This window comes from Heloderma suspectum, chromosome 14 (genome assembly GCF_057233095.1).
Source record: "Heloderma suspectum isolate Gila_16-S chromosome 14, 16-S_ref, whole genome shotgun sequence".
NCBI classification, from domain to species: domain Eukaryota; kingdom Metazoa; phylum Chordata; class Lepidosauria; order Squamata; family Helodermatidae; genus Heloderma; species Heloderma suspectum.
The window spans coordinates 2,100,147-2,222,042 of record NC_139471.1 but is presented as its reverse complement, the minus strand read 5'-3'; the positions used below and the strand labels follow the sequence as shown (position 1 = coordinate 2,222,042).

At 49.1% G+C, this 121,896-nt stretch overlaps 4 protein-coding genes, 2 long non-coding RNA genes, 2 other non-coding genes and 1 pseudogene across 17 annotated transcripts; 3 read left to right on the top strand and 6 right to left on the bottom strand.

Moving 5' to 3' along the window:
- The first annotated feature begins 517 nt into the window (after positions 1-517).
- Positions 518-26,736, top strand: DIPK1B (divergent protein kinase domain 1B). Its single transcript, XM_084820786.1, has 5 exons — positions 518-802; positions 11,974-12,108; positions 18,447-18,554; positions 23,847-24,023; positions 25,477-26,736. Exons 1-5 carry the CDS (start codon positions 740-742, stop codon positions 26,287-26,289), a joined length of 1,296 nt encoding a protein of 431 aa, XP_084676912.1. The 5' UTR covers positions 518-739; the 3' UTR covers positions 26,290-26,736.
- A 5,056-nt stretch (positions 26,737-31,792) lies between these two features.
- Positions 31,793-39,372, bottom strand: LOC146335518 (uncharacterized). Of its 2 annotated transcripts, none has more exons than XR_014785862.1 (5): positions 39,346-39,372; positions 36,837-36,908; positions 35,398-35,498; positions 33,182-33,278; positions 31,793-32,156 (listed from the first exon to the last, which is right to left on the bottom strand). It is a non-coding gene; the product is annotated as an uncharacterized LOC146335518 (long non-coding RNA). The 2 variants fall into 2 exon arrangements; XR_014785863.1 differs by having other exon boundaries at positions 39,324-39,369.
- On the bottom strand, positions 32,287-32,417 carry LOC146335521 (small nucleolar RNA SNORA17). The gene has a single exon (XR_014785987.1). It is a non-coding gene; the product is annotated as a small nucleolar RNA SNORA17 (small nucleolar RNA).
- On the bottom strand, positions 34,271-34,413 carry LOC146335520 (small nucleolar RNA SNORA17; annotated as a pseudogene).
- Positions 36,678-36,812, bottom strand: LOC146335519 (small nucleolar RNA SNORA17). The gene has a single exon (XR_014785985.1). It is a non-coding gene; the product is annotated as a small nucleolar RNA SNORA17 (small nucleolar RNA).
- Positions 39,373-39,943: 571 nt separating the features above from the next.
- LOC146335517 (uncharacterized) lies at positions 39,944-44,486 on the top strand. The gene is made up of 3 exons (XR_014785933.1): positions 39,944-40,112; positions 42,025-42,064; positions 42,925-44,486. It is a non-coding gene; the product is annotated as an uncharacterized LOC146335517 (long non-coding RNA).
- On the bottom strand, positions 40,252-47,573 carry MRPS2 (mitochondrial ribosomal protein S2). Its single transcript, XM_084821218.1, has 4 exons — positions 47,478-47,573; positions 46,420-46,524; positions 45,093-45,222; positions 40,252-43,454 (listed from the first exon to the last, which is right to left on the bottom strand). The coding sequence occupies exons 1-4, from the start codon at positions 47,503-47,505 to the stop codon at positions 42,911-42,913; spliced, it is 807 nt and encodes a 268-aa protein (XP_084677344.1). The 5' UTR covers positions 47,506-47,573; the 3' UTR covers positions 40,252-42,910.
- PIERCE1 (piercer of microtubule wall 1) lies at positions 45,946-50,490 on the top strand. 3 transcript variants are annotated; one of them, XM_084821221.1, is made up of 3 exons: positions 45,946-46,586; positions 48,348-48,426; positions 49,969-50,490. In XM_084821221.1, the coding sequence occupies exons 2-3, from the start codon at positions 48,349-48,351 to the stop codon at positions 50,155-50,157; spliced, it is 267 nt and encodes an 88-aa protein (XP_084677347.1). In that variant the 5' UTR covers positions 45,946-46,586; position 48,348; the 3' UTR covers positions 50,158-50,490. The 3 variants fall into 3 exon arrangements, with proteins under 3 accessions (XP_084677347.1, XP_084677346.1, XP_084677345.1); XM_084821220.1 differs by lacking the exon at positions 45,946-46,586 and adding an exon at positions 47,660-48,187; XM_084821219.1 differs by lacking the exon at positions 45,946-46,586 and having other exon boundaries at positions 47,660-48,426.
- Positions 50,491-52,271: 1,781 nt separating this feature from the next.
- On the bottom strand, positions 52,272-63,756 carry PPP1R26 (protein phosphatase 1 regulatory subunit 26). Of its 7 annotated transcripts, none has more exons than XM_084821356.1 (4): positions 63,553-63,729; positions 57,187-60,933; positions 54,008-54,070; positions 52,272-53,543 (listed from the first exon to the last, which is right to left on the bottom strand). In XM_084821356.1, the coding sequence occupies exons 2-4, from the start codon at positions 60,870-60,872 to the stop codon at positions 53,483-53,485; spliced, it is 3,810 nt and encodes a 1,269-aa protein (XP_084677482.1). In that variant the 5' UTR covers positions 60,873-60,933; positions 63,553-63,729; the 3' UTR covers positions 52,272-53,482. The 7 variants fall into 7 exon arrangements, 6 of the variants coding, with proteins under 6 accessions (XP_084677482.1, XP_084677484.1, XP_084677486.1 ...); XM_084821361.1 differs by having other exon boundaries at positions 52,274-53,543; positions 58,035-60,933; positions 63,553-63,682; XM_084821358.1 differs by lacking the exon at positions 54,008-54,070 and having other exon boundaries at positions 63,553-63,756.
- Between the last annotated feature and the right edge of the window lie 58,140 nt (positions 63,757-121,896).

The following is a 121,896-nucleotide window of genomic DNA, read 5'->3' as shown; positions in this document are numbered from 1 at the left end:
CGCGCTGGTGCACAAGCCGACCCTCTTTGCGCATCACTCGCCTCTCTCTGGGCGGCCCTGGGGGACCCCCTGGCCGGGGGCGGGCGCTTGGCCTCGGCTCCAGGGCCCGACCCTCGCGACGCTACTCTGGCCAGGCGCGCTCGGGGAGGCAGGAGGAGGCAGCGCAAGCGGGCGACCCAATTGCGGGGGGGCTTGGGGGATCCCCGCCCCCCGGGTCTCTCTCTCTCTCTCTCTCTCTCTCTCTCTCTCCCATCGGCGGGCAGAAAGCGGGCTGGCGGACGTCCCCTTTAAGGTGGCCGCGGCGAGCGCAGGAAAGCTGCCGCAGCAGCGGCGCCGCGCCATCCGCGCTGCATCCAGCCCCGGGGGAGGCGGGGCGGCCGGGGCGGCGGGACCCCGGTGCAGCAGCAGCAGCAGCAGCAGCAGCGCGCGGGGGGGCCGGGGAGGGCCCCCGCCAGCCTGGGCCCGCGGCGCCGCCCCCGCCCCCGCCCGAGCGCAGCGCCGCCGCCTCCCCCAGCCGCGGCGGACGGGCGCGCTGAGCAGCTGCCGCCCCCAGTCCTCCAGCCGGGGGCAGGAGGAGGGGGCGTGGAACAAAAGCCCCCCGGGCTCTCGGTCTCTCCCTCTCCAGGCGAGGAAGCGGATCCCCCCTGGAGCCGCCACCATCTTCATCCAGCATCCTCTCCCCGCTCCCGGGGGTTGCTGCGCTGGTGCTGGTGGGGGCGCGGGGGGAGCCAGGCCCAGCATGAGGAGGCTGAGGAGGCTCGTGCAGCTGGTGGTCTTTTGCCCCCTTTCCAAGGGCCTCCAGGTAAAGGGGGGGGAGCGGGAAAGGGAGGAGGAGGAGGAGGGCGGAAAAGCATCCCTGGAAAGGGCTCTGCGGGGTGCCCAAGCTGAAAGCCAGGCGCTCCCCTGGGCCGGGCTGCAAGTATGCGTGTGGGGGGTGGGTTGGGGGAGAGAGAGAATGAATGGGCAAAGGAATCGGGCCAGGGGTAGAGAAGGAATTTTCTGTCCGTCTTTCTGGAAACAGGACACTGGGCTCAGTGGCTCTTGCTTTCTGCTTGCTTCGGCAGAGAGGTTCCACGGGCCTCATCCCGGCCAAGGGGGTTACAGAAAGCTTGTGGCTGGTGCTGTGTGTGTGTGTGTGTGTGTGTGTGTGTGAATGGACAATGCTTAGTTCTCTCTCTGCTTTTCAGTGGGTTGCTTTGAGAACCGGGTCAGTTTCAAAATCATGTGTGCTTGTGCTATCATGGGAGAAAGGGCAGAGAAATGGCCCAGGGCAGGGAAGAGATTTTCTATCCATCTTGCTGGAAACAGGACACTGGGCTCAATGGATCTTGCTTTTGTTTGCTTTGGCAGGGAGGTTCCCAGGGCCTCATCCCAGCCAGAGGGTTCACAGAAAGGATAGGCTGGTACACGTGTGGCAATGGAGAAACGTGTCAGTTTCCCGCGGTATGCCGTGGAATCTCCCTGCTTTTCAACTGGTTCATTTGAGAACTGGGTCAATTTCAAAGTCAGCCCTTTTTGGTTTCCCCAAGACAAGTACTGTTACGCACCAAGATGTGTGTGTGTATATTTGTGCAATAACGAGAGAATGGGCAAAGAAATGAGGCCCAGGGTAGAGAAGGAATTTTCTGTCTGTCTTGCTGGAAACAGGATACTGGGATAAATGGATCTTTCTGTTTGCTTCGGTGGCGAGATTCCCAGGGCTTCATCCCAGCCAAAGGTTCACAGAAAGGTTGCGGTTGGTGTTCTGTGTGTGTGGAAATGGACAAGCCGGTCAGTTTCACACAATATGCTTAGTGCTCTCTCTCCTTTTCAATGGGTTGATTTGAGAATCAAGTCAATTTCAAAGGCAGCCCTTTGGGGTTTCCCCGAGACCTTTCTTGCTATGCACTGAGGTGTATGCGTGTGATATCAAGAAAGGGGAAAGAGAAGGAATTTTCTATCCATCTTGCTCGAAGCAGGATACTAGGCTAAATTGATCTTTCTTTCTGTGTCTTTATTGCTGCCACAAGTGAGATTTAGGATCTGCTTTAAAAAAAAGTGTCTGTCAGCAGCAAAAGTGTGTAATATTCCAGGGAAGGCCTGGCAATTTTCAGTGAATCCCAGAAAAGTGTTACGAATGTGCAGAAACACAAGAGAGGTACACCAGATGAATACTGACCATCAAAGGGAGGAAATAATATCTGGTGGTTTGGAGGCATTGGGGGGGGGGGAATCATCTGGGATTGTTGGCACTCACTTGTGAATTTCAACACATCAGCCTATTTTGGATATTCAGTGTTGCCAATGGCTAGCAAGGGCACCTCAGGAATTTGTGCAGTGCCCGCTGCAAAGTTGGCAATGAAACCTGTTTTGAAATTGCAAGGAGCTCTCTTGAACGTGGCCATTACCTGGCACATTTAGATGGGAGAAGGCCCAGCATCCATTTCAATACACGTAACATTCTTCCACATAAAAACAACAACAGAGTCTCGTTGCACCGTAAAGATGAACCAATTTTTCCAGGCATTAGCTTTGCTGGACTGTAGCCCAAGTCACCGGATGTATGGGGTGTTATGGAGAGTTTCAGGGTTATATATACTATATATTGCAGGGTGTGTGAGAGAGAAGAATAGCAAACACTGACCTACCATATGTACTGTATATAAACCTGAAACTCTCCATCAAACTCCATGCATCTGATGAAATGGGCTATATAGCCCACAACAGCATATGCCAGAATAACATTTTTGGTCTTTAAGGCACTATAAGACTCTTTGTTGCTTTTGATGCAAGACTCCTTGTTGATTTTGTGGTTGGACTGTTTTTGGCACAAGACTCTTTGTAGTGTTTGGTGTTGGACTACAACTCCCAGTACCCCCATGCTGGCAGGGATACTGGGATGTATAGTCCAACATCTCCGGAGGGCACCAGAAGGCTGCAACAGATTTAACACAGCTACCCTCTGGAAAATTATTCTGAGTAACCAGGCAGCTGCACAGGTGTTTGGGGGCAGTTACATTCTAGGGTTCTTTGAGCAGAAGGGGGAGATCTTTTCAAAACTTGAAGGCTGGCGAGGTGGTAATCCTGCGCACGCTTACTGAGAAGTAAGTTCCGCTGAATACTTCTGAATAAACAAGCACAGTAGCATTGAACTGCACTTGTGGTGGTGGGTGTTTTTTGCAACCTGATTCATACAGTCAGAGCAGCTTCCATTCTCCTTTCTTCCCCCTCTTCCCTTCTCCCGCCTGCACTGGGCCCTGAACGGAGATATTGAGGGCTGTCAATCTATTAAAGGATTTTTTTTAGATGATGAGTCAGTTACAAGGCAGATCAGTCAGGTTGAAATACATGTGCTTATTGCAAAAACCTCAGTAATGCATGCCACGGAGCTGCAAGATCATGTGCAATTTTAGAGAAGAGGTGCTTGGCAGGGCTGTTTTTAAGGCTTTCCTTCCCATTTCCTATTAGCAAAGCTATAAAATACGGCCACCCAAGCTTGCTACGCCAAAGACCAGAAAATGTACCCTTAATGCTTGACTAAAGCTTTCCTCCGTTGATCTAGGACAGCCATTGGCTATGCTGGCTGGGACTTGTATTCCAACCCATCCAGCTGGGAATTATGAGAGTTGCCGTCCAACCCATCTGGGGGGCACCAGGGTGGGGAAGGCTGATCTAGTCATAAGTGCTGTTTGCTCGCCACCTCTTCACTTTTGCAAGGTGTCTGGAGGACGCTGGCGTTTTCTTTGTTGCTGGATTGCAGCCACGAATTTCTGGTGAATCCGTTTTTGTTCTAAGTGTTTTCAATGTCGTATTCTTGTTCTAGAATTGTGTTTATTCTGCCTTGTCCTTATTGCAAACTGTCCTGCACCAGGCCAAAAGGCAAACGGTGCGTTTAGTAAGTGAGCAACAGAATGGTTGCAGTCCTAGGGAGACGCAGTCTGTTACTTTGGATGGAACTAATTTTACTATTGGTATTTTGGGCAATGTTGCTTTTGTTTGAAGGCTGTCAGAATGTGTGTGGAATAAGTGACACAAATTTCTATCCAGTAAGGGCCCAATATGAGTATTACATAACCCTACATTCCAAGTATAGTCTGCATGCAGGATGGCTGAATCTCCCTTAGGAGATAAAAAAGGCAGCGGTTCTATCAGTCCATACAGAACTAGAGTGAGAGAAAAGGTCCAAACTCACACGAACAAGCCACTGGAGTACAGTAACCCATCTAGGAATAGGATTATTACTTTTTACAGGGGTGGCGGGTATTTTTCCTTAAAGGGGTTACAACAGGGGTGTGAAAATCCACCTGCCAGAGGCAGTCCAGACATTACAGCAAGGCTGATTCCTTTCTAATCCTTTCCTAAATGTTTTACTGGTGATCCAGTGCTTAACATCCAGAATCGGAGTGACTGGGCACCAAATGTGTCTGGAAACATCATCTCTTGGTCTCCAAAAACTTTGCCTCTATTTCCTGCTGTGCACAGGACTCTCTGTAGTGGCTTAGTGGTGAAAAATCCTCTGCATGTGCTCAGGGGCACTCTTTGCATTGGAAGCAGATTGGAAGCACAAACAGAGCCCTGCAGACTTCTCACAACCTCCCCCTGCCCTGCCCCTTTCTGCCTTTTGTGGTGTTTGTCAAGTGTCTTGAGCACCCTTTGAGGCTCGCTGAGGGGACCAGCTCTCCTCTTGAAGAGTTCCTGCAAGGCAGAATTATCCACACATAATCCAGACTAAATGGGAAGGTTTTTAATATGCAAAAGCCCCCTCCCCACTGCCCCTGAGTTGGAAAGAGTATTGATAAAATACCAGGACTCTTTTAAATGAACGAATGAAGAAGAGAAGAGCCCTGCTGGATCAGACCCAGGGTCCATTTCGTCCAGCATTCTGTTCACACAGTGGCCGACCAGCTGCCAACAGGAAACCCACAAGCAGGATAGGAGTGCCACAGCACCCTCCCACCCATGTTCCTCAGCAACTGGTTTACACAGGCACACTGCCCCCGATACTAGTCCCATAGAGCATAGAGCCATCAGGACTAGTACCCCTTGAGAGCCCTCTCTTCCATGTTTGTCTAATGCCCTTTTAAAGCCATCCAAGTTGGTGGCCATCGCTACATCTTCTGGTAGTGAATTCCATAGCATAAGTATGCACTGTGTGAAGAAGTCCATCCTTTTGTCTGTCCTGAATCTCCCACCGATCGGCTTCATGGGACAACCCCTTGGGGTTCTAGTATTATGGGAGAGGGAGCAAAATCCCTCCCTCTCCCTGTTCTCCGCACCACACGTAATTTGGTGCCCCTCCAGCATGTCCCCCCCTCACTCACCTTTCTTCTAAGCAAAAGAGTCCCAAGCATTGCCACCCTTCCTCATAGGGGAGTTGCTCCAGCCCCTTGATCATTTTAGCTGCCCTTTTTGCTGATGGATGCTGGTGCAAGGAAAGTGGAAGCATTTCAGGCACTGTTTGCTTCCCCAACCGATGCTCTTCCTCTGCATGCTCTGAGACAGGAGGGAGCAAAAATCAGCAGCTGGAGAGATTTGGTTGGATCCCCGTTGCATAATCAAACCCACCCAGCCCTCTCCTGGAGAATGGAACGCAGAGACTGGATCGCTCGCGGGTGTCATTGCCTGGTCCTCCAAAGCACCTGCCAGTCAGCTCCTTGGCATCCTCCTCGGTGCCCTTTCACAAAACTCTTTCAGCAAAGCTGTCTCCCTGTTAGCTCCTTGCGCTTGTCATTCTCACGTTAGTGGAACGAACTGTCAGAGAGGCAAACATGCCTGACTAGGGAGAGAGAAAGGAGCAGAGGCTGCTACTGGGTTGGCAATCCTCTTTTGACACATGGGAGTTAAAATGGATACCTGGCACCAATGCACAAGTGTGGCCGCTGGAGAGGTCTCCTGTTCCTCCGCCATTTGTAGCTGGGCTTGCAGTAGAACCATTAGGACTGGATCTTGGGGTGACATCCAGCCCCCCCCAGGGAAACCCCAAATGACTGGCAGGGGCATGCTGAGATCCATTGGGAAGGACAGCCGTTGCCAGAATTTCCTTCCCTTGTAATCTTTAAAAGCATTTTCTCGACAGGGCAGTGTGGCAGCAGGCCAGGTGTACATGGCTCCAGATGCTTATTTTTTGAAATTATTTTGACTTTTAAAACACATTCTCTCTTACTGAAACAAAACGGGACGTTTTCCCAACTAAAATGAGTTGAGCATCAAAGCAGCGAAGCAAACGTCCGTTTCATTCCTGCGGTTGTGACAGTGCTGAGATTTCAGTGAGTTTAAAATGCAAAACTTTATATGCTCAGAGTCTTTTTAAAGAAATTATTAAACAGGGTTGGCAACTTTTTTTTTTTTTTTTCAATATTGTGGGTCGCCCCCCCCCCCCAATGTATCAGGAATGTAGTCTGTAAAGCATGGAATGGAAGTTGGGGGCGGGAAAACGTTAGCTGTGAAGAAAATGAAGAAAAATGTTAACTGTGCGCTTCATAACTGAAGTAATACACATCGTCGTCTAAATGGAGGCGTGGGTGGGGGGTCTAAGTCCATTAAATCCAGGGTCTGAAATTATCTAGCTGCACTGCTGTGGGCTTGCCAGAGGGCAGAGTGTGACCTGGATGGATGGGTCACCTTGGCCTCAAAGATAATTTTTGGGCTGTGGATAGATTCTATTTTCAGTGGCACAGCCAGGTGATTTTAGACTCTGGACTTCATGGACTCATGGGCCACTCCTCTAGATGGCCGTGTGTATCTTTTCAGTTGTGAAACACACAACTCACATTTCTCTCCTCTTTCCACGCCTGCTGCCACCATTCAGTATTTTACAACTGTGTCTACATTCCTGGTAGCTTGGAATGATCGCCAGCCCTGATGAAAGACAGACTCGGAGCACTACACTTTAAATGCACTCAAATTGTTGCAATATCATGAATACAGGAACAAAATGGAGTGGGTGCCCATATGACCTTCTGCTCTATGGGAGGTTGTTTTGGGACCCACTGGGAGGTGGTGGCCTGGACTTTCACCCCAAGTTCCAACCCTGGCTGCACCATGATCTGTTTTCAGAGCTCAGCTCTCTCTATGTGGAGCTACAGTTCTTGAAAACAAAGTCTTTGTCTTCCCTGGGGGGGTTGCCACTGGGGGAGTCTGGTTGGCTGGCTGCGATGTTGCCCCTGCGTCCTCCACCAATGCACCTTGCCTGGAACACCAGCTTTGTTGACCTTTGTTGTTGTTTATTCGTTCAGTCGCTTCTGACTCTTCGTGACTCCATGGACCAGCCCACGCCAGAGCTTCCTGTCGGCCGTCGCCACCCCCAGCTCCCCCAAGGTCGAGTCCGTCACCTCCAGAATATCATCCATCCATCTTGCCCTTGGTCAGCCCCTCTTCGTTTGGCCTTCCACTTTCTCTAGCATCAGCATCTTCCCCAGGGTGTCCTGTCTTCTCATTATGTGGCCAAAGTACTTCAGTTCTGCCTTTAATATCATTCCCTCGAGTGCGCAGTCTGGCTTGATTTCCTGGAGTATGGACTGGTTTGATCTTCTTGCAGTCCAAGGCACTCTCAGAATTTTCCTCCAGCACCACAGTTCAACAGCATCTATCTTCCTTCGCTCAGCCTTCCTTATGGTCCAGCTCTCGCAGCCATAGGTTACTACGGGGAACACCATTGCTTTAACTATGCGGACCTTTGTTGTCAGTGTGATGTTTCTGCTCTTCACTATTTTATCAAGATTTGTCATTGCTGTCCTCCCAAGAAGTAAACGTCTTCTGATTTCCTGGCTGCAGTCAGCGTCTGCAGTAATCTTTGCGCCTAGAAAGACAAAGTCTGTCACTGCCTCCACGCTTTCTCCCTCTATTTGCTAGATATCAATCAAGCTGGTTGCCATAATCTTGTTTTTTTTGAGGTTTAACTGCAACCCAGCTTTTGCACTTTCTTCTTTCACCTTCGTCATGAGATTCCTCAGCTCCTCCTCGCTTTCAGCCATCGAAGTGGTATCATCTGCATATCGGAGATCGTTAATGTTTCTTCCAGCGATTTTAACTCCAGCCTTGGCTTCATCAAGCCCAGCACGTCGCATGATGTGTTCTGCATACAGGTTGAATAGCTAGGGTGAGAGTATACAACCCTGCCGTACTCCTTTCCCAATCTTAAACCAGTCCGTTGATCCGTGGTCTGTTCTTACCGTTGCTACTTGGTCATTATACAGATTCCTCAGGAGGCAGACAAGATGACTTGGTATCCCCATCCCACCCAGAACTTGCCACAATTTGTTATGATCCACACAGTCAAAGGCTTTAGAATAGTCAATAAAACAGAAATAGATGTTTTTCTGAAACTCCCTGGCTTTCTCCATTATCCAGCGGATATTGGCAATTTGGTCTCTAGTTCCTCTGCCTTTTCTAAACCCAGCTTGTACATCTGGCAATTCTCGTTCCATGAATTGCTGGAGTCTACCTTGCAAGATCTTGAGCATTACCTTCCTGGCATGTGAAATAAGTGCCACGCTTCGACAGTTTGAACATTCTTTGGTGCTTCCCTTTTTTGGTATGGGGATATAGGTTGATTTTTTCCAATCTGTTGGCCATTCTTGTGTTTTCCAAATTTGCTGGCATATGGCATGCATCACCTTGACAGCATCATCTTGCAAGATTTTAAACAGTTCAGCTGGGATACCGTCATCTCCTGCTGCCTTGTTATTAGCAATGCTTCTTAAGGCCCATTCAACCACACTCTTCAGGATGTCTGGCTCTAGCTCACTGACCACACCGTCAAATCTATCCCTGATATTATTATCCTTCCTATACAGATCTTCCGTATATTCTTGCCACCTTTTCTTGATCTCTTCTGCTTCTGCTAGGTCCTTGCCATCTTTGTTTTTGATCATACCCATTTTTGCCTGGAATTTACCCCCGATGTTTCTAATTTTCTGGAAGAGGTCTCTTGTCCTTCCTATTCTATTATCTTCTTCCGTTTCCGTGCATTGCTTGTTTAAAAATAATTCCTTATCTCTTCTGGCTAACCTCTGGAATTTTGCATTTAATTGGGCATATCTCCCCCTATCACTGTTGCCTTTTGCTTTCCTTCTTTCTTGGGCTGCTTCCAGTGTCTCAGCAGACAGCCATCTTGCCTTCTTGGTTTTCTTTTTCTTTGGGACGTTTTTTGTTGCCGCCTCCTGAACAATGTCACGAACTTCTGTCCATAGTTCTTCCGGGACCCTATCTACTCAATCTAGTCCCTTAAATCTATTCTTCACCTCCACTGCATATTCATGAGGAATATTAGTGAGCTCATATCTAACTGATCTGTGGTTCTTCCCTATTCTCTTTAGTCTGATTCTAAATTGTGCAATAAGAAGTTCATGATCTGAACTACAATCAGCTCCAGGTCTTGTTTTTACTGACTGCATAGATGTCCGCCACCTTTGGCTACAAAGGATGTAGTCAATCTGATTTCAGTGTCGACCGTCTGGTGAAGTCCATGTATAAAGTTGTCTCTTAGGTTGTTGGAAGAGAGTGTTTGTTATGCACAGTGAGTTGTCTTGGCAAAATTCTATCAGCCTATGTCCTGCTTCATTTTGTTCTCCCAGACCATGCTTGCCTGTAATTCCAGGTGTCGTTTGACTACCCACCTTAGCATTCCAGTCTCCTATAATGAAAATAACATCTTTTTTTGGCATACTATCCAGTAGGTGCTGCAGATCCTCATAGAACTGATCTACTTCTGCTTTTTCAGCATCTCTGGTTGGGGCGTATATTTGGATCACTGTGATGTTAAATGGCTTACCCTGAATTCAAATTGAGATAATTCTGTCATTTTTTGGATTGTATCCAAGCACTGCTTTAGCCACTTTATTATTAATTATGAAGGCTACTCCATTTCTTCTGTGGTCCTCTTGTCCACAGTAGTAGATCTGGTGGTCATTTGATGTGAAATGACCCATTCCAGTCCATTTTAGTTCACTGACACCCAAAATGTCTATATTTAATCTTGTTGTTGTTCAGTCGTTCAGTCGTGTCCGACTCTTCGTGACCCCATGGACCATAGCACGCCAGGCCCTCCTGTCCTGCGCTCTCTCCCGGAGCGTGCTCAAGTTCATATTCATTGCATCCGTGATGCTATCTAGCCATCTCATCCTCTGCTGTCCCCTTGACATCTCCCCAATAACCACATCCAATTTGCCCTAGCTCATAGATCTTACATTCCAGGTTCCTATGGTGTGTTGATCTTTAGAACATCAGATTCGTCGTTCACCACCAGCACCGTCAGCTGCTAGCCGTCCTTTCGGCTTTGAGCTAGCTGCGTCATCACATCTGGGCTAGTTGAACTTATCCTCTGCTCCTCCCCAGTAGCATTTTGACCATCTTCTGACCTGGGAGTCCCATCTTCCAATGGTATACCGACATATCTCTGGTTGTACTGATCCATTCAGTTTTCATGGCAAGAATACTGGGGTGGGTTGACCTTAACCCTTGTTGACCTTAACAGCCGGGAAAATGATTTTCCTGACTTCCCTTAAAACACTTGCTCTTTGTGCTCGATGCAGCTTTAAATTAATTTATGCATGTGCAAATCTGAAAAAAAAAAAGAACAAGAGCATAACATGCAGCAACGCCCAGTAATCTCTCTCTCTGTGTGTGTGTGTGTGTGTGTGTGTGTGTGTTAAGGTTATGTCCCAGAGAAGATGCCAAGAGACATGACCGTTCTTATGTCCTCAAAGCCTTAATCCAGCCTACCTCAATGTCATGTCCTCCAGATGTGTTGGACTACAACTCCCAGAATGCTGGACTCCTTCAGGGAGTTAACATAAGAAGAGCCGTGCTGGATCAGAGCCAGGGTCCATGTAGGCCAGCATTCTGTTCCCCCAGTGGCCAACCAGCTGCCCACAGGAAACCCACAAGCAGGACACGAGTGCAACAGCACCCTCCCGCCCATGTTCCCCAGCGACTGGTGTTCATAGGCACACTGCCTCTGATCCTGGAGGTAGCATAGAGCCATCAGGACTAGTAGCCATTCATAGCCATCTCCTCCAGGAATTTGTCTAACCCCCTTGTAAAGCCATCCAAATTGGTGGCCATCACTACGTCTTGTGGAAGTGAATTCCATAGATTAACGATATGCTGTGTGAAGACATATGGAGTTCATTCCATCATTCTAGGGCTATGGGCACAGAGGCCTATACTGAAGGCACATGATGCAAAGCCCTGGGATGTCCTTTGCTCCTCCACTTGAGCTAACACTTCTTGGTAGTCCTGTGTCTTCTTGACTGGAAACACATCTTGGCAAGGTGTCCAGGGCCGTTCTGGCTGGTCTTGTCTAACAGTTGTCAACGGACAGATGCATTGAGATCCATCCTCCATGATCATGCCAGGGCTCAGAACATCTTTCTCCGCTTCCGGCCAAAATCAGAAGTGCACAAATTGTTCCCACTGTGTGGAGAGTTGTCTCCCATGGCAGGATTTGGAGAGGGCTGCAATCTTTAGTCAACTATTATTATGATTTTATGTTTTATTAAATTGATATCCCACCTTTCCATTTAACAAATGGTGTGCATGGCGGCCCAAAACACCAAAAAAACAAGTTCAAATATGAAATGATAATCAAAACATAAAAGCCCTTCGGTTAAAAACACATCAGTAATAATAATAATAATCTGAACAGCACATGCCTGTTAAAACAGAGGTGTTGAACGTCTCTCAGCCCAAGGGCCAAATTCCATTTTGGAGAAGCTCTCGGGGGCCACGTTCCAGTGGTGGGCGGGGCTGAAGGCAAAGGGGGCGGGGCCGAAATACCAGCATATTTTAGTCTAGCACTCTTACTGCCAGTAACAGCCTTAGGCAAGGCATTTCAACTGTTTAGAGGAGGGAGCCGGGAAAACTGCACATAAGCCGGGAAACCGCCAATTGGTTATTTGTGGTTATTCACAGCTGTGTAGGTGTGCAGTGAAAAACAAGCTTAAAAAAAGGCAGGGTATACAAACAAACATTTTCTTTACTTCATCCCCCCAGAGCCGCCTTCCTGGTATCAAGGTGAAATATCTCTTCTTTGCCTGGCTTGGCATTTTTGTGGGCAGCTGGATGGTGTACATCCATTACTCTTCCTACTCAGAACTCTGCCGGGGACACGTCTGCCAAATGATCATAGTGAGTGTTTCTCTTCCAAAACTCGCAAATGTTTCTGGTGAATCCGAAAAAGGGATCAAAGCGTGGCGTGGACTCTCTGTGTGCAAGGATCTGTGAGAGAGATGCTTTGTCGAGAGAAACGAGAGTGTGGGAATCTAGAAATAAGCCAGTGTGCGCGCGCATAGGTATGAGTGTGGACGTCTGTGCTGCATGGGTGATCCTTGAAGTGGGAACTAGGACAGCAGTGTTTGTCTTTGAATTGGCTGCTGTGAGCAATGAATTGCTTATGAACGGGGAGTGGGCCGTAGCTCAGTGGCAGAGCCTCTGCTTTGCAAGCAGGAGGTCCCAGGTTCGATCCCTGGCAGCATCTCCAGGTAGGGCTAGGAAAGAATCCTGCCTGAAGCCCTGGAGAGCCATGGCTGCCAGTCAATGTTAAGAATACTGGGCTAGATGGACCAAGGGTCTTACATCACATAAGGCAGCTTCCTATGTTCTCATTTAAATCATCTCTTTTTTCAGAACCTTGAGGACTAGAATCTTGCTTTATTTTTAGGGGAAGGGCCACAGCTCAGTGGTAGAGCTCCTGCTTTGCATGCTGAAGGTCCCAGGTGTGATCCCCAGCGGCATCTCCACATTGGGCTGGGAAAGAATCCTGCCTGAAACCCTGGAGAGCGGTTGCTGCCAGTCAGCATCAGCAATACTGGGCTAGATGGACCAAGGGTCTTACATCACATAAGGCAGCTTTCTATGTTCCTAACATCACAAAATTTGAATTGCTATTTGGGTACGTAATTCCACAAGCTGGGAGACATTACAGCACAAGCTTTAGAAATGAGGAGTGGGCTTCAGGTTCAGCCCACCCGGGGGAAGCAAAGGTGGCACGAGCTCGCTGCATCTCTCGGACGAAAGGTGGGGGATTAGATCGGCGCCCTCTCCTCCAAGCGCTGCATGATGCGGGATGAGTCCTGGCAGCCCCTGGTGTCAACAAGGCGCCTGCCACACGTGTTGCACCAGCTGTTTCTCAGAATCGCTTTTCCGGGTCGCTTCCCTTTTGTGGACTCTCCCTATGTTGCTCTTGGGGCTGGTTTCGGGGTGTGTGTGTGTGTGTGTGTGTGTGTGTGTAAGAGACCAGTCACTCCAGGTTAGGGGTCTAGAGCAGCATCTCCTGCATGGGAATGTTCCCAGCCATTGGTCTGCGGCGGGGGTGCATGGGAGCCTCCTGCCAACACATCCCTGCATGGTGTGGTTTGGACAGCGGTGCCCCACGTGGGTGTCAGGGCTGGCCAGGGTGGTGACTGATCCCCCTTCCCCCAATGGGGTCTCGAGGGGGTGTTCACACGGCGCTGCCGTATTCCAGGTTAGACCCTTGGTCCATATAGCTCAGAACTGTCTACACCAGGAGTACAGAACTAGCTTAAGGTGGGAGGCCAAACTGCCTCCCCCCCAGGTCCTCCGGGGGCCAGATGACGTACAGAGGTGTTGAGCATCTCTCAGCCCAGGGGCCAGATTGCATTTCAGAGGAGCTCTTGGGGGCCGCAGTCCAGCAGCGGGCAGGGCGAAGGCAAAAGCAGTGGAGCCAAAATAGTGCCGTATTTGTTTAGCTCAGCACTCTTCCTCCCCGTCGCTTAGCCTTGGGAGAGGCATTTCGGCCTTACAGAATGGGGGGGAACGGTCACAAAAGCCAGGAAAATACCAAACAATCAGTGGTCGAGGGGCGGAATGGGGGGGCTGGGGAAGGGTGTGTGGCCACCTGGGGACCCTGGGGGGGTCGGATTGGAATACCAGGAGGGTCAGATTTGGCCCCCCAGCCTAAGGTTCTGCACCCCTGATACAGCGTAATACCTTACCAGGCCAAGTCAAAGATCACCCCAAAAGGTGCAGTCTTTCAAGATCTCCAAGGCTCTTCATCAGGAAGGATGTTACCAAAAGCCAGTTGACAGGGGAGGGGGTCGGAAGGTGGGGGGAAGGCAGACTTGTTGTAGTAGTCAGGATGTCTGCATAGGTAACGTCTTATGATACAAACACAGGAAGCTGCCTTATCCAGAGTCCATCCAGCCCACTATTGTTGACGTTGACTGGCAGCAATGGCTCTCCAGGCGTTTTTCCAGCCTCACCTGGAGATGTGGCCGGGGATCGAACCTGGGACCTTCTGCATGCAAAGCGGGGGCTCTGCTGCTCTGCTGCTGAGCTACATATAGCCATTCTGCCTAAAAACAAAGTAGGCTTCTAGTCCTCATGGCTCTGATTAAGGGGCTGCTTTAAAGTAGATCATGGGAAGCTGCCTGAGACTGAGTCAGGCCCTTGCTCCATCGAGCCCAGCATTGTCAACACTGACTGGCAGCAGTGGCTCTTTAGGGTTTCAGGCAAGGGTTTTTCCAGCCCTACCTGGAGATGCCGGCGATCGAACCTGGGACCTTCTGCCTGCAAAGCAGGTGTCCCACCACTGAGCCATGGCTCCTCCCTGCTATGGATGAGGAGAGTTTGCAGACCTTCGAATTGGGATCTGCCGGGGGGTATGATGGTTTCAGACCTCCATGCCCCTAGCACCCCTGGGAAGAGGAAAGTAACAATCGCTGATCCTCTGTTTGTGAAAACATAAAATCCAGCTGTTAATTCCTAACTGTCTCCATCCGGGGCAGACCAAACAGGTTCTTTGGCTGGTGGAAAAACGAAGTAGAGATCAACTTGGCAGTCTTTATGTTAACAAAGCTAGAGATAAATTTAGAATCTGTGCTAGGCTAAAAAAAAAAAAAGGTGGAGGATCAGTAGAAGCCAAATTGGGTAGTTTTACCTAGCAATTGGAGGGGGTGAACCCTCAAAGAATCAAGTCCCAGCTTCATGTGGTGTAAAATCCTCTTCCTCCAGTGTAGGTTCTTTGCAGCACAGGGGCTGGATTTCCTCAGTGTGTCGAATCTGACTAACTTGGGTGCGCCCCATCCGCAGGCAGGCAGGCAGGCAGACGCGATCCCAGAAAACGGCGTGGAGCTCGCAGTGCCTGGGCAGAAACCCCTGGAAGCCTTTGGCAGCCAGATGGCCCCAGGTTGCCATCAGGAACTTACCCTGAGTGGGGCCTCTAATGAAATGCTCCCTGGGCTCTGATTTCACGGTTGTTCACGGAGGCATGCTCCCAAGCACGTCTGGTTGGCACGGGAAGGAGGAGCAACCTTTTTGCAGCAACGTGAACGCCTGCCAATATTGGGAGATGCAAGCCAGAGGTTTTTCCTCTCCTACCGTGAAAACTCCATCTCCTAACCTTTGCACCTGGTTCAGGAGGGAGGGGAAAGCCAAGGGAACCGGGACTGGAAGGTTTGCGTAATAAAAAAGGCCGATAGAAAGGAAAACAGTAAAACTATAGGTTGCACCATCAACATTCCCTCTGACTGAACGCTCATGGCCCTGCGCTTCTAAAAAAAACAATACCCCTCCAAAAAACACGGGGACTCCAGCGTATAGCAATAAAACGCTCCGGTTTGGGGCTGACAGCTGGTCCCGAGCCTGTGTTCTCCACCTCTGTAGGAACAAAGGGAGCTGCCTTATGTGCAGTCAGGCCATTTGTCTGTCTAGCACAGTCTTGTCTCCTAGAGATACCGAACCCTCGACTTGCTGCCTGAACCAGCCCGCTGGGTTCTCCAGTCTGGCCTGCGGGGCCTCGGGCTTCTCTGGGCGCCTTTTTTACACCAGGGACTGTCAGGACTCATCCGGCATCACGCAGAGCTGGAGAGGCATCTCATCCATCCCGCACCTTGGCCGGATAGGGCCTTCCTTTCCCCAGGGCAGAGGGATGCAGCCATTCTAATGCAAAGGATGACACACAGCCTGAAGCCATGCAGCTTTACTCAGAATAAAAAGCCCAATGTTTACTCATCCGGGGGGGGGGGGAGCAATCTGGCCCACTCGCCCAAATATACTTCTGCTATCTGACTGGCAGGGACTTCCCTTGGTTTCAGCCAGAGATGGTCTTTCCCCTGGCTTGCTGCTCCCTTTTATCTGGAGACCTGTGGCTGGCCGCACGTGGCCCTTTTCTCGTAACAACAGTGGTCTTGAGCCTGTTGCGGCCTGCCCTCCCTGCCTCCTGTCCATCCCCAAGACAGCAGCAGGCGCTGGGTCTTCCCTGGTCAGCGCTGCAGTTTATCCCCCGCTCTCCTTGGCTCCATCGCGTCCGTTCCCAGTGCTCCCTTGGCGCTGCGGAGGCGCGCCGTTTGGCCTCTGTTTACACTGCCCCCTCTTCAGCGCTCCAGCGCCTGCCTTGTTTTGACACGTTAATCGGTTCTCGTTTGCAAGAAAGGCACCGCACCGCTGATTCATCCCTGCTTCCTGGTGAGACCTCTGATGAGTGAAGCCCTGGCTGCGATGTTGCTGGAAGGCGCTGCAGCAGGGAAGGAGAGAGGCTTGTCCTCGGAAGAGACTTCCCTGCTGCGCGGAGTGGGTTGCTGAAATGCCAGCATGGCGTGCCAGCGGCGTAAAAGGTCTCCCACAGCATCCCAGACTTCACCCCCCCTTTAAGCTCCCACGCATCTAGCAAGCCTCGTTAAGTTTATCCTGTCATATAGACACTGGGGGCGGGAGATACACAATCCAGACCCCAGACCCCAAACGGTTCCCCAACCCTGACCGAGGGAGTCCCTCGTTGTAGTCTCCAAACAGACACAAACTTACTAGGTAGCCTTTGGCAAGCCCGCCTCTCCCCACTTTAATCTCCCCAACTGCAAAATGAGGATCATCACATTAGGGTCGACTACTGAGATACCTGAAGTGCTCTCAGCACCTAGGCATAAATGCTATGGATTATTTGTGTTTACTCCCACCCACCCGGTGGTATCACTGCTCCTGATTTGCCACAATGCTGTAGGAAACTTTGCCGTATGTCCCATTTTACAGATGGGGTTGTAGGCTGAAACAGAGTGACTTAGCAAGGCCACATGAGAAGTCTCCAGGTTTAAGTCAAAAGAATATCAGAAGAGCCCTGCTGGATCTGACCCAGGGTCCATCTAGTCCAGCATTCTGTTCACACAGTGGCCAACCAGCTGTCAACCGGGAACCCACAAGCAGAGCATGAGCGCAACAGCAATTAAACTTACAAAAAAAAATCCTTTTCCATTAGTTTGTGGCAGGGTGCAAATTAATTGCGGAATTTATTTTATCTGGGATGATTTGCCTGCTGTAAAATATAGATAAATCCTAGTAATTATTTCTAAATTTGCATATATAAATTACCACATGCAGATTTTATACAGATCTGTGTCCTAGGGGGTCTGGGGCCTGAATCTTTTCAGTGTCTAGCAGCATCACTGAGGGTGTGCAGTTTTTCTCTCGTTTTAATTCCTTGACTCACCCTGTGCTAAGGAAGGCATTTACAGAATTAGGGTTACAGACCATGCCCTCTTTGTATCTGGAGGAGAGCTCATGCAAATGTTCCCACATTTCAATGTCTTTGTGTATGTGGGACCCCACACATTCCCCTGTGAATTGTACATCAGTCCCAGGGAAGTTTTCTTGCAGCTTTCTCAGGAGGGATGTATGATAGCACGTTTGGCCAAGCAAATATGAAAACCACTTGTAGCCACAGATCTTTATGTAACCAATCAAGTTGCTTTATTTGGCGTGGTCGCTAAAAACATTAGAGCACAGATCCTAAAAACTATGGCTGTAAGTTGTATACGTGATGCATTGATCTGACTGGCGTAGTCAATCTTTGGTGTGTGTGACTGTCTTCTCCGGAAAAATGGTAAGAACCTACGGTTATATGCAAAATGGACAGAGACGGGTGCCTGCGGTGGAAAATCCAAATGGGCCCTCAAGTAGTAAACTAGTAGCAGCTGTACATTAAATAACTGACAATGTCCTGCCTTTTAATTGTTCTTATGCTTCTTTTACATCAGGGGTGTCGAGCCTCTTTCAGTCCGAGGGATGAATTAAATCTGGGAGCTCTGGGGGCCGTATTCCTGGAGTGGGCAGCGCCAAAGGGGGCAGAGCCCAAAATACAACAAGGACCAGCATAGTTTAGCTTGAAGTTCTTACTGCCATTCGCCAAGCCTTTGGAGAGGCATCTCAGCTGTTCAGAAGCTGCACGAAACCCGGGAAACCACCTAATGATTGGTGGTTGATGGAAAGGCAGTGGGGCCAGGGGAAGGGGGTGTGGGCTTCTGCAGACCCCCAGAGTGCTGGATTGGGACCCCAGAGCCTAAGGTTCCCCACCCGCTTTATATGTTGGAAGCTTCCTTGAGAGGGTTTGACCTGGAAAGGCGGCCTTGGAATATGCAAATTAAATAAATCGGCCAAGAAGAGACATTGATCCCAAAGAGGGCACTTGGTCATTGTTACTAATTTGTTTTCTCTCTCTCTCTCCCCATCCCTCCCAGTGCGACCAATATAATAAAGGAATAATTTCCGGGTCAACGTGTAAAGACCTTTGCGAGGAGCACACGCTGGAGTTCCAGCAGTGCCTGTCGTCTTCTCCCACCCAGCAGGTAGGTGGATCGGGAAGCTCCGGGCACCGAGGCTGGCAATCCTGTCCCCCAGTTCATTGGACTGGCGTGGAGGCGATGGCGTTCTGGCACAGAAGGGAAAAGCTGCCTGGGCTGAGGTCAGATCTCATGGCTAGGGAGTGGTATCGCTCGGTAATTGTAGACCCTGGATTTCATGGTCTTACGAAGGCGCCCATTAGACGGCCCAGTGTATTACTTCAGTTGTGAAGCACAAAACTTGCCTTTGTCTTCTCCCCCACCACCACACCTGCACCACCATTCCATGCTTTACAACTGCTTCTACACTCCTGATATGTTAGAGCAAAAACAAACAAACCATCCAATGGCTCTTTGCCTATCCAGATGATTTTTTTTTTAAACAAACGTACAGTTTCACATTTTAAACTCACTTCAATCACAGTACCGCCATGACTGCAAGAATAAAATGCTTCTGCTGCCCTGACGCTAGACGTATTTACTCAGGAATAAAGGAAAAATACTCAAATGAGAATCTGAACCAGGTCCGCGTGCCTGGCCCGCTGCTCGCCTCCTGGCTATAGCATGTTTTTAAAAGCAACAAGAAAGGTTGCTGCATGAGAGCATCAGCCGTGGGAGCCTCATCACCTGCCACTCCCTGGGTGGTTATTTGGGGCCCTCTAAGCTGTGGGTCCCTGGATTTCAGCCCGGAGGTCCTAGCCTTGGTACAGCATGGGACCAGGGCCAGTATGAAGTGGGCAAGGGCTGTAGGAGGAGGCAAAAGACCAGGCTGCTGAACAGGTGTCATAGAATCATAGAATCATAGAATCATAGAATAGTAGGGTTGGAAGGGGCCTACAAGGCCATCGAGTCCAACCCCCTGCTCAATGCAGGAATCCAAGTCAGAGCATCCCTGACAAATGGCTGTCCAGCCTCGTCTTAAAGGCCTCCAGTGTGGGAGAGCCCACCACCTCCCCAGGTAATTGGTTCCATTGCCGTATTGCTCTGACACTCAGGAAGTTTTTCCTGATGTTCAGCCGGAATCTGGCTTCCTGTAACTTGAGCCCATTATTCCGTGTCCTGCACTCTGGGATGATCAAGAAGAGATCCTGGCCTTCTTCTCTGTGACAACCTTTCAAGTACTTGAAGAGTGCTATCATATCTCCCCTCAGTCTTCTCTTCTCAAGGCTAAACATGCCCAGTTCTTTCAGTCTCTCTTCATAGGGCTTTGTTTCCAGTCCCCTGATCATCTTTGTTGCCCTCCTTTGAACCCTCTCCAGCTTGTCTGCATCCTTCTTAAAGTGTGGTGCCCAGAACTGGACACAGTACTCCAGATGAGGCCTAACCAGTGCTGAGTAGAGGGGAACTAGTACTTCCCGGGATTTGGAAGCGATGCTTCTATTAATGCAGCCCAAAAGAGCATTTGCCTTTTTTGCAGCCACATCACATTGTTGGCTCATATTCAGCTTGTGATCGACGACAATTCCAAGATCCTTCTCGCTCGTAGTGTGGTTGAGCCACGTATCCCCCATCTTGTAACTGTGCATTTGGTTTCTTTTTCCTAGGTGCAGAACTTGGCATTTGTCCCTGTTAAATGCCATTCTGTTGTTTTCTGCCCAGCGCTCCAGTCTATCCAGATCACTTTGAATTTTGTTTCTGTCTTCCAAAGTATTAGCTATCCCTCCCAATTTTGTGTCATCTGCAAATTTGATCAGCATTCCCTGCACCTCCTCCTCCAAGTCATTAATAAAAATGTTGAAGAGCACTGGGCCCAGGACTGAGCCCTGCGGTACCCCACTCGTTACCTCTCCCCAGCTTGAGAAGGTCCCATTGAGAAGCACTCTTTGAGTCCGATTCTGTAGCCAACTGTGGATCCACCGGATCGTTGTTTCATCTAGCCCACTTCGAGCTAGTTTGCTCATCAGGATATCATGGGGCACTTTGTCGAAAGCTTTGCTGAAGTCGAGGTATATGATGTCTACAGCATTCCCACGGTCTACAAGGGAGGTGACTTGATCAAAAAATGAGATCAGATTTGTCTGGCAGGACTTGTTTTTGACAAATCCATGTTGGCTTCGAGTAATCACGGCATTGTTGTCAAGGTGCTTCCAGATGGATTGCTTTATGATCTGCTCCAGAATTTTCCCAGGGATGGATGTCAGACTGACTGGTCTGTAGTTCCCAGGTTCCTCCTTTTTACCCTTTTTGAAGATAGGGACCACGTTAGCCCTCCTCCAGTCATCTGGCACTTCCCCGGTCCTCCATGATTTCTCAAAGAGAATAGACAGCGGTTCTGAGAGTTCTTCTGCCAGTTCCTTTATTACACTAGGATGCAGTTCATCTGGCCCTGGAGATTTGAACTCATTCAAAGTAATGAGGTGTTCCTTGACCATATGCCTGTTGATCTCAAGCTGCAATCCTGCCCCTTCAGCCTGTACTTCGCCTTTGCCAGGGGGGTCATAGACCCTCTTTTGGGAGAAGACTGAGCCAAAGTAGGAATTGAGCACCTCTGCCTTTTCTTTGTCATCTGTTATCATTTTGCCATCCTTATTTAATAGCTGAACAACCATTTCTTTCCTCTGCCTTTTACTATGCACGTAGCTGAAGAAAGCCTTTTTGTTGTTTTTAGCATCCCTCGCTAACCTCACCTCGTTCTCCGCTTTAGCCTTCCTGACGCCATCCCTGCAATTCTGTGCTACCTGCCTGTACTCTTCCTTTGTTACTTGGCCTTCTTTCCACTTCCTATATGTGTCCTGTTTTGTTTTCAGGTCATCCCTAAGCTTTTTGTGAAGCCACATTGGCTTCTTCTGTTGTCTTCCACCTTTTCTTCTTGTTGGAATTGTTTGTGATTGTGCCTTGAGAATTTCCTTTTTTAAAAGTTCCCACCCATCTTGGACTCCTTTTCTCGCTAGCATTGTTTGCCATGGGACCTTACTGATCATTGTTCTGAGTTTATTAAAATCAGCTTTCCTAAAATCCAGGGTACGCGTTTGAGTACACTCGGCTTTTGCTTCCCTTAGAACCAAGAACTCAAGTACAACATGGTCGCTTTCCCCCAGAGTTCCTGTAACTGCTACTTTATCCACTAAGTCATCTCTGTTGGTTAGGATCAAGTCAAGGATAGCCGATCCTCTAGTTCCTTCCTCTACTTTCTGTAGGAGGAAGTTATCCGCCACACAAGTCAGGAATTTCCTGGAGGGGCCATGTTTTGCAGAATTTGTCTCCCAACAAATATCGGGGAAATTGAAGTCCCCCATTACTACTACATCATGCTTCCTTAAAACATTGGCTATTTGCTTTTCAAAAGTTTCATCCTTGGCTTCTCCTTGATTGGGTGGCCGGTAGTAGACTCCGACCACCAGGTTCCTTTTATTCTTTGCTCCATTTATTTCAACCCAGATGCTCTCGATGGGGCTACCAAGCTCCTCCTCCTGTATTTCTGTGCAGAGATATGTATTTTTCACATACAGTGCAACCCCGCCTCCCTTTCTGTTCCTCCTGTTCTTTTTGAACAAGTTATATCCTTCAACTGCTGTATTCCAGTCATGAGAGTCATCCCACCAAGTCTCAGTTATACCTATCAAGTCATAATTTCCCTCCTGTATTAAGAGTTCAAGTTCGTTCTGTTTGTTTCCCATACTCTGGGCATTAGTATATAGACATCGAAGACCATGTGCTTCATAGTCTGGCTTTCTTCCTACCTGTGTCTGAAGACTATTATTGGGCGCTATCAGCGCCGTTCTCTCCATTGCAGTGCATGCGCCTACGTCCATTGTTACCCCCAACATTACATCTCCCTTCCCCGTAGGATTCAGTTTAAAGCCCTCCTGATGAAGTTCTTCATGCTGTGGCCAAACACATTCTTCCCAGCCTTTGTGAGGTGCAACCCATCCCTAGCCAACAGCCCATCTTCCAGGAAGTATAGCCCGTGGTCCCAGAATCCAAATCTCTCTCGTCGGCACCACCTTCGTAGCCAGTCATTCACCCGGAGTATTTTTCGTTCCCTTTCTATCCCTCTTCTAACTACTGGAAGGATGGATGAGAAAACTATCTGGGCCCCAAAGTTCTTGAGTTTCCTTCCCAAAGCTTCAAAGTCTGACGTGATCTCTTCGTAGCTCCGCTTGGCGGTATCATTTGTTCCCACATGGATGAGAAGAAAGGGATACCTGTCAGTGGGCTTTATGAGTGCAGGCAACCTTTCAGTCACGTCTCTAATCTGTCCTCCCGGGAGACAACATACCTGGTGAGTCCACGGGTCTTTGCGACATACTTGGGTCTCGATCCCACGCAGCAAGGAGTCTCCCACTACTACCACTCTTCTCTTCTTCTTCTTGTAGGCCTGGGTTTCATCGCCTCTGTTTGACTGACCTTTAGCCTCTTGCTCACTCTCATGCAGGTTCCCCTGTGATTCTTCCTCTGCAGGCTGTCCTCCAGTCTCATCTGCAAGTACCTGGAATCGGTTCCACAGCTCCACCGCTTCCACTGGTGCAGAGTGGCGTCTAGTTCTTCTTCTCCTAACTGTCACCGTTTTCCAAGGAGTATCCTCTACTCCATTTTTCTTCTCCTCAGCATTTCCCACTTCTGCCTCATCTTGCTGTTGCTCTTCAAGCTTCTGGTCTGCCCTTTGCTGCTGTAGTTCCCCCATTCTGTCCAAGAACTCTTCGTGTTCTCTTATTCCCCGGAGGGTTGACAGTCGCCGCTCCAGTCCACTTACTTTTTCCTCCAGCAGCGTGATCAACTTGCACTTGTTGCAGGTGTCGGCCATGTTGTTCTCAGGCAAGAAAACAAACATGGCACACACCTTGCAGGTCACCACCACTGGAGAGTCTTGTCCTTCCATAGCCCCGTTTCCCTTTTTGTGTCTAGCTTTGTGATTGTTCTAGACTAGCCTGTGCCTGCTCCTCTACTCAGTAGAGGTTAAAAGCAGAGTCCCACCGGTGTGGAAGTGTGTGTTACAAGACAAATAAATGAAAAAAATTTAGTAAAAAAAATAAAAAAAATGTTAGGGGCCTCCCCCTTGACCTCCCCTGCTGAACTCCCCTGGCCAACTCCTGTTTGCTCCCTCTGTTCACTTACTCTGTTCGCTCGCTCTCTGGGAGCTTGCCTGCTTCTGTAGTCCCTGGACCAGCTGGAGCAGCTTGCTCTGCTCTGCTCTGCTCAGCTGGGAGGCGGGAAACAGACTGAAGGTGTCCAGGTGGGAAGGCGACCCCCGTTCACAATTTCAGCTAAGCAGCCTAATCTTTGGCTGCTGATGTCAAGTTAGCTGATAGGCTTGTGCTCCGTGGCTCTACCCGGTGACATTCCTGTCACTTCCTGCAGGTATACAGTGGACTCTGGAAGGAGAAGGAGGTGATCATCAAATGTGGCATCACAGAGGCCTTGAAGGCGGATGGCAACCCAGACTCGGCGCCCCGGAGAGATGTGGTCCTCTTCAACAAGCCCACAAGAGGGACATCGATGGATGAATTTAGAGAGATGCTCTTGAATTTCTTAAAAGTCAGTGTACTTGTGACGGTGCTGGCAAAGCAGAGATGTGTGAGACCGCCACTCCCATCGCTCCCAGGCAGCATGGCCATGATGGGAGTTATGGTCCAACACATCCAGAGGGCATCAGGTGGGGGAAGGCAGTAAAGTTACATCGACCTGCAGCATAAATGTGGGGCCCTTGCTTTGGTGCAAGAGGCGGGGTAGGTGACTTACACCCTGCCTGAGTGTGCATGTCTCGTTGTGTAGCTCAGCGGGAGCCCCTGGCAGAAGGTCCCAGGTTCAATCCCTGGCAGCACCTCCCAGTAGGGGAGGGAAAACTCCTGCCTGGAACCCTGCAGAGCCATTGCCGCCAGTCAGTGCTGACAATATGGGGCTAGATGGACCAAGGATCTAACTCAGTAGGAGACGGCTTCCAGTGTTCCAAGCACCAAATGGTTGTTTCCAGCCAACGCTGGATGTAGGTTGTGATTTTCCATGTTCGTGGCTCCCACCACATCTGCGCTTTAAGTGGGGCGTCAGGGTCAGAGCCATGAGTGGTTGGTTCAGCTGGCCAGTTCACCCTGCCCACAGAGCCCACTAACTTCTGAAGTGCTGACCTGTTCAGAAGGCAAATGCAGAAGCTGGCACGGGGCTGGAGAGTCAGAAACACCAGCATCATCGAGAACTCTTGACTCATCCCTGAATGAGCATTTCCTTCTGTTGGAGTTTGTTTTTTGGCTTCAAGAAATAGGAACTATGAAAAACCAAAGAGATTCTGCTAGGCTGTGCGGCTGAAATGTCTTAAGAGGACATGGCCAGATCACAAACAGTGGCTCTCAGGATAACCCAGGGATACTGGAAGCTGCCTTATACTGAGCCAGACCGTCAGTCCATCTAGCCCGGTATTGTTGATACTGACTGGTAGCTGCTCTCTCTCCAGGGTTTCAGGCAGGGTTTTTAGCCCAACCTGGACGTGCTGGCAAGGATCGAACCTGGGACTTCCTGCATGCAAAGTGGGGGCTCTATCTCTGAGCTATTGCCCCTCACTTCCAGCTTCAATTTCTCAGTATGACCAATTCCGAAAGCCACGTTACTGTGATACCAAATCCATCAAGTACAGTGATTTTCAAAGTCTGAAAGAGTTTTTTAATAGCGTCTTTGTGTCTTTCTTTGCTTTACCCAGGCTGGAAAGCAAATTATTTGTGTGACGCTTTTATGCCACCTTTCCAAAGCCAGGTACCTGATGGCTTACAGTAATGAGAATTGATATAAACTCAAACTAAGAGCAAAACAGAACTAAAAAGCAACATCCAAACTCCTTGCAGTGTGGGAGCAGTTAAAAGAATATACTACTAAGATGGTAACCCCCCCCCCCCAAAACAAAACCCAACAACCTTGAATTCAGCTTGGAATCTTGTTTCTAGAGATGGGGGGACCTGATGCAATATGTGAGTGTGTGTGTGTGTGTGTGCTTGCTTTGCAGTCTAATCTGGGTGAACAGACCTCCCTCACCAACTTAGTGAACAGAATCATCACAATGGCTGATGTCAGCGGGGACGGGAAGTTATCTCTAGCGGAGGCAAAATCCGTCTGGGCCCTCCTTCAGCTGAATGACTTTCTGCTGACCCTGTCTTTGCACGAGAAGGAGCACACCGCCAGACTTTTGGGCCACTGTGGGGACTTGTACATCACTGAGAAGATCCGCCACACTTCCCTCTATACCGTGGAAGTCCCGCGGTTCCTGCAGCCCCTGTTGCCTTCTGCTGTCCACAGGGTTATCCACCAGTGGTTCTCTCCGGCCTGGCCACACCGTGCCAAGATTGCCATTGGCCTCTTGGAGTTTGTGGAGGAGATTTTCCACGGCCCCTACGGAAACTTCTACATCTGCGAGACAGGCTTCAAGAACATGGGCTACAACAACGGATATGACTTCAAGATGGTGGACCTCCAGAAGGTGGCCACAGAGATGGCCATCCGACGATTCCTCAAGGGACGCCACTGTGAGCAGAATGTGGACTGCACCTTTGGGAAGGACTGCATGGCCCTGTGCGACAAGCTGATGAAGCAGTGCAAGAGCGACGTGGTCCAGCCCAACTTGGCAAAGGTGTGTGGGCTGTTGCAGGAGTACCTGCTCCATGGGGCGCCCCCCGATTTGAAAGACGAGCTGCAAAAGCAGCTGAAAACTTGCACCACGCTCAGCGGCTTGGCGAGCCAGATGGAAGTCCATCACTCGCTCGTGCTCAGCAGCCTCAAGACTCTGCTATGGAAGAAAATTTCAGATACCAAATATTCATAGACGTACTACCAGGGGGTGAGGAGGGCTGGGCTATCCAAGGACAACAAAGAGAGCCCCCTCTCGCTTGGTAGCTCCCGGTTGACAAAACTGCCAGTATTGCGCATTAGGCCCATGAAGGAATCATAGGCTAGGAAGGGGGCCCAGAGAGCACACCCCAACAAATGTCTGCAGGCGGAAGAGAATCCAGCTCCAGGGGTGGGGGGAGGACCAGCGAGCAGGCGAGGGGTCTCCCTCCACGCTTCGAATGGATGGGTGTCGGTGCAGCAGCCAAGGTCCAGCTGGAACAGCTGCTGCTTGTCTCGAGCAAACACCGTCCCATGTAAATAAACAGCGCTTCTCTCTTTGGTCCTCCCACTTCCGTTACTCGTCGCTTTTAAAGCTTCATTGCAGCTCTGCGGCATCCACTTCGCAGCAGTTCCGAAACAATGGAAGTCTTCTAGTTTTCCCATAACCGTTTCTGTTTTCGTTTTTCTCTGTCGAATGCAGCTTGCAGCACTGACGCCAGGGTTCTGGGGGCCCTCGGGCAAGACAGCCCCAGTGGGCCTCCCGCAGGGGATCCGTCTTCTCGCCACCACGGTCACCAGCTGCTCTTGCTCCTCAGTCTTTCTCATCGTTGCTCCCACTTGCTCGCCAGGCAGAGAGTTGGTGAGCCAGGAGCCTACTCTCCCCCCCCCCCCGCCTGGACCAGAGAGGCAGGTGAACAATGGCGAGGAGGAGCACGTCCGGGGCACCCTTGCCAGTGGGCCCAGTCGGGTGTGGCCCTCAGGAGGCGCTCAATCGTGCCTACCTTTGATGCCAGCCCAGGCACCTTGGCTCACGTGTGCTAGCCCTGGATGAGGCATCCTCTTCAGCTGAACAACCACGGCACTCGATGCTGTTCTCCCAGGGGGCCACATGCCAAAGGTGGGTGGGGCGATCAAAGACGAAGTGGCCACACTCTCTCTCATACACATTCCTACGTGCATCACACCGTTTCACTTCCATACTTGTATTCATGCACTTCAGGGGTACAGAACCCTTTTCGGTGGGGTGCTAGATTACCCTACACAGGGGCCTCTGTGGGCAGGGTGCCACAATCCAGCCCTCTGGGGTTCCCCGCACTAGGCCCCCTTCCCCACAATAGGCCCCCTTCCCCACAATAGTTTGGTGGTTTTCCAGCTTTTGCACAGCTTTCCCCCCATTCTAAAAGACCGAAATGCCTCTTAAGATCGAATTACTGGCACTCAAGAGCTTTAAGCTAAAACAGGCTGGTATTTTCAATTTTTGGCCCAGACCCTTTTGCCTCCCCCCCCCCACTGGAATGTGGCTCCCGAGAGCTTCTCCAAAAGGGGGGAGCTTCTCCCTCGGGCTGAGAGATCTCCCCCCCTTTATAGAGTAAGAAAGATTTCTGGTGGAACAACAGGGCAAAGCTATCCTCTTCCAAACCCCATGGCCGACCTGAAACTGGCAGATTCCAGATTGGTAGCACTTATGCATAACAACTGTCACCCATTGCAAACATTTAATGAAATGTAGCAGGGACCAAGAGGGTGGTGGGAGGAATAAACTGTAAAGTAATGTAACATTTCCTGAGGTCCCAAGGAGGGACGACTTTCCTGGCTTGTGTGTGTTCTATTTCTCCCATGTTTATTTATAGAGAAGGCATTTTAATTCTCTGGAACAGAGGGGGTCATGGTCTGTCAACCACCAGATGGTTAATGGCTGTAGCAAAGGATTATCCTTCAAGGTTGAACAGCCTTTTAAGTGTAAAAGGGAGTACATGGGAACAAAAAGGAACATTGAAAGTCTGCAAACAGCTTAGAAAGACTTCTAAGGAATCATGCTGGAAAAGTGAATAGATCTGAAACAGCAGCTTGCGTGTCTCATTCCCAAACGCAGTTCAGGTTTGCGAGAAGCCGAAACCTTCGTTTTGGCAAGGATGGTTGTGCCTGAATATGCCCACCCACCAAAGCAAATCCTTTGGTCTTTTGGCGGTTACATTCTGGGAGCAGTGGAGCAAATCTTTTGCACTAGGAACAGAGAAGCTGCAGGGGACAGACAACCTTCACTGGGGCTGTGTGGAATAAGGCATAAACTATACATGGGGGCTGCAACCCAGACCCATATAAACCAGACCCTGGACCCAATGTTTGGAGCAGGGGTGCAGAACCTCACATCCGAGGGCCAAATCTGACTCTTTGAGAGACCCCCCCCCCCCATGGCTGCTCACCCTTTCCCCTAAGGGGGGTTTCCTGGATTTCACACTATTTTTTTCCCCATTCCAAAAGGACATACCTCTCCTAAGGCTGTTTCTGGCAGAAAGGGCTGTAAGCTAAAATACGCAGGTATTTTGGTCCTGCCCACCACTGGAATGTGGCCCCTGAGAGCTTCTCTGAAATTGAATTCAGCCCTCCAACTAAAAGGGAAGCCTAGTTTAGAGCAAGGGGTGGGGGGAGAATAAACTTAAGCAGCCTTCTGCAACCTGGTGCTCTCCGATGTGCATCCCACAAGGTGGAGGCTCAGGGCTTCCCAAGATTCGAACCAGGTCTTCCGATCTTTCTTCTGTAGGCCACAGGGACCTTTTGACCAGGACACAGAGACCATCCCAAAGTGCCCTTTTCGCACCCTTCACTATCGCAGCCAACGGCCCTTGCTTATTCTGAAATGCGTCAGCCTACCCAAGTCCCGCCACATCTGAAATATAGGCATTTTTGCTGCGGCAAGAGCTTTTGTGAGCAGAGGAGTAGGTCTCCCTATCTCCCAAAGCATCCTTTCCCAGGGCTCCTACAGGAACATGACACAGTAAAACCTACAATCCCATCCAACCAATTTTAACGTGTGCCACATAAACAGGAAGCCCCAGTGCTCTTGCACCTTGGGACAGCGGCGATGTGTCACCCTGCAAGAGAAATCAAACAGGGATGGTGTCAGAAGAGATGGGAGTCCATCGGCATGATGAGGAAGTCTTGCTCAGGTCCCTATTCCAACGAAACAGGAACTGCACGATTTCATGGCACAGACAGGATTCGTCCCAGGAGCAGGGAATTGGGTCAGGCCTTGCCCAAGCCTGAGCTGCACTTCTCTGGCCCAGGGGTGTTGCACCACAGATGGATCCATTCCCTTTCCCACCACTGTTCGGTGGCACCCCAGGCTTGCAGCTTCCCCCCATTCTGAAAGGCTAAAATGCTTTGTTACTAGAAGAGCTTTAAGCTCAAATGTCCTCACATACCAATGTTGCCTTTGCCCCCACACACCACTGGAACACAGCCCCCAAGAGTTAATCTGAAATGGAATTCAGCCCTTGAGCTGAAAGAGATTCTGCACCCCTGCTTTAAGCTAAAATATGCGGGTCATTTTGGGATTCTGGCCTCGCTCACCACTGGAACGCAGCCTGAGAGCTTCCCCAAAATGGAACAGGGCTGGAACAGGTTCTGCACACCTGCTCCAGTCCTTGCCTCCTGCTGACACGCCCCCTTCTGCAAGCCCCACCTTTACTTCCCCACGCAATTGCGCTGCTAGAATAAGAACCCCCAAACATTCAATACTCAATCTGCTCCACCAGCAGAAAAGTATTTGCCAGATGTAGAGTTAGGGAATTTTTGACAAAGGATGCTTGGGAGTTATGATGCTGAACCCTTGGCAGGGATCCCCAGCAGAGGGAGAGATGTGGAGACTGACAGCCACTTGAAGATTCACTTCTGCTGCACCTCTTGGCCTTACTTATTGTATTTAAGGTATTTTTTATCCTGCCCCTCAGCCAAAAAGGCTCCCAGAGCAGCCTACCTAAAATGAGATGGTCCCTGCCTGCAGTCATACAATCTGAAAAGACACACCAGGGGAAAGAAGCGGGGAGGGGAGAGTGGAAAAGTCAGGGCAGCTTTTTAGCAGGGCTGGTGGAACAACTCCACTCCCCCCCCCCCCCAATCTTCCAGATAGGTTGTGCCTTCAACTGCAAACAATCTCAGGTGCCAAAGGATGAAGGGAGTGCATTGTGGATTTCCCCAGAGGGAACAATGTAAGGCAGAAATAAAATAACTGCATTCACTGGGGGGATTTGCCATCGTTTTTAAGGTGGGGCTGGTGGCAACTCAAGGTTACATTCCCAGCTTAAAAAATAACGAAAGCACTCAAGGAGATTGGATGCAGCCTCCTCCTCCATTTGCCAAGGTTTTTATGGGCTATGCTTTTAAGGTTTAAAAATGGCTTGATCTCCCCTTGGGCTTATGCAGATGCAACTGTGGTTTTCTGGGGCTGCAGAACAAGTGTTTGGTGGTGAACCCTTGAAAAAGCCACACTGCTGTCACTTGGAAGGAGTGTGGCCCACCCTGCCCCCAAACCCACCCCAAAGGTGTTCATCCACAGCATCACAAAGACCCTTCAAATGCTTCAGAGGCAGCTCTTTCCCCACCTGCACTACAAAAATGTGCAACAGCCACGGTCTACACGCAAGCCCTGCATAAGAGCCTTTTATTTTTATTTCTCCGTTTACTTAAAAAAAACCTTTTAAGACCACCTGTCAACATACCCAGGCAGTTTACAATACTACAATTACAATGCAAATATAACTTAGGCCAAAATAATTTACTATACACTAAAATCAGTGGCCATGATAATATAAAAAATATTAACTAAGGCAGACCCATCAACCAGTGCCAAGGTGATTTTAAAAGTCTTCAACATGTGCCTGAAGTGGAAGTTGCTGCATGTTTTACTCCTGAGTGAATAGTGGGGGAAAACTACAAAATTAACTTTTATTGCCTACACCACAGAGAATGTGGTGTAGCAGCTTCTGCTAACCCTAAAGAAGCACCATTTAGTTGTAAAAGAAAAGGATATTTCGAAATTTTTTTTTTAAAAAAGCATCTAGAACCATATACATGTCCTCCCAGCAGTGTGGTGTAATGGTTAGTGTTGGATTAGGGAGACCTAGGTTCTAGTCCCCACTCAGCCATGAAGCTCACTGGGTGACTTTGGGCCAGACTTTCAGCCTAACCCACCTCACAGGGCTGTTGTGAAGATGAAAGGAGGAAGAGGCCCCTTGCAAGGTGGGAAAAGATGGGATATAAATGTAAGAAACACTTACACTGATCCTTTTCTATGGCGCTCCACTGAAACCCAAGTGGCTTTTGGGATTATTCTGGCTCAGACCCCTTTCTTGGGCAGGGGGCCCAGGCCATGGTTTCCCAAGGACCAGGCCATGGGACTTGGGAGTTTGATATGGCTTTCAATCCCTACTCCTCCCTCTGCACACCTTTTCCCTTGTGTGCTGCATCTTTTTAGACTGTGTGCTTGGGGGCAGGAACCATCTTATGTTTCTGGCTGCTAGCCACTCTGGAGCCTTTTTTGGGGACTGAGCAGCATAAAAATACTTAACAAGATTCAGGTTAAGTAGAGACATACACAGGCTGCCGTAGGTGCTTCCCTCTGTGCCTCTGTGAGCAGAAGCAGACTTGGTGTGCTCATCATGGAACCCCCAAGTGTGCTTGGAGCATTTCCCTTTGCAAAACAGAACACTCGTACAGCCTTTGAGCGGACTGTTGATTTTTATTTAGGCAGAATACATCAAGCTGTAGGTATAAGGTGTGTGTGTGTGTGTGTCACACTCTCTCACACACAGAATGGGAGTTGTGAGAGCCTGTGCAAATTATACCGCCGCCACAGGCTACAGGAAACTTGAGTTGATCAACTGTTTGAAAAGTGTCCTGTTGGAAAGATGAACCTGTGTGGGGAGGCAGTGCGGTGTGATGGTTGGTGCTGGACTGGGGAGGCTGGGGTTCTAGCCCCACTCAGCCATGAAGCTCGCTGGGTGACTTTGGGCCAGTCACTGACTCTTAGCCTCAGGGTAGTTGTGAGGATCCCACAGAGAGGAGGAGGACCATGTAAGCTGCCTTGGGAAGAAGAAAAAAGGTGGGAAATAAATGTAATAATAAAAACAAATGCATAAAGTAACTTTGCCAGAAGGCCTAAGGGGCAGGGGAGAGATGGTGTCCTTTCCTCTCTGTTCCCAAGCAGACACCTCCTGTCCAGCTGCTATCATCTTTCACCCCAGTTCTTCAAGGATGAAGATTCTTAGGCAGCCTGATTCCTGTCTGCCTCCTTCTGGCATAAAAACAACACCGCAGTCGTATTTACGTCTCTACGGGGGCAGGTTACTAGCAGGCAGGTCTCTGTAGCTAGTAACTCAGGGCTACCCAAAAAACACACCACGTGACTCCACAACTCGCCCCACTATTCTTCCTCCTCAGTCCTCACAAGGGTGGGAAGTCGCAGACATTGTTTAAAGCAGGGGCACTGAGCCCATTTTAGCCTTGGAGGCCAAACTCAATTTCAGAGATGCCCTGAGGCTCAACACCCCTGGTTGACAGTCAAGTGCCTTCCTTAGGAGACACAATTCTGAAGACGGCTTCACACAGACAGAGTCCAGGCTTCCTGGAATATATTCTGCCCTCGCAGGACATATGAAGAACAGGGTTATTTCGCTCAAGTCTGCTCACTGGGTATTCCATTGTCAATATCTTGAGACTGGCTTTCCAAAAGAAAACTGCTCAAAGGTGGTTCACAAGGCGTTAACATGAGCCACATTTCTGAGCGTTGTGTATCTCTGCAATAAGAGAATGTGAGTGCGTGTCTTGAGGAAACGCATGGACAATCAATGCAGAACAGAGTGGCATGGAGAGGGAATAAGGTTCAGCCACTGAAATGTTGGGAGGAAAACTCGAGTCTTTGGAAAACTGACGTTGCAGGAGGGTCTTCTCTCAAGCAGAGAGCTAGTAGAACTTTCCTCAACCTGGTGCACTCTAAGGTGTTGGACGACACACATCGGAAGGGCACCAGGTCGTGGAAGGCTGAACGAGCATTTCATCTTCCAACTGCAAACTCTGTAAAGCTCTCATAGCTTCAATGCTCAACGCACCATGTTTGGAGAACTGGATCAGATGCTTCCGGAGACTCTTCTCACCTTCAACAGGTCACATTAAAACGATCTGCTCAAGGAACCTAGTGGCAGGCTCCTGTGAAGAAAAACACAGAACGTTAACAAAAGCAGGCTTTAAACACTCTTCAAAGATTCTAAAATTGTATTTCAAAATGTGAAAACCAGGATGGGTTCACACTGCATTTACCACCAAACTCAGTCCTCTTTCCCCTCTAAACAACCCCACTGCAGTTAATTCAAATGCAAGTAAACCAACCCAACCATTTCTGCTTCAGCTCCTAATAATGTAGGGCAGCCTTCCTCAATCTGGTTGTCCTCCAGATGCGTTGGACTAAAACTCCCAGCTGAGCTGGGGGGATGCTGGGAGTTGTGGACCAACACATCTGGAGAAGGCCGGTTGGGGAAGGCCAATATATAAAGTTGCAATGCTTTACTATTTGGGGAGGATGCCGTTTGAACGATTTTAATGCTGTGGCTGAAAGGAAACTAGATCATTGTTCTTTTAAAGCTTCTCTTTAGTTGCCTTCTTTCTTCTCAGAAAGCTCTGAGCTTTCTGAAGATAGGAGACTAACACATTACTGAGCTCCGTGTTTTCTGATCATCAGAACATCTGGGTAAAATACTGCCAGGCCCAATACTCGCTAAAATGCTATTTATAAGCACCTGGTTTGCTTTCTCCCAAGCAACCCAGAACTTCCCAAGTAAAACCTGGGGACCTGTGATAAGACAGCTGCCCTGCTGGGACCCCAGAAGGAAAGGGAAAAAACACTCCAGCCCCATCCATCAGCCACAGGATCAACCATTAAACAGGGACACCAGCAAGAGAAGATCAGCCTGGCCCAAAGTACGTTTAAAGGCCCGCTTAGAGCTCGCCACCTTGTTCTGGCCTTGAAAGGGTAATCTCCCTTTTCCCTCCAGGGCACCATTTAAGTTTGTATGCCCGAAGGCAGAGCTTCTCTCTCTAATTGATGTGAGCTGCTTCAGGAGACAAGAACTGTCTGTTTACAGCATGTTTACCCTGCTTTTCAAACAAGCAATCGATGGTTTGGAGAGAAGACAACTTGCTGTTTTGTCAGGCAGTTATTAACCATTCTAAGTGCCCACGGTTTTGCTTTTCAGAGCACTGAGCGTAGACATAGCCCATTCCGCTCCGCCACCTAATGACAGAAGCACAGCACAGCAGCTGGGCTTGCAACACTTCTAGGGGCATGGGATGGAAACATTGGCATCGCCCTCCCTCGACCGCTCCGCCACAAGGAAACCCACAGTGGCCCATGCAGATGCACTGGAATGAATCGATTCATGCACTTAATTAACTGACCCTCCCTGAAGTTCCTAACCATTATAGTTTCAGGGACCGGTTTGGAAAGGGAGAGGCCAGAGGAACTGCAACAAGCCCTCAGTCACGACAGTTATCTGCCTCTCGTTAGCCAAGAAGCTTGCCACCAGGCAAGGATACAAGCGAGAGGTTCAAGCCCACCTTCTAAGGGCCAGCGCAGTTCTCTCCAGATCGGAGTAGAAGCAATCCATGCTTCCACTGTGACGCTTCCACCTCTTTCAGCCTGAGGGTTGCGTTGCATTTCAGAGAAGTTCTCAGGGGCTGCATTCCAGTGGTGGGCAAGGGACCAGGGCCAAAATACCAGTATATCTTAGCTAAAAGCTTTTCCTGCCAGTAACTAAGTCTTACAAAAGGCATTTCAACCTTTTAGAATGGGGGGAAAACTGCACCAAAGTTGGGAAACCTCCAAGTGATCAGAAGGTCATCTAGGGAAACCCAGAGGGCCAAATTGGGCCCCCAAGCAGACTGGATTTGGCCCCCAGGGCCTGAGTTCTATGCCCCTGATGTAGGGGGGATGTGCTGGATTTAGACCAGGAAAATTGAGGTTTGCCTCCCTGGCCACCCACAAAGCTCAGTAGATAATCTTGGAAAAGCTACTGGTCTCTCCACCGTGTCTACCTCACAGGGTTGTCAGGAGGACAACACGGGGTTATGCTGCACTCCTTGGAGAAAGGACGAGGTGCAGATATGACAGAAAGACAGTATTTTAAATAAATGAATGTGCAAACATGCACAGGCAGGCCTCCGATTAGGGGGGTGTTTATTAAGTACAGCCTCAGGCTGACCAAAAGGGAACGCTGCCCAGCCATTCCAGGCCAACCCCACAGAGAGACAGGGCTGCTGTCTTTTTACTCACCTTCTGTCCACCGGCAGTTGTGACTAACACCGCGCTCCTTTGGGCTTTCCTACATGGCTCCAGGAGCTACATGCTTGCTACCGGGGTGGGGCAGCATATTTCTGCAAAACAAAGATAAGATTGGTATTTATGACTCAAAAGGGCCGTCAGAATACATTCCCGCTCTATAGACCAGGGGTGCTGAGCCTCTTTCAGCATGAGGGTCGAAATCCATGCTCTTGGGGCTGTGTTCGAGGGGTGGGTGGAGCCAAAGGCAAAAGGGGGTGGGGACAGAGCACCCCAGATACCAGCCTATCTTAGCTTACAGCTCTTCCTGCCAGCAACTAAGCCTTAGGAGAGGCATTTCAACCTTGCAGGGGAGGGGGGAGACTGCACAAAAGCCAGGAAACCACCAAATAATAAATAGGCTGTCAGAATTGCTGTGAAATACAAATTTGCATCCAGCACCCAAAAGCAATTATCTCTGGCCCGTTGTGGATTATGATCAAGGTGCAAAAGGCTTCCTGACTGCTTCACTCACAGACATTTTAAACCACTCAGATATACTGCCCTTTTCATGTTACTTCTCTTCAGGTTTTTCTTTGCAATGCCCTTGGCGTGTTCCCTGTAGCTGCAAAACCCTTTCCTGCTAGCCCAAGCCAAATTTATTTCAGAGAGGGACCATCCGCAAAAGCATTGCTATGTCCAGTAAAATGGCCTCTAAGCTTCCAGATCACTGCCTAAGGAACAGAATCCTCCATCCCCCCAAACAAAAAGAGAACACAGAAGACAACAGTCCCTGAGAAACTAAATAAGAAGGTCTCCAATTCAAAGTAAGTCCCACTGACCTCATGCAAAACCTTGAACCCGTCTCAGTAGACGCTGGGGCTCAAGGCTTTGCCTAGCAAATCTTGGTGATTTTCCTAAATGCAAGCTGTATGTGCTGCCATTTTAAATCTCCTCTTGAGACCTTTCCCAGGTAGATGAGAGGGGGAAGCTGAGCCATTCCACCAGCCCTGCTGAAATACTTTTATTCCCTCCCCCTTCCCTCCCCATCCCTTTTTCATTGTGTGTCATGTCTTTTCATATTGCAAGCCTTGCAGGCAGGGGACATCTTGTTTTACCAATTGCATGTAAGCCACTCATAAATAAAGAAAAATAGCAATGGATTCACCTCCCTAGGGAGGTTCTCTTGCTCGAGTTTGAAAACCCCAGACAGACCAGCAGACCATTTACAAGAACTTTTAATGCTGCACTGAATCTCCAACGATTTAAGAAGGGCAGAAGGATAAAGATGCCCACCTGTCAGACTACAAATCATTCTGAGTGCTCACGGGTATGGAGCACAGAGCGTAGACATAGCCCGTTCCTCTCTGCCACCTAATGACACAAACATGGCATGTGGCAGCCATGCTTGCAACGCCTGTAGGGGCAGGGAACTCTCCGGAGGTCACACTCACCGCAGCTCTAGGGCGAAGCCTCCAGCGCCAGGAACATCGAGACGTGTAATGGTTGCCCATTCTGGAACAGGACTGAGCAGGGAGAAAACAGTTTAATCAGGCTCAAAAACAGTCACTCACCTAATTGCGTGTGGTGTTGTGGTTAGTGTTGGTCTGGGACATGCGAGACCTGGGTTCTACTCCCCCACTCAGCCATGAAGCTCACTGGGTGACTTTGGGCCAGCCTCTCAAAGCCTCACCTACCTCACAGGGTTGTTGTGAGGATAAAACTGGAGAAGGATCGTGTACGCTGCCTTGGGCTCCTTGCAAGAGCAAAAAAGGCAGGATATAAATGTAATAATAAAAGTAATAAATTGCTTATGGCAAGTATATAAGAAGACCTGTGCTGGATCAGACCAAGGGCCCATCTAGTCCACCATTCTGTTCACACAGCGGCCAACCAGATGCCCAAATGGGAAACTCAACAGCACCCTCCCACCCATGTTCCCCAGAAACTGGTATACATAAGAATACTGCCTCTGTAGCCAATGATAACCTTCTCCTCCATAAATGTGTCTAATTCATGGAGTAAGTATAGCCCCAAATGGCTGGGCAGGAAGTCTTCATTTAAAATATATATATACACACACACACACGTTTAACTTTTAGGGCATAAACGACTACCATCAGTCTGTATGAGTGGGTGAGCTAAGAAAATGTTTGTGGATTTATTCAAGAGGTCAATATGTGACTGGCTGAGCTTGAAGTTGATTCTGGGCAGCCCAGGTAAAGTCTCCTCATAGGAGAAAAATGCCTGCCCCTGATTTTTTGGAGGAAAAAAGAGGTTTTCCCCAAATCCTCCTGTCTTCACATCTCTACATGCATGCATCGTGCAATATTTATTTTGTTCTGCCCATCTTTCTGCTTTGCTCCCTTCCCCAGAAGGCTGCAGGGCCAGCCAGATAAGGATGGGGCACGACCCACTTGGAGGATGGAGAGGGGACCGGTTAGTGCAAAGAAGTGCCCCATCCTTTCCATGCAAGCCAGCATGTTCCTAAACGCCCACCAAATTCTTTCCCACATACATGCATTTTCTTTCTTTGCAGGAAGTGACCCCACAGACCTATTTTAAGATGATCAGAACAAGTTTAAAGTACAAAATAAGTACGAAGAATCTTCCTAGGGTAAAATGATGATGCACACCCATATGCTCTAGGCACGCGCAAAGGAACTCTCCCCAAACCCAAATAACCAGAATTGCCTATGTGGCCCCTGCCTGCCTCCACTGTCACCCCCCGCCCCTTTCCTCTCATCTGCCCTTCTGTCTTAATTTCAGATTGGAAACTCCTTGGGGCACAGACCTGTCCTCCCATGCTCTGTAAAGACAGCCAGCGTGGTGTAGTGGTTAGAGTGCTGGACTGGGAGTTGGAAGACCCACATTCTAGTCCCCACTTGGACATGAAGCTCACTGGGTGACTTTGGCCCAGCCACTGACTCTCCACCTATCCTACCTCACAGGGCTGCTGTGGGGTTAAAACGGGGAGGACAGCCACACATTGTAAGCCGCCTCTGGCTCCTTGCAGGAGGGAATAAACATAATACATAAATAATAATAAAATAAAACCCCAGGTACAACTGGCAATATAAAAATAAGTGGCAACAGAACAGCCTTTGGACTGCAACTCCCAGCATGCCTGACCATTTGGTCATGCTGGATGGGGCTGATGGAAGTTAAGAGTCCAACACTCCAAGTCATATTGAAATTAAAAATACGAACGTTATTTGCAAAAACAACACCCATGTTAAGGCAAATGATACTGGGCTGGATTCGGCCCCAACCATATTAAAGAGGAGACCAAACCTCCCCAACCTGGTCCGCCCTGGGTACGTTGGCCTACAACCCCCATCACCCACAGCCAGCGGGCTGACGCAGACCTGCAAGAATCAAGCCAAAACCATCCAGCCCCACTGACTCCAGCGGGCCTACTCTAAGTAGGGCTAAGTCCAGATCTGCCCCCTCAACATGTGTGACAACAGGGATACTGATATTGTGGATCAACAACGAACCGTGAATAGCTAGCTAGCTATACTGGACAATTAATACCCAATAATCATCAATATTTAATTAATGAGTACTTAATAAGGAAGCAATAACCGATGACTAGACTGCTAATAAATTAATAAAGAATTAATGAGGAATCAAAACGGAAGAATGGTAATTAGCTAGCGACAGCGGAGGACAGGAAGGCCTGGCGTGCTACGGTCCGTGGGGTCACGACGAGTCGGGCACGACTGATCAACAACAAAGCAACATTAAATAATCAGTAACAAATAATCATTCGCGTCGAATTAATGAGCAATTAATAAGGAACTAAAGAGGAGTCGATAATGAAAAATTCACTAATTGATAATGAATAATTGCTGAAGAATAAATGAAGAATTGATGACGAATAATTAATAAGGAATTAATGAAGCGTATTGTTAAAGATTAAGGTGGTGGCTAAATACCGCCCAACAGAGGACATCTTACCGCCGCCGCGCCGAGCACCAAATGGCCGAGCTCACCGCCGCCTCCGCTTTATATAGGTGTGGGCGGAGCGGCAAGAGAGCGCACGCGCAAACAGGCGCGCAGGGCACGCCCCCGCTTCCGCCGGGGAAACGTCCTTTCCCCTCTTAGAGCTCGGGAACCACAGAGAAAAGAAAGAGGGAGGGGGAGAAATGGAAGAGAGGCATTTCCTTGTGTATGTGGGCGGTTTCCGAGTTCACATGTGACAGAGAAGTCACTTGTGGACGTTTTCCCCTGGCGCCCTCCAGATGTGTTGGACTGCAGGTCCCATCATCCCCAGCCAGCATGGGCTCACTCTCTAGGAGCAGAGGTGGGCAACGTGCGGGTCTGCAGGTGCTTTGGCCCACAGCTCCCATGATTCCTCCCCATGGGCTATGCTGGCTGAGAATGATGGGAGTTGTAGTCAACCCTTCCGGAGGGGCCCCGGTTGGGAAAAGCTGATAACGATGGAAGTGGGAGCTGCCCACATGAAAAGCCAGTGAAGAAACTGAACATTTAAGGTTCCAGTCTTACATCTACTTATTGTTATGTGTATAAAAAACAACCAGGAAGTTAGCCGTGCTGGTCTATTTATGGGAAGGGCCGTCGCTCAGAAGTAGAGCCCCTGGCAGCCTCTAGGCCATGAGGACTAGCATCTTACTTCGTTTTTAGGCGGAATGGCTACAGTTCAGTGCTGGAGCCCCTGCTTTGCATGCAGAAGGGCCCGGTTCGATCCCTGACAGCATCTCCAGGTAGGGCTGGGAAAGAATCCTGCCTGAAATCCTGGCGAGCCACGGCTGCCAGTCAGCGTCGACAATACCGGGCTAGATGGACCCATGGTCTGACTCGGCCTAAGGCAGCTTTCTACGTTCCTATGAGAAAAATGATACCTGAAATCCACAATTAGGCAATACCTTTTTGAGGACCAAAACGCCACAAAAACGTGCAAGCTTTTGTGTTCTGCGGAGCTCTTCATCAGTCCTCTGCTCTTTTGTACCGTGTAGCCTGATGAAGCGTTCTGCTCAGCAGGCCTCAACTGCTTGCACGGTTTTTGTGGGATTTTGGTTGGTCCTGGTAAAGGTATCGCTCAGCTGCGGAGTTTGGATTTGTTGTATTGTTTATCACTGGTTTTGTCGCACTTCTAAAAATCATACATGTTGGCCTGAGCGCTTCCGCTACAGGGCACCTCGAACCTGAGTCACTACTCCGAGCTTCGCCAGGGTGGGCTCCAGGAGGCCCGGCGAGGATTGCGCCCATGCCCCCTTAGGCTGCGCGGGACCCTTTCAGCTGCGTGCCCCGCCGCCTCCCCCGCCCATAGCCGCGTCGGGGGACGCGAGCCGGCCCCTTCGGCGTTCCCAGCCCGCGGCTCTCCGCAGGGGCAGCCGCCTTGCGGCGCGAGTCCGCGCGACGGGCTGCAGCTGAACGGGGGGCGGCTCCTCCATCCGTCCTGCTTGACGGCGCAGAGCCCCCGCGCCCCGCGCGGGCTCCAGCGGGGGCGCCTGGAGTGACGCTGCCGGCGTTCGTTTGGGGTAGACCAGGCCTCCGAAGGAAAGAGGCCTGCTTGCTGGGGAGGGAAAGCGCTCCAGAACCGAAACGACGCCAGCAATGTTTATTTAGGCCCTATGACACTGCCCAGTGCCGCCTGATCAGGAGAGGGAAAGAGCTGCTGCAGCACTTGCGGGGGAGCCCTGGAGGTACTCGGACTTGGGTGTCTAACAGGTGGCTGTCCTATCCTCCAAGAGCGGGTCCTTCCTTTCAGGCATCAGGTCTACCGGCATCCATACTGGGAATTCCTGCAGCAGACCCGGGAAGTCCTGCTCTGAGGCAATGCCAAAAGACCCTTTGCTGGGCGGAGTATTCCCCACTCGGAGATGCTGGGGATTTTCCCCAGGGGCTTCTGCATGCAGAGATGACAGCCCCTTTTATTCCGAATAATGGCAGAGGCAGCTTTTTTTCCTCACCATGGCAGGACAGCTTATCCAGCGTGGCTTGTGATCAAAATACAACCATACGCCGCGTTTGAAACCAAGACAAATGTCAGTAAAAATAAAAAACCCATGCCTTCTCAGTGATTGAAAAGCCACCCCAGGAAAGTTTCTTTGAAGGGTGGAACATAAATCACTACAGGCACAATCTCCTATGCAAGTTTAGACAGAAAAAAGTCCTACAACTCCCAGCATTCCTCAGCTGGCATGCACAGGATTACACCTTCAGAGACACGTCTCTGCCCGGAGGAGCGAACAATCTAAGTTTCTCTCTCTCTCTAAACATGCATAGGATTGCACCCTAAGATCACCAATTTAAGAAATACATGCCTGTGTATTATACCAATTGCTTTTTATTGTTCATTTAGGAAGCAAAAACCATGCAATGTCATTTTTCCAAAGCTTGAGGAAGGGAAACCAACTCCAACATTTCTTTGATCAAGAATTTACAGAAGCAAAGCCATTTGGCATAATAACCCCTTTGCCCCTCTCTACTTCTCTTTCCGTACTTTGGGTGGTTCTAGTCCAGCCGTGCCCTCCAGGTGTATTGGATTACAACTCCCAGAACCGCCAGCTGGCCATGGGAGTTGTAGTCCACCACATTGGGAAGGCACCAGCATTGGGCGAGGCTGCTCTAGACAACGCATTCCCATAATTAACTTTTTAAATGTTTGTGCAGCTTCTCACCAACGAGAAGAGGATGCATCAGGAATAGACAGGTAGGTGTTTGTTTTCACTCATTTACTCACCTTCCAGGAGGTTTAGGCTACAACTCTAACAATCCCTGACCACCGGCCAATGCTGCCTGGGGCTGATGGGAGTTGTAGTCCAGAAGGTTGCTTATCCCTAAATTAAATGATCAACAAATGTGTCGACGCCAGAAGCGCAAAATGGGTGTTGCTGTCGTAAGGACAACAGAAACCTCTTGCACCCCAGGCTGGGGTCTGATTTGTGGGCAGTAAGCCTGACACGATTTTCAGGGACTAGCTTTCTCGTGTTAAATCCAAGGGCTCTGGTAGGAACTTAAATGGTTTGGGGCCCCATCTTTCCATTGCTATGAATGAAAGGGCTTTTTCTAAGCTCAACTGCCATGCAGGGGTGGGGGGTGTTGTAGCATGTGAGGAGGGGGGTTAACCTTCCCTCCCCAGCTGCATTTCACCTCGAATATTGCCCCCCTGCATGGCAATTAAGCTGAGAAAAGTTGCACCTTCCACTAGTGCACAAATGGACACTTAGGGGTCTGGGGAATAGATTCGGGGCCAGTTTCCCATGGGCCCAGACCTTGTAATGCCCCTGGTTAAATCACCATCTTTTCAGATCTAGCAGAATCAAGGGGGCAAAATTTTCATGGAATATACCAGTCCTTGCCTGGTGCCCTCCAAAGGACATGGCTGGCTGGGAGTACGCTGGAAGTTGTAGTCCAACCTCTCTGGAGGGTTTGGGGAAGGACACGCACTCGCTGGCAAATTTGGCTCTCATGACGTTAAATGCCTAGAGAGGCTGACAGGAGTTGGCGGTGCGAGCTCTTGAGTTTTTGAGGGGGAGAGGATTTTCACAAAGGTCCTTTAACTGCTTGCAGGTGTGCTGTGCTGCCCATATAACACCTCCATCTGCCTCCTCTTGTCTTTGGCTCGCAAGATGGTCATCTTGAAGAGCTTGAGGTAGAGCTCAACAGCCGAGGGGCTGTCGTCGTTCCCCGGGACCGGGTAGCTGATGAGAGACGGGTTGCAGTTGGTGTCCACCACGCCCACGGTGGGGATGTTCATCTTGGCTGCGTCCCGGACGGCCACGTGAGATTCAAAGACGTTGTTGAGGGTGTGGATGAAGAGGACAAGGTCTGGCAGCCGGACTCCCGCCCCGTACTGGATGACGGCATTGGTGAACAAGCCCCCCTGCCAGTAGCGGGTGTGGGCGTACTCCCCGCACTCCTTGGCGGCCGTCTCCACCTGATGGGAAAACTGGCGGTGGCGGCTGACGAAGAGGATGACCCCCTTGCGGTAGGCGACGTGAGCGGTGAAGTTGAGTGCCGCCTGGAGGTGGGGCATGGTCTGTTCGAGGTCGATGATGTCTTGGTCGAGGCGGCAGCCAAAGATGTATGGCTCCATGAACCTGCAGAGACACAAAAGTCAGTTTCTCTCCCTTTCTCCCTCTCCCGCTCACGACGTCTCCTTCTCCCTGGTCTCCTCCCATATTTATTTATTTAACAATATTTATATACTGCTTCATATCTAGAACAGATTTCAGAGTGGTGAACACAAAAAAATAAAACAGTAAAAGAATAAAAAGATTAAACCACCACCTTAAAATTATACTTGTTTAGAAAACACAATGCCAATAGAAACCATGGCTGGTCAATTAAGGAATGCCTCCTGGAAGAGTGCTGTTTTCAGGAGGCAGCAGGAACAACGCAATGTGGGTGCTTGCCTGCCCTCCAGGGGCAGGGAGTTCCAAAGAGGGGGGCCACCATGCTGAAGGCTCTTCTGGTGGACTCCAATCGGGCCATAGGTCCACGTGGAGTCCCCAGGAGCGAGCCCTCCAATGACCTCAGTGACCAGCCAGGTTGGTAAGGCAGAATGCAGTCTCTCAGGTATCCATATGAACTTGCCCATAGTTTTACAGCCTTCTTCGGATGCCCTTCTGCATGTCCCACCACCAAGAGAGGTTAAGTTGGTGGGAATATGGGGTAGGGCCTTCTCTCTGGTGGCACCCTGCCAGTGGAACTCTCTCCCAATGGAAGTTTGGCTGGGCCCTTCTCTGTTCCATTCTAGGCAGGGCATTAAACCATTTTTTGTTCCATATGGCTTTTTAGTGTTTTAAATATATTCGCTCCACCTATAATGCATCCCAATGTGGGGCCCATATAAATTTTGTTCTCCTTTACATGTGTTGGCCTAGTATCCCATCTTGCATTTTATATTCTTTTTACTCTTGTATTTCTGTTTACCATTTTTACTGTATTTTATCTTATTACTTTTACTGTATTCCATTTTAGCTTATTGTCGTATTTGTAGTTTATTCTATCTTAAATATATCAAATTGTGATGGCTTATCGCTTTTAGCAATAAAGATTATTCATTATTAGCTCCACACTCTGCTTTTACGATTCTCTCCTGCTCTTATTTCTATCGCTGGCGATGTGTTGTTTTCAGATTGTGTTTGCAACGTTTTCAGATTGTGTTTTAAGTTGTAACTGTAAGTTGCTTTAGGGGCCCTATTTGGGCTGAAAGGCAACTTTTCCCGGTGTCACTAGCTAGGGTTGGAAAAGAGCTGATTGAAATCCCGGAGCAGGGGTATTGAACCCCGAGGGCTGAATTGAGTTGTGGAGAAGCTCTCGGGGGCTGCAGTTCAGTGGGGTTGGCGGGGCCAAAGACAAAGGGGGTAAGCTACTAAAAATGCCAGCATATTTCATCTTAAAGCTCTTACCGCTGTAACTAAGCCTTTGGAGAGGCATCTCAGCCTTTTAGAATGGGGAAAACCCTGTACAAAAGCCAGGAAACCACAAAATGATCGGTGGTTGGGGGAAGGAGGGTAGTGTTATCTGGTGAACCCCAGAGGGCTGGATCAGGACCCCAGGCGGGCCGGATTTGGCCCACGTGCCTGAGGTTCGATACCCCTTGTCTTGGAGAGTCAATGCCAGTCAGTGCAACAGTGACAATATCGAACCAGATGGACCAGTACTGACTCGCTATACGGGAGTTTCTGACGTCCCACTAAAAGAAATCTCGGAAATCCTGCAGAATAACTGACCTGTGACGGCAGCCCTTCTTGTGCCCCAGGTGGACTCGGGCATCAAAGAGGTCCCGTAGGGAGAAGAGTTCTTGCACGTTGAAGAAATCTGCATGTTTCAGGGGCTCTCCCAGCAGCCTCCCGTTAACGCCTGGAAGAGGAAAGCAGGCAAATTGGTTCAAACCCAGTGATTAACTGAAAACTGCCAAGGTGCAGCGGAAACCCTCAAGAATTTGCACCCAAATCTTGACTTGGCCCAGCATTTTAGCCGCCGTGTCTGCAGACACTTCTCCCCAAAGATTTGTTCTCTTTAGGAGTCCCCATTTAAGTCCCCACTGATCAATTTCTACAGAACAGATCATCCAAATCACATTAACAGCACAACACTATACCTGTCTACTCAGATGTAACTCCTACTGAGTTCAATAGGACTTACTTCCAGGTAAGTGGACATAGGATTGTTTTTACTTTGTTACTATTGTGTTTTTAATTGTGTTTGAACACATTTTTAAATTACTGTTTTAATCAAGTTTTATTTATGATTGTAAGCTGCCTTGGGTGCCATAGGCAGCGTACAAATCAAATATATAAACAAACAAACAAATAAATGCTCAGACAGAAAGAAGTCCCACCAATCCCAGCATGCTGGGATTGGTGGGACTTTTTTCTGTCTAAACAGGCATAGGATTGCACCCTAAGCATGCGTCCCCAAATACTTGTCAAATACTCAACAAACACAGAGTACTTTTAAAAGCTTTGTTTACTAAATACAAGTAAAATAAACACACTAAATTAGGTCACTCTCTGGACCAAACTGATTTGTGGGACTTTTTTCTGTCTAAAACTGGATAGGATTGCGCTGTGTGCACTTTAATTTCCCCCTAAATACTCGTCAAATACCCAAATACTCATCAAATACTTGTCGTGTATTAGGGACAAAAAAGTAACATGGGGGATTTTTTAAAACTTTGTTTACTAAATGCAAGTAAAATAAACATGCTGAATGAGATCACTCTCTGGAGTATCAGAATATTTTTGGATGCAAACTGAACATTTTTCCTTTTCTCCCCCGGATGAAAATGATCCCATGCAAACTAGCAATTTAATTCCCCCCAAGAAAATGCACATCACTAACAGATCCTCTTTCTGCTAGGGCTAACAAGAGATTTGGGTTGGACTGCAACTCTTAGCATTCCCAGCCAGCATTGCCAGGCATGAGGAATCATGGGAGTTGTAGGCCAAAACATCTGGAGAGCGAGTCCCACTCCAGATAAAGCTCAGGAATCCCAACGCCAGCACTCGGTCAGTGCCAGGTCCCCCACGCCGGGCCCGCCTTGGCAATGCTCACCATCAGAGACTTCCTGGGGCCTTGGGTCTGGAAGAGTTCCATACAGTCGCAGAAGGCTGGAAGACGGTCTCGCCGCAGTCCCGATGGTGCGGAGCCTGACTGTGGCTGCTCCAGGAAGACAGCGCGGAAGGGAAGGAGGAGAGTGGAAAACGCAGAAGCTTTCATGGGTCGGGTGGTTTTAAAAAAGCCTCAAGCATCATTTTTTGGGGAAAGGCACCATATCGGCCATTGGGCTGTCTCGAAACGTGATAAAGAAAATACCAGTGAGAAAGCCACGGGGAGCCAGCGTGGTGCAATGGTTAGAGGGCTGGCCTGGGGTTCAAATTCCCACTTAGCTCACTGGGTGACCTTGGGCTGTCAGCTGACTCCCGGCCTAACTGGGGGGGGGGGGTCGCGTAAGCTGCGCTGGGCTCCTTGCAAGAGGAATAAAGGCGGGATACAAACGCAGTAAAGCGAACGGAAAGGCGGCTCTGCCGGCTGGTCGCCTCCCGGCGCGTCCGAGAGATGAGAAGCGCGGCCGCCAAGGCGGGGGCCGGCGCCGTTCTCAGGGGCTCCGCTTGAATCCCGGGGGAGCTGCCGGCGGCCAAGCAGAGCCCGCTCCCCATTTCAGATCCCCGCTATCCATTGCGCGCGCGGAAAATGCGACGTGCTCAGAGATGCTTTCCGCTATCAGGGTCGCCTGCCGCCACGCGGATGCTTTGGCCTACAGCCCGGCACGTCCGGCCACCGGTCGCTCCGGCTGGAGGCCGCGGGGAGCTGCCGCCCGACACATCTGCGGGGGGGGGGCGGTAGGCGGCCGGATTACAGGGCGGGCAACCTGGGGCAGCCCAGCAGCGCGTCGCTCGGGCGCAGGCGGCGTTCTGGGGGCCCCAGACGGCCCGACACAGGCTCGGGGGCGGGGGGAGACGGGCAGCCCCTCGGCGCGGCCCTCCCCAGCCTCCGGCCGGGGCGCCCCTTGGAGAGGCGGGCGCGCGGCGCGGGGCGCCTTTCCCCGTGCAGCGCGCCGCCTTCCTCCACGCGCGGGCGCGCCCGGAGCCGCCTCGCCCCTCGCCCCTCACCTGCCCGCAGGAGCCCGGGCGCCGCCATGGTGGCCGGTCCGGGCGGCGGGACGCGAGGCAGCGCGGCCGGCGGAGGCCTTCCGCCCGGGCAGCGCCGCCTGCCGGCGCCGGGCCGCCGCGCCGCCCCAGGGCCGCCCGCCCCTTAGCAACGCGCCTTTGTTGCCGCGCTCCCGCCTGCCGGCGCTCGTCGCTGGGCTCGGCCCGCAGATGTCGCAGGGGGCGCCTCGCCCGGAGGCGGCCGCCCCTCGCCAGGCCGGCGCGCAGGGGGCCGGCGAGTGCTGCCGCGTCGGCGCCACGCTGCCCGCCCGGTTCCAGCACCCGGGGGGGTTCCGGGGCTACGGGTGAGGACGCGGCGCTCCGGGCCTCCGCCGCGCGGGCTCGGCCGACCGGCTGGGCGCGCGCGCGCTCCGCTGCCGGGGGCCGCCGGCCGAGCCGGTTGGCGAGGGGCTGCGTGCTGCCTCGTCGCGCTCCGGGTCGGCGGGCGAGAGGGGGGAAGTTGCGCTCGCCCGAGGGCGCCCGCCGCCGGGCCGCGCGCACCCCGAGGGCGGGCTGCGCGTCTGCGCCGCCCGGTAGCCGAGCAGCGTCCATGCGTGGATCGGGGGCCGACTGGCTGCGCGGCTGTCCCGCCCAGCAGCCAGCGCGCTCTCAACTTACTCAGCACACGAAAACGTGCGGTTGAGAACAGCAAGCAACAGAAGGGTGTGCGACGTGTGCGTGAGCGTGCGAGAGGGAGTGGAGTGGAGTGCCCTTAGCCCAGGCCTGTTTGGCTCCGAGGGTTTGGTTCTGACAAATGGAGCGGGAGGAATGTGGGAGGGTAGGGTCCTACACTCAAGGAGACCTGCTTAACAGAGCTTTAATTCTGTCCCGCAGAATGAAAGAGCGCAATCCCTTGTTCAGGACAACCAACATGGACTATGGCGGGAAGCCACCGACAGTCCACGAAATGCCGGTAACTCGTGAGATTGGGGCTTTGTTAGGGTTCGTTTACTCATCGAGAGTTGCTCAGTAAAGCCCCTGAATTGACCCAGATGTAACCCTGGTTTGACATGAAGCCAGAGTTCCCCGTTTTGGATGTAACGGGGAATTCTAGTTTAATGCATGCCATGACCTTTGCAACGAAGCCGGTGTGCGCCAAGGGAGAGGAGAGGTAAGAGAGCAGCGCCTGGCTCTGATTCTTGTTCCCGGGGTTTATGGGCCATGGTGTAGGAAGCATCAAGGGCTGATCTGAACCCAGGGCTTCTGCCTGTGCATGGCTTTGCCAAGTGACAACGCAGCCCGGCAGCCTAGTTGTGCACTGAGCGGGCACCTTAGAATGTGCCGCAGAATCCTTTGCAAGGTCTAGGATGTTCTGGGGCAAGATTCTTGGAGGTGAAAGACATTAGCAGACTATCATGCTATATTATAAACAAAAAGGGATGTCCCCGTCCCCCCAAACTAGCAAGAGAAAGAGAAGGGGAGAAAGGGTGGGCAAATGCATTTAAGACTGCATTTTTTCATTGTAATTTATTTTAAATGATTTTTAGGCTGCTGTTAGGGGTGGAACCCTGCATTTAAAGAGTGGTGAGGTTAATCATAGATCATTCTGGGGTGGATTTGGGGGAGATTTATGGGTGTCGGGGTTGATTGGACAGCCCTGGAAATGGTCCCCCCCCCAATACACATGCACACAACTTTGGAAAGATTTATCATGTTGATAGGATGTTTGGATAGTATTTGAAGTAGGACAGGAGCACAACTGGGGGGTAGAGCCCCTGCTTTGCATGCAGAGGGGCGTCTGTTTTTTTTTTGCGCATGCACCGAGCGCAATCTCCCCTCCTGCTTTTGAGCTTTCCGTAGCATTGTCACAACCTGTCCTGCTTGCTATTCATGGCTGTGTATTGTTTGAATGGACCTTTGTTCTGGTCCAGCAGGCCTTGTCTTACGTTCTTATGCCTTTTCCAAGAGTTGGTATCTATGTTGGTGCTGCACTGAGCAAGCCTGAGCAGACCTAAGAGACACAAGGGATTGGATTCAAGATGTGGCTTCCACAAGAGGAAAGGCTCCGCTCACAGGTCTCTCCAGCCAATTTGGAGGGTCCCACCTCCTTGCCACACCACAGCAGATCCCATTCAGCAGGGGCCCTGACTCTTGGTACAGCATTTTCAAGGGGCTGCTGTGGGAAGGAGGGGTCTTCCATCTGGAACCAACCCATTGTCTTTATACTTGGATGAAGGCCCCATATTCGTGCACATATATGAGAATTCTTTCATGTTGTGTAGCAATGCTGAGCCAGACAGAGCCTTAATATTTCTATCAATCCAGGGGCTTTCAGACTGCTTCTGGGACTGATGTGCACGACCCTGACCTCTTGCGTGCATGAACAGTGCTCTCCGAGAGCCTATTCAGTCTGACGCGGCTCACTAAGTGAGGTCCCAGCCTTAGGTTGTGAAGTTCTTGGGTCAGAGCCAGATGGCTAACACCAGTCCTCTGATGTTTTCTTTTTAAAAAATAGACCTGCTACCACACCAGCCCGCACGCCTTCTCGGATAACCTCGTAAAGTTTGGCATGTACAGGAACAACGGGATCAACACCTCCCTGGAGAAAAGTGATGTGACCGGCCCCGACAACTTTATCACTTGCTTTGATACCTACAACTTTCACCCCAGTTACAGGACTGGTGGCCCGTCCTTTTGCGAGTAGCATGACCCTGCAAGGTAGCCTCCTGCCTGCTGAGCGTTCTATTGTCCTGGTTCCCAAGTCACAACACCAAGAAATGATTCCCCCCAATCCCCCACTCCCAAAGACTTTGTAGCACTCACCACTTTTAAGGGCCTTGTGGCTGCAATGGACACACCTTAGCGCTCTTACAGACTTCCACAAGGTCGCTCGAGAGTAAGTGGCTTGTGGACGGCACGGTGGGCAAACAGCTGTACTTGCAGCAAATAGAGTTATTGTATTTGACAAGGGGTACCTTGTAACAATAGCATTACTATTAACAATAGCATTAATAGCATTAAAATGTTGAGAATGGGCTGGAGTGTGTGCGTGGTTTAGCTTTGCGCTTTGGGGGAGCACAGCTCAGCAGCGACGCACATACACTATATGCAGAACACAGGCGTTGCTATGCATGTAAAAGATTGGGGACCCTATCTTCCCATCGCATCTAAACATAATTGCCATGCAGAGGTGGGGGGGCAACAATGCATAGGGAAGGGAGGATAACCTTTCTCTCCTCAATGGTGACCCCTTCCGCCTGGAAATCCCCCTCTGAATGGCTTCTAAGCTTAGGAAAATCCTCCACTGGAATCAGTGGACTCCCCCCCACACTTAATTGCCTTGCAGGGGCCAGGTGGGGGTATTGCAGTATGTGTGTGGGGGGGTTCAACCCTTCTCTCCCCAGCTGCAATCCTCCTTAAAAATTGCTCCCTTGCATGGCAATTAAGCTGAGAAAAAAACCCCTTTCCATTGGCTCTTAGGGCTCTGGGGGAATGAATCCAGGCTGTGGGAAAAGTACCCGCAACACCTCTGATGCAGAAGGTCTCAGGTTCCATCCCTGGCAGCATCTCCAGGTAGGGCTAGGAAAGAATCCTGCCTGAAGCCCTGGCCAACTGTTGCTGCCAGTCAGTGTCGACAATACTGGGCTAGATGGACCACGGTTCTGACTCAGTAGAAAGCGACTTCCTAGGTTCTATTAGCATCCCCAGTGACAGGTACCATGACAGCTGCAGGAACGTGCCAAGGCGCCCACAAAGCTCTCTGCTCTGTTCTTCCATGGTTTGCCCACATCCTCCTTTTTTAGGTTTTTGGCAGAGGAGACCTGAGCTTCTGCACTCCCGTCTGGAGTCCTCCTGTGGAATCCCACAGCAGGAGTGGGAAGGTGGTGGAGGTCATGACCAAGGAGAGGTCTCATCCCTCCCTGCATAGGGTGATGGGGGTGGGGGTGATTTTCAGGGTGAATAAACTGATCCTGGGTTTAGTGTAGGGCTTTCAGGGTTTTGCTGTCTCGAGACAATGCCTGACCAGAGCCACAAACTACTTGACAAAAGGAAAGAGCGACTGCTGATACAATGTGAGGGGGTTTCTTCTTGGTGTTGCCTCACCTGCTTGTCTGCTGAAAAACCCTTATAGCAACTTTCCCTAACATTGCGCTCTCCAGATGTGTTGGGCTGCAACACACATCTGGAGGGCACTAGGTTGTGGGGGGATCCCTTACAAATTTATTTGGCATGCCAGGAGATCGTTCCTGCTGTGAAAAAGGGAGTGGTGCTCCATCCCCGCTTGACTACACTGCTAATCCTGGTAGCTCACGCTTCCAGGATCGACACTGGATCCTGTGAAATGCTCCTACAAATGCTCAGCCTTTTCACCAACCGGTGCCCTCTCCCGCTTGCTGCTATGAGCGCCATTAAATGCCCTTTTGGATACTGGAAAACCAACCAAACAGGAGCCTCTCCCTCTCCATCCCAGGTAAATGTTCCACACTCAAAAGATTAATCTTCCGTCCCTGGCCAATCCAAAGTCTGTCGACTTGTGTCAAGCCTGCAAATGGGGCACATGTACTTATTTTCTTATTTTGCATGGGCTTTTCTGGAGTACCTTTTCACAATTCTGGTTTTGCCAGTCAAAAAGGAGGAACAAGGAGTTCTGCCCAGCACTGATCCCCACTTCCCCAGAAAACCTATTCCGTCACCCCCATGCAAAATTCCACAGGCACGCTGGGCCTAACAGAGTTCTGGATTGTGCTGTACAGCCAATTACTATTCCTTGAAAAAACAAACAATGCAACTTTCACAGAAATGCAAGCAGATCCCAAAGAAGAGTCTATAGTTTTTATTACAACAGCAACTGCTGTGCCCAGTAACAATCAGAACTTTGTTTTATGTACAAGACCAACACTGGAATCTCATAAGAGCAACCTCTTTCTGCCTGGAAAGATCCATAATGAGAGACCTTGCTACTGGGTGTGGAAAAAGAGTTAATCTGTGGCTATGATGCTGCTAGTTCTTATGTACTGGGTCTTCAAAGTATTTTTATTCTAAGACAAACATTGAACATAAATACATTTAACACAATTTTCTCAAGGAACACTCACGTGAAAAAGAACACACCCAGTGCAGAGATTTTGTAGGTCCCCAAGTAAATAAAATCTTGGCAGCGGCTTCTCTTTGGCAAGAGACACTCCTCCAGCAAGTTTATGTAGCTTATTCACTTCTGTGATCTGTGGTCCATCCTCTTTGCTTTCTCCAAAGCACTGGAAAAGCAGAGTAGGATGGGTTGGGATTCTTGCTAGAACTGGATCTGTTGTGTGTAATAAACTGGAGCTTTTCTTGCTAGCAATTTCCACCATCCAGGGGACCTGACAGCTGCTCGACCTTGCTGTGTGCTGGCTGGCATGAAGGAAGAGCACTACTGACATTGCAGCATCCTCACACAACAATGCCATTAAAGCAACCAGGGGTTGCACTTATTCCAGAATCCTTGGGTGGAATCAGTCTAGAACAGGTGGGCAACTTGAGGCCCTCTGGATTTCTGGCCTAAAACTCCCATCACCCTTAGTCCAGCACAGCCAATGGTGAGAGATGATGGGAGTAGTAGGCCAAAACATCTGGAGGGCCGAGTTGCTCACCCCTGGTGCCAAATACATGGTTTCAGAATGTAAACATTAAATGTGGTTTTATTCGTGTTTACAAAACCAAGAATAATGAGAATATAGAACATGTTAAAGCAAACAAATAGAATCTGAATCTTAACAAAATCAGGAATGAACCATCTGTATAACCAAACAGGGTGCCTAGCAGAACCATCCATACATTCAAATCTTTGGGAAGATCCTTCATGAGGCTCTAAGAACATTCACATGGGATTTACTGACTGGTTTGCCAGGTGATTTTCTCCAATGCAGGACTACCTGGTTGAATCATGTACATAGGGGTAGAATTTGACCCTGTATCACATAACTTCTGAGGCCACAGACAATTGGAACAGCCATCTCTTGGTTTTTTCCACAATTGCTTTTCTTCTAGGGCTACAGGATACATAGTCTTCCAGGACTACATACATGCCACGGGATCAATTTCTTTTTCTTCCTGGGAGGGAAAAAAATTAGAACAAATGAACAGCACTGTTCATGTCCCACTCAGTGTGTGTTCATCTCTTGAGTTACTCTGCTTTGCTCTTTCAGTCTTGCCTGGCTGTTCCATCCATGCACCTGGGAGAGCCAACTCTGACCTGCTTGTGTGTGTGGGGGACGCTGGGAGTTGTCGTCCAACACATCTGGAGGGCACCAGGCTGGGGAAGATCTATGCAGATCTTCCAAGTTGGCATAGGCTGGGGGCTGTCTTTGAGTGAATGGTCCCTGAATGTTTGAAAGTGGCTTCCAAACGGGTGCTTGCGGCTCCTGGGAGCCCTTGATGAATTAAGTCCTCACAGTACCCCAGCATGCTCCAGCACACAGCCTGGGAATTACTGTTGGGGATGCTCTGAAGACTCTTGAATGTACAAATTCCACGAGACAAAGAGCTCTCAGCCGAACATACTCAGCAGAACATACTTTCCTGGCTGTAGGTTTTGCCCTCCTGGAATTTCAACCAGCTTCAGGCTTCTTGCCGAGCACCTGTGAAAAGGATAAGCAGCAAAACTGACTCACTTGATGGAAGGGAATTCAACTCTTTTGCCAGGGCTGTGGCACCCATAGCAACCTGTGCTTGGTGGCTTACATGTCACTGTGCTTAAGGGTCACTGTGGACCCAGAGGGATCTGTGCCAGTGTCTGTTTTCCGTATGAGTAGGTGCAAATTTAGAAATAATTACTATAAATAGAAATGTAAGACATCTCACCATAGTGGAGAAACCGACTAGGTGACCTGTGTGCCTGCTCAGTCTGCCAACCAGGTGCTAACTTGATGGGCAACTTCAGGGCCCCCGTTGGCTCCCCCTTCTTAATTACTTATCATTCTTTATCTGGCTGGGGAATCTGGCAGGACTTTTTTCTGTCTAAACATGCATAGGATTGTGCTTTTAGCGACCCATTTGCTTCATTAGCAGTGGTGTTTCTTTGTCATCGCTTTCTTGAGATCACTTTTCCTCCTTTGTTTTTGGTCCAGAAGGCATCTCACTGCAGCCCTATGCCCCCAAACAGGGGTGTCCGACAAGTAGTACTCTTGTGAAAACAGTGGATATTTGGCCTCAGGGAACCCACTTTTGTTACAAGGTTTTTGTTCCTTTGGCGTCCTGTTGACAGACACCTTAAAGCAGATTTCTGTTTTCTATTACTGTGTCTATGTTGTGATACGTCCCTTTGATCAAGCGTCTTAAGACACAGGACAGAGTAGCTTTGGAAATGGCCTGAGCAGGACAGAGGTGGTTGTGAACCCAGGTCTAAAATGTAGGAGACACAACTTAAAACCAGTTTTGGTTTCACGGTTCATAATCTGAACACAGTTTATTAAATCTTATAAATGTATGAATGTACATCAGTTCTTATATACAAAACAAACGCTTCTTAATTTAAAAAGTGCTTCTTCAACCAGATAGCATTGAAATCACAAGCTACAAATTACTGCAATTCAACAGAAAAATGAATGGATACACAGGATCCGAGGCACACCAACCTCCCCACGAGGGCACCGCACACTCCTCTGAATGTTCAGGTTAATTTAATGAAAGAATTTAAAGAGGAGGAATGTTCAGCAGAGAAAGGACAGACTGAACAGGACATTCACAAGATTTGAATCCTATAAAAGCAGCATTTAAAAATAAAATGCCACTTGAAAAATACCAGGTTGCATTCCAATTGTGAACTAAGGCCTCTTTCTGATTGCACACTTCCTTCTAGTGAAACAACAGGAAAATAACATCACACTGACCTGGTTCACACGTAACACTAACCCATGGTTTATTTAACTTATGGGTTGCATTCTGGGTTGTTGTGATGTGCAAACCCAGCTGTGATAACAAACCATGGTTTGTTAACCATGAACAACCCAGAAAGAGAAGCCATGGTTTGCTGTTGGACTGTGAACTCTGGGTTGTTTAAATCATGGGTTTATATGTGTGAACTCAGAATCGTGGGTTGTTCTGCCAAGTGACAGAGGCGGCACACGACAGTGATAAAAAAACCACAGCCCGCTCTATATGCCAGTATGACAGCACCGCAAGGGCATTTGGGATACAGGAAGGGAGTGGGTGAAGGAGTGGGGAAACAAACAACCCAGGGATCGAGAAAACAAACCACAGTTTGTTTGATCATCTGCCAAGCAAACCCTGGGTAGGGCATCAAACCAGGGGTTAAATAAACCATAGGTTAGTGTTATGCGCGAACCAGGTCAGCATGGAAACAGATGCATGTCCAACACTTTCCATGATATCAAGTCACGCTTCTAAGAACAAGGGTACAAATGGGATATGGGCCCCACACTCAGTTCATCCTTCTCCTCACTTTGCACTGCTTATTAAATATCCCAGTTGTTTTGAACTGGAAGGAACTTCCAGAAGCACCTAGTTTTCAAATAGTAAATGTAAGAAGCAACTGAGTTACAGTAACTCATCCTGATCCGGCAAATCCTTCCGAATGGAAAAGCTTTGGTGCATGAATGCTCCCCTGCCCCCCACCCCAGCTTGTAAGGCCCATTCATCTTCATGGGGGCAGGAGCTCCATGGCCACAATTCTTCTATGTGTGCACTAAAATAACTGGGGGAGCCCATGAGTGCAAGAGAGAGTGTGCACAGCTCTTTGGACTGAGGCAAGTGAGAGGAGCAGACCTGGCCATCCCAGAAATAAATGGTAAACAAGGACGATAAAGGAGAATGTCCTATATTCGCTTCATTGTTGTATCAAAAAATGTGCTTCTGTAAATTGACCCATTTCACTCAATTGCACCTGTTTTACAAGTCTTTCTTCATAAATGTTACAAATCATTTACAAGCACAAGAGGCTATGCTGTTAATGGCCCATTTCGCATGTCAAAACCCACTTAAAAAAATTTTTTTTTTTAATTGTGCATTGCTTTGAATGAGGCAGCAGCTAAACAAGCCAGGGATGCTCTGTCCTGGGATTGTTTAGTTTCACGTCTAAACGCTGGCATGTCTTTCCCCGCAAAAGCCAGAGAAAATGGGGCCAATGTGTCTTCTGCCTGGGTGCATCCTAGATTAAATCATAAAAGACCACACTTACATTAATCATCTATTACAATAAACATGATTAACTACAGTTCTCTGTAGTTAGACATGCTCTATAAATCATTATAAAAAGATTTCCCTAAGCACCTTTAAAATAATTTTTAAAATCCTTACCAAGAGAAAAAAAAAACAATAATCCAAGTACATGTAATTGGAGACGCTTCTTCACATGAGTGTTTGCATCAGTATTTTCCACATTTCCCTTTTAGTTTCAGGTGCACTGGAGACATAGACAGTGCGGTCTGCTTTATAAGCATTACTTTTTCCTGACACAGAGATGAACCTCCATGTCAGAAAAAGCATTTACGTTGATAAGCACAAGTTTTCCACCATGGGTGACTGGATCTGGAGTAGCTGAGCAGATAAAGCTGCCCTATCCATATACAAAGGACAAGATGAGGGGGGGGGGGGAATCACACGCCCATTTTCATATGAATTCTTACTTCTTCCAACATGGAGATTAATCACAATCTCAGAAAATTAACCTATGATGCAGCTTTTTTGGAGTTATTTTTAAAAATGAGAACGCTGTTAAAATGTAGAAAGTACTTACAAACTGGAGGCTCTGCTTTTCACCAGACAATGCGTATACCCTACTACAGGTACATCTGTAAATTCGGCAGAACCCCCCTCTAAAACCTTTGGGGACGGTTCCTCAGTTATCATATATTGGCCGATCAAGGATTTCTCTTTCAGCGGTGAATCACAAGTGCTGCTGGGGACTTCACTGCTGTTGTGCTCTTGGACTCTCCCTTCCTCTTCTCTAACAGGGATCTCAACATGCAACAGTCCTGTGCGAGCTTTGATCCCTTCAATATCATCTACTTTGTGCTCCTGCAAATGAAGACCTGGGCTCGGATCCACACAGTAGCAAGGCTCCTGGTCTCCCAAAGGTTTAATTTGGGCTAGATTTATCCCTTCATTAGGTGAAGTGGCAACCTGTGTTTCCCCATTCTTTTCTTGTATGCAGGGATGCCACCCTTCTGTAGTGTACCTTGAAGATAAATCTGCCTTTCTTAGTCCTGTCTCACTCCTGGAACCTAGGATCCCTTTCTGCACAGACCCTTCACACCTCTCACCAAGGATATTTGCTGCAGAGTCACCTCCCTGACTTTTGAATAAGGAAAACTCTATGCTCTGTCTTTTCCCCAAAAGCACTGATCTCTTTTTATTTGGAGCACTTTTGAGACTCGCTATCAGCTTGCTGGAAATTTTGAATTCATAGGCGCTCTTCCTTTTGAAAGGAGACATAGGCTTAAAATAATTTTGCAATTTACGGCTCTCTCCCTTGTCCTTCCCAGATGGAAGGCTTCTCTGATCACAGATCACCTTTCTTTCTAGTGCAGTCCTCTTTACAGATAAACCTGCACCCTTAATACCTCGGTTTGCCCGTGGCCTCACCGTAGCTCGGCTGCGCATATCTTCTGCGTACGCTAATGTTTGCTCACCATTACGGGAAGCATTTCCTACAGTCTCTCCTTCAGCTCTCAGAGAGCTTCTCAACTTAACAATTGGTGGAATTGCCTCCTTCGCTTTTGTACTCGGTTTCAGTAAGACGTTGCCCCCACCCTGGAACAGCTGGCACTTTGCTTTACATAGAGCAGTTTGGGGTTTATCAACTTGCAGCGTCTTAACAGTTTCGTCGGTCCCAGGTAGCACCATGGTACTGGTGGAGTCTTTGGCCTTTTCTGCCAAAAATCTCCGGATTTCTTGTTCGATGCTGTCGTCGCTATCAATGGAGCTGCTATCATCAGTCAAGGATGTGGCAGTCCAAAGACACTGATTGTTTTTTGCTGCCTCATGGATTTCTGGCCCAGAAGTTGGGTTAGTCTGGCATTCCTTTTTAAATTCAAATGCGAACTGTATGGTCTTTGCACCTTTTGGTTTCCCCCGGACAATGGTTTGAGGCCCTTTCTTTGTATCCTCCTCCTCCTCAACATCTCTTCTGGAACTCAGAAGGCAACTTTTTAGCAAGGTGGGAGTTTTGGATTTGCACTCTCTTTCTTCGGTCTCAAAAATGTGCATTTCGGTGTTGCCAAAACTAACTTTTCTCTTGCATGGAATTCTTTGGTCTTTGGATTTTCTCTTTAGCTTCCGTTTGGATCGTAAGAGGTCTTTGATAGCTGTATCCAGATCTTCATCGCTATCTAAGGAGCTACTCTTGTCACCAGCTCCATATTTCTGTTGACCTCGGCTTGTATTTTTTACAAGTTTTCCAGAACCAAAAAGCCCCTGCGACAAAGGGTTTGTGAAATCTACAAAACTGGCAGTGGTTAGAGTGTCTTGCTGGCACGTAGCTGTTCCTCCAGCTTCACCATTTTTCAGTCTGTTTACACCATCCTCCTCTAGTGATGCAGAGATTGTTGAATCATTAATATCCACACAACTATAGCCCATCTCTGACAGTATCACTTGCGTGTTCTGGCTCGGTCTGGATGTTTTACTTTCCCCCTTAAGTTTCCTTCTGCGATTCAGTGACATCTTTAATGGCTTGCGGAATGCAAGCTTGTGGTTTCTGGTTGGCTCATCAGGCTGCCCAGAGGAAGAAGGAATCTGGACAGAGCGTGAAGCCTCTTTGGGTTTTGTTATCAAGCGTTCTGTCTGTGCTTTCACAGCCAAATAAGCTCGTATCTCTTGTTCAATGCTGTCATCGCTGTCTACAGCATTGCTGTCACTCTCATTTTGGAAAGGAGGCACATTCTGGGAGCAGAAGAAAGGGTTCGTCACATATGTTCTGTTGTCGCTTCCTGTAGGGAGAGGTAGGATAGTCTTGGAGATGTCCAGAATGGCTTCTGCACACATCAGCTCAGCAGCCGTGTCTGCTCGGCAAGAGGCCTGGAATGTGACTGCACACTTGGCAAAACTGTTTTCTGGAGGGGCACAACTTCTGCTTTTCTCCAGGTTGCGACAAATGCCACCAATCCTATTTAATTCTGCTGGCTTCGAGCTGATGTGTTTCCTCTTGCTGCTCAGAGCTTTCCTTGGGATTTCTGGCAAGGCACTTTTCATTGAATGGATTGTCAGGCCTGCGGACATGTCTCCGGCCCTAAACTCTTCCTTTGGAAAAGGAAGACCGTCTGTTTTGCAGTCTGCCGCTTTTCGGATTTTCTCTAGTTGGTAAAGCTGAATAGCTTCTTCGATGCCATCATCACTACTTGAATCAGATACGTCTATGCTTTCAAGTCCTTGCTCTCCTTTGCCCTTCCAAAGCTTTTGACTTTTCTCACCTCCTTTGCTTTGTTCTAGTGTACAGGGATGACCAGCCAAAGGTGTTTTAAAGTGAGCTTGGCCTGTTGCTTTGAAGTCCGCAAGCTCTTCATTGGCTTTTGCTTGCAAACATTTAGGAGTGTTGGTGTCTTGTAGTTCAGGATGCCGCCTCAAGAACAGTGCCTTGCCCCCTCGCTTTAAAGAACTCTGGCATGCTTTGCTAGTTCCATCTTTCCGACTCCTGATCACCAACTTCTCTTGGGTGTCTTTCTGTCCAAGTCGCCTATTCCTTCCAGTTACGTTCTTCTTCCTTGCTTGCTGTTTCTTCTCATTTATGAATTGTTCTATCTCCGCTTTTATGCTCTGTTCAAAAGAGTCATCGCTGCTCACACTGCAAGGGGAGGAAGCCCATCGGACAGCATCCTCTCCTAAGTAATCAGGAGCAAGGTGCTGCTGTACCACACCTGCCTTAATGTTTTCAGGAAACAGATGACAAGCTGCGTTGTGTGAAGGATGCTCCTGACGGACCTGCCTGTCTCCATCCAAACCATGCAACCTCTTCGTGTGGCTTGGTAATGGCTGAATGCTTTGGCCTTTGTTTTTCAGGTATTCCTGAATGGCTTCCTCTATGTCTCTGTCGACAGAATCATCACTGTCAGAATTCAACAAGAGGGGCCCAAATTCTGAGCTCTCCTCCACTTCCATGCCATCCGAGTCAGCAGGGCAGTTGTGTTGAGTGCATTTAATGTGTTCTTGCAATATCCTGCTGCTGCCCCTAAGTTTGTGGCCTCTGCCCTTTGCTCCCTTCTGCTTTTTCTGCATAATGCAGCCATATTCACTGCAGCTGCCCAAGGATGCCTCTTCGCTTTGCAGATTGTTTATGATCATCTGGACTTTGGCGCTCACAGTTGTTCTGGCAATGTCATCTTCAGATTCTGAGAAGCAGACAGGGTATCTACAGCTCCTTGATGGGGCAAAAGGCTCCCATTTTCTCTGAAGGGCCACCAAAGGAGGAGAGTTCATAAGAAACATCCTAGCAGGTAATGAGGCGGCCTGCTGATGGGCTGATTTTCAGGTGAATTGTTCTTCCATCCTAACAGAAAAAGAAAAAAACCCATCATATAATGCACCTATAACATCAGAATTATGGAGAAGGACCACAAGGAAATGCACTCAAGGTTTCCCCATCAAACCTTAGGGTTAATCCTAACCTTAACCCATCAGATCCTACATGTGATGTGTATTATCTTAACACCCTTTAACTAGTAACTAACACTGACAATCATTATAGTTGCAACCTCACCTGATAGATCAGCAAAATTCTAATTGTCATGAACAACTTTCCACCAGCTCACCCAGTTGTAGAAAGACAACCAATCAAAGGGGAGGAAACACTGTGGCTTCATGGTAGAGCCCTTGCTTTGTATGCAGAAGGTCCCAGGTTTGATCCCCAGGTATTTCCAGGTAGGGTCAGAAAAACATCTGCCTAAAACCCTGGAGAGCCACTGCCAATCAATGTTGACAATACTGGGCTAGCTGGATCAAAGGTCTGACCCTGTATGAGGCAGATTCCTATGTAACCCTGGATTTAATCCTAAGTGGCACCCAGTGTCTGGTGCAAGACATGTTACTGAGCCAATTGGAAACAAGGATCATGGTGCCGTCGGATTCACTGTGTATTTAAGTGGATCACTGTAAGGACGTCCAACACAGTCAGGGAACTGGGTGAAAGGTTACCGCGTGTGTGGCTTTTTTGCAAAGAAAAAAGTAACGGGGGAAATTATAAAGATGTATACATTTATGCATGGTGTGGAGAAAGTGGATAGGGAGACATTTTTCTCTCTCATAATAATAGAACCCAAAGCATAGTAAAACTGTGGAATTCACTTCAATAACAGGCAGTGATGGCCACCAATTTGGATGGCTTTAAAAGGGGACTGGACAAGTTCATGGAGGAGAAGGCTATCAATGGCTACTAGTCCTGATGGCTATATATCGGAGTATCAGAGGCAGTATGCCTCTGTATACCAGTTCCTGGGAAACACGAGTGGAAGGGTGCTATAGTGCTACTTGTGGGTTTCCCACAGGCATCTGGTTGGCCACTGTGTGAACAGAATGCTGGACTAGATGGACCTTGGTCTAATCCAGCATGGATCATCTTATGTTCTTAATTAATACACCTGGGAGAGCTTCCACCACAGGACAGCATATACCTTCAGTGAGTTCCTGTCACAAACTCTTTGCTCCTCTCTGCCCAAGACTGAAAATAATCCTAACGGATGATTTAAAAAACCCATTATGATTGCAATTCTATACCCACTTCCCTGGGAATAAGCGCCACTGAACTCAATGGAGCTTACTTCTGAGTAGATACATACAAGATTGCACTGTAAATGGACCCAAGTCTGACATTAAAAAATGGCAACCTTTAGAACTCAGACAACATTTCAGTCTCCAAGGGCACTCTTAAGGCATATCCCCACAGGAACCTACAAAAGAAGCCTCCAGTGTAAAACGGCTGGACTACACTTTTTTTTATTTTTTTTTTTACATTTGGACCCAGTTGGGTTTCTTTTCCACTGCAGAAGTTAAAATTAGTATAGCCACAGCTACAAACGCTTGTGGCACCTTAAAGACTAACACTTTTATTATGGCATAAGCTTTCTCGCATTACAGTTCACATCATCGCACACACCTGTAGTCACTCCACGTGTCTGACGATTATAGTCCACAGAAGCTTATGCCATAATAAATTTGTTAGGGTGGTTGGATCCAGATTTACGCTAGACTGACTGCGCTGGCAGAAGTGGACTTCCCCACCCCCTCCTTCCCAGAGCAGCCCCTCCAGACCCCAGAAAATGCTACACGGAGACTCAGGAGACCTTGCTGAATGGGGTGGGCTGTCGTGCGGGGGGAGGGGCGATCCCCCCAAAACAGGTGGAGGGTCCTTCCACGAGCCTCTCGAGGAATGCAGATCCTGGATCCAACCCTTTTAAGCTGCCACAAGACTCTTTGGATTGTAGTCCGTGAAAGTTTCTGCCAGAACAAGGGTGCAATCCCATGCATGTTTAGACAGGAAAAAAAACCCTATAACTCCCAGGATTCTGGCTGGGGAATGCTGGGAGCTGTAGGACTTTTATCCGCCTAAACATGCGTAGGATTGCGCCCTAAATGTGCCAAGTCTTCAAGGTGCTACAAGACTCTCGTTGGCTTTGCTGCCACAGGCTAAGCCAAGGGGGGTCCCTCTGGAAATCCTAAAAATAAGCCAATGAACACATTCACGCCTGCAGCACAGACCCCATCCCAAGCATGCCTGGAGCCTCCCTTGGGGCTGTGTCTCACCCAGCTGGCATCCTCCACCCAGCCCCCTGCCCGGCCTTCTGACCCCTGGGGCCTTGACCCTCCCAAGCCTAGATCTCGCAGCTGCTCCCGCCAGGGCCTCCTAACGCCCCGTCCCCACCCTGCTCCGGGCAAGTACCCCCACCCGCCACACCCGGGCAGCTGCCCCTCCCCGCCCCCCTCGCCTGCCCCCGCAGCACCCCCCCGCTCCTCCGCCCCCGCCGCAATCCGTTTCGGCCCGGTAGGCCGCGCCGCCTCGGCCCGCGCGCCGCTCCCAGGCCCCGTTGCCAGGGCAACGGGCCGGGCCTACCCCGCCGCCGGCTGCCCGGAGGCGCCGCGCTCGCGTCGGCCCGCGCCCGGCCCCGCCCCTCACCTGGCCGGCGTGGCCCAGCCGGCAGGAGCCCCGCGGCCAGCCGGGGACGGAGGGAGGCGCGGGCGCCGGGTGGCTGCGTCGCCCGCCGCCGGGCCCAGAGCGCGCGCGAGGGACATGCGCCGCCCGCGGGGAGGGCTCCGGGCCGGGGGCGGGACCGGGCGGCCATCGGCTCGGCCTGCCGGCCCAAGCCGGCCGGGCGGGTCCGCCCACCCGCGCCCGGCGGCGGCCGAGGGGACCGAAGGGAGCCGCCTTTGGACCCCGCAGCCCGGGACGACGGGAGGCGGCCCCGGAGCCTGGCTGGGGGAGGCAAGGGGGCGCAGCCACCGCGGGGGAAACTGAGTCAGGGGCCGAGGGAAGGGGGGGCGAGCAGAGCCGAGCAGGGGGGGCTCGGAAGCCCCTTTCCTCCCCCCTTCGCCCGCCCGCAGCCCTTAAGGCTCCCCCTCCCCCCTCTCCCTGTCTTTCTTTCCCCTGCCTCAGGTGCCTTCCTAGGGCCTGTTCGCTCCTACAGCCCCTTTTCTTCCTTCCCGGTTTCTGCTCTTTTCTTTCTTTCCTGCCAGCTCCCTCTCCCGCTGTCTGCCTCTGTTTTTCCGTTCCTTCGTTCCTAAACTTTCTTTCCATTCTTTCTTTTCTCTCTCCTCTAACTTTCCTTCCCCCTGACTCAGTTTCCCCCGAAGTGCCTGCTGTTCCCTTCCTCTTTCTCTCTCTGTGGCTCAGTTTCCCGCAAAGTGACTTTGCATTCCTACATTTCCTTTCCTTCGTTTTCCTTTCTCTTCCCCTGTTTTCCTTTCCTGCCTTGGTCTTTGTCCTTTCCTGATCTGTTTTTCTTTGTCTCTGTCTCAGTTTCCCTCGAAGTGTCTGCTCTTCCCTTCCTTCCCTTTCTTCCTAAATGTTTCTATGTCTGCCTCAGTTTCCCTCGAAGTGCCCGTTCTTTCTTTCTTTCTTTCTTTCTTTCCTTCCTTCCTCCCCCCGTCCCTCTGCCTCCGCAGCCCTTGTAGTGCCCGCTCTTCCTTTCCCTTCCATTCCTACATTTCCCTTCCTGCATTCTTAAATGTCTTCCTTTCCTTCATTCTCCCTTTTCTTCTCCTGCTTCCTTTTCCTACCTTGTTCTCCTTCTTTCCCTCTGACTCGCTTGCTCTTATTTTCTTTCCAACTTCCTTTTCTTCTCCCTTTCCCTCAAGATCAGCCCTCCCCAAACTGGTGCCCTCCAGATGTTTTGGACTTCAACTCCTAGCAGACCCTGCCAGCAGAGCCAATGGTCAGGAATGCTGGGAGTTGTAGTCCAACCGCCAAGAGAGCTTTGACTTTTGGGCAGGATAGAAATGTAATAAATGAAAGGAAAGGAAACATCTGGAGAGTACCAACTTGGGGAAGTCTGCCTCAAAAGTATTCTGACTGGGTCATGTTGGGAGTTGTAGGACTTTTTTTTTTGTCTAAACATGCTGGTGCTAAACGTGCATCATTGCACCCTAAAGGAGCTAGGTCAAATGTGTTGAAGCTGCCTGGATTGATTTAGGACAGGGGTGGGCAACTTAAGGCTCTCCAGATGTTTTGCCCTACAACTCCTATCAGCCCTAGCCAGCATAGGCAATCATGGGAATTGTAGGCCAAAACATCTGGAGGGCCACAAGTTGCCCACTGCTAGGAAAAGCATGGCCAAAGATTAGAGGAACCTCTAGCAAAATTTATCTGGGAAACTTCCCACATCTATTTTATGACTCTTTTGTTTTGATTCTATTTTAGGATTATATGAGCATTTTTGGTGTCTTGTTTTGTACAGTGCCCTGATACCTTTGGATGAAAGATGGTTTAAAAATCTTGTAATAATAATACTAATCCTACAACTAAAAATATAACTTTAGGTACCAATATGATAGATAAAACCAGCATGTTAGAAATATGCTTTGGAAAGAAAGAAAAGGCATTTCAGCTTTTCAGAATGAGACATTCTCTCTAAGGTGCCAAATCCCACATTTGCTTGGTGATGCTGTGGGCCTGAGGAATGCCTACAGAGCTGCTTATATGATAGTCGCGTGGATGTTCATCAGTCACACCCTTTGAGCAAAGATGCTGAATTGTTCATATAAACATAATTTTATTTCCATAATTCCAGCCCATCTCCATGGTGGATAAAGCCAACTCATAATAATAAACGTCCTTGTTAAAATGACCAGAATCAAGGCAAAACGTGGTTTCCAAATCAGTCACTTCCACCAAATCCACCCCAGTTTTGACTAGAGCCAGTGGAATTTCACATCATATTTTTGGCTCCTGGATTAGCTGTGATTCGGCTACTGGAAACAGCTCTTTTGCTGGGAGCCTAAGGGATTCTCACACACCACTGGCTCCTTTGAGGTGGAGAAAGAGTAGGAGAGGAAATAGGCAATTTTTGCCGGGGCTCGCTCTCTTGATACGAGGGGACCTGTTGCTCAGAATCCAATTATTTTTGTCATTTTGCCCCTTGTATAAAACACCCATTGGTTCCATTGTGCTTTACAAAGCCTCGTGCTTCATTCTGTCCACTGGAAGGCAGAACATGTCAAGAGCGATGGGAACCAAGCGTTTCTTCTTAGTGAGATGCAATTATGTGCCCTGAAATTCAGTTCTGAATATAGGCTTGTAATAGGGACGTTATACAGCTCTGGTTGGGTGGAGCTGAGCAGACTGTAGCAGAACCCCCTCCCCCAAAATCAAACAAACAAACTGCAATGAATGTCAACCTAATCTGGTCAAGCTTTTGGCAACCATCTCTCTGGTTGGCTGGGAAATCATATATAACAATGTCTTGTCCTGGATGAGATTACCAGGTAGCAGTATAGAGACTGCATCTGTATTTTATAAAGTCAGTATGGTGTAGTATAGGAGTGGGGAACCTCAGATGGGGGCCAAATATGGCCCTTGGGGGCCACTCCTCTTCCCCTGGCTCTACCCCCTTTCTCCAGACCACCGATAGTTTGGTGGTTTCCTAGCGTTTGTGCCATTTCCCCCACATTCTAAAAGGTTGATATGCCCCTCCTAAGGCTTAGTTCTTGCCAGGAAGAGCTTTAAGCTACAATATGCTGGTATTTTTTTTGTATGTTTGGCCCTGCCCACCACTAGACGGCAGCCCCCAAGGACTCTGAAATTGAATTTGGCCCTCCTGCTGAAAGAGTGTAGTGCAAGGCTTGGCAGAAGGTAGATCAGGATCTCCTGGTAAATCTCTAATGGTGGATTCTTCTTCTTCTTCTTCTTCTGGGTTTTATGGTGAAGCAAGGCCCCCCAAAGTCCTAATTTTGCCACCTACTGATGACTAAAAGGAATAACCTTACATCAGAAAAGGCCAACCAAATTGCAAGCTTGAAAAAAATGCCAAATGGCAGATAAAACTAGAGGCCATAAGGCACAAAAGTTGGATTCCTATGCATGTTTAGACAGAAAAAAGTCCTACAACTCCCAGCATGGCCCAGCCAGCCTTTTTTTAGGCATGCTGGGAGTTGTAGGCCTTTTTTTTTTTAATGTCTAAACATGTGTAGTGTTGGGTCCTAGATGGTTTGCAGTCAGTCAGGAAGGGTTTCTCACTCCTAATGGTTTAACAATAGCAATAAGAGAAGGCTGCAGTACTGTGTACACGTCACTAGTCTGATCCATGGCCAAGTTTTACACGTCTGAGCCGCATCGTTCCCAGGCAGTAAAATGGGACCCAATGACAAACAAAAACCTTCCACAGCTGCACTTTGTGCTAATTTGAGCCTCATCCAAGCAAGGGAAGATCAGCCTGGCTCAAAGTGCATTTAAATGCACACTTATCGCTCACCATCTTGTTGTGGCCTTGCAAAACTGGTTCCTTTTCCCTCCACTCCCTTTGCATCTCTTGACATATTACTTTCTAAGCCTGATTGCAGAGCCTCTCTGTCTCTCATTATGCGAGCCGCTTTGAGAGACAATAATTGTCTGAAAGGCAGGATAAAAATGTAGCAAATAAAGAAAGGCTTCTCTCCCAGCTTCTGTCTTCCTCAATTGTAAACTGAGTCTTAGTTGTGTTTGGGTCTTGGTGCAGCTCGGCCGGGCAGTTTTAGAGCTGTGTGTACTAGAAAACAAAGTTGATCTGCCAAGCTTGACGTTAGCCACAGATTCTTGATCTTTAGAGGATGGGATTCCCATCCCCACTAAGTGGCTGAAGCTCTGAGGGTGACCTTCGACCAGTCACTATCTCTCAGCCTAACCTACCTTATAGGGTTGTTGTGAGGATAAACTGAGATAGCCCTGTGTATGCTACCTTTAGCTCCTACCCAGGCAGCTTCCTCAGTTTCATTTGGGCTTGTTGTACATGACAAATTTCTGGTGGAGCGTGTCCAACGGGTTCGTACAACTGAAAAGGGACACGGATGAGTATTACGCATCCGGCCTGATCCCTGCCACCAAGGGAGACCTGCACGTGTAAGTATGTTTTCACACAAGGATTACCTTGCCAGAAAATGAGCCCCTTACATTGCAGCGCTGTGGCTTTTCCGTAAAATCTTGTATTGGAGGAAAGTTCCGGAATGTTTTCCCTATCCTATGCAAATTAGGCTTATTTGCATAGGCTCGTTTGCAGTGGAAAATTTTCAGTTTGCATCTGAAAATGTTCGGATGCTATAAAGAGTGATCTAATTTAGCATGTTATTTTACTTGTGTTTAGTAAACAACAAAGTACCATATATATATATGTATGTATGCACGTATGTCCGTCCTAATACACCACACATATTTGACCTGAAAATATTGGAAGGGGGAAAAATTAAAGCACATGGAGGGAACAAGCCTATGGCCACTAGACACTGTCAAGAGGGCCATAGGATTTTTCAGTTTCTGGGAACCGAGGTCAGAGCTTGGTTCCCAGAGACCACGCTCCCCTCCCCCCTCCCCCCTCCCTCATAGCCAGCGCAATTCTTTCCAGGTGGGCTACTTCTCCGCGTTCAGTAATGGAGTGCAGAGAGGGCAAAAGGGGGGTGATCTCAAGGGCGGGAGGGGAGGGGAGGGGAGAGGAGACCATGGAAGCTGCGTTATGAGGCTCCCTATGTGCTGCACAGCCTCCCCTGCCCCGCTCTGCAGTCCCCAGCTAGATGCGCAAAATCGTGTGTCTAGCCCAAAATGCAGGGTGGCCGGAGCACAGAGGAGAGGATCCCTTCCGTGCTCCGGCTGCCCTGCATTGGATAGGTGTCACCCTCTGAGTTTGGAGGCTGACGTCTGTCTCCACAGGATTGCGTCCTTAATGTGGTTTAAATTTTGTATTGTGTAGAAATGTTTATTAGAATACTTGTCAAAATTTAAAGGTAATAGCATGTATTTCTCTTACATTGTTTAAATTTAAGGGGGAAAACAAAGCTACTGAAAAATGCTGACACACTAATTTTAGCAACCCAAAGAAATGTGCATGATATGCTGTGAACCACTCCTCTATTTCCGTAGAGTTCAGCTCTCTTCCACTGAGCTTTTTGGGGCACCTTCAGTGTCACTGTCACTACCTATTAGTTCCATTTCACTCTGACTGAGACATACATGCAGCACAGTGACATAAACATATTCTCTCACCTACTTGCTAGGGATAATCACCTGAAAACCGTTAATTACAACGTTGAAACGGCCACGCTTGCTTGATACTGTATTTGCAGTTGGCATGCATTCATTCATTGTCACTAATGAACCTATGAAATGGGAAGTTTTCAGTGGGAAAGTAAAGTGCTGGAAAGCATTTTACAGGGATATTTCTGCCCTGCTTCACTTATCTGGATATGAATGAATGTAGTGAATCCTATCTAGATGCAAATCATCCAGTGTGGCAAATGTTTCCTGTCTGCACCACAGTGCAAGTGATGGGCAGGGTCACATCACCCTGTTTCTCTGCCAATGCAAAGGGGAATGCGTCTCTGCACCGTCCGTCGCAGGCGGCTCGTGACACAAAAGTCTCCATTTCTAATGCCCCCCCGCCACATCTGCGTTATAAAAAGAAATACTGTAACATCAAACAACAAAAATGCAAAAATAAAATAACGTTCTGTTGGTGCGAAGCGTGCAATGTAAAAAGGAAAGTTCCTTAATGTAGTCTTGTAACTAGAGATGGGAAAAGCCCTCCAAGGCTCTCCTTGGACTGGCCTGGGATTTTCTAGGGCCTTCCCCCCTGCCCATCCCAAATAGGGAAAACCCAGAGGAAAAAAGCCCCAAGCAATCCAGGGGCTGGGAAACATTATCTCTTGTCAACCTGTCTCCTCCTGTCTCCGTTGCCCTCCAGCCACCTGCTGCCCCAAGCTCTTTCCCCTCCCTCAGTGATAGCAGCAGCTAAGGCAGGGGTGGGCAACTCCAGGTCTGCGGGGCAAATCCAGCCCTCTTGGAGCCCCAGTCTGGCTGTCCAGGAGTCCTCAGATATCCACGCCTTCTTTTTCTGGCTAGAATGATGCTCTGATAACCTCTCGTCTGGATTACTGCAATGCGTTATACATGGGGTTGCCTTTGAAAATTGCCAGGAAACTTCAGCTTGAGACCACCTGGTCTTCCAGCGACAAGCCAGAATCCAGGAGAATCTAGACTATGCTGCTCACCCATTCCACACATGACAGCCGTGTCTACCCACAGGGCCTCTGTCTTGACAGGACTCAACTTTCCTGGCTCTCGTCCCCTCCTATTACAGAGTGCAGACACGGGTTCAGTACCTGCACGGCCTCTCCTCAGAGCTGGCGCCAAGGGTAGGCACTATTGTGTGCAGGCTGAGGGTCCGATCTCTTATTCTGGGGTGGCAATATCTCTTCTGTCCACTTGATGTCAGACTTTTAATGCCAGAGCCCATCTGCGGTTTCCGAAATTTGCCACAGAGCAGGAACCAGCCGGCATGAAAAAGGCCTCGGGGACGTCATCCAGTCCTATTAGGATCAATGTAAACTGATATCAAGAACATTACGGCTTGTCTGGAAGATGGGAGGCAGTCGAAGTGGACAGAGCGGTTTCATTTTCCATTTGGAAACATTTGGATGCTGTCTGAGGCAAGCTCAGGGACTTAGGAGGCCAAAGTCGCTGGCGAGGAATGCACCCTCCCCGAGAGAGCTGGGGTAACCTGTTTTGTGCGGTATTACAGATTTGCAGCATCCAAATGTCCACAGGAACTTTATCCCGAGGGAGACTTTGCTTTTGTTTTGTGAGCCATCCAGTGACGGTGATCAGGCGGCTACAGAAATGAAATGATAAACAGAGATAATTTTTAGGTCTTTATCATAGAATCATAGACTAGTAGGGTTGGAAGTAGGGTTGGCGGAGAATTTCTCCCCGAAACTTCGGGGGGCCGAGCGCCAACGAGTTCGGCCCCCCAAACAAGTTTCGGGGAGAAATTCTCTGCCCCCCCCGCCCCCCACACCCCCCCCGGGACAGGACTTACCTTTGCCGAATGTCCCTCCCGGCGGCGGGTCCGGCCGGCGGTTCGGTGGGTGTTCGTGCGGGGCAGGAGCGGCAGCCGGTCTTTCGACTGGCTGCCGCTGCCGCCATTCCAATAAAAGGAAAAAAAAAACACGCCCCCGTGATAGGCTACGTGACGATTAACGTAGCCTATCACGGCTGACTTTGCAGATCTAGCCATGATAGGCTACGTTAATCGTCACGTAGCCTATCACGGGGGCGTTTTTTTTTTTTTAAACTTTTTAGTTCGCGGCCGGGCGAGGCGGGAAGCCTCCCCCCCAGCCTGAATTTCGGCCGGGCGAGGCGGGAAGCCTCCCCCCCGGCCTGAACTTCGCGGGGGGAGCAGCGAAGCGCCTCCCCCCCACCACAAACAAGCTTTGAGGACAGGTAAGTGACTTTCGTCCATCCCTAGTTGGAAGGGGCCTACAAGACCATCGAGTCCAACCCCACTTACTAAGTTCTGAGTAAAAATGCAAAGAACGGAACTGAACTCCCTGAGCCTTGCATCAGGGTGTGTGTGTGTGTGTGTGTGTGTGTGTGTGTACGAAGGCTTACTTTTGACGTAACATGGATGCCACTGAACTGAGCTGCCTGCAGCTTGCATTTGTGCTAAGATCCCTTACTTTTGAGTAAACATGCATACCATTGAACAGCTGCCTGCAGCTTGTATCTATGTTATGATCCCTTACTTCTGAGTAAAAATGACCAGCAGAGCCCAACGGTTACTGGAAACTGTTAAATAAAGTAGACTGATATTTTTTAAAGACCAGAAAAATGGCTTGCCTTTGGCTCTGCCCACGTTGAATAGAGTACCACTCAACAATATTTATATATAACAAAAATCCTCAAACCAAGAATACTAATATCAACATCATTCTTGCGGAATAAACCAAAAACAACTAACTGTTGTTTTGTCTAAAATAAAAACTAACCCAAAGTGCCCATATATATACCAAAGTGCTTGCTTGCTTATGCTGTTGCTATACAGTCTTAATGTCTAAATATACGCAAATATGCTATATTAAAAATATATAATCTCATAATATAGAATAAAGAGGTGTGTTCTCTTGCCCAAGCTTAAAACCACCACACAGCTGTGTCCTTTTAAAAATAAATCAGACCTTAAAAAGAAGAAGAATCAAGTCTTAATTCCTTCACAGTAGCCCCACTGTGCCCCCCAAGACCCTTCCAAGATTTGGATTCAGCCTTTGGGCCTGAAATGGAAAGCCTCCGTTGGGGCTAATACCAGCTCAGGAGGGGGTTAGGGTGATGGTGGCAGAAAGAAAACAAAGGTGCTTTCGCATGGTTAATGTTACGTTTCATTTGGCCCTGAGAATCTGGCCCGGAGTAATTGGCCTGTGCATTTCCTCCTATCTCCATGGCGAGCTCTCTCCCATGAACAGTTGAATATAGAGCGGTGCACAAATGGCCGCTTGAAATTCTCCACTTTACTTGTGGGCAGAGAAATTTGGGAGCCAATTTCACCGAATTTCTCCAAGCCGTAGGGGGAGAGAAATTCTTAACAGTTTCTCTCAGGTAGGCTTGGGTCCATGGGGTGGACCTCTTCCACAGTTATCCCTACTGTAGGGGAAGCCGAATTCCTTGTCTGGCCAAAGCGTCTGTACTTTTTCATCGAAGCAGACAGCATTGGCAGAATTCCAGCAACCCAGAACATCTTTATTACCCCGAGAGAAGAGAGACCATGCTGGCTAATGTGAAGGACTATTTTTAATTGCTTCTGCTTTGTTCCACCAGGATAATTTATATGAATGTCCCCAACACATCTGTTCAGAAGCAGAAGTGAGGCAGGTCCAGCTGAGTAATAAAATTGCATTTGGAGCTGGTTTATTTCCAGCACGGAGGCCTGTGAGGCCAGCTCTGTGTTACAGTCGTTTCATGATTTCCCCCTCTCCCTCTTCCAAAACAGCACTTTTAAAAAATGGGTTCCCAGACCCTTTCCAAAAGAACTGGCTGGGCTGGGGTCCTGTTGCTTGGCTGCAGAGCAGGGGTAGTGAACCTCAGGTCTCTGGGCCAAATCTTGCCCACCCCTGGCCCCAGCCTTTCCCCAACCAATGATGGTTGGGTGGCTTCCTGGCTTTTGCACTGTTTCGTCCCCATTCTGAAAGGCTCAAATGCCTCTCCTGAGGCTTAGTTATTGGCAGGGCAAGGAGAGCATTATGTTCAAATATACTGGGGGTTTTTTGGCATTTGGGCCCGGCCTTTCAGACCTTTCGCCCACCTCCCTTATTTAGATTTATTTATGTATTTATACCCCACCTCTTTTTCCCCTTACAAGGAGCACAAGGCAGCTGACGCGCCCCTCCTCCTCCCTGTTTTATCCTCACAACAATGCCTAACCCTCTGTGCATTGTGCATGGAGAGGCAGTGTGGTGTAGCGGTTAGGTATTGCCCCAGGACTGGGAAGACCCAGGTTCAAATTCCCCCTTGGCCTTGAATCTCACCGGGTAGTCTTTGGCCAGTCTCAATCTCTCGGCCTAACCTACCTCACAGGGTTGTTGTGGGGATAACGTGTGTGTGTGTGTGTGTGTGTGTGAGTGAATGAGAGAGAGAGAGAGAGAGAGAGAGAATAACGGCTGCCACCTTGAGCTCCTTGGCAGAGAGGCGGCAGGATTAAAGTGTAATCTATAATAATAAAAGACGTGTGTGTGTCTCTCCGTCTGAGCCATAGTGCCAAGACTGTGAACCCCAGACACCTGAAACTTGGCATGCATACTTATTGGATGCTAAGGATGTCCAAATTGGGATTATTTTGTTTTAAAACTGCATTAATTAATTTTAATTCATTTAAATGTGTCCACGTGGCTGAAGCCTGCAGCCACAAGGTGGCAGACGTCCCTAATCAGCTCACTGCTGCAGGCCATGCAGTCTGAAGCCGGGGGAAATTAGCTGCTCGAGGGACACAGTGTTTTGCCCTCAGGGGGATGGTGTGGACAGACCCCTCCCTCAGAGGGGTGCACCGTAGGGGTGCACCATGGCAGGGGCCATAGCTAGACGGACGAGTTAACGTGGGTTCACTCAGATGGGTGGGCTCAATGCGACCAGCTCTGAGAACTGCGCCCATTTGCTTCAAGGCTTTACTGTATCAAACTAAGGGCTATACCAGGACAGCTTTCCTACTATGTTTGAGTATACCATGTGGATGGGGAGATGTTTCAGTTTCAAGCGAGGGTTAGGGTTAAGCCTCAGGTTAGGGTTAGGCGTGCCCTGGGTCAGATCTCAGGCTGTGGGGAAGTCTAGCTGGACCAGACATGCTGAGTGGGCCACCAGGGCAGCTTTCTTACTGTGTTGGGTATACCGTGGAGATGAGGAGATATTTCAGTTTCATGAGAGGGTTAGAGTTAAGCCTCAGGTTAGGGCTAGGGTTGGTAAGGCCTGAGTCCCTGTGCAGGATTTGGGGCTGTGGAGAAGTCTATCTTGGCAGACATGGTGAGTGGACCACTAGGACAGCTTTCCTTCTCTGTTGAAGTATACTGTTTGGATGGGAAATGCTTTAGTTTCATGTGAGGGTTAGGGTAAGCCTCAAGTTAAGGTTAGGGTTGGGAAGGCTTGGGTCCCTGTGCCGGAACAGTGGTCTTGGGAAAGCCTAGTTTGGGAAACAGACTGAGTGTTCAAACCATGCAAAGCTAGGTCTGTTCACTAGTAATGAATTGAAAGAATGCTTTTTCATTAGCCCCAAGGAGCCTACAATCTAAAGCTTGTTCAGGGTGGCGAAAGAGACTCCATTTTTGAATCAAAGATAGTATTTATTGACAGCATTCGAAGAAGGCCTTTTGGCTACCCTGGCAGACAATGAGTATTGATATAGTGTGAACAGTGTACAGGGCACTGTGCAGAGTAACGTAGGTCGAGAAAACAGAGCCCTGCCCCAAGAAGACTGTAGTCGAGACTTCACAAGTGGAGGGGAAAACAGGGAAGGGAGAAGCAGGGGCAACATGGAGAGGAACAGGACCCGTACAATATAGTGCCCCCAACCTGGTGCACTCCAGGTGTGTTGGGCTACAACTACCAGCACCCCCACCCAGCCTTGTAAGCGGTGTTGCTGTTCTACTCACAGTAGCTGGGCATGGCAGGGACCGGGTGGAGATAGATTTTCCCAGCGACAGTACATTGTTGTGTGCTATTGCTGTTGCAATGCAAAGTATTTTTGGGGTGCTTTCGACTGGAATGGGCACTTAAGGCCCATTAGCTGTACAAAAGACCTAGAAAAGATACCTGGGTGTGGGTGTGGGTGTATGGATCAACACAGCCGCCTTTATTTTTGGACTCTTCTTGGGCAGAGGCCTGGTCCTCTTTGCCAACTGTTGGTGCCCATCAGAAAGGCGCACTCAGCCACCTTCGCTCCAAACAAGCTAGCAATTCTCTGCCAACAACAGGCACCATGTTTCACGGACTTCACGTGACACAAATCTGGTTTCCTTGCTATTTCTGGAGTATCTGTTCTCAGCACATAATGTCCTGGATGTTCCCGAGAAAGACACAAGCAGGAAGAACACCCCCTTCCTCCCAGTCCCCCGACAGAACTAACTCGCGGGATACAAGCCAGTGGGTTAGATCCCGCGCCCTCCCCGGTATATGCTCCAACATCCCCTGGGCTGTTACCCGGTGCAGTTCCCATTTTCTCTCTTTGCTCTTGGTAAATTACTGACCTTATTTTGCAGTAAGAAGAGATGTTTGTGTTTATCTATTTATACAAATTTATATCCCGATCTTCCACCCCAAAGAGTTTCCAGAGTGGCTATCAATTAAATGGGACATTAAAAAGAAGGCAGAAACAACCAAAGAACAAGAACATATCTTAAAACCAAAAACTAGAAGCCCATGTTCAATGAGTAACTCAGAGGTCTAGGCAAATCAAAAGGTCTTCACCTGGTCTTCAAGGACTTGAAAGGCTGTCGCAGAGGGGAAGGCCAGGATCTCTTCTCGATCATCCCAGAATGCAGGACACGGAATCATGGGCTCAAGTGACAGGAAGCCAGATTCCGGCTAAACATCAGGAAAAACTTCCTGACTGTTAGAGCAATACGACAATGGAACCAATTGCCTCGGGAGGTGGTGGGCTCTCCCACACTGGAGGCATTCACGACGAGGCTGGACAGCCACCTGTCAGGGCTGCTCTGACTTTGATTCCTGCATTGAGCAGGGGGTTGGACTCGAGGGTCTTGTAGGCCCCTTCCAACCCTACTATTCTATGATTCTATGGTGCCTAAAAACCCATCAAAGTCCATGCTAGGTGAACCTCCCTCAGGATTAAGGATGTACAAGAATTTATTTCCTGTTCACAAATCATGCAGGCATGTCCTATTTGCAGTCCTGAACCCAAACACAAGTAGGAGCACAATTCTCAGGAAATTTTCACAATTTCCCAAACTTGCTTTCACGTTCAAAAGTGTGTAGTTGTGCAAGTGCGCACTTTTGAAATTGCGCAAGTGCACATTTGCGCAAATACATAGTCCTCTCCAAATCCACATTTCCATGATTTAGTTTATGGGGGGAAGTGCACATTTTGGGTACGCACCTAAAAAATGTGCTTTTCTCCCTGATCAAAAATGCACATTTTTCCTGATAGGAAAAAAGATGCTCACATTTGGAACATGGATGAGTGAAACAAGCTTCAGGGAGGAATTCAGAGAACCCTGAGCTTGAATATCACATGTTTGCCCATCCCTACTGAGGAGAGATCCCTTCCACAAGCAGGTCATTACGACCAAAAAGGCCCTATCTCAGCTTCACCTTGGAAGCAGAAGCTTGTGATCTGAGGAAGTGGAAAGAAGGCCAAGTAACAAAGGAAGAGTACAGGCAGATAGCACAGAATTGCAGGGATGGCGTCAGGAAGGCTAAAGCTGAGAATGAGCTGAGGTTAGCAAGGGATGCTAAAAACAACAAAAAGGCTTTCTTCAGCTACGTGCATAGTAAAAGGCAGAGGAAAGAAATGGTGGTTCAGCTATTAAATAAGGATGGCAAAACGATAACAGATGACAAAGAAAAGGCAGAGGTGCTCAATTCCTACTTTGGCTCAGTCTTCTCCCCAAAGAGGGTCTATGACCCCCCTGGCAAAGGCCAAGTACAGGCTGAAGGGGCAGGATTGCAGCTTGAGATCGACAGGCATATGGTCAAGGAACACCTAATTACTTTGAATGAGTTCAAATCCCCAGGGCCAGATGAACTGCATCCTAGAGTAATAAAGGAACTGGCAGAAGAACTCTCAGAACCGCTGTCTATTCTCTTTGAGAAATCATGGAGGACGGGGGAAGTGCCAGATGACTGGAGGAGGGCTAACGTTGTCCCTATCTTCAAAAAGGGTACAAAGGAGGAACCTGGGAACTACAGACCAGTCAGTCTGACATCCATCCCTGGGAAAATTCTGGAGCAGGTGATAAAGCAATCCATCTGGAAGCACCTTGACAACAATGCCGTGATTACTCGAAGCCAACATGGATTTGTCAAAAACAAGTCCTGCCAGACAAATCTGATCTCATTTTTTGATCAAGTAACCTCCCTTGTAGACCGTGGGAATGCTGTAGACATCATATACCTCGACTTCAGCAAAGCTTTCGACAAAGTGCCCCATGATATCCTGATGAGCAAACTAGCTCAAAGTCGGCTAGATGAAACAACGATCCGGTGGATCCACAGTTGGCTACAGAATCGGACTCAAAGAGTGCTTATCAATGGGACCTTCTCAAGCTGGGGAGAGGTAACGAGTGGGGTACCGCAGGGCTCAGTCCTGGGCCCAGTGCTCTTCAACATTTTTATGAATGACTTGGAGGAGGAGGTGCAGGGAATGCTGATCAAATTTGCAGATGACACACAATTGGGCAGGATAGCTAATACTCTGGAAGACAAGAAACAAAATTCAAAGTGATCTGGATAGACTGGAGCGCTGGGCAGAAAACAACAGAATGACATTGAATAGGGATAAATGCCAAGTTCTGCACCTAGGAAAAAGAAACAAGTGCACAGTTACAAGATGGGGGATACGTGGCTCAACCACACTACAAGCGAGAAGGATCTGGGAATTGTTGTCGATCACAAGCTGAATATGAGCCAACAATGTGATGTGGCTGCAAAAAAGGCAAATGCTCTTTTGGGCTGCATTCATAGAAGCATAGCTTCCAAATCCCGGGAAGTACTAGTTCCCCTCTACTCAGCACTGGTTAGGCCTCATCTGGAGTCCTGTGTCTAGTTCTGGGCACCACACTCTAAGAAGGATGCAGACAAGCTGGAGAGGGTTCAGAGGAGGGCAACAAAGATGATCAGGGGACTGGAAACAAAGCCCTATGAAGAGAGACTGAAAGAACTGGGCATGTTTAGCCTTGAGAAGAGAAGACTGAGGGGAGATATGGTAGCACTCTTCAAGTCCTTGAAAGGTTGTCACAGAGAAGAAGGCCAGGATCTCTTCTTGACCATCCCAGAGTGCAGGACATGGAATAATGGGCTCACGTTACAGGAAGCCAGATTCTGGCTGAACATCAGGAAAAACATCCTGACTGTAAGAGCAATACGACAATGGAACCAATGACCTGGGGAGGCGGTGGGCTCTCCCACACTGGAGGCCTTCAAGACGAGGCTGGACAGCCACCTGTCAGGGATGCTCTGACTTGGATTCCTGCACTGAGCAGGGGGTTGGACTCGATGGCCTTGTAGGCCCCTTCCAACCCTACTATTCTATGATTCTATGATTCTGTGAGGAGGAGGAGGGTGGCCACGTATGAACTGCGAAAAAAGGGGGGGAAGAGGAAATGCATCACCCAAGAGGACACTGATTTGCATAAGCTAATTTATATATACATGCAAAGTTGCATTATTATAATCTAAATAGTAAGGCAGGCCATCTCACCATAGTGTGGAAGACTGGAATGAAGAGATTTGTGGGCCTGGCTGTTCAGTTTGTTGCCCAGGATCTACCTCGTGAAGGGCAAAAGTTCTGATGGTCCTTTATCTTTAAGCTGGACTTGGGCAGGACAGACTTTCAAAGAGAGGATGCCTTCAAGAGAGGAGGGTCCTCCGTAGAAAACGACACCTGGGCACCTTATGATTGAGCCCAGCCCATAATTAAGTAGGTATTCCCACTTTGCTAGGCTGAGTGAGTTTCTGTCCCCTCTTGGCAACTTCCTCCGGCCGTCTGAAGGGGGCACTCCTTCTCCGTTCTCCCTGTTGTGCGGTCTGTATCACAAAGCGTGGGGTGGCATTGGCGGGTGTGTGTGTGTGGTGGCGGGGGGGGGGGGAGCTGACAGTTGATCCGGCAGTTGTGTTTTGCCCTTTAACATGCACCGGCAAGTAGTTGCGGGCTAAGCCAGGACTAAATTGGCACCTCAGTTTCCCTTCTGACAGCTTACTGCTTCCTTCACAAGAGGAACACTTTGCATTATGTATATTTTTGTCATTTTGCAGAGAGGGACGGGGGGGGGGAGAAAGAGAGATAATGATAAACAGCACCAGTGCCACAGGACTGTGCAGCAGTTTAAGCTTCCCGAGTGAGAAGGCTTCTCCTCCAGATTTTAGCACCTTCCAGATGTTCTCACCAAGCTCTGAACACCATTTTTTTTTCTGGTAGGGGTGTGGGGGAGGGAAAAGCTTTTCGGTTTCTTTTTTTAAAAAATGAAACAGGCCCACATCTCAGCCAAAATCCGTCTGGATCCAAAGATTTCATGTTCCCAGTCCTTAGGGCCAAACCAGACATGATTTTAAATCTGTATGTAGCAGTTGCCTTTTCTGTTTTTAGTCTGCATTAGGTGAAGGGACCCCAATCTGGATCTTAAAAGCCCTCCTACACCCCCACCCCAGATTGGGTGCCCTGTGGCTACTCTAGAGAAAAAAAAGAGAGCTGCTAGGTACAGATTTAGGGAGCAATCCTACGCAGAAAAAAGTCCTACAACTTTGGGACTTTTTGCATGGGCTGTCCAGTCCAAGTGTGCTTTGAACTCAAAGACCCATAAGGAGGCAAAGCCACAGGGGCCTTGGAATTGCCCATCAGGTCACCTGGTCAGTTTTCGCCTCTATGGTGAGATGTCTTGTGTTTGTAGTTAAGTTCCAGTTATTCTTTCTAAATTTGAACCTATACACACACACACACACACACACTATGTTGTTGTTGTTCAGTCGTTAAGTCGTGTCTGACCCTTCGTGACCCCATGGACCACAGGGGATTCCGGATGATCCTGCATTGAGCAGGGGGTTGGACTCGATGGCCTTGTAGGCCCCTTCCAACCCTACTATTCTATGATTCTATGAGGTCCCAGCCCCTCTGGAAATCAGCCTCCCTTTGGAGCGGCCCCAAACGCCTTCTGGCTACCAGCCGTCCCAAACGCCCCCCTTTCACCGCTTCCGAGTGGGGCTGGCTACTGAGCCTTGAGGAGAACTCGCAGGGAGAGGGCTCTCAGCCCTACACAAGGCCAGCCTCAAGGGTGGGCCTGGCTGGGCGCCTGCTGAGGGCCCCCACCCGCACAGGGGCCCACCGAGGAGGCCTTCGCAGGAGCGGCTGCTCCTCTCGCCCACTGCAGCCGGCCTGCCCCCTGCCTCCTCCGGTGAGGAGGGGGAGCAGGAGATGCCGCAGCCCCGGCTCCCCGCCTGGCGAGCAAGCACGGGGCAGCAAGGGGGAGGAAGGGGGAGAGGAGCGGTTGCAGCCGGTGAGAAGGCAGAGTCGCCGAGGGAGGGCCCCGTGGAGGGCGCCGTGCCCGAGGACCCTCCGAGACCGGGCGAGAACTGCCGCCAAGCGTTCCTGACAGAGGAGGGGGCGCTCTGCCGGGCCCGCGGGAAACGGCGTTCCCGTGGCTCCTGCCGCACTAGGACGCCTCCGGGTCAGACCTCGCCGCAGCCTTTCGGAGCGCTCGAATCGCTCTGCGCGCGCGGCCTTGCGCGGCCCGGCAGGAAGGGCGGCTTGAGCGCCCCGCTGTACTGCAGGCGGATGGGCGCGCGCGCGGGGGGGGGGGGGGCTAGGGATATGGGCAGGGGGCTGTTAAGGCCACCGAGCGGGCGTGAGTAGGCTGAGGCGAGGCTTGGATCGGGCCTCACCTGTGAGCAACCTGCTACAGCTGCTAAGAGCGCACGGGGGACTTTTTAAGGCGGGGGGACATCAGAAGCATCACCTCGTGTGCTCGGTCGCCTGGAAGGTGTTCTCATCTTCTCCCCCTGGTCGGGCAACTTGGCAAGGCGCCCCAGAGCGCCCCCGCCGCCCGCCAGTGCCGGTGAGCTGCATTCTTGCCGGTATCTTCCCCCTCCTTCGGGACGGAGCCTGTTCGCGTTCTACGCCATCCCCCCTGCTTTGCAAGGGTTCCAATAGTTGTGACAGGAGAGGGACGCATTTAAGCCTTAATTATGCAAATTTGTCTTGACGGGAATCTTAGCAGGAGATGGGAGGTTTTGTTCGCAGCACCTTCCTTTCTCTCCCAACCTCTCCCTGCCCGCCACCTCTGCGGCGGCTGCTCCAATTTAAATCTTAAAACAACATCTGCCAGGAGCACTCGGATGGATCCAGGCACACCTGGAAATCGGAGCCACCTGGAATCGTCATACACGCAATGGCTCCCGCCCCCCCGCCCCCCCGCAGCTTCTCTGCTGGCTAGATGGGTGGTCGGTGGTTGCGCGCTTGTGGGTGTCTTATGCATATGCAGGAAACAGAGTGAAACAAGTTGGAGCTCTAGAATGTTCAGTTAGGATCCTAGGAAGCTGCCTGGGACTGAGTCAGGCCTTGGGTCCATCTAGCCCAGTATTGTTGACACTGACTGGCAGCGGCAGCTCTCCAGGATTTCAGGCTGGAGTTTTTCCAGCCCCACCTGGAGATGCTGTCAGGGATCGAACCTGAGACCTTCTGCCTGCAACGCAGGGGCTCTGCCACTGAGCTACAGTCCCTGTGGGAGCCTTTTTTTTTTTTTTTTGGCTGAAGAGCGGCGTAACAATGCTGTAAATAAATATGACAGAATACATTTTAAAAGGGGAAAAAGAATAAAATGCACCTCTGTCACCATGGATGTGCCTGGTTGCGCTCCCTGACAACAGCATCATTTTAGAAAGGAAAGGGCTCCGTGGTGACCAGCGTCCACCCTGCTGGGGCCTGGCCCAGGTGCTGACAGGGGGCATTTGGGTGCCCCTCAGGCTGTGCTTCCCTGGATTTTGGCTCCAAGATCCAGCCATCTGCCACCACTGTCCAGTTCAATGGCATCCTTTTCGAGCTGTAGAGCCAGAAATGTCTTCGAAATGTGGCAGATTTCACCAACAGCACCTCAAATGCTTTGGGAGGGCAAATGGGGCTTTCAGTCCAGCTTCGCTTCTCCTGCTGCATTCTGAAAACGCTGGCACAGCGCCCATGCCTCTGTGCGCCGGGGCCCATAAATCTCCTGGCGGCACTGCCACCTGTTCATTAGGGCACCCGGCTCGCCAGAGGCCTCACGATCAAGGAGGATGAAAAGCTGGGGATTCAAAGTGGTTCAGGAGTGGAGCTGGATCTCTAATTATCCCTCCGTAATGAGCACCCAGCCGGTTTCGAGGGGCTCCTCAGGGGCTAAACAGAGATCGAGGGAGCTTTAATTACTTCTCACGCTTCCATCTTCCATCTGCATTAATCCCTTCTATTTCTCCCACCCACATCCTGCACTTTTTGGGGGGGGGTGATGGTGCAGCCGGGTGGGGTGGGGGGTGCAAAGGAAAGTGATGATTATTATCCAGAATGGAATCTAATTCTCTCATATTCGTCATTTGCAATCCAATCACATCTCGGGTAAAGTCGAGAAAGCAGAAGTATAAATTGGGAAGCGTGTGGCTGCAGATGTATTTATCCTTTGCGTGTGGGAGAACCGGCTGTTGCGAAGATCTGCGGAGACTTCGTTTGAATTGGGGATCAGCGTGACTTGTCTCCCATGTTGCTAGGCTCTTCTTGGACTCTTCCAAAGAGATACTAAAAAAAGAAAAGAAAAAGAGTCCCATTGAACAACAGCAGCCACCGGAATAATAAAGAACCTCCGTCGATTAATTGCACGAGTTTTACTTCATTAATCAAAGTACCTGTCAAAAATTGTGGATGGTGAAAACAATATTTCTAGAGCAAGGAGCAGTTCGTTTTGAGACAATTCATGCTCATACTATCGCAGGCAATGTCTTAGCGGTGTGAGAGAAAAAGGGCAGGGTGACTGCCACGTGCAGTTTGGGGAAGCAGAACTACTCGTGGTACTAGTATACTACTGCTATGACTTGAAGGACCGCTTCCCCCACTACCAGCCAACCCAGAATTTAAGATTGGTTGGGGAGGCTTTGAGAAATGTGACCCACGGGGCTACCACATGTTGCAGAGCCTTTTCAGTGGTGGCATCCCAAAAGCAGAACTCCCTTCCAGTAGTGTTTTGGCCGTCCCCCATGCTGTTGTCATTCTGGTGCCCGTTAAAGATATATTTATTTGTATGAGTTTTGGGGGTATAGGTAAGTGCTTTTTTTAATGATTGGTTTTCTGGTGCTGTAGTGATGGCTTCATTGTATTTTGTTGTGCATTTGGAGTTTTAGATGTGTGGTTTTAATGATGTTGTTTTTATATGGGTTGTCAGCCTCCCTGGGCTCCTTGTGAGGAAGGGTGGGATATAAATATAAATAAAGAAATACTGCTTCTTTTTTTAAATAGCTGCCTAATTAATCAGGACACCTTTCAAGGCAAGTAAAGCTGCAATCCGATGGTCTCTGGCAGTGCCGGCTCCAGGTTTGGGAGCCCTTGGTGAGACACCCTCCATGGGGCCCCTCCCTCAGTGAGCCTGCCTCCTCACCACCATGGTCACCAGCTGCTCTGTCTCCTCCTCCTCTTCCTCCTCCTGGCTCCCACGCACTTGCTGGGCAGGCAGAGAGCCAGGGGGCAAGGAGGCCCGTCCTCGTCTGCTGCTCCTTCTCTCCACTGCTGTTGCCTGGGCCAGAGCGAGAGGCCGGCGAACCAGCAGGCTGCAGTGGGGAAGAGGAGGAGGAGCAAGGCCAGGGAGCTCTTGACCGTGGGCCCCTGCTGGGGGGTGGCCCCTTGGCAGGTGCCCCACCATGCCTACCCTTGGTGCCGGCACTGACGAAACACGTTCTGCACCCTGTGTGTCCGCCATCCTGAGCAGAATGAACCCATAGTCTGGCGTGGGGTGCTTCCAGACGAGGCTTGATTGTGTAATAGTCACCCTGCCTCGAACATGGACTTCTCTGGAGTGCGTGTGTCCAGACGTCGCCATCTCCCACTTCTACCCCTCCCCATATTTTCCCGCAGGTGACTTTCTTCTTCTTCTTCTTCTTCTTCTTCTTCTTCTTCTTCTTCTTCTTCTTCTTCTTCTTCTTCTTCCCACAAATACTCTGTTAAGGAGGGAAAGACAGAATAGATGCTTTGGACTGGTAGTGCCAGGAACCCACCATCTGGAAGCAACCCTGGCATAAAGCAGTGTCCCATGTCTCTCCCCTCTTTGTTTTGGGGAACGGCTGCAGCTCACAGACTGAGTGCATGTTTTGCAGGCAGAAGGTTCAACCCCCTCTCACTGTCTCCAGGAAGGGCTGGGAAAGTCTCCTGTCCAGGGGCATTGCTAGTCTGGCGCATGGGGCATGATCCCCACATCTATTTAGCAGAGAGCTTCGGCTATTGGGCGGTATAGAAATTAAATAAATAAATAAAAATATTTTTTTTGCTCGCCTGAATTGCCATGCAGGGGGTGATTTTTGAGGGGGGTTGCAGCCCAGGAGGAAAAGGTTAACTCTCCCCTCCCCATATGCTGCAACTACCACCCCCGCCCCCAAATCTCTCCCTGCATGGCCATTAACCTTAGGGGGGGAAAGCCTTTCTCTATTGGTTTGGGATGATCTGGGGCACCTTGGACATTTAATTGAAGAATTTATTTTATTTGAGATGATTTGGATGGGAATTAATTGGCTGCCTTTGCCTCTGAAATTTAAATAAATCCTCATAATTATTTCTAAATTTGCACATGTAGATATAAGTTCGCATATGCAGATGTGTGCCCTTGGGGCCCAGGCCAGAATCTTTTCAGTGCTTAGCAACATCCCTGGTTTTGTCTGAAACCCTGGAGAAGCACTCTCAGTCAGTGGAAACCAGCCTCCCCAGCACCCAACAGCCATGCTGGCTGGGGGTGATGGGAGTTGTAGTCCAACCCATCTGGCAGGGACCACATCAGGGAAAGCTGCTGTAGCCAATGCTGCGCTTGGAAGGACCAAACCACTGACATGGTTACGTCAGCTTCTTGGGTTTTCCAGCCTTCTTTGGTCCCTGATGCCCCCTCAATCTAGCCCCAAAGTAACATAATGTCTTTTCAGATCCAGATGGAGCCTTTCAAGGAAAGAAATGCCCATATCAATAAGTAGGGAGATATTCTAGTTTTATGATGTGGCATTTGGAAAATGTGTAGCTCCCTGTGATGTGTCAAGAAACAGAAGCACACTTGCCATTTTGAACTCTGCGCTCCAATGTACTTAAAATCAATGCAAAAAAATACTTTCTGGCAGATAGCTTTGGGGCAAATCCAGAACATTAATTACTAGTTGCTAGAGTAATAGAGTGTCCATAATCTTCTCCGTAATCCCGCCCCCCCAATTTCCCTTTCTCAGATGCACTAATCTAATGTGGGGATGGGGGTCGCAGCAACCCAAATGGAACACACTTCAAGAATGGGACTGAAATCAATTTTCATGATGTCTGTAGGGAAGAGAAAACTCCTTGGATCCTGTGTTTATTACAATAGAAAGGTGGCATTAAATTTGGCCAACCAAAGAGTGATCAAGAAGTTTTACTTCAAAAAAAGTGATATTTTACAAAACTCATAACGATTTTTTGCTCTGCAGATTCCTGCCCTCTCTGGTATTTCTCCCACTGTCTCTTTTTATCTATCCATTTATTTATAGGCTATCTTTTAGCCATGAAGGCTCTTATGTCATTTACAATATTAAAAATATCAGAGCAACACAGTTAAACTCATTCAAGCCTTTAAACAGATAAATCAAAAAACCCTTGGTGACAATAAGGTGTCGACTGCATGGACTTTGGCACCTTGTCTTTGTAATCTACACAGGTCTAAGCTCACGCTGCAACCCTATGCCTGCTTACCTGGGAGTAAGCACCACTGAATTCAATGAGACTTATTTCTGAGTAGACCTGTTTTAAGGTAGCGCAGTTATCAGCTTTGTTTTGCTGGGAGATTTGACAAAGAAGGGATAGGCAAATGTTTGGGGCCTGTAGACAGATCCAGCAACTTGAGAAACTGTCCTGGGCACCACCACAAAATGGCTTCCATGGGAGGCATGGCTAATCACAAAGGACCAATAACTTGCCCCAGAGACTGAGTTCAAGGCAGAGGTGGGGGCTGAGCCTCAGCACACTAAACAAGCTCCATTTTGGGGGTAGGGTTCAGCACTTTGGACAGCCCCTTTAGAGCTCTGATTGGTTCTGACTGAAACACAGAGCGGACTGAAACACAAGCTGAATATGAGCCAACAATGTGATGTGGCTGCAAAAAAGGCAAATGCTATTTTGGGCTGCATTCATAGAAGCATCGCTTCCAAATCCCGGGAAGTACTAGTTCCCCTCTACTCAGCACTGGTTAGGCCTCATCTGGAGTACTGTGTCCAGTTCTGGGCACCACACTTTAAGAAGGATGCAGACAAGCTGGAGAGGGTTCAAAGGAGGGCAACAAAGATGATCAGGGGACTGGAAACAAAGCCCTATGAAGAGAGACTGAAAGAACTGGGCATGTTTAGCCTTGAGAAGAGAAGACTGAGGGGAGATATGATAGCACTCTTCAAGTACTTGAAAGGTTGTCACAGAGAAGAAGGCCAGGATCTCTTCTTGATCATCCCAGAGTGCAGGACACGGAATAATGGGCTCAAGTTACAGGAAGCCAGATTCCGACTGAACATCAGGAAAAACTTCCTGAGTGTCAGAGCAATACGGCAATGGAACCAATTACCTGGGGAGGTGGTGGGCTCTCCCACACTGGAGGCCTTCAAGACGAGGCTGGACAGCCATTTGTCAGGGATACTCTGACTTGGATTCCTGCATTGAGCAGGGGGTTGGACTCGATGGCCTTGTAGGCCCCTTCCAACCCTACTATTCTATGATTCTATGATTCTATGATTTACCACCCCACTGACATAGGAGCCACCAGCCTCCACTGTTCTCATGCTCTCATTGTGCTTTTATCCTTGTCAGTATTTCCTGAATTCCCTCCCCGCCCCCCCCCCTCTTGCTTGCCTCTGCAGGGGCTTCCAGTGGCCATGTGCTACAAAGGGAGCATGGACTTGATGTCTTTGATCTCCTGATGCACCACTGTGTAAGCAGACGAGAGCTTCCCCAGCGCTTCCTGGGCCCAGCTGGGCCTTTTGGGGCTGTGCAGGTGCGGCGGAGGGCAATACTGACGAGGGTGCTCTCCTTACTCTGGGGCTGCAGAATGTAGGTGGCAATGCAAGGAAAGAGGGCGAAAGAGGACGCACGTTTGCGTAAAAGGCGCATGTGCAAATTCGCATGTAGGAGTACAAATTTAGAAATGATAAATGGAATTTAAGTAGAAATGCAGTACCTCCCACCTAGTGTGGAAGACGGTGAGCTGCGCCTGCTCAGTCCGCCATCCAGTAACTCTTGAGGGGGAACTTCCTGGCCTCTGACCTCCCTTCGGCTGGTTCTTTGACTTTCAGTCATACTTGGGCTGGGAAGCCCATCAAAGAGAAGGTGCCTTCAAAGAGAGGATTGACCTCTGGCAGCTGTCCAAAACAGAGGACTGTCTTCTGTAAAGTAGGACACCTGGCCACCTGTATTCTCCTGAAGTAAAATTTTGCTAAAACTTCCTCAACTTCTCTAAGGCAAGGGTTCTCCATTTCTCAACCCCCCTGCTCTGAGGGACCAAGTGCCCTGGTTTTGAAGTCGAAAGGGCACCTTCAAAACCAGGGCAAGTGTCAGGAGCGCCCCAGCGGCCTCTTTCAGTACACTCCAATAGCCAACTCAAGACACAGATGAAAGGATTCTTTTCAAGGCTTTAATCCTTTTACAACTTAATGACTCTTTCAGATGCTAATCACCAGCGACTAAGCAATGAACAGCAGAGTAGCCTATGCTCCGGGTAGGCAGTTGGTCCCCGTTTGAAGGAGAATCACTTGAAGACCCTAAACTTATGGGCTAGGGAGAGATCCTCCTTCTTTCCCTTGGGTCCACGGGAGGCGGCCGTTGCTTGCATGCCAAACGGGCACTACGCCTTCTTTCCGTGCCTTCCATCGCTTGTTGCTCCCTGCGTCTGCGTCGAGCATCTAGCAAGCCCCCCTCCCGCACTCTCTCACTGCCAGGGTCACTATTTATCTCAGGAATGCTGGCAGGAGGAATCTCTGCCAGCTGCTGTGCCTGTGAGGGATGAGCTGGCTCCTCTCCCACGGATTGCTGATCCTCCTCAGAATCAGAACTGCTCTGGGGCTCCATCGGCTCAGTTTCCACCCTGACAGCAAGGTTCAGCACAGAAAAGCACATGGAGTTTGATGTTGGCTGCATCATTCCATGTCCAGGGAATCTCTGTTTTCATGGTAAGAAAGCAAGTTTATGGCCCGTATAGCTACAAAGATAAACTTTAAAGCAGGGGTGTCGAACATCTTTCAGCTGGTGGGCTGGATTATATTTTGGAGATGCTCTCGGGGGCCGCATTCCAGTGGTGGGTGGAGCCAAATGCAAAAGAGGTAGGGCCAAAAATACAAGAATAGCTGCATATTTTAGCCTGAAGCTCTGGTGCTGGTAACTCAGCTTTAAGAGAGGCATTCCAACCTTTTGGAATGGGGAAAAAACAGCAGAAAAGCCAAGAAACCACCAAACAATTGGTGGTCTGGGGAAAAGGGGTGAGGTGGGGCCTGGGGAAGGAGGTGTGGCCTTCTGGCGACCCCTGGAGGGCCTGATTTGGACTGGATTTGGCCTGTTGCACTCCTAGTACTAACACCCAGAAGACTTTGAGTCCCTTTCCACATGCTTCCTTCCCCCTCTTTCCTCCTCCTTCCCCCCTTATCTGAGTCTTCCATGTCTTTCATTATATAGCTGCTAGATGGCGCTGTGGTCTACCTCCTCCTATGGTGGCTTTTCCTTTTTCATAAGAGAACTCAAGTGGAACTCAAGCATGGTAATTGGATAGCTCATTATCTCCGATCTATTTAAAAATGGAATAAAGGTCGCTTAGTGCGGGAGGTGCCCTGGAGGTTGATGATGTCATCTGAAGGACCCGCAAACTTCCATGAGTAATCAATCTCAATAGCAGGATAAAAGCTTTGTGTGAAGAAACTCTTTGTGCAGTGATTCCATCTTTTCTTCTTTAACAGGCTTTTTTCCCAGTAAGAAAAAAGTTGGAGGAAACAGCGGGAAAACATGGGAGGATTACAAATCGATGACAACCATGTCTGCCCACCACCTTGTAAAAGACTATGAAAGAGGCATGGTGCTTGCACATTAAAAGTATAATCTGGTAACACCCTGAAGCAAAATCTAAGTTTAACAAACAAACAAATAAATATATGGAAGAGCAGAGTAAGGGTGCAGTGAAGTCAATTAAATGAATAAATTCATTTACTTCAACATGTACGAAGTCCTGCTGTGTTTGGGGAACCTCCTGCTCATTTACTTCTGTGCCAAAGTCCAGCCCACTGCAGGAACAGAATCTTCCCCGCTGTGCAGCTCTTTAGTGCTACCCTGGCCTGAATTGCTCAAGAACAGGAGTGGGGAACTGCTGTGGCCCTTTCAGGTGTTGTCAGACTCCAGGTCCCATCAGCCCTGGCTAGCATGGCCAGTAGTCAGAGATGATGGGAGTTGCAGTACCTGCTCTAGCTGATTGTTTTCCATTGTCGTTTTATAAATTGCCATTATGGTTTCTGTTGCTTGTTCATCTTTGTTGTAGTCGTAACCCTTTAGGAGCTGAGTACTTAAAATGGTGGTATCGAATACTTTGGCATGAAAACCGTGGAGGGATTTTGTTATATCCAGCAGTTTACAAGTATTCTTAGTAAATAAATAATAGTCCAACAATATCTGGAGGTCCCCACCACTGTTCAAGTGGGTGTGGGGGGAAGATGACGAAGCAGGGAGGGAAATCTGCCAGAAAGGTGGTCCGGCGTTCCACGTAAACGTAAATGTTTACGTAGCCTATCACGGCTGATTTAAAAAACAAACAAACACGTGCACGCAAATGGTGGCACCCATGGGCTTCGCCATTTGTATTCCTTATTTTGGCACCTTAGTCTACGTAAACATTTACGTAGACTAAGATGGCAAAAATAAGGGGAACGCAAATAGCGTAGCGTCTACGCTAGTTGTGTTCCCCTTATTTTTGTCATCTTAGTCTACGTAAATGTTTACGTAGACTAAGGTGCCAAAATAAGGAATACAAATGGCGAAGCCCATGGGTGCCACCATTTGCGTGCACGTGTTTGTTTGTTTTTTAAATCAGCCGTGATAGGCTACGTAAACATTTACGTTTACGTGGAACGCCGGACCACCTTTCTGGCAGATTTCCCTCCCTGCTTCGTCATCTTCCCCCCACACCCACTTGAACAGTGGTGGGGACCTCCAGATATTGTTGGACTATTATTTTTTTACTAAGAATACTTGTAAACTGCTGGATATAACAAAATCCCTCCACGGTTTTCATGCCAAAGTATTCGATACCACCATTTTAAGTATTCAACTCCTAAAGGGTTACGACTACAACAAAGATGAACAAGCAACAGAAACCATAATGGCAATTTATAAAACGACAATGGAAAATTGTCTATAAATAGCCTATCACGGCTGACTGCAGAGACGCAAACGGCGGCGGCTATGGCCGCCGCCATTTGCATCCCTGCTAGCCAGCGGCCGGCTGGCCAGAATTTCGGGGGGGAGGGCCGGCTGGCCAGAATTTTGGGGGGGAGGGATGGAGCGCCTCCCCCCCGGCAGAATTTCAGGGGGAGGGACGGAGTGCCTCCCCCCCCACGAATGTCACCCATCGAAAAGGTAAGTGACTTTCGTACATCTCTTCCTCTCTTCTCTTCCTCTCTGTCTCTCTGTCTCTCTCTCACACACAGACTCATACATAGAGACACAAATACACACAGAGCGAGAAACACATAGAGATACATACATGCACAGGCGCGCACACACACAGACACACACACAGAGGTGCACGCGCGCACACGCACAGACGCACAGAGACAGAAATATACACAGACTCACAGAGACAGACACACAGGCACACACAGGCACTCACACTGAGAGGCACAGACACATACATAGACACAGACACCCACCCACACAAATACACACAGACACCCCCCCAGACACACACACGCACACACTTTCCCACGTGGCGCTGCTGTGTCTTCTCTCTCCCTCCCCCCACTCCCCCGAAGGAAACACAGCCTCAGGAAAGTGAGTGCAGCCCCGCGGGGTCCTCAGTGGGCGGCTCGCCAGGCTGGGCTAACCTGTGAGGGGCAGGGTGGAGTCTGGGGGCAGCAGCAGGTGGCCAGAGGAGGGGGGTCTCAGGGTGGGAGGTCTCCACGAGATCTTACCTGAGGACCCCCTTTCCCTCCACTCTCTCCTCGGGATGGATGAATCTGTTAATTCTGGTTCTGCTCTATTTCTCATTTTCCCGACTGTATGCTCGTTTCGGCCTTTTTCCACATCAGTTTGCAAATCAATGTATATCTGTGTGTGAAAACTCATACACATTTTCGAGCGCTTGTCTTCTAATATTCCCATAGCTGTACACACTTTTCCTAGTGTGTGCTGTCTTTGCAAGTGTTCCCCCACCCCCAAATAATACATCTTTGTACATACTTTCCCCTACAATAAGCAGTTGGGGGCCACTTTGCTGTGATATATGCATTTATGTGCCCCGTTTTTGAGTTGCCCAGTTTGTTGCAAACTGCAACAAAACATTCTGAAAAGTGTGGAGTTCTGATCCAGTGTTGTTTCTCTTTGCATGTAGGCTTGGGAGGCACAAAATCAGCATGTTCGTATAAAAATCCAGACCACGCTCATTTATCCTCAATCCCTGCTGATGCACTCTGTTACGTTCAGCGGGAGGAACATTTCCTAGGCTGGCTCTGATGTTGGTGTAAAGTTGCACCATCCAGAGAGGCAGAGGCATGTTTTGAAGGGCACATAGGATTTAGAGGAAGAGTGCTCCTGTGCTGTGCGGCCCTGTTTTGGCTGTTCTGCCTGCGCATTTTCGCGGGAGTAGTGGATTGTTCTGAGTGTTCTGTATAGTTGTGCCATCATATCTTTCAGTTTAGAATTGTGCTCTACAAGTATTTAAATTGAACTATGTAATCAATTAATAGATTAAACAGTGGAGCCCTAAAAATTATGAATAGCTCCTGAGGAAGACCAGACCAGAGTCCTACAAGGAAAAGAATAAGCCACAAAGAGATTCTCACAGGTGCCACTGGAGGGCAGCACTGACTGCTCACTGCAGTGGTCGCTGGGTAACGGAGCCCACCGTGAGCATCGTCGCGCCTCCTTTGTCATGAGCGCTGCAAGACGGAAAATATTCTTGCAACTTGTGGGAGGGGTGGTGGTGGATGCAGGGGGCTTGACCTCGGCATTAGTACGCTTCTAGCAGATTGCAGCAAATGCAACAGTTCAAGGGCCCAGTCCAACAATGTTTTAAAACGAAGAACACAGTCATTAATTTCGGCTGGCATCTTGAAGCTTAAAAATAGAAGAGGACACCTGGCACCGCTGGAATGCCAAAGGAGCTTCTTCTAGATTAGAGAGGATGTTCTCCGAAGCAGAGATGGCCCAGTGGAAATGTCGAAGATCGCAGGGACAAGTGCCAGCTCCAGGTTTTGGAGGGCCCTTGGGCAAGACTCCCTCCATGGGCTCCCTCCCTCGGGGAGACCACCTTCTCGCCGCCCTGGTCACCAGCTGCTCTGCTCCTCCTCCTCTTCCTCATCATGGCTCCCGCTTGCTTGCTCGAGAGGCAGAGAGCGAGGAGGCCCTGGCATCTCCTCCTCCTCCTCCTCACCACCACTTCTGTTGCCTGGCCAGAGCGAGAGGCAGGCGAACAGGCAGGCTGCAGCGGGGAAGAGGAGGAGCCACTCCAGGGGGCTCTTGTCACGGGGCCCCTGCTGGGGGGCGGGCCCTCGGCAGGGGCCCCACCATGCCGATCCTGATAACATGGAAGATCAAACCAAGACCTGTCAATCTACATTGACAGCAACTCTCCAGAATTCCAGATGGGGCTCCTTCCTAGACTTTGCGGGAGGTGCTGGGGATTGAACCTGGGACTTCCTCTGTGCAACGTCTGTGCTCCACCACTGAGCTACGCTGCTTCTCCTGAAAATCATTGAAGACTCCAGTCTTCATGGTCCTGAATAAGCGGGCTGATCCGAACAACGGGAAGCTGCCTTCTACTGAGCCAGACTATGGGTCCATCTAGGTCAGTAGTGCCTACTCCAGCCTTCTATGCCCTTGCCTTAAAGAAAAAAAATGTCAAAGCCTGCATGGTGGTAAATTTCATCCATTAAATCACGCATGAGTTAACTATGCTATATGCATTTATGGACAGCAGAAGAGCCCTGGAGCAGCAAGCCAAGCTCCGACCAGCTGGATGCCTCTGAGAAGGTCACACAAGCAGAACGTGTCTCCGTCATCCTCTGGTTTTTAGGGGTACACAGCCCCTGTACATGGGCGCTCCATTTTGTGATCAATACTTACGGTGGATGAAAGGCTTCTCTGTCAGGAATCTGTCTTTTCAAAGCCATTGAAGCTTTGTACAAATGAATTAGACATAACGGGCTTAATCAGTTGTGCTCTTCCACAAAGCATTTTCCTATTCCACCCTCCTGTGCGAGATCACCGACGCTCGAGGGTATGGTTGGTGCTCTCCAGCCCTGTCTCATCCGTGGAGCTGCTAACTCAATTTTGAGAACTGTAATACCATTGTGAAGTGACCTTTGGGGGCCGGTTATTTCAAGTGCGGGGGGAAGGCAAGCACCTCCTGCTCCGGAATCCAATCTCTAAATGCATTATGTTGGATGTGAATGGCTCCAAAAGCAAATCTTTGATTCACGGCTGTTTCTTGAAAATGCCCTGAGTAAAGCTCAGAAGAGCTTTTCTGTTGCTCTGGACATAATCTACCAGGAGTCATGGTGAGATTAATGGCTCCAGTGCCTGCAAGCAATGGAGGCCACTGGGGTGCTTGGGGAAGTTTCTATTGGAAAAGGGAGCCCCTCTGAATCACCTCCGAGTTGCTGCAGTGCAGTGGTGCCGATAAGAGTCTCCCCCCCTCTCTTTCCCCACTCCTCCAGTCTCAAGAGTCTCCCCCCCCTCTCTTTCCCCACCCCTCCGGTCTCTTTATATGTAAATTTGAACTCTCTGGATAGATTTGCCATCTGTCCATCCCATTCCCCAAGTGTTTACATGTTTTACTAGAGATGAAAATTGCTTCCAATATATTGAGAGCGAGAGGGCGTGCGCAAGAGCGCATGTCAGGATAACTCGCCCTCTGGAGCCTCCTTCAACTTGGGGTCTGATGGAGCACAGGGCTGCCATCAAAGGATTCCTGAAAAAAGAGAGCAACAACTGCAGCAAAACCATTTGACTGGAGATATTCCACTGTGTCATGAAAATGTTAAGTACGTGGCCCAGGTCGCCTTTCCTTATTTATCAATTGACATCCAGCCTTTTCTGCCAAACATTGCATAAACCACCCAGAGAGCTTCGGCTATGGGGTGGTCTAGAACTGTAAATATAATAATAACAGCAATAATAACACATGGCACATCAGATGTACAAAAAAGAGGATGTGTGTTTCTCTGTCTATCAGTACCATAGCGCCAAGACCGTGAAACCCAGATAACTGAAATGTGGCATGCATACCAAGGGGACTCTAAGGGTTTGCACATTGGGGTTAATTTGTTTTTTAAAATGCATTAGTTTTAATTAATTGTATTGTGTCCATGTGGTTGAAACCTGCAGTGGCATCTTCAGCCACTACGTGGTAGATGTCTCTAATTAGCGCGCAGCGTTGTGGTCAGTTTGAAGGCAGCGGAGACTAGGAGGCCGCGGGACACAGTTATACGCCTGCCGGTTGTGGGACAGACCTCTGTCCAGGGGGTGGGGTGGACAGAACCCTCCCTCAGGGGGCTGCAGGGTGCACCATGGCAGGGGCTGTGGCTTGGGGTGCCACGGGGCATGGCATCACTCAGATGGTGCGGGCACAATGTGTCCAGCTCTTGACAGCAGTGTTCCTTTTCTTGAAACCTTTACTATATCAAACAAAGGGCTATTCTGACCTGTGTGAAGCCAGGTCCGCTCACCAATCCATCAACCAATCCATCAACCTGCGAGATGTCCCACCAATCCCATATGGCTAGAACTATTTAGTAAGAGTATATGATATACCACTGAGAGGTCCAGAAGGATGAGCTGGGTTCATCCCCCCACGTGACATTAGATGAAGATTGCTGACCCAACAATACTATAAACTGCTCGATGCTTATTGGGAAAACACAGCTTTGCTGGCATAATGTGAGATCGTCAGAACATAAGAGTCACGGCCGGCCCTACCATTACACAGAGTGAGGCTATCGCCTCAGGCAGAAGAAGCTGGGAGGCGGCAGCAAGGTGTTAGAGGAGAGAGCTGTGTGCCAAGCAACCTGCCCTGTGCTCCTAAGCTAGCCTGCTGCCTTCAGGTGTGTGGGGGTATTACAAGTATTGAAGAACGATTTAGCGGCCAGTTCGGTCAGCCTGTGACTGTGTACACGGGACGGGACAGGGCACCATCTTGCTCTTCACCTCAGCAAAATGTCTTGAGCCAGCCCTGATAGAAGCCCCTGCTGATCCAACCCTAATTTTGAAGCTGGAGGAAACCCTGAAGGATGGGCTGAATTTGGGGATAGTAAGTGGTGGTTTGGACAGCCCCATTTATTTATTTACTTACTTACTTACTTATCAACAATATTTGTATACCGCTCCACATCAAGAGATTTCGGAGCAGGGGACAACGAGCTAAAAGAATAAAACACCAAGTTAAAACAGTTAAAACTTTCCTCTCTTTTTTTAAAGACAAATTCCAATGTATGGTCATCTTCTTGCTCTTCAGTAAATGGTACAGTAGTCTACTTACGTCTGTCTGTTCCTTTCCTTAGCAAGAGTAGCTGGCTCTGCTAATTGATGTATTTACTTATTTAGGGTTCAATCCTATGCAGGTTCAGACAGAAAAAAAAATCCTACAATTCCCATCATGCCACAGACAGCTATGCTAGCTGGGGCAAGCTGGGAATTGTAGGACTTTTTTTTCTGTCTGAATGTGTACGCCATTGTGCCCTTAGAGTATTTTTTTTATCCCATAAAGGTTACTGAAGCAGCTTACAAGCCGTCAGTTAAACCAGACAGTTCCTGCAGGGTTAAAAATCTAAAAAGACATGACACACAAGGAAGAAGGGGTGGGGAGGGAAGAGGAAAAATGCAGTCGTCTTGGTGGAATGGCTCTGTTTCCCTTCTCATCTTTCTCTGTTACAGTGTGTTGGAACGGTTGCTGCTGATGACAGGGAGGGAGGAGGAGCCTCCTCGGGGGGGCGGGGGGAGTCTTTCAGCAGGGCTAGAGGGATGGAATATGTAAAAGGATGTGTCAAGGTCGAGGCCCCTTTTCCGACACCAGGTTGGAGCTGGGCTGGTAGTGGGGAGGGAGGAAGAGGGCAGGAAAGCCTTCAGTCGCCTCTGCAGAGTACTGGGCAAGGCTTTACAAAGGCAAACCCCATTTGTGTCCTGGTACATTTCATCTTGCAATAATTGCTGGGCAAAGATAATTGCTCTCTTTGCTCCCTCCTGCCTTCATTAAAAATGTGCTCGAATGAACAATCAGCGTAACGCAGACAATGCAGCAAGAGGCTGTCCAGATGTGGGGGGAAACACACACTGTTCCAGGCTTGTGTCACCTTGAAACGTGCCGGTAAGTTTTCCACCCACCCATTCAGTTTTCAAGCAAAAACCCAGCCTGCTCTTTTGCACATCTGTTCCTCACACAACAGCCAGCTTGCCCTTGCATGAGAGAGGCAAGGAGAGGCACTGCCTTTGGCAAGAGTGTTCAACCTCAGGGTCTCCAAATAGCCCCGCCCTTTCCCTGGCCCCACCCCTTTCCCTCAGCTGCTGAGCATTTCTTAATTTCTTGGCTTTCGAGCAGTTCCCCCCCGCCATTTTGAAATGCTGAAATAACTCTCCGAAGGCTACGTTGCTGGCCGTAAGAGCTTTGAGCTACACTAGGCTGGCATTTGTTGTATCTCTGTGGGTTTTCCCTCCAATGTCAATCCTACTTAGGGTAGGAATGGAAATGACTGGGACTTAAGTTGGACCTACATTGGATGCAACCCCATCCATCCATCCATCCATCCATCCATCCCTTGAGATGCCATAAATGGATCACATCGATTTGAAGTGGACTCCCAGTGTGTCTGAATTTCAACAACATGTCCCGTGACACTGCTACGTCTCTTCCCCTACACCCTTATCCCCTAATCTGGCCTGAGCTCTAACCTTTATGTTGTTTCCCAAACTGAGCCCAATTGTTTATCGAGCATATTAAAATCAGGGCCAGCACCAAGGGTAGGCATGGTGGGGCACCTGCCAAGGGCCCAGCCCCCAGCAGGGGCCCAGTGGCAAGAGCCCCCTGGACTTACTCCTCCTCTCCCCTGTTGCAACCTGCTTGTTTGCCTGCCTCTCGCTCTGGCCCAGACAATGGTGGCAAGGAAGGGGAGCAGGAGACGCCACGGCCTCCTGGCTCCCTGGCTGCCTGCCTGCCCAGCAAGCAAGTGGGAGCGAGGAGGAGGAAGAGGAAGAGGAGGAGGAGCAATTTCAGCTGGTGACCATGGTGGTGAGAAGGAGGCTTAACGGAGGGACGGGTGTCTTGCCCAAGGGCCCCCCAAAACCTGGAGCCAGCACAGATAGGATCCACAGCTGTGGCAATGCTGGGGCATTTGGGCACCTCTTCCGAATGCCCTGGTGGAAAGCGACATGGTGCTCTCCCTCGGGGCGCTCCAGACATGGCGTTGGTATTGTTGGGTTGCTCTCTGGAGCTGCACCATCGACACTGGTTTTCATGGCTTGAAAGGGGTATCGATCGATGGCTTTATTTGGAACAGCACCCATGCAGAGAAACCAGGGCTGCAGAGACACTGATCGTAGGAGAAGCTTACATGGGGGGTCATCATTTGGATCTGTTTGCTATTGACAGCATCTTTACAGAGACATAGGAAACCCTTGTAGGCTTTTATCCCCTGCCCACCCCCCTACCCTGAATCCACAATGCACTATCTAGCTTTCTGGAATGTGATTGCTTCCAGCATGGCTCAGACAGAGACCTTTCCTGCTAATGATGCCAGACAACTGCCAGCCGGCAAATAAAAAAATAAAATAAAATAAAATACGGGAGGGAGGGAGGGAGGGAGGGAGGAAGGCATTTGTCCATTCTGAATGGGACTCTGTCAGTTTAATTGCTTGATTTCTGAGCTGTCAAAGTCTCTTGGTGGAGGCAAGATTGGTCCGGATGTCTCGAAAGCAGGTGTGCTCTGGGATGAGAGTGGCTGAGTGCCAGGCCCTTGCTGGTTGTTGCTGTTTCCTGGGAATGGCTTATTGCAGGGGGTGAGATGCTCTGGCCCACGGGCCAAATCTGGCCTGCGTGGGGTTCCAGTCTGGCCCTCCAGGTTTCCCAGGTGGCCACGCCCCCTTCTCTCAACCATCAACGGTGTGGTGGTTTCCTGGCTTCTGTGCAGCTTCTTCCCCATTCTACAACGTTGAGATGTCTCTCCGAAGGCTTCGTTACAGGCAGTAAGAGCTTTACCTGAAAATAAGCTGGCGTCGTTTGTCTTTTGGGCTCCACCGCTTTTGTCTTTGGCCCCGCCCACCCCTGGAATGCGGCTCCCAAGAATGGAATGTGGCCCTTGGGCTGAAAGAGGTTCCCCACCTCTGCAGCGAGGGGTCATGTTCCACCACATGGCACATCAGTGCTCTGAAGGACAATCCATCTCCTACTTCCAGGAAGCACTTGAATGGATTTGCCTCCCCTAAGGACGAGCCCATCTCTTCTGTCCTCTCTTGCCTTCGTATAGCTCATCTTTTGCTGCAAACGAGACTACAACTTTCCACCGTATTTTATTAATTAGCCACATTTGAGAAACCTATTGCAACCCCTTCCCCCAACAGTGTCATTAAAAAGAAATCTGCTTGGGCATCTAAAAAACAACCCACCCCCCATCAAACTGTTCAGTTGGTTTTCTTCGGTCATAATTATACTGTTCGGTTTCCTCTTTTTTTAGGGTACACAGAGGCCAGAAAGTGGCTGATTTTTCCTGAGTGTAGCTAATGGAAACATGATTAGCATGTGGAAATTGTATCGGAGGCTTTTTGCTGGCAACCCACCCATTTTAAATATGTATCAGCTGCCAGACACAGAGGCCTATATGGTGATTAATAGTTTTTTGTTTTTTAAGTCAAATGAACAAGATCTTACCTACCTTGATTTGTTCTCTCCATTATCCCAACCAACATCCTGGGACAAATCTCTTCTGGGCAAGGTCAGATCTCCCATAATGTAGTCCTGCTGCTTCATCCCCTGCCCTTCCAAAACTGCCCCTCCCCATAAGATCTCTTTTTCACACAGCAGTAGGGTGTACAGCTCAATGGTGTGTGTGTGTGTGTGTGTGCTCCTTCATTTTCATATTGATGGAAAGTTCATTGAGATCTATGGATTTGGACGTCCTGGTTGTTCCATTTCCTGCACTTGCTGTGGTAGAGCTAGGTAATTTTAGACCCTGGACGTAATAGTCTCCCCTCTCCTCTTATAGACAGTCACGTGTATTACTTGAGTTGTGAAGTACACAGCTAACATTTATCTTCTTCCCACCCCCCATTCTATAAGCATTCCATAAGAACCGAAGAACATCAGAAGAGTCCTGCTGGATCAGACCCAGGGTCCATCCAGTCCAGTATTATGTTTGCACAGTGGCCAACCAGCTGCCCACAGGAGACCCAGAAGCAGGACATTAATGCGACAGCAACTGCCTGCTCATGTTCCCCAGCAACTGGTGTCCATACTCCATACGCATACTGTTCCTGATACTGCCATTAGGACATGTAGCCACTGACAGCCTTCTCCTCCATGAATTTGTCCCATCCCTGTTTAAAGCCATCCAAACTGGTGGCCATCACTACATCTGGTGGTAGCCAGTACCATGGTTTAATGCTGCGCTGTGTGAAGAAGGGCTGCCTTTTGTCTGCCCTGAATCTCTTGCTCTGGCCCAGACAATGGTGGTGGTGAGGAGGAGATCAGGAGACACCATGGCCAACTTGCTCGCTGCCTCGTTGCCTGTCAAGCACACAAGCGGGAGCCATGGTGAGGAAGAGGAGGAGGAGACAGAGCAGCTGGCGACCCTGGCGGTGAGGAGGCGGGCTCACAGAGGGAGGGGGCCCATCGGGGGGCCTTGCCCCAGGACCCTTAAAACCAGGAGCTGGCACTGATGCAAAGGAGCAGGGGAAGTTGGGAAGGGGAAAGTATTGCCAAGACTGGGATACTCACTCCTAAGGCCCTTCGTTTGCATGCCATCAATTTCCTCTGCAACCAGCACAGCTTTGTCTGCCAAGACCCCTGGCAGCTCGCTGGGAAACAGAACAAAACACAGTCAGAGAGACCAAAGAGGGAGTTGGAAGGAGAGGAGCAAGAACTAATGAGCTGGGGGAAAGACGGACTCCCCCCCACTCCCTCCCTCCCTCCCGTCAAGATCCGAGCCTGCTAATTAAAACTCTCCCTCATTTGCCATTCTGCTTCCCAACCCCACGGGGCTTTGTGCTTTCCAAGCCCCTCTTTGCTTTCGAGCACCCAAGATCTTCAGCGGCCGCCTGGCAGGGTAAAGGAAATGAGTGGGTAGCCTTCCCACCTGGACCCTGTATGACTTCAGCCCTCGGCACCATCTGATGGATTCTCCCCTTTGTCTTAGAACATTCAGCGGAAAGAGACTTCACACTCAAGGTGGGTGCAGGGGGGCGAGCGATGCAAAACGACCACATTTCTGCCTGACTTTGGTCATCACAGGCGAGTGGTAGCACCCCTGATATTAAAGGCCCTTCGAAGACTTCAAGGACAGCTTCATTCCATTCATTCATTCACTCATTTATTACATTGCCATATCTGCCAACAGCCAACGCTGTTTGGGCGCTTCACAAAGATTAAATGCCTGTATCTTGGACCTGCTCTCCCTGACCTGCCACAGGATGGCCAGGTGTCCTATTTTACGGAGGACAGTCCACTATTTTGGAGAGGTGGCAGAGAACAGTCCTCTGTTTGAAGTTATCTCTATCTGATGGGCTGTTCAGGCCAAAACGGGGTGCCCAGTGTCCTCTTTTATAGAGGACTGGCCTCTATTCGAAGCTGTCCTCTATTTGATGGGCTGCCCAGTCCAGATCCGGTATAAAGACAGAGAATCGTGAGAAGGAAGAGAAGCAGGGCCTTGAAGCTGCCCATCCACTGGTAGCTCCTGGTCAGTTTCCTCCATGATGGCGAGATCTCTTGCATTTCTGTTTGAACGTAGCCCCGGTTTCTGAATTGCCACCCAGACATCGCAATTGGCATGTGCAAATGTTATGCAGATTGGTGTCCTCCTTTTTGCTGATGCGATCCCTCTTTGGGGTGATGCGTAGGCGACCTCCTGACCTGTCTGGGGGAGCCTAAAGAAGCGTGATCCAAATTCCCCCGCACTGGGAGCAGTGGGTGCAGTGGAGGGGGACTGCATCTCCAGGTCCTTCTTCAGAGCAGGAGTGACAATTTCATCCGCCAGAGCACCAGGGCAACCGACCGACACTCCTTGCCTCTCCTTGAATGCCCTCCTTGTTCCTTAAATGTGGCAACAAGGAGACGTTCAAGTTTTACTATTAATTGACAGATTAGCGTACTGGAGGTCAGAGAATGAGGAAAAGCAGAGTCTTTCTCTCATTCTCTGATCTGGGTATGTTAGGCAAAAACAGAGTCTGGACATGTCTTTCCTTTTCTTAGATGGGGTTCCAACTTCACATTAGCAGTTTAAATGGTAATATTAAGTAATTAATTGATTAATTAATTTTTATTATTATCATGTATATACCGACTTAGGAAGGCCTGGTGTGCTATGGTCCATGGGGTCAGGAAAAGTCGGACACGACTGAACAACCACAACAACAATATACTGACTTATCTGCTAAAAAGCCGTCAAGGCAGTATGCCACAATTTAAAAGATAAAACCTTTGCAACAATAAAAACAAGAATATTAAAAACATATAAAAATACTCTGCAAGATTATTTGTATTCCTGATTCAAAGTGAAAGGTTGCATTTTTCAACCTGAAAAGCACCATATGAACGAGTTATGATAACCCTGGAAATTAGAGTGATCAGGGACAAGTTGCAGTCATGCAATATAACCTCCTTCAGCTGGGGCTGGGGGTTGTGGGGGGGGGGGGGGCTTGAGTCCGTGCCAGGATAGGTGCTGTGTTGCTACAGAATGAATGATGAATAATTCCCCATCATTGCAATATTATAATCACCCAGCAATAAACACTATTTATAGCACTGTACAACGTGTGCCGCTCTCTCTCTTTTTTTATAGGAGCATTGTTTCAGAGTTTATGCCAATGTATTTCCACCAGTATAATTGGAAGGAGAGGGAAGTTAAAGCTCATGATAAATGGGGCCCAGAAAATGCATGGTAAACAGTTTAATTTTTGTACTGTGTTAATGTATCGCTACATCCCAAAGCATCAATATGGAGCAGGCTGTCTACAGCCACAGTAGCAGCAATAACAAGTTATGCTTCAATCGGACAGAAGAAGAAGAGGGAAGAGAAATAACTCAATTTTGAGATGGGAAAATTCATATATTTTAGTATAGTCTTCCTCCTGCAAAAAAAATAAAATAAAAAATAACACACACAAACCCATACAACCAAGAACAAATCAAAGAGCCTGTGGCATGCGTACTTTTTTTTTTCCAACAAGGAACATGAGCTGCATGAGCAATGGCTTTGAACGCTTGCAGGATCTCGGGAGAATTAAGCCCTTGATCATACATTATTGAGAAATATTAGGCTGACCGCAGCCATGATTTGAAATGGATTCGTGGGGATATTAACCAGAAGAGGGTTAAAAAAAGAGATACAGGAATCTGAAAGTGAGACAGAGATTAAAAAATGCCAAATGTTCATGGAACAAAAAGCTTTCTGGTCCTGTTCTAAAATCTATGGGAGCTGGAAGACCAAATTCATTTTAAAAGAAAGCTGAAATAGGGAAGGAAGGGGAAATGCTAGAGGAGAGCAGTCAGGGTTCCTTTAAAACTGGGGTCTCAGACGTGGTCTCCAGTGTGCCCACGGACTCCTCTCTTGGCATCTGCCAGGCTCCCTGCCTCTCCTGACTTTGTTTTATTTCTTAAGGTTTCTTTCATCACAAAAAGAACTGGGAGGCTGGCGTGCTGTGAAGTGCAAGGCTGCCCTCGAGCGCCACCTTTGTTCGGTTTCAAAAGTGGTTCTGTGTTTTGAGGTCAGACCCCCACCTGTGTCTCGTCCTTCTGTTCTTGGCTAAGCTCCTTTCCTTTAAGTGTCACAAGTTTGCTTTCTGGGGAATGAGTGTTTTGTGAACAGCCATGTCCACCACAGCAGCCATTTTATGAACGGGCAAGCCCACCCATGGCAGCCATTTTGTGAGAGTGCCCATGACACTCTCGCAACACCCCAAATGTGCTTGCTGACCCATAAAGGTTGGTGACCCCTGCTCTAAAAGAATGTAGGTAATTAAAAACAAAACAAAAAGAAAGACAAAACCCAGGCATGTTTTAAGGGTGAGGAGAGAGGACCAGAGGCAGATGTCTGACAGATCACAAGTCAGTGGAAGAAAACTTCGTTTGCAAGCAGAAAGTCCCAGGTTCAAATCCAGACATCCCCAGGTAGAGATGAGAAAGACATCCGCTGAAAAACCTGGAGGGCCTTTGTCAGTCAGTGCAAGGGAGAGGGTCTTCTCGGTGGTGGCCCCTGAATTATGGAACGATCTTGGAATGATCTCCCTGACAAGGCCCACCTGGCACCAACAGTGTTATCTTTTTGGTGCCAGGGTAACACCTTCTTCTTCTTCTCTCAGGCATTTGGCAGCATATTATGAGGTTTTTAATCAGGTCCTGGATTTGTCTTCTTGTTTATTGTTTAAAATTGTTTTAGATATATATGTGTTTCTATGTGTGCTGTCTGTTCATATGTATATATAACATATTTTTAAGGTTTTAGTCTTTTTAAACTGCCCAGAGAGCTTCAGCTATGGGCCAGTATAGAAATGGAGTAAATGAAATGAAATGAAATGAAATCTTGGAAGGACCCTCTCTGGAAGTCTACGGCGCTGTAGTCAGTGTAAACCAGGGGCATTGAAAGTCTTTCATCTCGAGGGCCGATTGCATTTTGGGGACGCTCTTGGCAGCCACATTCCAGTAGTGGGCAGAGCCGAAGGCAAAGGAGGTTGGGCCAAAGAAAAATGGGCGGGACCAAAGATACCAACAATACCAGCATATTGTAGCTCTACCCAATGATGCCATAGCAGTTCAGAAGTGCCAAATGAAGCAGGTTTGCATGAAAATACAAACAGACGGAATTTCTCCCCCAACCCGAGGCACCAGTCTCAGATGCGGGCAGCAGCCAGGAAGTTTCCCTAGAAAAGACTCTGTTAGTCCCACATCTCAGCCACATTATTGAAGGCGCTTGGCTCAGCCTCCCCAAACTTGTAACCAACTTAAAGCGGCTCATTACGGGGAACAAGTCCCTTTGCAGCATTGCCAAATGGCTGTTCCCGAGCCCTGATTAAAACCATTCATGGGGAATTATACAAATGAGCGCTATCACCCTCTCACTAAGAGGAATTAGTTTGTGCACGCTTCTCTGTCGTGTTCATTTTCGCCACTTCTAATCACACATGCAGAAGGACTCGGGGGGGGGGGGGGGCTGGGCTGTCAAGACAAGCCGGCAGTGCACTCCTGGGGCCACTTGCCGGGTGACCCCCTGGCCAAGGTTTTAAATTACCACTTTGCTTTCGACCACCGGAGAGGAAGAGCCAAAGACCCTCCTGGAGCAGAATTATTAAGTCCACGAGTGCAGCTGAAACAAGATGTGATGAAGGCAGACACATTCGATTAAACCACAGGCTTTGAAACTCTTTCAGCCTGAGGGCTGAACTCCACTTTGCAGAAGCTCTCCAGGGCTGCATTCCAGTGGTGGGTGGGGATAAAAGCAAAGGGGGTGTGGCCAGAGACAAAAGGGGTGGGGCCAAAAAACCCTGGCTGTGCCTTAGGGGTTCACAAGGTTTGTTTTATTGTTTTAATCAGTTTTAATTGTTCCTGTGCCTTGAGCTCCATTTTTTGGCAGAAAGGTGGGGCATAAATAAATGCATAAATAAATGCGAAAGAGGTGGAGCCAAAATTCCATGAATAACTACATACTAGTGTATTTGAGCATAAGGCTTTTCCTGCCAGTAACTAACCCTTAGAAGAGGCATTTCAACCCTTTCGGATGAGGAGGGCTCCTGGGCCTGTGGTTCTGCACTCCTGTAGTAAACTCTCTATAGCATCACAACACTCAGGCTTCTGCCAGCAGGCAGAAGCATTTCTACTCGGTCCAGGCTTTGGCATGTAATCTGGTCTGTTGGGTTGGGTGCTGTTTTTATTCTTTTACTGCTGTGTTTTTCAATCGTGTTTTTAATGTATTATTTTTATGATTGTTTTAACTATGTTTTTATTTTAAATTTTGGTTGGTATCCATCAGTGCATCAGTCAAACAAATTACTAAATAAATAATCTCGTCACCATATCACCACCTCATTCTGGAATCGACACCAGGAAACCAGAGGCTTTAAAAGGAGATTAGACAAATTCATGGAGGAGGAGGAGGAGGGGAGATCTATCAAGTCATGATGGTAGATGGAACCCTCGGCTTCAGAGACAATCTACTTCCATGTCCCAGTTGTTGAGGAGAAACAATGGTTGAGGGGTCTTCTTTCTTGCCCCTCTTGTGGGATGATGGTCTGGATTGGTTTGCCCCTGCTGGACTCTTCTTAGGTTAAACCTGACCCTGGCCCAAACCTTCTATCGACTAGGGACATATGAGAATTTCAGTTCAGTTCACAAACCATTCCAAAATGCCCTGTTCACAATCCTCAATGCAAACAGAAGCACAGCATCTCTGAAAATGTCCACACATTCCCAAACTTGCGTGTGTGTTTGCAAAATGTTTACTTGAAAAATGCACAACTTCCTCAAAATGCACAACTTTTAAATCACCGATGCTTTAGTCTATGGGTGAAATACGTGCAAATATGGGACTTTTTGCGCAGCTTCCACATTTGATAGCTGTTTGTTTTGTGCAACGCTCCTGTTCATGCGAAACGAACAGTGAATGCAAACGTAAGCGCAAATCGAGGAGAGACAAGCAGCAGTCTGATGTTCGGAGAACCTTAGTGGACTTGAACATCGCTTGTTCACCCATCCCTGGAACTGGCACAGGGCACCCTTGGGCAAATGCAAAGGGTGACCCCTCTCCTTTAAATGTCAGTTTGAGGAAATGATCCCAACGCTAGTCTCTCATCAGTTTGAGCTATTTTCCACATCTGTGAGTAAGGCACGTGCTATTCTGTCACCTTCTTCCTACCCTGATTACAAAAATCCTTGAAACAGAATTGGCTGTTTGCTGAAATGTATTTAGTTGTTTTATTTAATTTAAGGCATTTATAGATATCATCCTTCATTATGCATATACACACACAGACACAAACATGCAGAGACAGACACAAACACACACAGACACATCCCAGGGTGGTTCACAATGCAAGTGAAAAACATCTCAGTGCCTCATCACATCCTGCTTGGGTCCTTCTTGCTGTTTATGAAAGCGTTCCCTGCCAAAACCTGACACGGCTGCCCCGCAAGCAGCCAAAGACATCACCTTCTTGACACACACATCTCAAATGTTCTATGCAGATATCCCTCATGGTGCGGCATCAGCTGAATGGCTTTTTGCAGCCCTCACCCTTTCAGAAATGGCGTTGGCCTGCCAGGCACAACGTGATCTGCCTTCTCTTTCCACATTGGCCCAGCATTTGGGAGAGAAGAGAGACAGGAAGACCACATCAGGCAGAGAAAAGGACAAGCGACACCACTCTTCTTCCCTGATGTCATGCCATCCTTCTCTGCCTGTGTTGCTCATCGGCAGTCATTTTCTTGTGTGCAGTGGCTGGAGGAAAATGCTAAAAAGGGGTGAGACCCAACTCCCCACTCCCCCTGCCAAGATGAGCACATTTTCATGACCCTTGGATCTACCAGTGTGCAGAAAAGGATTTTGATGAGCACAAGGGATGGGCGACTTCCTCGGGGGTAGGACAGTCAGTGTCTTATTGAGGTAGCCCCCCCCCCCAGCTTAATTGCCATGCAGGGGAAGGGTTTTTCAGGGGGTATTGCAGTGTATGAGGAGGAGAGAGTTAACCCTTCCCTCCTCAGCTGCAAACCCCCTTGAAAATTGCCCCAGCATGGTCAATAATCTGAGAAAAAACCCATTCCATTGGCATTAATGGACACTCAGGGCCCTGAGGAATACATTTAGGGCCTTGGGAGATAGATCTGGGGCCTTGGGAAATAGATTCTTGACCGAGGCCCCATAGGTGCAGGCCTAGCAATGGTCCTGCCACTTAGTTTTCCAACCAGGATATCGGCTGGGAAGCATTTCCTTAGGAACATTTTGGCCTGTCATTTTTCAAACATGACCCAATTATTTATATACCTAGTTACCTACGTTCCTTTTTTCTCTGTTCCCCAGCAGAGAGGTTGTTACATTATGCAACTCCTAGACATTGAACTAACTCCCCATTAATATATATTCAAGAACAAGGCCTTGGGGATTAAATCGGTGTTGTAGACAGAAGAGGCAATACATCAAGCAGACTGGCTGGGATATGATCTGTGATATCCTTGAGTTGTAATGCTGCTGCTGCTGCAGAAGGTGCTAATCCAAAGGTATAAATCAGTAATGGGCTCTCTGATTCTTGATTTGGGGCAGAGCCTAAAAAAAGGAGATGGAAAGAAGCAGGGGATGAGAAGGAGGATTGGAAAAAGGCACGGTGCAGAGGAAACCTGGGAGAGAGAATGGGCATAAAGACAGATGTGCATAGCTAGAGTTGGGCAAATTCATTATTTTCACCTTCTCCCACATGTGCATTTTTTAAATCTCAAGTCTTTTCTCTCCTGAATATGAACTTTGTGTGAATTCTGGTAAATTCTTATAAAAAATTAGCCAAAATGAAATCTTCACCGATCTGCACTGGGCAATTCCATCACATGGAGGGCACCATGATGAACCTACCTGCCACAGAGCCGTTAAAGATGTCAGAAAAAGAAGAAGTGGCAATTAAGCCCCAATTCAGCACTGGGATGGTTGAATACACAGGGATTCAAACTCAGACTTCTCACTGGATTTTTTTGGGGAACATTTACCTCACCAGACACATAGTTGTTACGGGCCTAGAAGAATAACCCACAAGACTAAAGATATTAGTTCTTAGGAATAATAAAGTTTTACTTTTACAGTTTAAGATACTTTTCTAATATTCTGAGTTTAAAACACACCACTTCCACCACAGACACAGTTGTTCATGGGGTATTTTACCACCCAAGGACACATTGGAAAATGGCTTGGGTTAGTAAAATTCCTAACCCCAACATTTTTGTGCATATTTTTGATGACTTCTGCATGACGGTTAAGCACTAAGATGGTTGAATATACAGAGATTCAAATACAGACCTTAAAGATCAAAATGTTCAAAGCCCTGGGAACGAGATGGACAAACCTGTCAATTTCAGTTTTTCCCACATTTGAATTTTTTTAAATCTCAAGTTCTTTTTTTCATGAATGTGGAGAATGTTGTGAATTTGGGTAAATTCTTTTCAAGAACCAAACTGAAACCAAGCTCATCCTTTCCTCGATATAGCTATGAGTCCCTGTGGTCGTGGAGGGCCAAAACTCTAACAGAATCAGCGAAAGCTTTGTCTGAAGGCCTTTTGTCTTAACCAAACGCAGCTCTCATTTAGTAGTCCCTCCAAAGCAGACATGCGATGGCCCTGAACTACTTCTCAGTCTTACTTGCCGGTCTGCACTTGTTCCTGGACATACAAACAGCCCTGCTGGATCGGACCAAGCATCTATCTAGTCCAGCATCTAGTTGCCAACCAGCTGTCAACCAGGAACCCACAAGCAGGACATGAATGCAACAGCACCCTCCCATCCATGTTCCCCAGCAACTGGTGTGCATAGGCACACTGCCTCCAATACTGGAGGTAGCACACAGCCATCAGGACTAGTGGCCATTGATAGCCTTCCCCCGCAGGAATTGGTCCAATCCCCTTTTAAAGCCATCCAAAGTGGTGGCCATCAATACATCTTGTGGAGGCGAATTCCAAAATTTGACAATGCACTGCATGAAGAAGTACGTCTTTGTATCTGTCCTGAATCCCCCACCAATCAGCTTCATGGGAGGACCCCACTGGGTGCTAGTTTCATGAGAGAGGGAGAACAATGTCACAGCTACCATGAGTAACAGTGGGCTTTCCATTCGTTTCCCTCCTCTTCTCATTGCCAGACCTCACAGAGGTCGCCCAGTCTCCCAGTGCGGGCGTTAGCGGCTGCATCTCACAGACTGCAAGAGCTGTTGAGGCCCTTCCGGACACCCACGCCTGATAAGCTGAAGCAGCTCATTTCCTTTTAGGCAAATGTAGATGTTGCTGACAGCTGACAGACGAGCCCTCGAAGGTGCTAAACGGTGCAGTGTAATCCTGCGGTGCCTTCGAGTGTTCTCAAGATCAAGAGGCTCAGACGGTTGCTAGGAGAGATACAGGGCTCCTTCATGACTCGGTGCCTTCTATCCTGATGCAGCCAGATGGCAGAAGGCTGATTTGCACCATCTTACCAGCACCAAGGGCAAACCAGGAGATGCTGGATCTTGGGGCAAAGGGAGCAGAATCAAGGGTCAACTGTTGACTGGTACATTTTCAGTGCTATCACTCAACTAGAGTGGCATATTATCCCTGTAGACCAGGGGTGCAGAACCCCTGGCCCATGGGCCTAATCCAGCCCATTGGGATCCCAACCCGGCCCATGGAGCCTTTGTGGGTACCTCCAGGCTTGGCTTCCAGTCCCCTCACCCAGGAGGCATCCCCACCATTTCCTCCAACCTTGGGACTTGGCCAGCATGGGGAAGAGTGGCCTCTGTTCCCAGCACTGGCGGACTCTTCCTTTTTGTGGCTCTCACCCCACTTGATGAGAGCCATGTGTCATGTTCCCGGAGTCTGAGCCTAGCAGCTGCAGGTTCAAAGGTCCATGAGGTCCAAGACAGTCAGCACAATCAGGGATCAGGCAAAAGACCAAGTCTCAACAGTCCAGGTAACAGGAAAGCAGGACTCAAGGCAACACAGCAGACAAGGGGCAGGCAGGAGGATTCAGTCCAAAAGTATACTAGGAAGACATCAAGGGACACCACTGAGAAGACCCTCTCCCTTGTTGCCACCTTCTGAGCATCCCTTGCAGGAGGCAATTGGAGAAATTACAGATGATTGTCTATTGGGGGTGTGGGAAGGGAGAAGGTGGAGTTGGGATAACAGACAATCAATTACAACTGCCCATCTCTTTTCTGTTGTTCGGTATTTGCCTTCAAACTTAATAAAAATGTTAATAGAAAAAAATCAATAGTTTAGTAGCTACAAAGAGAATGCCCAACATGATTGCTCTGGTTTTCACAGCTTGCTTGAATAGTTACATTGATCTGACCTCTTCCTGATCTGACGTAGGCGCATGCGCTGATCTGATCTGACGTAGGCGCATGCACTGCAACGGAGAGAACAGCTTTGATAGCACCCAATAATAGTCTTCAGACACATGTAGGAAGAAAGCCAGACTATGAAGCACATGGTCTTGGATGTCTATCTACTAATGCCCAGAGTATGGGTAACAAACAGAATGAACTTGAACTCTTAATACAAGATGGAAATTATGACCTGATAGGTATAACTGAGACTTGGTGGGATGACTCTCATGACTGGAATACAGCAATTGAAGGATATAACTTGTTCAAAAAGAACAGGAGGAACAGAAAGGGAGGTGGGATTGCACTGTATGTGAAAAATACATATCTCTGCACAGAAATACAGGAGGAGGAGCTTGGTAGCCCCATTGAGAGCATCTGGGTTGAAATAAATGAAGCAAAGAATAAAAGGAACCTGGTGGTCGGAGTCTACTACCGGCCACCCAATCAAGGAGAAGACAAGGATGAAACTTTTGAAAAGCAAATAGCCAATGTTTTAAGGAACCATGATGTAGTAGTAATGGGGGACTTCAATTTCCCCAATATTTGTTGGGAGACAAATTCTGCAAAACATGGCCCCTCCAGGAAATTCCTGACTTGTGTGGCGGATAACTTCCTCCTACAGAAAGTAGAGGAAGGAACTAGAGCATCGGCTATCCTTGACTTGATCCTAATCAACAGAGATGACTTAGTGGATAAAGTAGCAGTTACAGGAACTCTGGGAGAAAGCGACCATGTTGTACTTGAGTTCTTGGTTCTAAGCGAAGCAAAAGCTGAGTGTAGTCAAACGCGTACCCTGGATTTTAGGAAAGCTGATTTTCATAAACTCAGAACAATGATCAGTAAGGTCCCATGGCAAGCGATGCTAACGAGAAAAGGAGTCCAAGATGGGTGGGAGCTTTTAAAAAAGGAAACTCTCAAGGCACAATCACAAGCAATTCCAACAAGAAGAAACGGTGGAAGACAACAGAAGAAGCCAATGTGGCTTCACAAAAAGCTTAGGGATGACCTGAAAACAAAAAAGGACACATATAGGAAGTGGAAAGAAGGCCAAGTAACAAAGGAAGAGTACAGGCAGATAGCACAGAATTGCAGGGATGGCATCAGGAAGGCTAAAGCTGAGAATGAGCTGAGGTTAGCAAGGGATGCTAAAAACAACAAAAAGGCTTTCTTCAGCTATGTGCATAGTAAAAGGCAGAGGAAAGAAATGGTGGTTCAGCTATTAAATAAGGATAGCAAAACGATAACAGATGACAAAGAAAAGGCAGAGGTGCTCAATTCCTACTTTGGCTCAGTCTTCTCCCCAAAGAGGGTCTATGACCCCCCTGGCAAAGGCCAAGTACAGGCTGAAGGGGCAGGATTGCAGCTTGAGATCGACAGGCATATGGTCAAGGAACACCTCATTACTTTGAATGAGTTCAAATCTCCAGGGCCAGATGAACTGCATCCTAGAGTCATAAAGGAGCTGGCAGAAGAACTCTCAGAACCGCTGTCTATTCTCTTTGAGAAATCATGGAGGACGGGGGAAGTGCCAGATGACTGGAGGAGGGCTAACGTTGTCCCTATCTTCAAAAAGGGTACAAAGGAGGAACCTGGGAACTACAGACCAGTCAGTCTGACATCCATCCCTGGGAAAATTCTGGAGCAGGTGATAAAGCAATCCATCTGGAAGCACCTTGACAACAATGCCGTGATTACTCGAAGCCAACATGGATTTGTCAAAAACAAGTCCTGCCAGACAAATCTGATCTCATTTTTTGATGAAGTAACCTCCCTTGTAGACCGTGGGAATGCTGTAGACATCATATACCTCGACTTCAGCAAAGCTTTCGACAAAGTGCCCCATGATATCCTGATGAGCAAACTAGCTCAAAGTCGGCTAGATGAAACAACGATCCGGTGGATCCACAGTTGGCTACAGAATCGGACTCAAAGAGTGCTTATCAATGGGACCTTCTCCAACTGGGGAGAGGTAACAAGTGGGGTACCGCAGGGCTCAGTCCTGGGCCCAGTGCTCTTCAACATTTTTATGAATGACTTGGAGGAGGAGGTGCAGGGAATGCTGATCAAATTTGCAGATGACACAAAATTGGGTGGGATAGCTAATACTTTGGAAGAAGAAACGAAATTCAAAGTGATCTGGATAGACTGGAGCGCTGGGCAGAAAACAACAGAATGACATTTCATAGGGATAAATGCCAAGTTCTGCACCTAGGAAAAAGAAACCAAATGCACAGTTACAAGATGGGGGATACGTGGCTCAACCACACTACAAGCGAGAAGGATCTTGGAATTGTTGTCAATCACAAGCTGAATATGAGCCAACAATGTGATGTGGCTGCAAAAAAGGCAAATGCTCTTTTGGGCTGCATTAATAGAAGCATCGCTTCCAAATCCCGGGAAGTACTAGTTCCCCTCTACTCAGCACTGGTTAGGCCTCATCTGGAGTCCTGTGTCCAGTTCTGGGCACCACACTTTAAGAAGGATGCAGACAAACTGGAGAGGGTTCAGAGGAGGGCAACAAGGATGATCAGGGGACTGGAAACAAAGCCCTATGAGGAGAGACAGAAAGAACTGGGCATGTTGAGCCTTGAGAAGAGAAGACTGAGGGGAGATATGATAGCGCTCTTCAAGTACTTGAAAGGTTGTCACAGAGAGGAAGGCCAGGATCTCTTCTCGATCATCCCAGAGTGCAGGACACGGAATCATGGGCTCAAGTGACAGGAAGCCAGATTCCGGCTGAACATCAGGAAAAACCTCTTGACTGTTAGAGCAATACGACAATGGAACCAATTGCCTGGGGAGGTGGTGGGTTCTCCCACACTGGAGGCATTCAAGACGAGGCTGGACAGCCATCTGTCAGGGATGCTCTGACTTGGATTCCTGCATTGAGCAGGCAGTTGGACTTGATGACCTTGTAGGCCCCTTCCAACCCTACTGTTCTATGATTCTATGATTCTTCCCAAACAGATGGAGCCATCGCAGCTGAGATTCAGGTCCTTTGAAAGAAAGGGTGGAGTGCTGTGGGTGTGTCTCGGGATGCCTGTCTGGGGAGGACGCGAGATTCTCTGAAGCTTCAGCTGCCCATGTTGGAGGCTTGTAGGGGAAAGGACGATGCTGACATTGGTTGTTAGTTCCTAGTCCCTTCTGCCCAAAGAAAGCATTGATCTAGACTCCATACAATGCCGCTGTGTAGACAACACTTCCCTGAATCTGTGTGTGCATGATTTAGGGTAGCTCAAAGCTTATTATGGGCTGCACACAGCCAGTTCCCTTTTCTGTTCTTCATATTTTGGGCATTATTGGCACAGGGGGACCATGTTTGACAGTGCCCTGTACACAAAGAAAGCTCTGCACCAGACTAAATTGAGTGCCATTTCCCAGAGGCGTGAGTCAGTGTATCATTTTGGTGGTCTAAAGCTTATTGTGGGGTTCATACCTCCAGTCCCCTATTGGCAATTGTCATCTGGGAAACTCGGAAATGTAGGGACCTGGACAGCAGATTGTCTTTTAGTCTGTGTTCGGTCTGGAAGGTGCAAACTGGGTACTGATTGAAAATGTACTGAAATTAATTTCCCATACAACCCTACTCCCAGCCCTCTATTTTAGCCTCTTGGTTTTCAGGGCACATATGGGAGAGTGAGGAGTAGGGACATAAGGCATAGCTAAGCGGACCTCTAGCACTCATCGGATGAAAGGAACTTGTCATAGCTGGAGAGCAAGCTAAGAAGTCTTAATGAGCATTATTTTGGAGCCTCGGTTGCTGACATTTCCCATTAAAGAATTGTAGACATCTTCACTTCAAAGATTAGGTTTTGCTACTGCCTGTACAAATATGCCGTTTAATATTTAGATCAGACAAATCTGTCAAATTCATCAGCAGGGCAGTGAAACCAAGCTCCTGATCACTTCCAGAAGTTCTAAAGATCCGATCTGGCTTGGCAACATTGTTAGAACAAGTGTGAAAACGAGAAGCTGGCATGCCACGAGAAGCAGTGGGCAGGGATTAGGAATCACGTGTGACACATGGGGTTTTCTTATCAAGCACATCGCCCCTTTGCTCTGGGTGTTCCATTGGGTGGTTGATCTTTTCTGGCTGTTTCTTATTGTCAGTTCAGAATGCATGTTTCAGACAATGCTTAGGAACATACAGAAGGAACACAAGAATCTGCCTCAATCTGAGTCAGACCCTGGGTCCATCTAGTCAAGTATTTTTGGCACAGACTGGCAGCAATGATTCTCCAGGGTTTCAGGCAGGAGTTTTTCCAGCCCTACCTGGATATGCTGCTGGGGATTGAACCTGGGACCTTCTGCCTGCAAAGCGGGGGCTACTGAGAACATAAGAACATCAGAAGAGCCCTGCTGGATCGGACCAAGGGTCCATCTAGTCCAGCATTCTGTTCCCACAGTGGTCAACCAGCTGCCCATGGGAAACCCACAAGCAGGACACGAGTGCATCAGCACCCTGAGCTATAGCGATTCTGCCAAAAAACAAAGTGAGATTCTAGTCCTCATGGTTCTGATAAAGAAGCTGCCTTAAAGTGGATAATAAGAAGCTGCCTTAGACTGAGTCAGGCCCTGGGTCCATCTATCCCAGTACTGTCGACACGGACTGGCAGCAACGGCTCTCCAGAGCTTTAGGCAGGATTCTCTCCTAGCCCTACCTGGAGATGCTGCCGGAGATCGAACCTGGGACCTTCTGCATGCAAAGCAGGAGCCCCACCACTGAGCTTGTGCAATTGCACTGCCTAGTTTATGGTATTTTACAGGGAGTTTGGATTATGTTCTCTTCCATTTCTAGCCCTCCTGTGTTTTCTCACCATTTCCTCCATCTTCTGTCCTGACCAGAAAAAATCCAGAAAGGACAGAATGGGTAGTATCCAATAGTACTCCTACACCGAGTAGACCCATTGAAGTGAAAGGTCCTAGTTTATGTAGGACTATAATTGGATACTGCCCAAATAGCTGCACAATGCCTTTTGATTGGTAGAGCTAACAGCCCTCTCTGTCTGGAAGCATCAATGTTATCATAGCTTCCAAATCCTGTTAAGTACTAGTTCCCCTCTACTCAGCACTGGTTAGGCCTCATCTGGAGTCCTGTGTCCAGTTCTGGGCACCACACTTTAAGAAGGATGCAGACAAACTGGAGAGGGTTCAGAGGAGGGCAACGAAGATGATCAGGGGACTGGAAACAAAGCCCTGTGAGGAGAGACTGAAAGAACTGGGCACGTTTAGCCTTGAGAAGACAAGACTGAGGGGAGATAGGATAGCGCTCTTCAAGGACTTGAAAGGTTGTCACAGAGAGGAAGGCCAGGATCTCTTCTCGATCATCCCAGAGTGCAGGACTCGGAATAATGGGCTCAAGTGACAGGAAGCCAGATTCTGGCTGAACATCACGAAAAACTTCCTGTTAGAGCAATATGACAATGGAACCAATTGCCTGGGGGGGGGGGGGCTCTCCCACACTGGAGGCGTTCAAGACGAGGCTGGACAGCCATCTGTCAGGGATGCTCTGACTTGGATTCCTGCATTGAGCAGGGGGTTGGACTCGATGGCCTTGTAGGCCCCTTCCAACCCTACTATTCTATGATTCTATGATCCATAGAACTGGCAAGGTTAGCTTGTCTAACAGTTGGGGTGGCCATTTATGAATCGAAAACAGGCTGTGCATTGCCAAAAAAGAGACAAAAGAGGACACCGATTTCCATAAAATATGCACATGCTAATGTATATATACAGATGCAAATGCAGAAATAATTTAAGAGCTTTTCTACACAAGGGTGTTAATCCACTGTATGTACTTTTGGTTGCGGTGTAGAATGGAGATGCAAGCGCTACACGAAGAGCATTTCCTTTCCTGCTTTTCTACTGCATAGCCTCTAGGTGGCACTGTGGTATAGTGGAACAGCACAAACACCTAAGTGGAAAAAGCATTTCTTTCCAGTTTCACAAATAATGCTGCATTTTCCCTATTCTAAAATAACTCACTGAAAGTGCTCTTTAAAAACAGAAGCAAAATTGGAGGAGGTCATGTCATCATCTAAAGAACCCCTGAACAACCATGAGTAGAGAATGACAAGTGCACAATAAGTGCCTTTGTAGAAAGGCTCTCAACAGAAATATAGTCCATCTCACTATAGTGTGGGAGACTGTGACCAGGTGACCTGTGTGCCTTGCCCCACCTGCTGTCCAGGTACTGTTGAGAGCCACCTTCAAGGCCCAGCTCTTCCTTCTGAGGGTTCTCTACCTTCAAACCAGACTCTGACAGATAAAGGATGGTCCTCTGTGAAAGAGGGCACATGGGTGCAGAACCTCTTTCAGCCTGGGGCCCAAATTCCATTTGGGAGAAGCTCTTGGGGGCCACATTCTGGTGGTGGGTGGAGCTGAAGGTAAAATGGGTGGAGCCAAAAATACCAGCCTATTGTAGCTCAAAGCTCTTCCTGCATAACAAGGCCTTGGGAAAGGCATTTCAACCTTTTAGAATGGGGGAAAAATGCACAAAATCCAGGAAACCACCAAATGATGGAAATGGGGTGGGCCAGGGGAAGGAGGCGTGGCCTTTGGGGGAACCTCAGAGGGCCAAATTGGGACTTCAGGTGGGCCAGATTTGGTTCTGCACCCCTGCTTCCTAAGCCCTGGCTCAAATTAAAATCTGGCTTTTCAGGGCTGGGCAGTCTTTACACAATAGCCTAAAGGAAACTTGCATGCTTTATCTGGAAAAGGGACTTAGAGAAGTGTAGGGAGGAAGCCATTTTGGGGAAAGTCTCCCTTCTCCTTTTGAACAACTCTCAAGATTCCCATCTCATCTCTGCCACTGAACCGAAAGATGGCTTTTAAAGTTATGTGTGGGGGAAGCAAGGAAAGATGCGAGGCGCGTCTACATGCCCCCTTGAGACCAGTACAAAATAAGCCGCTTAAACGAGAAACGAGGGCAGACAGCTAGGGATTTCCGTATAAAATATTGAGGTCTTGAGACTTGCAGGAGGAGCGGCTGCACGACACATAAATAAACCATGTCAGCTCACCTGAACGATTGCCTGCAGTGACGTCTGTGAGGGGGCTGAGTGTGAGATATGTGTATGTGTGTGTGCAGATAGATAGATATTTCTGCGTCTAATGGTGTTTGCTAAGAAATAATTAGTTCATCTCAGCCTCCTACAACATGTCACTCTGTATCACGCCCCTCATTCGTCTCAGGATTTGCCCTTCACCTGTTCTCCATTTCTCATTAGAATAAATGGAACGTGCTAGAAAATAGGTGGGGAGACTTCCAGAAAATCCAGATTGGGGAGGCTGAAGTTACTAATAAAGGAAGAAGCCAAGGGTCATGCTAGGAATGTTGGAGAAATCCGCAAAGGATTTGAATGAGTTCAGATTTTTAGGAATCCAACCTGATTCCAAAGCAGACTGGCTTTTTCTGAGTAATGCAAGTTCTGTGAACGTATGGACTGGTTTTTCACTTCTGGGGGGATTTTTGCTACTTCACATTAGTGCTAATGTGCATTAGTGGAAGTGCACATTAGCGCTAATGTGCATTTGCACACTTGTGCAAATGCGCTAAACCACATTAGTTAATGCATATTAGCCCTAATGTGCTAATGCAAATTAGCACACGTAGAAGGAAATTCTGGTTAGGAAAATCTGATTCCATCATCGAGTGAATGACAGAACGAAAGACGCCTGACAGTCCGCGAAACACAGACAGATTTTTAGTATAAAGGTGGGGTGCAAGTCAAATGAATAAATAAATCAAATAAATCAAAATGAGTCAAATAAATAAATAAATATGGAGGAGCAAAGGTGTGGACAAGTTTTCCTTGGACCTCAGAAGTTCCAGGTGCTGACAGCCAATGTGGTGTAGTAGTGTTGGACTTGGACTGAGACATCTGGGTTCTAGACAGCAATCAGCCATGAAGCTCACTGGGTGGCTTTGGGCCAGTCACTGACTCTTGGCCTAACCTACATTGCAGGGTTGCTGTGAGGATGAAACAGAGAGGAGGAGGACCACAGAAGCCACCTTGAGTTCCTTCCAAGAGGCAAAATAATGATGGGATATAAATGTAATCAGTCATCGTCTCCATCATTATCTGCTTCTGACTCTCTCAGCCATGGCAGATGTCAGAGGAAATGGCTGCTGCAGCTGACAGATGTTTAGTCCCTGGCAGGCCGAGGCTGCTGCTGTCGCCTCCTGACCCAGGCTGCTGCTGCTGTCTCTTTCTGGCCTGGCTCCTGGTGGCAGGCAGTGGGGGGCCTGTCCTCGGGAGCCCAACTGTCACCTGCCATTCCGGCTCCAGGAGCCACCGCGTCCAAACTGAGGCAGTCGGCTCTGCGGCTGTCGTTCCAGACCCGTCCTGGCAATCCGGCTGTCCTTCTGTGGGGCCTCCACGTTGCCCGGCCTTCTTCTCTGAAATAACCGGACAGGAGCAGTGTCCTCCCGTCCTTGGAGCGTTGCTCATTCATTTAATGTGCACAACAGTTTTTGGTCCTGAGGGCCAGACACAGTCTTGCGAGAGGGGGTTTCCTCAACTGGCAGCGGTAAACCAGCGAACGGGATGCTCCAGCATTGCTGTGGAAAAGAGAAAGACAGAAGCCCCAGAGTCCCTAGCCTGATTGCAGGCAGAGAACCAAGGAGCCAGGAGGCTGCGGCGTCTCCTGCTCCTCCTCCTCACCATCACCATCGTCCAGGCCAGAGTGAGAGGCAGGGGAACCAGCAGGCTGCAGTGGGGAAGAGGACTATCTGCTCCTTCTTAGCTGCTGTTCTCTTTTATCTCTTTTATATTCTTTTAAACTGATGTGCATTTTATATCTTAATATTTTAATATGTGCCTGGGAGGACTATTGGGCAACTCAGGGGGTGGGGGAGGTGCCACCATAACTGTGGTCACGGGCAGGGGGAGGTATGGCGTTGGGGGATTAACGGGCCAGCTGAGGAGAAGAGGGGCTAGACACCTTACAGCTGTCCCCTCTTCTGGTTCTTCCCCCAACCTGATGGTTCCTGGCAGCCTTACCAGTCTGCCCTCGGGTCTGGTGGTGCTGCTGCTGAATGCCAGGTCGGCCCAAAATAAGACCTCCCTCATCCATGATTTGATTGTGGATGAGGGGGCTGACCTGGCATGTATCACTGAGACCTGGGTGGGGAACTGGGAGGGGTCACTCTCTCCCAGCTGTGCCTCCTGGGTACTCGGTGCAGCACCAACACCGACTTGAGGGCCGGGGAGGGGGGGTTGCCGTGGTCTATAGGAATTCAATCTCCCTCTCCAGGCTTCCTGCTCATTCGAGCGCAGATCTTGAGTGTTTGTACCTTGTGTTGGGTACCCGGGACAGATTGGGGATTCTGTTGGTGTACCGCCCACCCCGCTGCCCATCGGACTCCCTGCCTGAGCTGACGGAGGTGGTCTCGGACTTGGTGTTGAGGACCCCCAGGATGATGGTCCTGGGGGATCTCAACTTCCATGCCGAGGCCGCTGTATCCGGGGCGGCTCAGGACTTCATGGCCGCCACGACAACCATGGGGCTGTCCCAACATGTCATCGGCCCAACGCATATAAAAGGACACATGCTTGATCTGGTTTTCTCGACTGGGCAGGAGGATGGTGATCTGAAAGTGGAGGAATTAACATCTGTCCCTTTGTCATGGTCAGATCACTTCCTGCTGAGGTTTAGACTCCTGGCGGCCTTTCCCCTCTGCAAGGGTGGGGGACCTATTAAAATGGTCCGCCCCCGGAGATTAATGGATTCCGATGGATTCCAGAGGGCTCTGGGGGATTTTCCCGCTGGTATGGCTGGTGCTCCTGTGGAAGCCCAGGTCGCTCTGTGGAATGCAGAGATGACTCAGGCGGTTGACACGATCGCGCCCAAGCGCCCTCTCCCTCTGCGCAGAGCCCGGCCAGCTCCTTGGTATACACCTGAGCTGAGGGCAATGAAGCAGGAGGGGAGACGGCTAGAACGCAGGTGGAGGAAAACTCGTGCTGAGTCTGACCGAACACAGGTAAGAGCCCACTATCGAGCCTACTCTGTGGCGGTGAGGGTGGCAAAGAGGCAGTTCTTTTCCACCAGCATTGCATCTTCTCAGTGTCGCCCGGCGGAGCTTTTCCGAGTGGTTCACGGCCTGTTACATTCTGGGCCAGGGAGAGAGACGGTGAAACCCTCGGTAGCACGCTGTGACGAGTTTGCGCGGCACTTTGAGGATAAAGTCACTCAGATTCGTCATGAATTGGACACCACGATTAATGCAGTTCCATTGGTAGAGGCGTTTAGAGCACCGTCTGGTCCAGTTTTATTGGATGAGTTTCAGTTACTGAGGCCTGAGGATGCGAACAAGGTGCTTGGCCAAGTCCGATCGACCACTTGTGTGCTTGACCCTTGCCCTTCATGGCTTATTAAATCAAACAAGGAGGGGTTGCCCGGCTGGGTCCAGGAGGTTGTAAATTGAGAGAGGGAGTGGTGCCTGCCACTTTAAAAGAGGCAGTAATTAGACCACTCCTGAAAAAGCCTAACCTGGACCCAGAGGATGTTAACAATTATAGGCCAGTGGCCAACATCCCCTTCCTGGGCAAGGTGCTTGAGCGGGTGGTTGTAGGACAGCTCCAGGCACTCTTGAATGAAACGGATTATCTAGATCCATTTCAATCGGGCTTCAGGCCTGGTTTTGGAACGGAAACTGCCTTGGTCGCCCTGTGGGATGACCTCTGCCGGGAGAGGGACAGGGGGAGTGCGACCCTGTTGATTCTCCTGGACCTCTCAGCGGCTTTCGATACCATCGACCATGGTATCCTTCTGGATAGGTTGTCTGGGTTGGGAGTTGGAGGCACTGCACTACAGTGGTTCCGCTCCTACTTGGATGGCCGATTCCAGAAGGTGGTGCTGGGGGATTATTGCTCTGTGCCATGGCAATTGTGCCATGGGGTTCCACAGGGCTCTATTCTATCCCCCATGCTGTTTAACATCTACATGAGTCCGCTGGGGGAGGTTATCCGGAGGTGTGGGCTGAGGTGCCATCAATATGCGGATGACACCCAGCTCTACCTCTCTTTCTCATCAAAATCAGGTGAGGCAGTGGCTGTTCTGAACCAGTGCCTGGGCACGGTAATGGA

Bases quoted from the DNA above. Each gene is read 5' to 3' on its own strand.
- PPP1R26 (XM_084821356.1), bottom strand. From the start codon at position 60,872: ATGTTTCTTATGAACTCTCCTCCTTTGGTGGCCCTTCAGAGAAAATGG. The intron at 54,071-57,186 runs GTAAGTACTTTC...TCCTTTTCACAG, and splicing joins AAAAGCAGAGCCTCCAGTTT to GTGCTCGGCAAGAAGCCTGA. The intron at 53,544-54,007 runs GTATGTTCTGCT...TTTCCCTCCCAG, and splicing joins CAAAACCTACAGCCAGGAAA to GAAGAAAAAGAAATTGATCC.
- DIPK1B (XM_084820786.1), top strand. From the start codon at position 740: ATGAGGAGGCTGAGGAGGCTCGTGCAGCTGGTGGTCTTTTGCCCCCTT. The intron at 803-11,973 runs GTAAAGGGGGGG...TCATCCCCCCAG, and splicing joins CCCTTTCCAAGGGCCTCCAG to AGCCGCCTTCCTGGTATCAA. The intron at 24,024-25,476 runs GTCAGTGTACTT...CTTGCTTTGCAG, and splicing joins TGCTCTTGAATTTCTTAAAA to TCTAATCTGGGTGAACAGAC.
- PIERCE1 (XM_084821219.1), top strand. From the start codon at position 48,268: ATGGAGCGGGAGGAATGTGGGAGGGTAGGGTCCTACACTCAAGGAGAC. The intron at 48,427-49,968 runs GTAACTCGTGAG...TTTAAAAAATAG, and splicing joins CGACAGTCCACGAAATGCCG to ACCTGCTACCACACCAGCCC.
- MRPS2 (XM_084821218.1), bottom strand. From the start codon at position 47,505: ATGGCGGCGCCCGGGCTCCTGCGGGCAG. The intron at 45,223-46,419 runs GTGAGCATTGCC...TTCCTCTTCCAG, and splicing joins GCCCCAGGAAGTCTCTGATG to GCGTTAACGGGAGGCTGCTG. The intron at 43,455-45,092 runs GTCAGTTATTCT...GTGTCTCTGCAG, and splicing joins AAGAAGGGCTGCCGTCACAG to GTTCATGGAGCCATACATCT.